The following is a 144,179-nucleotide window of genomic DNA, read 5'->3' as shown; positions in this document are numbered from 1 at the left end:
CATATTTGCTGTATTATGTTGCATTAGTTTTTACCACATGATTCATCTGAAATGATGGTCATCATCATTCCCTTATATGATGTAATTTTATAAATATATCTGGTTATTTCAATTTTTAATAATTCTGGCTCTATTTTTAAAGACATCTCTCTGAGTATCCTTTTATTATTTTAACTTGCTTTTATAATATTTTCTAAAATGAGACTTGAAGGAAACAGTCAAATATTTTAGACAGTTCTTGTTGATATTTCTTTTCTTTGTAAAAGTTTATATTTTTTATTGGGTTTATTTTTCAAAAGAGTGTTCACTGTAAAATAAAATAGAATTATAGTTTCTGGACTTTTCAATAACCACTTGGTGAATGATAAAAGCCTTTTGTAATATTCAGATTATAACTGCTTATCAGTCATCTTGACATATTCTTACTGTTTTGCCACCAGAATGCATTTAAGGACTATTTCTTACTTTGAATTCCAAATAGTAATATTTAAATGTTATATTTAAAGCATTAAGGATATATTATTTAATGTAATTTCCTGGGCTTTTTTGGTTTTTTCTTCATATTCAAAGACTAGCTGTAGTTTGATCCATGGCTATTAACTCTTGTGGATGCACCTTCACCAAGCTCATGACAAATTAAAGCCTTGGTTTAGAAAGTAGACAGGTAAGATTGGAGATGAGGATTTTTAACTGTATTTTGTCATGTAAGACAATTCAGTTGAATTTGATTTTTTAGGTTAAAGAAATAGAAGCCCTGAGAGGTTAAGTAAGTTGCCCAAAGTTACATTGTCAGTAGGTGCATTAACAAGGACCTGACTCAGGGCCTCAGGAAGTGAGTGTGTATTTTCCGTCTCTGTTCCCTCAAGCATTATGTGGCACATCTTTATGATTCAAGGTCCCATTTTCTCTATCCTTTTGATCATCTTCCACTGCTAAAATTCATTGATCTTAGGAAAATCACCCTGTGTGGTAGACAATGCTAAACTAAATGTGAAATACAACAGTTCAGTGGTCTGTAATCACTGGTCTGTAGTATTTTGATGTGCTCAGAGGTAACTGTATGCCTGGATTTTGAAGTAATGGATTTCATGTATTTTGAAAACTGTTCTTCTCTAGTCCCAGTTTCCCCTTAATTTTACATTGCTTGATGTGCTTTCTGCAGCCTTCTCGCCCCATCCCAACACAGAGCAGAGGGTAAGCATCCACTGGAGTTACTCGTATTCCCTTTCTTTAAATTAGCTGATTATGGGCTGAGATAGATGTCATTCTCTATGAGATGTGGAACTTCTTTCTCTAAAATGACCAGTCTCTACAGACCAATTAAGCAAAAGAATGCTGAGCCTGCTTCCGACAGGTAAAGCTCTCAAAACACACAGCAACTGCCAGCCTATGTACCTCTAAGCAATTTCTGTGAGAGGATTTTCTGAAAGGTTGAGCTAATGGGTTTGAGTACAGCTGTGCACAAGGTTTTGCAGAGCCAGCAAAACTAAGAAAATGTCAGTTTTTGCCAGTTTCCTAGAAGAGCAGTCCTCTGCTTGCATAAACAAGGTTTGTAGAAGTGCAAAGGATTCCTTCACTCCTAAAGACCACTTTTCACTTGGGGTAAGCAGCAGGTTTGAACTCAGACCACCCTGTGGCCTTCAGTTGCTTAAACATAAAAGGGCAAGTCAAGTTTTATTGAGTAGATTTGGCTAAGCTTATACTTTCATCCTTTTCCCTAAGCTTTTATCTTCTTTGCAAGGGAAATTTCTCAGCAGCCTTTTCTGCATAATGATATCTGAAATGCTGTCAGCCCTAATCGATCTCGGACTTTTTTGAAGGAGTATCGTATATTACTTAGGAATCAAACTGCATATATTTTCTTTATTTAACATTAAATTTATTTCAGTATAGTAAACAGAATGAACCTAGGCTTCAGAATCCAATAGGCTTGGATCAGAACCCTGAGTTCAATTACCTAATAGTTGAGTGTTCCTGGATAAGTTAGTGAACCCATTCCTACTAGCCTTATTATTCTCAATCCCCAGCTCACAGATGTGGTAGCCACATCTGCTTGCATACCTGCAATGTATTTAAAGAGTGCCTGACACAATATGTACTGTCAATGAGTATGTCTGCCTTATCCATACTCTGTATACTTCTAAGAACAAAATCAGTCTGATTTTTTTTTTTAAATTATGTTTTTAGTAGAAGACCCTGCTGAGTTTTCCAACCATGCTCCTATGTTTAACTAACATTATGATTTTCCCACTCAGGAAAGAACAGTGTTTTGGACCAATCTGATGAACGAACAATTTTTCTATGGTCCACGAGCTCAGAGTTATTTTTACATTTTTAAAGGTCAGATAAAAAAACAAAAATAATAGTTTGTGACCCAGGAAGATGATATGAAATTGAAATTTTGGTGTCCATAAATAAAATTTAATTGGAACTCAAATATGCTCTTATGTTTAGATATTGTGTATGGCTGCCTTAGTGCCACAAAGGCCTGGTGAGTAATTGCAACAGAAACCAGATAGCTTGCAAAGCCTAAAATATATATTACCTGGTCCTCTATAGATAAAGTTTACAGACCTATGATCTGGAATATTGGGTATGATCATGTCAGTATACTAAGAATGACTTCATTAAGTGGATCATTGCTCAAAAAATATCAACCCAGATAGTAAAATTTAATATGGAACCAAACAAAATATTCATATTGACTTTATCGTTGCTTAGTGTTTGTTTGTTTTCTGGGATGTGAATCACAGAGATGGGGGAATGAAGTCCAGCCACATACTTTATTCCAAAGAACTCAATCTGGAGTCAGGAATTTCTAAAGCCCAAATTTTTTTAGTAAACTTTTCTTGCCATTTGTGTAACCCATTGTCCTGCCTAGGAGTCAAGTTTCCTATTTGTAATCAAATCACCACTAGGCCCAGTCATATCTAAATTTCTAAAATTTAAATTAAGTTCTAACTACCCTTTGTCCCTTATCACTCTTAGTATTTTATTTAATAAAATAAAAATTATGTTAATATTTATATAATATTTTTTGAATAGCCTACTCTTGAACTCTTTAAGTTGGCCTTAATGACTTTTAAATTCAGTTGGCCAGAGTTTGCTTTAGGAAATAATAGAAAACACAGTGCATTAATTTTTTGACACTGTGACTTCCTGGACTATAAAATAATTGAAAAGCACATTCTTTTGTTCTTTGCACTTCAGTTTTCTTTATTATTCTAAATATTTCTAAAGATACTGTACTTTGAGAGCTCTATAAATTTAGTGCCTTTATTTAAATAATAAAATTAGAGAAATGTTGGGGAAAAAAGTAGAGGAAAGGTACACATCATCTTGTATTTTCTTGTGTCCTTGTAACCATTTCATGTTCTTTTCAATTTTTTGATCCCAAAATAAATGTGTTCATGCACCTACACATTCAAATGAAAAGATGGATGAAGGACAAAAGGATTTAGCTCCAAAGAAACAGGACAGTAAAATAAGCTGTTAAAAATTAGGGCAGCATGATAGGCAGGAAACAATTAGGGCACAGCAATTCAGAGATAGGGAGAAGTAGAGGGCAAGGAATAACATAATATGACAAGTGAAGAATGAGCTGGGTCTTTACATTATAAAGGAGGAAGATGGAGCACCTAGATAGGGAAGGAAAATCAAATGAACACCTGCTGACTCCAAATAAGGTGTCAATACTCCAAAGGTGAGATATGAAACTAAACAGGAAAAGCAGTAAAGGGCTCCAGATTGTTTATTAGAAATTAGAGATTCCATGAAAATGAAAGAGATTTATCTGTTACTGTAACCAAGTTTTTAATTGCTTTTGTAAGTTTTTAATAGATTTTAAAAATCCTAATATATTGTCCATGGTGGATTTGATTTTAAAATACCACAATTGAAATGATTCTATTTTACTTAAGTATTATTCAAAAATTCAGATGGTGTCTTATATGACTGAATACTTTAAAACTTTATATAACCCACTGATATTCTGCATCATAATTAAAAATTAAAATATTTATAATGTAATAATAAATTTTTTCATATAAGAAAGTAAAATATAAGGTCCATTTTTGTATTCTTCCAATTTCACTGCTGATTTGTTTCCTAAAACTCATATTTCAAAAATGTCTTGACATAATTAAACAAACAAGCAACAATCACTTTTCTTCCCAAAATAACAAGAACAAGAATAGGAATAAGAATTAGAACAACAACAATAAAAAGAAGGGCCAGATGCGCTAGATAACGTAGGATGTTTTTTAACTGAAATTTTTATCTAAATGATATGAGCACTACACGAGGAACAGTAGTTTGAAGGAATATATATACTCTCAGTGTGAGACAAACATCATTTACCAAAATCTCACTGACTTCATAGCTCTTGAGAAGAAAACCAATAGAAACCAGTAAATGTCATCCCATGCCTAACCTGTATCAGTACTCTGTGCCCCGAATGCTGTTACTTACTTAAAAATAATTTCTGCCTGAATCTTTGTGAGCTCACAGATGATAACAGTAAGGTAGTGATTTTGCCACTAATTCAGCAAGGATGAAATTTATTTGCTAATATCTAGAGGCATTTTGACAGAGTTTAAATGTGAAAAACTGACTCCAAATATTTAGACTCAATTACCCATGTGTGGAGAGGCACTTTTTAAAAAGAACTAATGACAATCACAAGGATATTACGCAGCTAAGATCAAAGAATAATTTACTGTGATGTGAAAAAAAAATAACAAGATTTTGCAGTATCTCTTGTGGAAATGGAAATTCACTTCTTTTTTGTTATTCAAGGATAAGCCCAGAGGGAAATTCATCAGTTTTATATCCTCAGGTGAATCTATGAAATATATTCTGTAAGTAGTAAAAGTAGGTTTGTCTTCAAAGTTGCTTAACTACCATTTGTATTTATTGTTTAATGAAAGCCCTCCTCCCAACCCTTGCCATGATTCATCCTTTTTAATTCTGTTACGACTTCTCTTTTTGTACTAATTTCTTTGATACAATTTATTCTTAAAATACAATCTTAATTGCTTGCCAGAGGACCAAAAGTCTCAAGACAGTACCAACATTCCATAACAGTTTATAACCATTGGAGAACTATGGTGTTTGCTCTGTACTTAAAATTCCCCATAGACTTAGATGTTCAACTTATTGGAAGCTAATATAGGCAATTTTGCCATGAATCAATAAACTCATACACATATTTACAAAGAAAACAAGGAGATTATGTTGCAAGAAAATTAATTCTATTATTCTCTAGAACTTGAAATAACTGTGCTTTAAATCAAATATTTTGTTTATTATTTACGATCATTCATATTTAGATTACAGGTACCAATGTATAATTTCCTTCAAAAAATAACATAACCTGTCAAAATGATAAATAAGCACTTACATTTTTTCTTAGCTAAATCTTATGCAATCCCTCCCAAGGGTATTTATGTCTTTGCATCCCAGGAGCCCAGCTGTATTCTAAATCAAGTAACAAAGACACCTACACAAACCACCTGTGTGCTACTAAATATCCAGTCTCAACTCTACCCTCTTTTCCTTGCCAAGAAGCTATAGTCCATCTCTTGCTTTGATCAAGATTTTATATTTCTTCTCATTATCATGACCACACATTCCTTTTTGGTCCTAAAATAGGTATCAAAGAACAGATTAAGTAAAATTATGATATACTGATTTCCAATTCAGAATCACCACTTTAGGGAACAAAGACGTTCCATGCAGCTCCCAGGAATAAGGACACAGTGACATGGACCTTCAAGAAACACTATCATTGTCTTTGGTGTCTGATCCTTTAATGATTCCTGGGTTGGGATTTCAGGTCTGATGTCATTCCTTCATTCCTTCATTCCTTCATTCAATTGCTTGTTTAAGAAAACTATTTTTAGTGTCCATTATGTGCTAAACACTGCCATGGTAGGGGGCATAATAATAATAATGGCCAACTTTATTGGATGCTTACTATAGTACTGAGTTAAAAGCTTGACACTTATTTGTCATGATATATCTTGCTAAATTGTCTGAGGTATGTGCTAATGTTATGCCCACTCTAGAGGAGAGCACAGTGAGGGTTAAATAAATTAAACAGCTTACTTCAGCAGGGTTACACAGCTAATCAGGAGCAGAGTACAATTTGAATCCAGGCACTAGAACTCCAGAGACTACACTGTTTATAACTTAAAAAAAAAAAAAAGGATTTCTGGTGTAAGAATTCTCATAATCTAGTGGTAGAGGTGAAGAATTAATCAGATAATGGCACCATAGTTAGACTAGCATAGAGCTATGCATATGTTGTTTTGGTAAAATATAGAAGGTGCAATAGTACATTTAGAGGGAAAATATTTTTTGGATCAGCCACCTAAATTCATTACCATATTGCTTCCAGTGCCTTTAAATAAGTTGTTATGCAAGATAATACATGGAAAAGGTTCAGTGTATCCTATAATTTATATATGTGAAATTATGTTTATTTGTTTTTTTGTCTTTTCCATATCTATCTATATTCATGACTGGCATTTTCCACTAATTAATTAATCTATTCATTTATTTTATCATTGTCAGCAAACATTCATTTTTTGTTTGCTTGTTTAAAGAACTTTTGTAGATGCAGGAGATTTAATTTTGAACAATTCAGACAAGATCCCTATTCACACAGTGTTTTTTTTCTGGAATATTTTTGTGGAGATGAATCCTCTCTGATTCTTAGGACATTTTGACGGTAACATGAAACTTCTGGCATTAGAGCATTTTAGACTCTCTGAAGGGTACGTCTAATGCAATGTTGCTATATTCTTCTTTGAGGAAAATTGTTTAAATACTGCAAATTTTAAATTGATAATTTATTATTCTACTCAAAGATACTTCCTTCCAGATATATTTTTAATGATTATGTATTTAAAAATCTATACTGCTCATGCCATATATATAAAATATCTATTGCACTCCAAATACAGGAAGTTATTCGGTCGAAATAAGATTGATAAGTAACTGATCTTGAATTTAATATATTTCAGACGCTGTAAAGTGATATGCATAGCAACAGAAATAGGCATGGTTTTATCCTCAATGAGCATACAACACAAAATCATATTATCAGCACTGGCAGATAAAAAAGAAAGGGTTAATACCAAGAGACATGTGAAATGCAAACATGAATGGAATACTGCATAGTAGGTACACACATAATATCTGCATATGTGATTGACTGAACATGAAAGTTATACATTGAAAAGGTGAGGGACAAAGAAAAACGTGCTGCTGAAATGATATTCAGCCCCAGACACTATCTCATGTGTCATCTTTTGATAGTAAAATTCTGAACATAACCAGGTTAATTAACTTAATGAATACGAGGCCCAATAGTGACTAACACGTTTAATACTCCCATGCCTTTTAGATTCAATCACTCTTAAAAACATATTTGAGTGGCTGCTACAACATACAGCATATTAATATCTGTTCTATATTATGAAGCGTAGAACCTGCTGAATTTTCATCTTTCTAATAATTAGCTACAATACTTCATGATAAATCTTACCTTTATATTATCTCTCCTGCATATCTGTTGATAATTGACACATTTATATTTACTCAAAGTGAAAATAAAGCATGTTTAATGGATAAAATGAATGTCGAGAGAAGGAGGATTTAGACTTCAGGTTTCTCTTCTGAGTTAATATACCAAGGATCTTAGTCTGCTTGAGACTCCAAACTTTAGAGCAAGTTTTCTCAACCCTGATAGTACATAGAGAAACTTTAAAAAGATATCTATATACAAGCCCTACCCTTGGCGATTCTGATTCATTTGGCCTGGAAGTAGGGTTCATCATTTTCTTAATGTAAATTTTAACATCTGTGTTATTTCAAAGCTTCCCAAATATTCTGAATGGCAACCATGTTTAGGAATCACCCATCCAAGTAAGATGTATTGGTTAAGATACTGATGGGAAATAGATGCCACATTTAAAGAACTAATAGCAAAGATCTTTTACAGGGAAGTGGGCAGAGTTCAAACAACCAGAAGGGATGGGATCAGCAACATCAGGAAGTTGTTAGTTCTCCAAGTTCGTAGGGGCAAGAGGAGGGAGTGATTTTAATAGAACCCAGCAAGCACTATGGCCAGCAGAGAAGGGGCTTCAGGAGAGGAACCTTGGCCATGATTAAATAAAACAGCCATACCAAAAAGTAAGATCATGTGGAGAGGGAAGACTTGGGTGTGTATATGACAAGGGAGTGGGATAAACAGCCATTCCCTCACTACTGCTGTTTTGCAATCTCTGGCCAGCACCTCCCTTCAGTAGAATCTGAGCGTTCAAGGACAAGAGAGCTTAAGATTCAGGCCATAGTAGTCAGGTGGATACAGAGAAAGCTCTGAGTACACTAGATGGAAAATAACCAGCACACTGAAGGACTTTCCAATTCAGTATATACATAATTTTTTTAGTTCAATCTTTCTTTTTTTAGTCATGATTCCACATCTTTATTATATCACTTTATTCTTAAGTCCTGGATTTAAATTTGGACAAAATATGCTCTTTGGCTTTATGTAATGTTTTTTAAGTATATAAAATTGAAATTTGAAACATTTATTTTAAAAAATACTGCACTGATTAGTTTAACTCAAAACTGAAAAAATTACTATTATAAATTCTGGGATAATCTCATTAGTAATAGCAATGAAGTTGTAGACACCCCATACCTTAGTCCTGAAAGATATGGTGAGGTTAAAAAATACTTTAAAATATTTTTATATTAAAAGCTTACTGTAGTCACTTAAAAATAACTTGGTAATAAGTATATTACCAAAAGGTTATAAAACCATTTATTGCACATTATTTAATTGACCCCCGAAACAGTTTTGTCAGTTAGCTTTTAAAATCATTTGAATTCCAATTAAAAATGAGAAATCTAAAGCTAAGAATTATTACAGACACTTGAGTTGTTTTTAGACTGTTTTGTTGGCTTTAGTTTATAATATAATATTTGTGAATGATTTTGCATCCCTTTCAGATGGGCTGGACTATATTTTTCTGCAGAGCATCATATAATTGATGAGGAATTCAACCCCTCAAAAATTCCTAACAAATGATAGTTTCAATAAAATAATTTGTACTGATTGCCTGTGGGCAAGACGCATTGTTAAGTATATAAAGTGATGATATACAAAAACAAAGAACTGATGTTCCCCAGGTCAACTCTTTGAGGTAGAATAGGTTAAAATACATACCAGATAAGAGGCTAATAAATAGTTATTTCTGTGGCTCTAGCTCTGCTCTCAAAATTCAAACCTTCCAGATCTATAAAAAATCCCTTTGTATTGCTAAAAACTTAGGAGACCTGGGGATTTCTTGCAAATGGCCATTTTCTCCATATTCCCTCTGGTTTCCTGGCTTTGAGATTCTGGTTAGGCGCCATGATAGTTTTTCATCTATTTTATCATATCATCTAGTGTGATCCCTTGCTAAAAAAAAACAAAACCAAGGGCTTCCCTGGTGGTGCAGTGGTTGAGAGTCCGCCTGCCGATGCAGGGGACACGGGTTCGTGCCCCAGTCCGGGAAGATCCCACATGCCGCAGAGCGGCTGGGCCCGTGAGCCATGGCTGCTGGGCCTGCGCATCCGGAGTCTGTGCTCCGCAACGGGAGAGGCCACAACAGTGAGAGGCCCGCGTACCAAAAAAAAAAAAAAAAAAAAAAAAAAATCAAAACACCAACATTGTGGGACAATCATCCTTTTCTTTTTCCTAAGTCCCTTTTAATTACTTTCCATCTTGGTGATTATTTCAGTCACAGTGACCTCTTTGAAATATGCCTGGTATACTCAAGCCTCGGGCCTTTGCACTGTGTTTTTTCTTGATTCAAAAGACCTTCACTCATAGAAACAAATGGCTCACTCTGTCATCTTCACAGATTATATCACATCGTCAGCAAGGTCTACTCTGAGTAATTACAAACCTGTCTTCTTGACCAGCAGGCTCCACCCATTCACCTTATCTATTTGTTTGTCTCATTGAAAGTACTGACTTCTAACAATGATATATTTTATTTCTTTTAGTATTTTTATTTTGTATCTCTCTCTATTACAATAGTCCCATGAGGGCAGGAATCATTGTCTCCCAGTGTTTGTTCACTGTTGTAGCCCCAGAACCTAGCCCACTGTAAGCACTATAAATGTTTGTTGAATGAAACAGACATATCCACCATGACAGCACAATATTCTCACACTCAGTATAATTTACTTGATTTAGAAATAAATGAAAGCAATTTCTGTAACTGATTTATAAATGAATGTTAAAAGAATAGCTATCACAACTTGTGGGATACAGCTGAAGCATTATGTATAGGGAGCTTTTAACGCTAAATGATCAATTTTCAGAGAAGGCAGCATCAAGATAATTAGCGAAACATATGAGCTACAAAGTTCAAATACTTAAGGCAAAATATGCTGACAGAAAGCCAAAAGAAAAAATAATAAAAATTAAGTGAAAATTCATTTATTTCATAAAAGAAATGATATAGGCAATTTTGTCTAAGTGATTAAGGGGAAAAAAGAGAGAAGACAAACATACAATTTTTATAAAAAGGGATATGACAATCAATGCTACCAAAATTAAATAGAAAAGTGCATATTGTGAATAATTATAGGCAATATATTAAAAAATGTAAATAAACTAGATGGAAAATTACGATAAATTTACAACTTAACAAACTGACATACCGAGAATTGTAGAATCTGAACAAGCTTATAGTAATTAAACAAATAGAATTAGTAGTTAAAAACTTTTTACCAAGAAAATATCAGGCTCCTAGAAGGATTTACAGGCATATTTCATCAAACATTTAAGGAAATGTTAACTCCACTTGTACACAAACTCTTACAAAGGAAAGTACCGCACCTTCCTAAGATAGCCTCAATGAGACTAGTACACATGGTATCAAAACCATTAAAGGACATTATGGGAAAGAAATATTTAAAATTAAATTTACTGATAATCACAGATGTCAAAATCCTTAACAAGTTATTTAACCAAATCTCACAGTTTATACACAGAAGAGAATACATCTCAGCCATATAGATTTTCTCCAAGTATGTAGTAGAATTTCAGCACTAGAAAATCTGTTATTGAAATCACTACATTATCTTTAATTTTATTATATATGGGATTAAAATGTTTTGATAAAATTCAACAACCTATCTTAATAGCAACTATGAATAAAGACTAATCAAATAAAGTACATCTAAAAAATCTCTACCTAATTACATAATAATGGGAATGTCAAAAGCACTTTCTTAAGATTTTGAAAAAGATAATGACATTATTTATGTTTTTATGTTTTTTTAGGGCTATTTATGTTTTTTCTAGGGCTATGGTTAGTACATTGTAATGGAATAAAAAATGTTAATAATTGAAAAAATATGTAAATAAACATTCATTATTTGCATTTGATAAAATTGTCTACATAGAGTGTCCATAGACAGATGAATCGATAAAGATGTGGCACATATATACAATGGAATATTACTTAGCCATAAAAAGAAATGAAACTGAGTTATTTGTAGTGAGGTGAATGGACCTAGAGTCTGTCATACAGAGTGAAGTAAGTCAGAAAGAGAAAAACAAATACCATATGCTAACACATATATATGGAATCTAAAAAACAAAAAAGGTTCTGAAGAACCTAGGAGCAGGACAAGAATAAAGATGCAGATGTAGAAAACGGACTTGAGGACACGGGGAGGGGGAAGGGTAAGCTGGGATGAAGTGAGAGAGTGGCATGGACATATATACACTACCAAACGTAAAATACATAGCTAGTGAGAAGCAGCCACATAGCACAGGGAGATCAGCTCAGTGCTTTGTGTCCACCTAGAGGGGTGGGATAGGGAGGGTGGGAGGGAGACGCAAGAGGGAGGGGATATGGGGATATATGTATCTGTATAGCTGATTCACTTTGTTATAAAGCAGAAACTAACACACCATTGTAAAGCAATTATACTCCAATAAAGATGTTAAAAAGAAAAGAAAATTAAATGTTTAAAAACTTAAAAAAACTGGAACTAATTTAAAAAATTAAAAATAAATTTTAAAAATCTGGAACTAATAAATTTGTTTAGCAATACTGCTGAATACAAAATTTATAATTAAAATTGAGTTGATTTGCAATTCTATATGCCAGCAATAAGTAGTAAGTAAAGTTTAAAGAATACCATTTGAGAGCTTCCCTGGTGGCTCAGTGGTTGAGGGTCTGCTTGCCGATGCAGGGGACACGGGTTCTTGCCCCGGTCCCGGAGGATCCCACATGCCGCGGAGCAGCTAGGCCCGTGAGCCATGGCCGCTGAGCCTGTGTGTCCGGAGCCTGTGCTCCACAGCGGGAGAGGCCACAACAGTGAGAGGCCCACGTACCGCAAAAAAAAAAAAAAAAAAAAAATTGAAAAACATATTTAGATAGATACATACCTACATACATTGTGTGTGTGTGTGTGTGTGTGTGTGTGTGTGTGTGTGTGTGTGTGTGTGTGTGTGTGTGGAGGGGTATATTTTAGGATATATATCTAAATCTAAGAAAAAAATGTCATTAAATATGTATAAAAAATTGTAATTCAATACATGCAAGACTATTATGGAGAATACGGTGATTGAAATATAAGCAAATGCAGAAATATACCATGTCTGGATTAGAAGTCTCAGTATTACTAAATGTCTGTTTTGTGAAAACAATCTTTAAATTCATTCTAATTTTGGAACATTCATCGCATTTCGTTTGTCTATTTGTCTATCCTGAGAAAAGACCATTCTTCTATATAAAATTTAGATTTAGTTTTTCTGTTTCTTTAATAATTCCTTTCTGGAGTAAGGAAGAATTGCTTCAATAAGACACACAGAACAAATGATGAAAGGAATAATTGATTTATTAAAATAAGATCTTAAGTTGATCAAAAGTCAAGCCACATACTGGGAGAAGGGGAAATATATTTGTACCTGATTAGTATACCAAATATACTATACCAAATATATAGTATACCAAATATATGTGGAAATTATTTTAAAAAATAAAATATACAATAAGAAAAAAATGACAATAATTAATATAACATTTCTCAGGAGAGAAAAAAGTGGTCCATTAATATTTAAAAATTCACTCAAGCTTATTAATAATCAGAAAATGCAAACTAAATTTACAATGAGAAATCCATTTCACACCTGTAGTCAAGTAAACAGTATAATTTCCAACAATTTCTGAACCTGTGTAGGTTGTAGAGTAATCCACATTTTGGCACTAACTAGTAACTTTGAATCTTATAATCTAATAATTACATTCTTTGGTTGTTTCTTCACTGTATAACAGGGGATAGTAAACTTGTTCAGGAAAATGTGAAACAAATCCAAATGTTTATGGACAGTAAAATGGATAAACATACTGTATGCACATGTATAATAAAATATAGTGGGTAAAATAAATAAATGGTATTTATATGCATTAATATTAATGAATCTCTTTTTTTAATGAATCTCTTAAATGTGAAAAAGAGTCACAGAATACATATATGTATAATATTATGTAATACATAATATATATAGTAGTTTCCATTTACAAAAAGAGTAAAATTAAACAGTTTATATAGAATGGATTCATAAGTGATAACATCCAAACACTGAAAGGGAAAAATTAATAACATTCAGTACATTTGTCTTCTTTGGAAGGAGAAAGGCACATGTAATCAAGGAGGGTCACGCAGAAGGAAAGAAGTACTGGCATTGTTCAGTACAGAGGTGTTTATTTACTATTTTTCTTTAAACATATTCTCTTTTAATACATATTTCACCATAATTATAAAAGAGATATGCTTTCCAAAGAGTGGAAGCAAAGCTCTTTCAAAATGCATGGACTTTCCCTTCATTGAAGTTTCTGGGAATCCAGTGGTCTGGGGCTTACTGTGACATCCTTCCAAAATGAAAGTAATGAAAGTTTTCTAAACTTTGAATCCAGTGTACTGGGCAAAATGTGAAAACATGTTGGGCCTTCGGGATTTTAAAAGAAATAGTTTGGCACATTTAGAAATCACTTCCTCACCCTATTTATTGTAGAAAACTGTAAGGCTGCCTGGTTTAAGCGATCTCAGAGTTGAGAAAGAGTCTCCACTGTCCTGTCTGCATAAAAAACAGCTCTATTGCTTGACATTTGAATCAACAAGTGGAAAATTCAGATTCTCTCTGGAGGAAGTAGCAAGGTTTAATTGGAGAATTACACAGAAGACCACTGTAGTTTTGGAGCACAAACATGCCCTTTTTCTCAAATAACTATTTTCTCTTTGAGGATCACAGTCTCCCTCTTTGATTGATCTCCATAGGGCCTTAAAGTCTAAGCTGCTCTTCAAAAACTGCATTTCTTTGGACGTTTCAAACAATAAAGGTATTTGTGGCTAGCAATATATCATTACCAAGTAGAACTGGCATACTAGTTACATAGAGGGAAAGGCTCCCAGAATCCTGAATACACGAATACTTGCCTGAGCTGACAACTGATCGTTCCAGTATCTTACTTCTGCTGTATTGCCACCTTCCTTTCAGCTGACATGCACAGCTTTAAAATTTCAAACTTAGTTGGCTCTGCAAGATATACTGTCACCCACCAAAACTACTGCAGTAGACAGCTCCCTCAGATGTAGTCTGAAGGAGAGAGAGAAAAGGATATCTTTCCAATTGCTAAAACTTTAAGTATTGTATGCCTGTTCTCTTTGCCTGGAAGGAGAGACAAGAGGTGTGGATATATGTCAGTATGTGAAGAGTGACTAATCATTTGGCTGGATGATCAGGGATTTCCATATTTAAAAAATGGAAGCTAGGTGACAAGGAGTTCTACAGATCGTACTTTGTAATAGAGTATTCTAAAAAGGTCTACTACTGTGAGAATATTTTTTAGTATTTTTGTTTCCAGTTGCACGCTCATTTAAAGATTGCAGGGAAGAAGTTGGAAAATAAAATAGAAGTCATTCAGCCTCTTTCTACAACAATATTCTTGGAAAAAAACAAAAGCAGCCATGAAATCACAGAGAGGTTTATTCTGGGGCATCTCACCAAGGCTGAATTGGCTAAGTGATGCATAAACCTTTAGAATTCACTTAAATGCTTTCAGGAAAGCAAGCAATGGAAAGAAGGCTGGAAGGAATGAAGGGAGGGAGGAAGAGAGAGAGAGAAAGAAGGAAGAAAAGAAGAAAGTAAGGAAAGAGGAAGGAAGGAAGGGAGGAAGGGAGGGAGGGAAAGAAGGAGGGAAGGGGGAAGGGAGGAAACATAAACAAACACGTGCAAAAATAAAACAACAAAACCCCAAAGCAAACTGCTGTTAGATACAAGATTGAAAGTAGATCTCTGGCAACAAACGAGGTTTCAGGACATGCCACTTTCACTCAAGTTACTAGAGCCTGGAGAAATTTTTAAAACTCAAAGCATAAAAAAAATCTGGGAGAGAAAGATAACCTGGCTTACACATGTGGATTCTCAGGAAACTGCTCCACCCATTAAATCCTAAAATACCTGAGTACTTAGTTAATTGTCAGGTGCTTCAGTTCTCACAGAGTTACTAAGAACAACTTTTGAATTCCTTGGGCTAAGAGACAGAGGATGTCAGTTGAGTTGGCACACAAAATTAAACATCTTAACTACTATATTGTCAACTTAGCTTCTGATTATTTTCCAGAGTTCACTGACCCACTTTACTTCCAGATGGCTAGCGACATGTGATGTGCAGAAGGGAGAAGGCTAGGTTGAGGAAAGATTAATGCTGGGTTGGCTTAAATTGCTTAAATTCACAGATTTGATTTTTTTGATTTGTTTATATGTAATAACGTGTTAGCAAAATTGCTCAAATAACATAATTATTTATCTCATTTGAGTATGGTATGAAAATAATATATAAACAGTAGGTAGTATTATAGGCATTTATTTCATAGCATTGCATTTTAGTTATAAACGTTTACTTTATTTGTATTGCAATTATGATATTTATTTTGGGAGAAAACACTTTACTGTGGCGGGTGGATTAAAACAATGGCCACAATACTTCCTCGCATCCCTGTACGCACACCCCTTGGCAAAGTGAGTTTACAGTTCCTTCTATCAAGATCTGGATTCTATTTTCTCACCCCTTGAATGTAGCCTAGTCAGATGGCTTGCTTTGTTGAATAGGACTTTGGCAAACATGATGCTGGCATAAGATTCAAATGTTCTTGAGCATTCGGGCTTGCCCTCTCTTGCTGTGGTAAACATAAGACCATCACTCTGTGAACAAATTACTAGCCATTTAAAATACACAGTTCAGTGACATTTAATACATTCACAATGTTGTAAAACCACCACCTCTATGTAGGTTGTGTAGGAAATATTTCCATCACCTCCAAAGAAAAACCCATACCTTTTAAGTTCCTCATCGACCACCCCCGCCCGCCCCCTGCCCCAGCCCCTGGCAACACTAATCTGCTTTCTTTTTTAAATTTTTTTTTAAATTTTTTATTTTACTTATTTATTTATTTTGCGGTACGTGGGCCTCTCACTGCTGTGGCCTTTCCCGCTGCGGAGCACAGGCTCCGGACGCGCAGGCTCAGCGGCCATGGCTCACGGGCCCAGGCGCTCCACGGCATGTGGGATCTTCCCGGACCAGGGCACGAACCCGCGTCTCCTGCATCGGCAGGTGGACTCTCAACCACTGCGCCACCAGGGAAGCCCACTAATCTGCTTTCTGTCTCTATCTATGGCTTTACCTATTTTGGATATTTATATAAATGCAATAACACAATATGTGACCTTTTATGTGTGGCTTTTTTTGAGATTAGCAAAATATTTCTGAGGTTCATGTACATTGTTGCATGTATCAGCACTTCATTCTTTTTATGCTGAATAATATTCCATTGGATGTATATACCACATGATCTTTATCCACTCATCTGTAGATGAAGATCTGGATTGTTTTCACCTTTTGGCTAAAGCAAATAGTGCCTCCATGAACATTCATGTACAAGTATTTGTTTGACTACCTGTCTTTAATTCTTTTGGTGTATAAGCTAAGAGTGGAATTGCAGGGTTAGATGGTAATACTGCATTTATTTTTTTTGAGAAACTGCTAAAAACTGTTTCAACAGTGCCAGCAGTAATGTTTCATTTCTATTATTATTATTATTATAGCTACTCTTGTGGATGTGAAGTGGTATCTCCCTGTCATTTTGATTTGCATTTCACTAATGACAAATAATACTGAGAATCTTTTCATGTTCTTGTTGACTCTTTGTATATCTTTAAAAAAAAATGTCTATACAAGTCCTCTGCCTATTTTTTCCAGTTTTATAGAGAAACAATTGACATATATTACTGTGTAAGTTTAAGTCATATAGCATGATAGTTTGATTTACATATACTGTGAAAGGATTACCACAATAGGTTCAGCTAACATCCATCTTCTCATATAGATACAACAAAAAGAAAAGAAAGAAAAAAGAAAAAATGTTTCCCCTGGTGATGAGAAGTCTTAGAAATTACTCTCTTAACAGCTTTCCTATGCATCGTACATCAGTGTTAGCTATAGTTGTCACATTATTCATTACATACCTAGTCCTTATGTATCTTATAACTGGAATTTTCACTTTTTGACCAACTTCATCTTTTTTTTCTCAGAAAAGAAAAAACACCCATATTTATTTAGTTAAACATTTCCCCTGACCTAAAGAGAAAGATGTCAAAAACAAACAAACAAACACCTAGGACATATACATAAGCATGTAGCCCCACCTCCACCCTGGAACCCAGATAACCTACAAGCAAAAATAAGGGCGAAGTTCCATTCCAGAGATAAAATTGTCTTTGCTTCTGGAAGATATTTCCATATCCCCTTCCTCTCTCTTCTTCCCATAGCCACTTGGGCCTTCAGAATAGCAGTTTTTCCCTGGCCAGCCCCAGAGCCTTGGTTTGTATTTTTCATGTTCTTTAACATGGGTGCATTTTTCAGCATGTCAGGCAAAATCGGAAGGCAGATTTTGCTGCCATGGATGTACACCTGCTCCAGCTGTGCCACTAGGCTGTCTTTGGACTGTGATGTTGGACAGCTACCTGTCCATGCTGTGCTTCACCTCAATGAGCTTACCTTTATACACCTTGCTGGTGTTTGTCTCACCTGTCCTGACGTGGCCCTCGGCCCCATGTAGGGCTTTAAATGGCACAACGATAGATATCTTGGTGGGAAGAGAGTTGACCTACAGTTTTTTGATTGGCTTATTTGTCTTCTTTCGTTGAGATCTAAGAACTCTTTATATATTTTGGACACTAAGCCCTGTTAAAATATTTGATTTGCAAGTATTTTCTGCCAACCTGTATATTGTCTCTTCCCTCTCTTGGGACAGCTAGAATTCTCATACATTGCTGTTTGGAAGGCAAAGCTGTATAGCCATTTTGAAAGTAGATTGGCAGAGTCTTTTCCTGTTAAACAATTATTTATTATATAACTCTGCATTTTCACTCTTAGGACATTTTCCAAGAGAAAAGAAAACTTATTTCAACACAAAGACTTTTATGTGAATGCTCATAGAAGCACTATTTATAATTGTTAAGAACTAGATTTAATGCAATATTCATCAAATAGTGACTGGATAAACAAAACAAGTTGTGCTCTATGCATATTAAATATCAAGGACACATAAATATAATTATCTATATACTATTGACTCACTGTGTTTGACCCACTTAATTTCAAGAAGTATTTATGTGGACTGAGACTACTCTTGCAATGTAAGTAGGACTTAATTTCAAAATCATATTTTTAAAATTTATATTTCATAAATCATTTTTATTAAATAATAAATGTTCCACTATTCATTATTTGATATTTTACTTATATTTTATACTTTTCTGGGAAGTTTAATGACATAGTAAAATAATTACAGAGAAATGAAGCAAATACAGTATAATTTATTTTATCTTAAGCTTATTCCCTGAAAAAACAAAGTGGTTTGATGCATTTTAAGCATGTCAAAAGCAGACAGACTAGTATCAAAAAATGCCTAAAATCTTAAAAAGAAAATTTTTTGCCATACTGTCATTTATGTAGTTGTAAATTTATTACTTTAACTTTTTGATTTCTGATAATATGTTTCAAAGAAAACATTTTAATGACAAATTATTAGCTACAAAATCAGCATTTTCAAACTGTCATTGACAGGAAAATGATAAAGACAATCATAATACTTTTATAAGGGGAAAATCCATTTGTGAGTCAATCAGAAAATTAAATAAGAAAATATTTATGGTAATGGCTCATTCACCTGCAGTAGTTATATTAGGTTACAGTTCCCTTTATGAAAAATATTTTCCGGGACAAAAATCACTTAAACATATTTTAAATGAAACTAATTTAATAATAATAGCAAATACTTCTATATTTTTTACTAAATTTCACACACTATTGTATTTGCTTTATATATATTAACTCAATCCATACAACCCTATGTCAAGAGTACTATTATTGTTCCTATTTTAGAAGTAAGAAAATTGAGGTGTAAAAACACAATTTGCAGATACTTATCCAAAGAATACATGATGCAGCTTAGACTCAAATTTAGGGGTCTAATTCAAAGACCTTTTTTTTTAAAAGAAAGAATTATGCTGTGCTGCCTCTCTTAAGATTAAAATGTTAACTTTAATGCAACAAACTTTAACTTTAATGCAACAAACAATATAGCTATGCTTCCAGAATTATGTCTGTGAGGAAATTCCACTTGCAGAAGAAATGCTTCTTGGGTCATCACTTGTTTTACAAATGAAGAGGAGGTTGCCAAGGTCATGCCCTCTCTTAAAATATGAGCTTGAACTACTGCAGTGGGAGCCAAGTTTAGTTCAGAAGAGCTCTCCTGAAGTGAGCTGCCAAGAGTAGTACTAGCCTAGGGGTAAAGCCTGGGGCCAGAAGCAAGGTGAAGAATTCTATCTGAGCACATCAACCTGAAGTTAGGGACCACAAGTCAAAGTGACTCAAGAAAAATGAAAAACCTGAAAGATTCTATAACTATTAAAAAATTCCATTACTCTAGGAGATGGCTCATAAAGGATATTGCTGCGATTTATGTCAAAGAGTGTTCTACCTATGTTTTCCTCTGAGAGTTTTATAGTGTCTGGTCTTACATTTAGGTCTTTAACCCATTTGGAGTTTATTTTTGTGTATGGTGTTAGAGAATGTTTTAATTTCATTCTTTTATTTGTAGCTGTCCAGTTTTCCCAGCACCATTTATTTAAGAGACTGTCTTTCCTCCATTGTATAGTCTTGTTTCCTTTGTCATAGATTGACCATAGGTGCGTGGGCTTATTCCTGGGCTTTCTATCCTGTTCCATTGATCTATATTTCTGTTTTTGTGCCAGTACCATACATTTCATGACTGTAGCTTTGTAGCATCAGCCACTATGGAGAACAGTATGGAGGTTCCTTAAAAAACTAAAAATAGAACTACCATATGATCCAGCAATCCCACTCTTGGGCATATACCTGGAGATAAACATGGTTCAAAAGGATACATGTACCCCAGTGTTCATTGTAGTGCTGCTTACCATAGCCAAGACATGGAAGCAACCTAAATGTCCATCAATGGATGAATGGATAAAGAAGATGTGGTACATATATACAATGGAATATTAGTCATTAAAAAGAATGAACTAATGCCATTTGCAGCAACATGGATGGACCTGGAGATTATCATACTAAGTGAAGTAAGTCAGACAAAGACAAGTATCATATGATATTGCTTACATGCAGAATCTTTAAAAAAATGATACAAATGAACTTATTGACAAAACAGAAACAGACTCACAGACTTAGAGAATGATCTTATGGTTACCAGGGGGAAGAGTCGGGGGGAGGGATAAATTGGGAGTTTGGGAGTGACATGTACACACTACTATATAAAAAATAGGTAGCCAACAAGGACCTACTGTATAGCACACAGAACTCTGCTCAATATTCTGTAATAACATAAATAGGAAAATAATTTGAAAAAGAATAAATACATGTATATGTAAAAAAAAATTTTTTTAAACGGTTATAAGAGAAAAAAGTTCCAGTACAAATATAATCTGTGTTTCTAAAACAGTAGCCCACAATTCAAATATTGGAATTTTAAATTACATTAGTAACAATGGCAGTGAAATTAAAATTATTGAGAATAAATCTGAAAACATACATGTAAGACATCTGTGCAGAAATCTGTAAAACTGTTGAAAACTTTGAACAAGGACTAAATTAATGGAGAAATATCCCATGTTCATTCATAGGAAATATCAGTATCATACAGGTATCTGTTATTTTCAAATTGATCTATAGATTTATTATAATTTCAAACAAAATTTCAATAGGGTTGTATGATAAATGTGACAAGCTGAAACTAATAATGAATGAGGAGAGCCAACTTTTCCAGTATGCAATGTAAGCACAAGGATAGAAAACAAATGACCACGAGAAAACTGTAGAGAACCCAGGGACTTACCCCTAGATATTTGAAAATGCTATATATATGACAATGATGAAATCAAAAACTTGTGGAGGAAAACAGAGTATTAAATAAATGAAACAGAAAATTATGTTCATAAGTAAGATAAAAAAAAGTGATGCTTATACCTTACAAAACAATGGATCTCAGATAGATTAAATAGGAAAATATATTTTTTTAAATTTTTAACTAAAAGGGCATTAATATTTCAGCACTGAAGGAGGAAAATGTTTCTTAAGCAAACTCTCAAAATGACTATTTGTAAAGAAAAAATTGATACATTTCACAATATAAAAATTTAAAACGTGTCAATTAAAAAAAAAACCACTGTAACAGAACTAAAAAGACAAGTCTCTTGGTTGAAGGCAATAGGACTATAAAGAGCTGAGGATGGATTAGTATACAGATTCATTTTTTTAAATTAAAATTTAAAGTAACAAAAATAATGTAATGAGATGTGCAGAAATTTCCCATAAGTCTAAGTACATATGGACAACTAATACAGAGAAGTATACTCTGTTTCATAAAAATCAGGAAAAGACAAATTAAGGACAAAATAAGAAAGTATGAATTAAGGACAAAATGAGAAACTACATTTTACTAAACAGTTGGCAGAAATATGGGCTGGGATGTGGGTCATATGGAACTACCTGCTGATGGCAGCGTACGTTGATAAAACAAAGTTGGAAAGCCTTTGGTTTTGTCTTGTAGGATTGAACATAAAATCCTCTATCTTCTAGCCATTCCTATTAGTATAATCTCTGGAGAAACTTTTGAACTTGGGTGCAGGAATGTACAAGAACATTCATAGAAATTTTATTTTTAAATATTTTTTAAAATAGGCACAAATTGTCTACCTGCATGACAATGGATAATAAGTTGTGATAAGGTCACCATAGTCTGTAGTAGTGTAAATGAATGAATTACAACTATACACAGCAACATGGATAAATTTTAAAAATCACAATGTTGGAAGTCTCAGGATACTACCTGTAGGGTGATGTTTTTATGAAATTCAAAAATAAGCAAAACTAAATTGTATGTTTTATAACTTGTATATTTTACAACTATTGTTCACTCTATTAAATATTACTGTGAAAGGATAAAACAATGTATTTTTACTTACATTTTATTTATTTATTTATTTATTTATTCTTTTCTACTGTCTTTTTAAAAAATTTTATTGAAGTATAGTTGATTTACAATGTTGTGTTAGTTTCAGGTGCACAGCAAAGTGATTCAGTTTTACATAAACATATATTCATTCTTTTTTAGATTACTTTCTCATACTGGTTATCAGAGAATATTGAGTAGAGTTCCCTGTGCTATACAGTAAGTCCTTGTTGATTATCTATCTTATATGTAGTAGTGTGTGTATGTTCATACACATACTTACATCTTACTTAAAAAGTGAATCCAGAAAGTGTTCGCTCATTTCAAATCTGACCACTCTCCACTACAACTCTTTTCACCACTGACTCTCCACTTTAGTTGAGCATTTCTACATTATATCCTCTAAAGCTAATCTGATTATTTTTCTTTTATGATAGTAATTAATGTTTATCCTTTTAGACTGAATTAAGACTTTTTTTTAGTTATAACATGCTTCAGTTAAAAAACATATCTAAATTTTTGTGGCTAAAATATAATGATAATATACTTTATCTGATTTTAATTTCTAAAACAAATATTTAAGGTAGTTATGTGGATTATTCTAAACTAATTTATGCACATGTAAATAAAAATAAAACTCAACTAGCTTAAAGGGAATAAAAGGAATCTATTGTTTCAGCTCTGAATACCTCTGGGTTATCATTTTTAGGTAAGTTTATCCATATGGTGTGTGGGATCTCCATAAACAGATCCAAAACTACATGGTCATTACATCTGTTATTGTGGAAATAAAGACAAAAAAAGACTGCCATGTTCTTTGCAATCTGCATGCTCATGGTTAAAACAGTTTTCCTTGCATTTAGCGGTCTCAGAACCGCCTTTGATTTTTTTTTCTTTTTCTGTGGATAGGGCTTGGTTGGTGGGAGCTGTGCATATGTCTAGCCAAGGAGGAGTGAGTGGTGTCCTCATAGGTAATTTCAAGAAATAGATGTCTTTGCTCTATCCTCACGGATACATCAAACGTCATGAGAGTCTCTGGCCCGAGCAGGACATAGTTGAAACATAAAAAGCAATTTCTTTAGAGGTATGGGAACGGAGCAAGATTCTTTGTAGATATGAGTGCATAAGATGAAGTAAGAACATAAAAAGAGCAGTAGAATGTACCCTTTCAAGGAAAGTGAAATAGAAGAGAAATAACGAGTTAAGTTTAGAGTGGAATGTGGGGTTAAAAACATTGAAAAACAGAGGGGGCACTCCAGAGTTCATTTTGGAAACAATCTGTTTCTTGAGCTATCAAACTGCCAAGTTTTGTGGCTGTATCCAGTGTTTCTTAGTCAGAAGGTAGGAGAGAGAACTGGATACAGAATTCATTTAGGTTTGGGTCAGCAAGGTGTGTTTCAAACAACAACAACAACAAACCCCCAACAAATCAACAAAGCAATGGATTTGAGCATTTTGTCCAGAGAGGTCAAATTTATGGATTTCAGGTTCTTGGGGTTTAGGTACTCCACAAAGAAAGAAAGTAAAAATTGAGATACTGAAAGACAATATGAAATTTAAGAGATGTTATAGTGATTATACAAGATGAGTATTCTAGGATAGACATTTCTTTTCTCATTTAATTACTAGGTCAAGGTAAAAGGGTCATAGGTGAATGGCATGATGCTCAAAGGAGGACGATGTGATGAGTAATTAATTGCAAAATGGTGGAAAGATAATCAGTTAGTATATGAGGGAGATTCCTCATCTTTGCAGATACCATCCCACCAATGGCAATATTTGTCATCTATATATTGTAACTCTCAACTAATTTTCTTAGCCCAGATTTTTCTCCTGCAGTCCAGGCCTGTGTTTTCCAATATCTTCTTGGTATTTGGACAGATTACATAGGCACCTAAAACTCAACATTTGCAACACTGCATAGTATTATATTTTCCCTAAAAATCCCCCTCCATCTTTTTTCACAAGCATGGTGATTGGTACCATAGTCCCTCTCCTTGAACAAATCATATATGTGTGTGTCTTCCCTGACTTCATTTTTCTAACTCCTGCCTCCCATTTCCAAAACCTTACAATTTCATATGATGAAAATATTGTAAATCATGTATTGTCTTTTCATCTCCATTGGCATTGCAAATATTTATTTATCATTATAATTCTGATCTCTATATCATACTATTTCTCACTCTAATTTTTCACTTATCTTTTGTGTGTGTGCATACATGTAGAATACCTATTACTACTGAATTATAAACTCTTTTTAAAAAGTAAGGTGTATTCCTAATGTCTAGGTTGTTGATGATCTTCTGGCATTTATTTACAGTGGACCGAGATTTCCAAAAACAGAGTGGAAATGTTTAGGATGGAAGGAAAACCAGTAAAGAAGCACAAAGATGTGTCAGAATGAGATTACAGATGAGGGGAGAAGATAGGAGACTTGCCAGTTTTTAATTAAGCCATTGTTTAATATGTATACCTGTTTTTGTTTCTTGTTTTGTTTCCTAATAAAGAGTCCATAAGATAATTCTGATGAAGATAGGACTTTCTTAATCCTTACTTAATATTCAAAAAATAAATTTTGTAAATATCAGGGTTTTTCCTTTAAAATCACGTGTCCGGAGTGTTGGAGAGATAGGGTTAAGCAAGTTCTGAAGATACTGACTTTTTTTGTTTTTGTTTTGCGGTACACGGGCCTCTCACTCTTGTGGCCTCTCCCGTTGCGGAGCTCTGGATGCGCAGGCTCAGCAGCCATGGCTCATGGGCCCAGCCGCTCCGCGGCATGTAGTATCTTCCCGGACCGGGGCACGAACCCGCGTCCCCTGCATCGGCAGGCGGACTCTCAACCACTGCGCCAACAGGGAAGCCCTGATGCTGACCTTTTAAAGGAAACATACGGCTCAAGTGATAAATACCAAGATTTCTAACTTAGGAGGTAAATTCAAATAAAATGATAAGATTTCCATTTTGAATAACTGGATAGATGGTGGTGCTCGGGCATCGAGGGAGAGGAAATGGAGAAGGGGCAGGAAGTGGAGGACAAAAATGAGGAGAAGGAGGAAGAGAAGGAGAAGGAAAAAAAGGAGGAGGAGGAGGAACAATTTCCAAATGAAAACAGGGTTGGGTATAATAAAGGTTGACTTTGAAGCAGAATGTGTAAAGAGTGTACAGTAGAATGATGAAAACACAGGGATTTGTTGGAACAAGTCATTACTAAGGATCTATTTTTGAGAATTACTTGCTTAAAATGATTGTTGACATTAAGAGACTATGAAAACATACGGAGGAATTTTTATAGGTTTCATCTTTAATTTCCATTTTCAAAAAAAAAGTACATGATGGCAGCTTTTCAAACACTCTCTGGAAGTAGGTAATTCCAGTATACACTCGTTCCTGTAATAATTCTAAACACTGTTAGATATAAATGAAGTAAACAATATGCACAACATTTCATCATGGTAATAGTAAATTATATTTCTTCCTTTTTTATAGATCTTTATCGGAGTATAATTGCTTCACAAAACTGTGTTAGTTTCTGTTGTACAACAAAGTGAATCAGCCATATGCATACACATGTATCCCCATATCCCCTCCCTCATGAGCCTCCCTCCCACCCTCCCTATCCCACCCCTCTAGGTCATCGCAAAGCATGGAGCTGATCTCCCTGTGCTATGCAGCAGCTTCCCACTAGCTACTTTACATTTGGTAGTGTATATATGTCGCTGCTACTCTCACTTCGCCCAGCTTTCCCCCTCCCCTCACCATGTCCTCAAGTCCATAATCTATGTCTACATCTTTATTCCTGCCCTGCCACTAGGTTCATCTGTACCATTTTTTTTTTTTTTAGATTCCATATATATGCGTTAGCATACAGTATTTGTTTTTCTTTTTCTGACTTACTTCACTCTGTATGACAGACTCTAGGTCCATCCACCTCACTACACATAATGCAATTTGGTTTCTTTTTATGGCTGAGTAATATTTCATTGTATATATGTGCCACATCTTCTTTATCCATTCATCCAATGATGGAACTTAGGTTGTTTCCATCTCCGGGCTATTGTAAATAGAGCTGCAATGAACATTTTGGTACATGACTCTTTTTGAATTTTGGTTTTCTCAGGGTATATGCCCAGTAATGGGATTGCTGGGTCATATGGTAGTTCTATTTGTAGTTTTTTAAGGAACCTCCATACTGTTCTCCATAGTGGCTGAACCAATTCACATTCCCACCAGCAGTGCAAGAGTGTTCCCTTTTCTCCACACCCTCTCCAGCATTTATTGTTTCTAGATTTTTGGATAATGGTCATTCTGACTGGTGTGAGGTGACACCTCATTGTAGTTTTGATTTGCATTTCTCTAATAATTAGTGATGTTGAGAAGCTTTTCAGGTGCCTCTTGACCATCTGTATGTCTTTTTTGGTGAAATGTCTATTTAGGCCTTCTGCCCATTTTTTAATTGGGTTGTTTGTTTTTTTTTGATATTGAGCAACATGAGCTGTTTGTATATTTTGGAGATTAATCCTTTGTCCGTTGTTTCATTTGTAAATATTTTCTCCCATTCTGAGGATTGTCTTTTTGTCTTGTTTTGTCCTTTGCTGTGCAAAAGCTTTTAAGTTTAATTAGGTTCCATTGTTTATTTTTGTGTTTTTTTTTTGTCTCTAGGAGGCGGGTCATAAAAGATCTTGCTGTGGTTTATATCAGAGTGTTTTTCCTATATTTTCTTCTAAGAGTTTTATAGTGTCTGGTCTTACATTTGGGTCTTTAATCCATTTGGAGTTTATTTTTGTGAATGGTGTTATGTAGTGTTCTAATTTCATTCTTTTACATGTAGCTGTCCAGTTTTCCCAGCACCACTTATTGAAGTGACTGTCTTTCCTCCATTATATAGTCTTGCTTCCTTTGTCATAGATTGACCATAGGTGCATGGGTGTATTCCTGGCTTTCTATCCTGTTCCATTGATCTATATTTCTGTTTTTGTGCCAGTACCATACTATCTTGATTACTGAAGCTTTGTAGTATAGTTTGAAGTTGGAGAGCCTGATTCCTCCAGCTCCATTTTTCTTTCTCAAGATTGCTTTTGCTATCGGGATGTTTTGTGTTTCCATGTGAATTGAAAACTTTTTTGTTCTAATTATGTCAGTCTTTTTTCTTTATTCTGTTCCTCAGCAGTTATTTCCACCATTTTGTCTCCAGCTCACTTATTTGTTCTTCTGCCTCAGTTATTCTGTTATTGATTCCTTCTAGTGTATTTTTCATTTCAGTTATTGTGTTGTTCATCTCTGTTTGTCTGTTCTTTATTTCTTCTCGATCTTTGTTAAACATTTCTTGTATTTTCTCAATCAGTGCTTCCATTTTATTTCTGAGATTCTGGATCATCTTTACTATCATTACTCTGAATTCTTTTTCAGGTAGATTGCCTATTATTTCCTCTCCATTTATTTGGTCTTTTAGTATTTTACGTTGCTTCTTCATGTGTGACCCATTTTTGCCAGCTCATTTTTTTTTTTTTTTTTTTTGATGCATGGGATAGTGTTCCTGTCTTACTTATTGTGTTGTTTGGCCTGAGGCTTCCAACACTGGAGTTTGTAGGCTGTTGGGTACAGCTGGGTCTTGGTGCTGAGATGACGACCTCTGGGATACCTCACTCTGATGAATATTCTCTGGGGTCTGAGGTTTTCTGTTAGTCCAGTGGTTTGGACTCAGAGCTCCCACTGCAGGAGCTTTGGCCTGAACCCTGGCTCATGAACAAAGATCCCGCATGCCATGCAGGATGGCCAAAAGAAAAAAAAAAGAGAATAATAACAAAGTAAAATATAAAATTAGACTAGGAAACTAACACATATGTTAGAAAGAATGTAAAAATAAAATATAGATGAAAAACAAACAGAAAGTAAAACAGAACCCCAATAGTAAAGAAGAGGAGGAGAAAAGAAAGGTGGGAAAGACCTTGGCTGTGGAGGGCGTGGCCTAATGAGGGATGGGGTTTGGGTGGCAGGTGGGGCCTATGCTTAGGACCCACAGGGCTGGAAAAGGCCCTGGAAGTGTGGAGGGTGTGGCTAAGGCTCATCGGAACAGAAGGGGCCCTGGCATGCCTCCTGCCTCTGGTCTCAGAGGGCGGGGGACCCCATCTGGAGCTCAGCAGGCTCTCAGGGCCTGAGTGGGCGGGGCCAATAACCTCCGCTCCTCTCCTGCTCCTCTGGTCCTGGATGGTCCCTCCCACCTGCCTCTACTGGTCTCGCCCCAGCCTCCCTCCTATGCCCCCAGGACCAATACGGCCCAGATGGGACCTCTGAGGGCGTAGGACCTGGCCAAGGAGCCGGTCAGACTTTCCCAGCTGATTGGGCAGGGGAAATGCAGGGTGCTCTCCCCCCTGATCCAAGACCCCCCAGGTTCCCTCCAGGTGTGGGAACCCCTGCCCCCTCTCAGCCACGCCTCAGGGGCACCAGTCCTGTCAGGCCTCCACTTCTCCCCCCTCAGTCCCCCACATGTTACTGGTTCGCTTGGGGGTTCCTCTTGTCTCCTTGGGCATTGAGGTCCCCCACCAGCGTCTGCCAAGCGCCATAGTTGTGGGGAGAAGCAAACTCCACGTTTTCCCACACCACCACCTTGACTCCGCCCCCTGTAATAGTAAATTATATTTCAAATGTGTGCTATGTGTTGGACATGTGCCACTTACTACTTTACATGTTTTACCCTATTTAATCCTCACAAGTCACAACAACCCTTCAATGTACATAGGCACAGAGAAATTATCTAAATAAATGTCCACTGACATAAAGCTAGGGTGTGGTGGAGTGACAATTTGCACCTGGATAAACTGTCTCTAGGGCTGCTAAAGTAACCACATGGACAGTGAATTGTCACTTTTTGACTCCACCTATTCTATATCCAGTTACATTGTTTCCACTGGGCTGAATACCATGAATGTAATAGCAAAAGCAATGATATACCCTCTTAGGTACTAAGTATCTGGGAGAAGAATTACCTTGGAGATATAGAACATATTTAATTCAAAGAAATGACAGGAATTCTTGTAGAAGAATATAATTCAACAACTAGTAAAACAAATGATTTCAATTTTTAAGTGCTCTATTAAAATAGCATTGTGTTGTTGACTAAAATCTTCAGGAAGACTAGAATGAATCCTTAAAAACTCTATTAAAAACAATATTTACCAGATCTGGATTAATGTAAACCCAGGGAATGAGTTGTAAAATAATTTCACTAAAACATACACATTGAAATATAGATGCATCCTATTATTTTTTCTACTTAAAATAATCAATAACAGACTCAGGACACTCGTATTACTTTCTTCTATTTATATATTTATTGGCTGCCCTGCGTGGCTTGTGGAATCTTAGTTCCCTGGCCGGGGGTTGAACCGGCCCCTCAGTAGTGAAAGTACAGAGTCCTAACTGCTGGACTGCCAGGGAATTCCTATGCTCATTTTTCTTAAAAGAATGATTGATTAAGTAAGAATATCTCTATAATAGCATCTATCACACTATCTCAAATTTTCTATTTTTAGTTGTAGGGCTATCCAAACAGTTATAACACAACTGATAGACCATGATAAGTCTGTAAATAAGTCTAAATTGGAGAAAAGAGAAAGACGCTTTTACTTGAATATAATGTTAGCTAATTCAGGCTGGTGAGAGACAACCTCTCCATTGTTTGTAACTGCACATTCTTTATTTGTAATTCTTAGAAGTTACTAGTTTCACAAAAATGTTGATGAGTTGAATATTTTATAAACATTATTTTTCTCACTAGACTTTCTAGTCTATCATTTATAATAAAGATTATTAAGCTCTGCTAATTTTTCCTCCATTGGTGATAGGCAAAAACAAATACAAGTTCCACTCTTTCCTTAAATTCCATAAAGCATAGTAACACTTCCCTACACACAAAAATAGAAAATGTAATAAAAATCAGTCCTTTTCAAATTTAGAAAATATAATTAAAAGTTAATTTTATTCACAATTTTAACAACAATAATACATCGTAAAATCTCTTAGAATAAACCTCAGAAAGAATCAAACCAACAGTAAAATTTTACTGAAAGTTGTTTAAAAAAAAGGTCCCCCACATAGGTGAAATTCACCACTTTCCTGTATGGAGTGCCTAACAAATATTTGCTAAATAAATACTCTTTAATAAATGTATAAATTAAAATGTGTTTCTCTAGAGAAAGAAATTACTGACTTATTCTGATCCACTGCAGCCTCCTATGGCAAAATCTGAACTCCCTTGTGAACAGGTACGTATCAATATATCAAAAAGCAAAACTAGGAACTGGGTAGTCCATGTACTCCAATATATTTAAAAGGAAAGGTTTGCCACAGGGATAGTCCATGATATATTATGGATTAACCATTTCAAATTGTTCTATTTCTTATTGGGTGTTTAACCTGGGACAAATTTGTAAGCTTTGACAAATTCTAGATACAGATATAGAGCTAGAGATAAACATATAAATGTAGTTATAGATGACAAGTGTAGATACAGAAAGCCAATGTCAATATCTCATCTACATCTCTCTCTAAATATATTAGACAACTCGTCACATAAATTATTCATGGGGATTAAATTATGCCATGCATAAACTATTCTTTACATTCCCTAGCACATAGTAAAGTCATGATAAATATTATTGTTATTATTGTTATAATCATTTTAAACTATGTCTATGTTTGGCATGTTGCAACATCTGATCTGAAAGCCGTTAATTTTGCCAACATCTGAAGTCCTTGGTTTGAGTCTAGGACCCTCCACAAACTGATGTTATGGCACTGGGAAAGGACTTATTTTCCCTAAGTCTCAGTTTACTGATTCTAAATGGGGAAAAAATATTTTTACCTCTTAGTAATTGGAAATGTGTTTTATTCTAGAAAGAAGTATAAAAGAGTTAAAGCAGCATCATTAGTTTGTCATTACCATTTTTCAGGAGGTAGTCCCAGTGAAAGTCAATTGGAGAAAGACAAGAAACTGGGTTCTACTACAAAGAAGGTGGTGCTCTCTTTTAGTCATCTGACAATCCTAAATCACAACTGGATATTCTCAGTAAAGTGAAGACAGGTTTGGAGTAGTATTTATGGTGAGAATAAATGCATTTTCCCAAGGGTCTTAGAAATCACTTAATTCTTTTTAAAGTTCAAGAAGAAATGTGACCAAATTCTTCACACTTTCCCTGGATCATCTCTAACAATGCCATTCAGTAATGCTCAATCATTTGAGGTCCTATTACAAAAATTTGTATTATAAAATTTCTTTCAATATTCTACCATTACAAGAATATGTAAAGTTTATTTGTAGTTCTCTGTAGTTTTAGTTGTGCAGAAATGGCTGTGCTTAAGAATAGTTCATGCTAATACTGGTCCCTGATTTTTACTGCTTAAATTCTGTTCACATGTGTGAATGGTAATATTGGATGATACTCATAACATCACTATTGCTTAAATGCCTCTTTTTGCCACCAAAAAAAAAAAAAAAAAGATAGGAGACGTTGCTTCATTCTCACTGGTAATCAAGGTAAGAAAAATTCAGTCTTAATATAGCAGAAAATATGTAATAATTTTCATAGGTTTTGGACACTTTGAATCAGAAATTCAATTATAGGCATGAATTTGGAGACCAAGAAGTAGATGAAGATGATGTGGCTCTTGTTTCTTTTACCCTTGTTCCTCAAAACTTAAGTGAAATATTGATATGAAAATCATGTTGTAAAGCACTACCAAGTTTTTCCTGTAATAAGGTGAGAATGAACTCAATCACATAAACATTCCTTTAAGAAACAATCTAAAACTTTATTATGATTGAGTGAACTTTTCATCATCTATAAAATTATTGGAAAATCTTTTATTATAATTTATAATTTTCCTCAACCTGTCAATCATCCTTACTTAAAAATTGTTTGTCAGAATATTTTTAAGACAAAAACACAAATTGGAACAAATTCAATGACATTTTCACTGAACAGAAAACTCCTATAATTACGATGATTACATTAACAGAATCTCCGCCTACGAAGAAATTTCAGATCCTAGGCTAAGTTTTTTTCTTGTTGATTTAAAAATAATATGTCTCAGTACATGGTAAAACCAATCCTTCATGTGGGTGCTACTGAATTCTAATCAATAATTAACTTTTTTGCTACAAGTAAGTATGTATCATTTTATGTGGCTGTGTCTTAGCAGGACTATTGAGATGAGTGGGTTATTCCCTGGGGCAAGCTCCAGTTAGGGTACAAATTGATATTTACTTATTTGGATAAGAGAATATTAAACTGGATAGAAAATAATATGGTGAATGCATTAGTCGGGGTCCTATCAGAGGACAGAAATCATATCACAAATTTGAACACAAGAATTTAACAAATAAGAACTATTATCTAATACCTATTCATTTAAAAGGGTTAAAAAGCATGCTAAAGAAAAAAATAATTATAAAAGCTATAAGGATCAGTCACTAATACTGAGGCAGAACCCAGAAAAAGAACAAACTTGCGAGAGCTTTGCTCCACCCCAAGTCTGAGATGCAGACTTCATTGGAAAGCATATGTCCTTAGTCCAATGTCTGATGGAGAAGTTTTCTGAGGTGCTATAGTCCAGGGTTAAAAATTGGGAAACTGCTCAATGGGACACTGGCAAGACTTAATGAAGAGCTCTCTGGGGTGCTGGGGAGACTCATGGGAAATATTCTCACTGATGCGTCAGCAAGACCTACTGGGAAGCTGCCCACTGGTGTAATACTTTCCTTGCAGGAAAGCTGTCTGCTGGAATGCTACTGCAATTCACTGGACGATGAGAACCAGTAGGAGTCCAGCCATATTCTGGCAGTCACGCACCACAGGAACAAGAAAGAAAAGCTTACTGGAACCAGGAGGACAAGTTCCTTTCTCCTGCAGTATCCTTCTAGCGCTGTCCACTGACAAATTTAACTATGCTAACTGGTAAAGGAGAGATGTTTCCAAGTTTACTCAGAAAAGTATTGGCCGGCACAGTGGTATTCCAACAATTTCAAAAACTTTATCCCATAAGAATAACAGAGAACTCATTTAGGGCAGAAAAACAGCAGGATGAGCATAGTTGAAGGGGAATAACAGTGCACTGTAACTTTATCAAAACTCATCTAAATTCAAAATGTAAGGCACAATTAAGCTTTAACTATTTCTTACAGTTACCAGTAAATGGCCATATACATGGTACCATCTGTCAGGAGTCCCAGTGGAAAGCTTGGAGTGTTTAGTGGACTCTTCTGTTATGGTAAGCCTTCAACTCCAGTGTTTCTCTTCCCATTGTGAGGAGCCTTTTAATGACTGATCAGCTTGTGCACCTTGTGACCTGGGCAGTTTATGGACTGGTGAAGTTTTTGAGAGAAAGCCAGCTCAGATTGTTGGCTTCATTTCTATGTACTTTGCTTCTCTCTGGTATCTTGACTTCTCAAGTGTTGATTCCTTGGTCATCCTAAATTTCAGCTTTTTTCTTCTAGCACCATGGAAAGATTTGTTAAGATTCTCTGCCTCTTGGAGATAATTCTTGCTCAGCATCTCCATGTTAATATCTTTATTATGTGTGTTTTTTCTGTCTATCATTTTATCCCCTAAGTTCCATAGTCCCATATAATTTATAATCTTTGTCACTCTGTTAAAGAGAACATATCCTTGTTTTATGTTTGGGTTTGTTCCTGTTTTCTAGTTGTTCTCAGCAGGAGTATTGTTCTGCTACATGCTGATTCATCACAGCTGAGAGTAGAAGTCCAAGAAAATATTTTAAAAGAAAATGAATTACTTACAAGATAACAGGGAGTCTATGATTTAGAATAAAAATTATTTGTAGAAAGGGAAAAACGCAACCTCTAAAAAGTGTCTATTTCTTCCTCTTCTTTATTTCTGGTGACATTGAAGCAGGCTTTTCATCCATGTGGTTTCATAATTTCTATGAGGAAACATGCTGTGCCACATTCAACCCAAAGTCCTAAATTCAAAGATAATACCATTTATCATTCTCTTAACATCTCTTGTGAAGATCCAACTTGTTCATATGCTGAGGCAAAATGTTAGACTTTACTGAAATATAACAGTAGAGACAAACTACTTTTTTACTGACTTGAGCATCAAGAGATTTTAGTAAATCAAGACTGCTTAAGTCAGGCTAGTCTGTCATAAGAGCATAAAGGCATAAACCACTGCATTTTTATTATTTTAGAGTTTCTGCTTTCCTGAGTGAGATACTGCTGAATTTCAAGGTTGCTTTTCAATTAAATGTGATGTGGAATATAATCATGCATCCATTTAATAATGAATCCCTTATGCCAATGAGTGTCTCTCCTTTTACTAGTTGCATTGTGGTTTCTAATAAAGGATGGAGAAGATTGTTGTACTCTTGTTGCTACACACTGAGCCAGGGAGGTGGATTCTATACAAATGAAACACATAGAGAACAACTAAAGGCAACACTTAGGTGAGGACCAGACAGTATAAGTGATACACTACTTGTGCTGAGAATATGGCCAGAGTGGGCTCCTGTAAAGACGGGTTCCTACTGCAAGCACATAAATATATATTTAATTTGTATTCAACTGGCATATGAGAGAGGCACGGCACATCGCATACATTATTATTAGTTTACTTTTTCCTCTCAAAAACCTGAACTTGGAATTTCTGGTTAAAGGGTTTTCAAGAGAGTTCAAGTAAAACAAATAGCAACATTTATTCATTCAGCAAATATTTTCATGGTAGAATGCAGGCTTCAGGGTCATGCAGGCTCATTATGGATGACCAGTTATGTGATCTTGGTCAACTTTCTCAACTCTCTGAGACTCCATTTTTTCTATAATGTGAGTGCAGCCCTTAGGCCCCTCCCACCCTGGAATGCAATTACTCCTATTGTATTTAGGTTTTCCAATTCAGTGACCACAGTTCTCATTGTAAGGCCTGCCCTGAAGTGGACTATTCAGCCTGTTTCAGTCAGGTTCAAACGCAAGCAACGTTAGTGGACACAAACATGCTTCAGGAGCAAATAGTCCTGATTGTCATGTCACTCACAATGATTGTACAGTGTCTCTTCCTCACCACACCCCTATAGTCCTGTTGAAAACACTTCATGGCCTTTTGACAAAAGAGAAAAAAATCTGAGCTTAGTTCATGGATGGGTTATCTCAGTATATGGTGCAGCTGAAAATGGATGGTGGCTCCACTATAGTTCCACTCAGGGATAGCACTGAAAGACAGTGATGAGGGAAATCCTTTAAAGGACAGATATTTTGGTAGTACATCTGTATTTGCTTTGTGTGGAAGATGAAGTAGCCCAAGTTTAGAACATAGGCAGACACACAGACAGTTGCAAATGATTTGCCTATTGGTCAGAGACCTGGAAGAAGAAAGATTGGAAGATTGGAGATGAAGATATGGCATATTAGCTTATGAAAGGACGGAGCAGTAGTGGTCACATAGCATGAAGATTATTTTACTGTGTTCTTTTTTTTTTTTTTTTGCGGTACGCGGGCCTCTCACTGTTGTGCCCTCTCCCGTCCGGACGCGCAGGCTCAGTGGCCATGGCTCACGGGCCCAGCTGCTCTGCGGCATGTTGGGATCTTCCCGGACCGGGGCACGAACCCGTGTGCCCTGCAACGACAGGCGGACTCTCAACCACTGAGCCACCAGGGAAGCCCTATTTTACTGTATTCTTAATGCCTACCAGAGCTCATCAATCCTGGAAGAGACACTAAATTACCAGACAGAATGACTCAGCCAGTTGATATCAATCAGTCTCTGTCACTGACCATTCCAGGACAGGCGTGATGGCTATGTGAATGGAGTAGCCAAAGGGACAGAGCTTTAGGCTATATACGGGCTTCCACTCTCCAAGTCTGGTCAAACTGCTGATGCCTTTAAATGTCCAATCTTCTAGAATGAGAAATGAACACTGAATGATTAGTATAGTACTTCCTTCAAGGATATTAACCAATCCTTAGTGGTACATTGATTAAATTGGAACTCTTCCATATTAGAATGGAGCAGCAATTTATTTTCTCTGCAATCACCATTTATTCTGCAGTTGAGTTTACCTTTCCTGCCCACACCTCTTCAACCAGAGAATGAGTCTTGGTCACCCCCCCAGGTGAATCGTCTTGATCTCAGAAGTGCTGATAGCTTAAGGCTGAGGGGGGAATTTAGTCATGTAGAGAAGGGAGAAAATGTGTTGCTTCTGGACCTGGGGCAGGAAGTGGTGCTGTAATTTGTTCCACTAATCTTTCTTTAACTATTTTTACCCAGGAAAAGAGGCCCACTGTACTGATGTAGCTGTTTGCGGGACTCAAACTAAGAAAGTGGATCTAAGTAGCATTACAAGAGGACCCTCGTGCCCTGCTTTGCCGTTCAAGACACAGAGCACACCCTCCTCCTACGCAGAGACTGACAGATTTGTTATTTTCTTGTTCAGAAGGTTATTATTTGAGAGCTCAGGAATTGTTTTTTGCTGAAGAGAGTCACCTCTCCTTTCTTCGTGCCTCCTTCCCCATAAGCCCATGTTCAGTGCCTGAACAACAAAAAGGTACAAGGACTCTGCCTTCTGCCTGAAACTTGGGACAGCTGTGAAGGGCACCCCCATTAGTGTCAAAGGTTCTCCCAGAGTTGGCAGGGGTCTTGTTTTAACTGCATTGCTGCCCAGTGTCTCCCTCTGCTTAATTTTGTTTCTTCTGTTTTCCTCCCAATGTCAATAACAAGAGTAATCACTAATAAAATTCTTGCACACGTGTCCATCTCAGGATCAAATATCACCAGGTGCATCAAAACAGACAATTATTATTCTGGAATGTTTGTTTAAAGCTGATCCATACAGCATGGCATGGAGATCAATGCCGGGATTAATATATCTGGACCGAAAATCATGAGGCAAAAGGTAAAAGTTTGTATGCTAGACAAGACCTACCTTGACAGCTATGAGAGACGCATAACAAATGATGCTTCTCTAAATACCTTAGTTATAACTATTTCAATATAGACATGTTATAACTTTCCTGGCTAATATTATATTATCTTCTTGCTTCAACTAACATTTGAGTCATTAGATATTGGAATCAGTAGGTATTCTACCAGAAGTTGTTGTGTTATTTCATTTCGACCAACTGTCATGCTTGTCTACTATTGTTATTTAACAATTTTTTTACTTTGGCAATTACATGTTAATTTAAAATTATTTTGAAAAACAAATCCTATTTTTTTATTACAGGTGTATATTTTTGTTTGAGTAATTTATGGAGAAAGGCAGTCATAAATTACTTTAATAAGCTTAAATTAAACTCCAGTGGGTAATTATTCTTTCATCAGGTTATAAAGTACTATTTCATTTTGAAATGGCTTGTGGTTCTATAATATTTATGATGAATACTTGCATTTATGCTAAATATTTTCTACCTGATTTCATATATTTGAAATATTTAACCTAACATTTAAAGTATTTAATATTTATTTTGATCAAAATTGTTGCTTCAGAATTTTATCAATTTGAACTGTTATTTTGTGTTAGTATTTAATATTACGTTGCTGCCCATTACAAAGAAAAATTTATAAGGAGTGCATGCATAGGAGCTATTTTCCTAGGTGTTGGAATTTGTACAGCATAGTTTGAATGTAAATAGTACTTGGAGAAATTATTCAGAATATATTGAATAAAGAAGTGTTTGATTTGTCCTTAATCTTTGAATTTATTTGAAAAACCATAAGCTTACTGTGTAGACAGTTTAATTATTAGTTTCAAAATAGTATTAAAATAATATTTGTACATATTTTCCCTTTCTTTCTGCCATAACTATATCTTTTATGCTAACCTCAGATGTTCACACGATAAAGACAAAGGAGAAAAATAAACCTCTTAAACTTCTGCATATTTCAAAAGCCCTCAGGAGGGTCTACACTGGGGATTTATACTACTTAGAACTTATTAAGAGTATATTTTGTCACTAAATAAACAATCCGCTTCCAGGGCAAGGATTTGTAGAGGAATATAAGCTTCAGGAAAGTGATACTGCTTAAGATCAGAAAGTAGGAAGTGGTAGTAATTTGAAAATCTCATTTATCTGATTATGTGCAAGTGTTTCATATTCATTATTTTACATCTTTTCTCGTAGATAAATAAGTTACTTAAATTTCTCCATTTTACAAATAAGAAAAATGAAGTTTACAAGTATTATAAGGTACCTTAACTAAGGTGTCTCTAAGTGGCTGCATGGAGGAATGTATCCAATTACCTTGACTTCAAGCAAATAAGTACAGTTTTCAATTTTGTATAAAATAAATCATTGAATGGATAGGAAGAAAAAAATTAAAGAAAGAAAATAGCCTGTGGGAGACAGAGAAAGACAGAAAAGACAGAAGAGAATGGAAAAAGTAAGGGAGAAAACACATGAAAGCCCATGACCAAAACTTTCAGACAAAGATAATTTTGTAAGCTTATAAATGTCTAATGAGGGTACTCTGGCACTAACAATTTGAGATGTATTTTTCACAATCTGAGTGCATTTTAAAACATGTATGGGATACTGTGGCTTATATATTTAATGTGTTCTTTTCATCATTTCCCATTTATTCGGAAAACATACATTTTTCATGTTCCCAGGACTTTATTAGTTTTGACCATTTTGTTGAATGTGGTTCTTAGATATTATTTTTGGTGTCATATATTTATAAATATACAGAATCTCAGTGTTCAAGGGTCACAAATTTAACCACCTACTTGCTGCTATGTTCTCTCTTCCACTTCTTGCTAAAATATTTTATAGAATTATTTGTACTATTATTATGATCCTTAGAAAATCCTCATTCATATTGCCACATATTAAATATTTAAAGTCATCTATTATGTCTCACCTGAGTATTCTCTTAAATCCAGCTTATACTTTAAAAAATTTTACTTATAAACATTTTTGTGAGTTTCCAATAGACATAAAACAATGAGTTAATGCTTGCAGAAACCTCATTGCTTCAATCACAGGAAATGTTGGCTAAAATAGGTAGAAAAGATAGATCTCTGCTCAAATGCATGATACAACGTTATGAGATAGTTCAAAGTCTTCAGATTGAGAGGGACTGTATTTAAAGAACTACAAAAGAGTAAATTTATCCATAGGGTCCTGATTTAGATGGTGCAATTCTAGACTTTGAACTGATACCATAATGGATCAGACCTTTGGGGTACTTGAAGGAGAGAGTGTATTTTTATGTGGAAGAGATGTTAATGCTAGGGTTCAGAAAGCAGACTGTGGTAGCCAGCCTCCGAGATTGCCCCCAATGACCCCCTCCTCTTGGTGTTTATACTCTTGAGTTAGTCCCATCTCACACTGTATCAGAGTTTGTTTATGAATGTGGCAGAAATGATGACATACGACGTCCAAGGCTAAGTCATAGAAAACACTGTGGCTTCTGCAACACCTTCTCTTGGATCGTTACTTTGGTGAAAGGCAGCTGCTCTGTCATGAGGACACTCAAGCAACCTATGGAGAGTCCCACGTGGTGAGACTACAACTAGAACTAACTTTGCCAGAAGTATATTAGAGCTACCATGGAGGTGAAGCCTTCAGTCCCATTTAAGCTTTCAGATGACTTCAGCTCTGGCTGACATCTTAACTGCAGCCTTCTGAGACACCCCAAGGCCAAACTACCTAGCTTAACCTTCTCAGAGCCCTGACCCTCGTAACTATTTGAATTAATAAATGTTTGAATTTTTTAAAAAGTGATGGTTTTTATTTCTTCCAGTTTTATTAAGATATAATTGACATACAATGCTGTGTAAGTTTAAGGTATAAATGTAATGATTTGACTTACATACATCATGAAATGATTACCACAATAAGTTTAGTGAACATCCATCATCTCATACAGATACAAACTAAAAGAAAAAAAATTTTTTTCCTTGTCATGAGGTATCTTAGAACTTAAACTCTTAACAACTTTTATATATAACATACAACACAGTGTTACTTATATTAATCATGTTGTATATTACATCCCTAGTACTGTTATCTTATAAAAGGAAGTTTGTACATTTGCCCACCTTCATCCAATTCTCCTCACCCTCCCCCCCCGTAACCATAAATCTGTTCTTTATCTATGAATTTGTTTGTTGTTTTGAAGTATAATTGACCTAAACACTATGTTAGTTCCTGGTGCACAACATAGTGATTTGATATTTCTATACATTACAAAATGATCACCATGATAGGTCTAGTTACCTCTGTCACCATTCAAAGATATTATATTATTATTGATTATATTCTGTACATTTCATGACTCATTTATTTTGTAACTGGGAGTTTGTACCTCTTAACCTCCCTCACCTACTTCACTCATCCCCCCACTCTCCTATCGTCTTGGAACCACCTGTTTGTTCTCTTTCCCTGTGACTCTTTCTATTTTGTTATGTTCGTTAATTTTTTGTTTGTTTTTAGATTCCACATATAAGTAAAATTATATGGTATTTATTTGTCTTTGTCTGACCTATTTCACTTAGCGTAATACCCTCTAGGTATTAAATAAATGTTTGATGTTTTAAACTGCTAGGTTTTGAAATATTTTATTATATAGCAATAGATAACTGAAGTAAATTTGGAAGGTCTAAAGAGGCTGAGGAAGTAGGAACCCTGGATTGGACACAGTATGCAAGGTTAGAACACATCTTTACCTAAGTCATAGGAAATGTACTGGAGAGAGGAGCACTGCTTCTTAGCATCACTAAGAAGTCCACTACTGTATCTTCTCTGCAGGCCAGAGCTGACAGTAGATTACAAATCTTGGCTTATGCATATCCATGAATAACAATACCCTTCTTTCCTCCTCTACTCCACAAGTAATAGCAGCCAAGAGTAGGTACTTAAATGTCAAAAACAGGAGGTGCATTGACCATAGAGACTAAGGAGGCTAGAGAGGCAGCGAAAGTTTCTTGATCCACAGATGGTTTTAAAGATGATAATTAGAGCATGACATATCTAGGAGCAACAGAGTGCTAATAAGGTTCATGCTTAACATCTCTTACCAGAAAAAGAAATAAATGGGGGATCAGCAATCTTACAGTGGTCACCCAAACAATAAATCATAATCCCTTTCTCCATGTCTGGACTTGAGTCAATTTTCAGGTATGGTATCCATTGACTGAAGAGGAGACCAGGTCCCTAGGAAGTAGGAGTCCACAGCACCATAGTTAGTACTGTAAAATCCCTCAAATACTTCTCCAAATCAATTTAGAGCCAATTACGTTGGTGAAAGGAAAATACCCAGGAGGTTTTGAGTCTATTGGACACAGGCTGTGTGATGACAGGGAAACCCAGAGAACTAACCATCACCCTGACACTTTCCGACCCACCTCCTGTCCCCATACTAGAGTAGTGGCTTATAGGGGTAGGTAATAATGGAGTCATGGATAAAGATAGGCTTGCACTCTTGCACGGGGGTGAGTAGAACAACCCAGCAGTATATATATATATATATATATATATATATATATATATATATATATATATAATTGGGATTGATATACTTGGTAGTTGCAGTAACTTCCACATTGGATCCTTAGCTTATATGGTAATAGATATCATATTGGGAAGGACAAGTGGCAACTTCTGAAACTGCAGAAACAGGATGGATCCTGGGTAATGACTAAAGACCACTACAAACTCAACAATGTAATAGTCATAATCACATTTGCTGCATTGGACATAGTATTGGTACTGGAAGAAATTAGTAAGGCCTCTGGCCATCATATGCAGCTATTGATTTAGTGATGTTGTTTTTTTCTATTCTGATTAGGAAAAAGAAAACAGAAGCAGTTCACATTCATGTGGAATGAACAATGTTATTCATTAATGGTTGCTTCAGAGTTCTCCTTTTCTCTGTCAAAATATACTCTAAAGAGATCTAGACTATCTGTCCATCCCACAGAACATCACACTGATACATCATATCAATGAAAGTTGCTGATTAGAGAGGAGGAGAAGCAAGAAGATGCTAATATATTGATGACCTTTATAAGCATCTATCATGGAAGGGGCAGTGAACCACTACATAGAAAAAATGACTTGACAAATGGTGTTTGGTTATTTCTTAGCATTGGCCACTGTGGAACCAGCATGACAGACACAGAAACAAGGTGGCCAAGATTGTAGAAGTGGACGCTATGCATGAGCCCAACAGCATGAACTCCTACTTTCCAAGACTTACTTACCCACCTACTGCTGCTTCTGAATATCCAATCGTCCAATAACAGGGAACACTTATACTTCAATATGGCACTCTGTGGGAGATTAACTGATAACTTAGTAAGTTGAGTATGTTGGTACCATTCTATCCTGGAAGGTCCAGCAACTCATCCTCATAAGGAGAGATAGCTATACCTGGTAAGGACTGAACTTTTCTATACACAGAGCCTCATTCAATACCAATTATCTATGTACTTATAGAATACCTGATCCACAGACATGGGGTTCCTCACAACAAATCATGAGACCATTAGACCTCCTTCACAGTGAACCCTGAGATCCCCTTGTGATATCATTTACCATACCAGTCAGAAGCATCGGGCCTCATAGAGTATTGAAATGAACTTCTAAAGCCACAACTGATGCATTTAATAATCTGAAATAGTGGTGTGACAACCTTTATGATGTAGTCTATGCATTAAATTAGAGACCTCTATATGGAACTGTGTGCCTTATGGATCAACACACACACACACACACACACACACACACACACACACACACACACACTCACACTGGTCCAGGAGCAAAGAAGAGGAAGCAGGATTGGATATACTTGTCACCTCTCCCAGTAGCCAACTGGGAGACTTTTTGTATTGGGTCCCTGTAACTCTGGAATCTGAAGGATTAGAGTTGCTAGTCCACAAGGTAGGAATACTCTTACCAGAGGATAGCACAGATACTATTAAACCATAAGCTGTGGCTGTTGTCAGGGTACTTTGGACTTATGATCAGGAGCCCTCAGGCAAGAACAGGAATCACTGTCTTGGCAGGGCTACTGAGTCTGAGGAGCAAGAAGAGTGAGGCTGCATGTATACAATGAGAGCATGTAGGGATATGCGTGGAATCCTGGTTAGCCACTTTCCCGTATCTTGATACTCCCTTCTTCAATTGTAATTGTTAGTGGACACATGGAGCAACCTTGCTCTGAAACAGAAAATCCTCTAATAGGTATTTTGACTTGAAGACTTGCCATAAGCATGGCTAAAACATTCTGGCAACTTCACTGCAATAGGAATCTCTTCCTATCCAATTCTCCATTCTTCCCACTCTGGCTTCTCAAGTGTTAAACCTGCATTGTAGTCTGAAGACTCTATCTGACCTCTAATAATTTACTTTTTGAACAATATCTTTTATGAGCACATCATCCATCACTGATCACTATGCTTCTGGATTCTTACAAGAGAACCTATCTAGACCTCTTCTTTCACAATTATCAAGTACTGCTTCATAATTTTATATCACTGACTTCTTATGCATATATCTTCTCTACAGCTTGATTATAACCTTAGTAAGAAGGAAACACAATGCTGAAACTAGTTCCCTACATGTGGTAGGTAAGAAACTAGTGTTTTTCATGTTGCTACTGAATCTACATACCTGAATAGGAATATCATACATCATTAACTTATCTTAACCTCCAAAAACAAACTTCAATTATGCTTGTATCTATGCTTATTATAAAATACCAACTTTAGTAACATACATATCAAAAGTAAAAGTGATACATTTGAAAATAGTGTACACTATTAATTCCACAAATATCATCCAAAATGTTTTTGGCAATAAAATCAACTTATTAGCTATTCACATTCAACAGAATATTATGGGCCATAGCAAAATGAGATCAAGGAGATATTAGGAAATATGGATGTCTACACATGGAGCTATATTTTACGATGACTGTTGAAACATTTAAAAAACATATTTGTGTAAGGCAAATAAAATAAAAAATTTAGAACTGGAAAGAACAAGTGTCTATGGTAATTTTATCATTTATTTTTATTTTGCAAATATCTGTAAAATTAAAAATTTGCCAAGGCCATAATGCTGCTATACATTCCAATATGTTGTCCAATATTCTTACTATCTCATGGGCAACTCATTGGCCAAGACCAAGGTCTTAATGACACCCCTTGACTCCTTTCATAAACTAATGCTTAACATTCATAGGCACATTGATGGAAAGGAGGTGATAGACTTTTAAGCCAGACAGACCGGAAGCTTACATACTAATTTCATGACCTTGAGAAAGGCAAGTAAGCTCTCTCCAGCTCACAGTCATCATCTATAAGAAGACAGAAATGCCCATCTTATGCAGCTGGGTGAGGAATTAGTATAAAGTTCCTCGTATGCTGCAGACAACTAATAGTTATCATTTGTCTCTATTGCTCATATCAACACAGCCATCAACAGCAATGTAAAAACAGTGTTTACAGTAGCTTGCAAAGTGCAATCTTTGAGAAAATAATATTAGCAAATGATTTACCTTTAGTCTTTAGGAAATAGGCTCAAAAAAGATTATGTTAAATTTGTCATGATAAGACAATTCTAACTTTTTTAGTAAATAATTCAAGTTTAAGTTTCAAAGAAGAAAATTATATTGTCGCATTATTTGTCTCAGCTATTTAGGAGAAAGCTTATACTAAAATATCACTTTGTTCATCCATGAACCTTTAGGACTTCTCACAAACCATTGATTAACTTCTATTAGCACAGAACTAACTAGTAGCACATGATCTCTGGGATCACCGTCTTGGGCTTTTTTCAGAAGAATGAGAAAATACAGAGAAATTTCAAATCCTAGATGATGACAGAAATAATAACTGTGTCCCAATTGAATTATATATTCCACGTTTTTTTCTTGTTTAAATAAAATAGGTGTACAATTTCATAAATATATGTTTATGAATAATACATCTAAAATGATCCAAGATTGGTTAAAAAGCACTAGAGGATTATTAAAACCACTGACTCACAAACATACAGCATATGTTCTGCAATATCTCTTAGGAGAATGTTTCAAAGTGTTCTTATTTTATTTGTGTATAATCTCTCTTTGGAAAAATTGTGCTATTCTGCATACGTTTGGCTTTGGTTTAGTAATTTATGGTTACAAAATGAAACATCTGACTTGGACCAAAAACAAATAAGTACAAAGCATGTTTTCTGTATCATAGCAGTAGTTTTCTTTCATCTCTTCAGAAGCTGGCATGACCTGAACAACCATAACACATTTTAATTCTTTGAAAATGCCTGAACACAAGAAACTGTAGCAGGCAATGACAATGTGCAAAACACATGGAGAATCCACTTAGAGACATCAATGTTTTATTATGCGATCATTTATCAATGAAATAATGCCAAAATTCACACTTTTATAATCTACAACTTTGCACATCTTAATTTTAGTCTCACAGAATACTTGTGCATGTTATTTTCCTGATTAGAATGCTTAGTTACAAGATGATTTATTAGAATTATTTTAAAGTACTGTGTTACTTTTTGTATATTTCTGTGTATAAAGGTAACAGAGCCTAAGATTTAAAGTCAGAGAGAATATGTTTGAATTCTGACAATGATTTTTAAACTTGAGATTGTATGGATGTCATGGATTTAGATATATTTTATCACATGTGCTCACCAACAGGAATGAATGCATTCAATTAAAATACTATCCTAAGAGTGAATCCATATTTACACACATGAAAAAAGTTAATGCACTGTAGTTTAACAAGCCTATCAAAATCTAGTTTAGTAAAATTTTATATATGTAGGTGTAAGGAGGAGAGGCTAGAGCAGATTAGTACTATTTAAAAGTTAGGGAGAGTTTGGAAGGTGATCCAATAGAGCTTTCTATTTTGAGCTGACCCATGTCTTTATAATTTTAGAGCCCATGCCATGAGAAGAAACTAATGCTTCACATGTACAAAAAGCTCATATTAGAGAGCATATTTTCAAAAGTATGTTTAATAGTATCAAGACATTTGTACTTAATAAAAAATATTATTGAAAGATAGTAGAAAAACATATATACCTATGTATGTATATACATATATGTGTGTGTATATCAAAGTTATTCCTAAGCTTCATGTATTCAGCTACTGTTTAGAAAAATAATATATACTAAATTCAACTTATGAAAACAAGAGCAATAAAACATTATTTTATTATACAGAAAATAAATTAATTAATTTAGTGTGGTTTGTATACAAAGAGGATGTGACAGAATCAAGAGAGAAAATAATAGATCCAACATTTGGAAAGGCTCACACACCTATTATGTGTACAGTCTCAGTTTGATTAGAAAGAAAAATGTAATTATACTGCAGTATTAATAAAGTGCTCATAATAAAATTTAGTCACAAAATTAAAATTTAATAAATTATACTTGATACAAGTTAATTGAACAAGCAAGAGAAAAAGGGTTTAACTTACTAACATATATAAAAAAACCCAAGCAGGTTGATTTAATCAAGCTCATTTTTTGAAAGACTCATATATGATTAAAGGGTAGGGAAATGAACAGAAGGCCATGGATTTTTCATAGCTGTCTGCCCAGAATGGTTAGGGTCATCTTTCACTAATCTATGACTACTTAGGAAATTATCTGTTAGCTACCCTTTGTTCTGTTCAATGTCTTTAGTAGATGTTTAAAGACAGAAACAAATGAAAAAATATACAGTATTAACTCCTGGAAATCTACACAGAAAAGTATACGTAATTTGCATTTTCCTTAAACATTTGCCAAAAATCCTCAGAAGACCTCACAAGACTTCAGAAGGTTTTTTTTTTTTTACTTTAGATTTAATAATTTCCTCCTTTTTTTTTTTTTGTATTTTACCTAAAGCTACCATTGTTGAGCAGTGTCAGAACTCACTCTTTTGAATGCCTCAATGTAGAAAGTTCATCACTATTATACTTTACTCTGACAACTATGAACAATTGGAATTCTTTCCAAAGTAAATATTTTAGTTTTATATATATTCCAAGTATATATAAATGCCTCATACATGAATACTTCCATTTTATTTATATGTATATATACAAATCATTAGTACAAATCATTAGTAACTGAGCCAAAGGATACACTGGATACTTAATCATCTCACTATTTATGGAACAATATAATAGTGGGAATTTGTTTGGTTTAATTTAATGATTTTATTATACAGATTTGATTCTTTTGAATGGAGAACTGAAGATGTTATCAAAATGATTAATCCAAAATCATTTTTTTTCCTCATGTAACAGCTCATCTCTAAGCCCACCTCTGTGTTTTAGAGTATTCCTCTTACTTCAATATCTAGATAACTGCTTTAATAATTCACCATATATTGCATGTGTTTCACAGGTATCATCTTCTTTACATAATCCTCAGAAAAACAACTGCTATAACGGTAATTTTTATGGTAAAGACTAAAGGTGAGAATTCTTCTCAAAATCAGTTTTCTGCTTAAATTACAAGAAAATCAAAATATATTAAGAATTGCATTTTACTTAATATGTTTATGATTGTTGTTTTCATAAGCCATTGAAAAAAGAGATTATAAACTTATGAATGTTTTGTATATTTATCCTCCAGTCCTGACAACTCTACCAAAATATACACTAAAAATTACATCTAAGAAAAGGTAGTAATATAACATTTTAAGTTAATATCCAGAACATTTTAGATATTAAAAAAATTAATTTTAAAATCTGAATTCATCTTGGAACTATTGGTATGATCCAAATATCTCCTTACTTTTCAAAAAAATGTATTTAAATATATAAATATCTTGAATGTTTTATCCATAGTAACATTACTTTAAGGTTTATACACTACCTAACTGTCAAAATGGAAAGCATTATATGTTAGATCTATTAATGTATATTATATTCTACTATACTTAATTAGGCAATATATAACCGACATCTATTGTTTTGACTTTCTCTAATAGTTGCATTTAGGAGTACTAAAGGGAGAATCCAGGTTATAAAATCTAAAGTAATAATTTAGAATTTGGGAGCTAGTGTTTGTCCTCCACTAGTTCCTATTCAAAGGCACCTGCACCCCTTTCCCCCTCCCCCTGCTACCAGTATAACACCTAACAGTTACTAGGATGTTCCGGGCACAAGCTTATACTTTGGTTAAATCTCCTAATAACTGTCTTTCTGGAAGCACAGAACCCTAATAGTTATAAAATTATATGTCTATGTCAAGAATAAAAAAGACACAAAATAAAACTTCTCGTATCTAAAGGAATATTAGGTGTAAAACAATAAGACAGAAAAAATGAAAGCCACAGATGACTCGTGTGATACACAATGTCCTGAGATAACCAAGTGACCAAAGCCCCTGACAATGATGCTCTAATCAGGCTGCAGGTACTCAAATATGTGTTGTAAACCCAAAGTCTCAGAGACACTAGGATATATAGCATGGTTTATTCCTTTATTTTTTCAATTTTTCTAGTTGAAAGATAAAGATAAAAAGGTGAGCTATAACAATAAAATGTTGGAGAACACAGACAAATTATTTATTAAGTATTATCAAAGAAAGCATGTCAAACATTTAAAGTAAATAAAACTCCACATGGTTGGTTTAAGTTAGAAAGTTTATAAGGACCTGCCCTTGTCTCCATCATAACTTTGTTTAGAACCACCATAATCAACAGAAGCCGTAATGTCCACTAATGACTTCATCTCAGCTCAGGTAAAATCCTGTCATATAAATTATATACATATGACCTTTTTATATTTTTCAACACTATTGAATATACTTCATTATTATTCTTAAAGATGGCCCCCAAATTTTCAGTTGAAAAAAGAGAAAACCCACAGTCTTACCTAATGGAAACCTGGAAATATCCAACAGAGATGAGATACGCTGTACATTCTGTTGCAATTTTAGTACATATATCAATACCTGTGTGAGTAAAACACAATAAAAATATCATTCTAATTTTATATTATTTTTTAATTACATACTACCATGAAAAAAGAAAACTCAGCCAACTTTTTAGTATTTTAATTATTGTCTTTGAATTCCCTAATTCACTTATCCCAAAAATCTGTCATTCACAATATGGTTATCAAATCAGAAAATATAAAACTAGGAGCATATTCAAGTTCAATTATATGAAGACAACCTAAATTGTAATCCCAACTTCATATGTTAAAACCCCTAGTTCTCTGATAAAACTGAATCATACTTCATTCTCTTAGCCATTTTGCTTGATTTAAAATGTCTTTTAACAAAATGACATATCTGACTTGGGGAGGGTTTGTATTTTCCCAAGTTGATTATTTATTTAACACATTATTTATTTATCCTTTTGGATATAAAGGACCTTAGGATGGTAAATTTCTAATCTAATGCTCCAATTATGAAAACAGCAATGATTTAAACATAACTCTTTATAAATATAAAAACTTTTCCATACTGATTTTTTATATCTCTCAGCCTATATCACTTTCAGAATAGTTTCCAATCAAAAGAGAAAATCGTTTCCTGAAAGAATTTAAGATGCAATTCAAAACCTAAGGAAAAAAGGAAGTATGTCTGTTCTTAATCCCTAGTACTTATTCCACCTTTTCCCATGGGTCCCTTGATTCTTCTTCTCATGGGCACAACAACATTTATTTATTTAAAATAAATTTTAAAAACATTATTATCCTCACATTCTTATAATTGAGTTTTTCCATCTGATATTTTATTCCAATAGTGAGGTTTTATTTAAGTAACATTCCCTCAGCTGCCTTGTAAATGCCTTCTTCTGTATCTGTTCTATTCATGGAGATTCCCACACTGCAAACTATCTAGAGCTAATTCAGCAGACAACCTGAAATCTCTTCTGAGGACCTCAACATCGTCCAGGTGGCTCTGAACACCTCTTTAAACAGGTCATATGAGTTTCTTAAGTCGAGGCATGCACAAGCCCACGTAGGGTAATAACCTAGTAATTGGCTCACAGGGTCTCATCCAGGATGACAGGAAAAAAAAAAAAAAAAAGCTATGGACAACGTCAATCTCAGTTGACTCTAGAGTATTTTTTTTTTCTTTTTGGCTGCACTGCACAGCATGCAGGATCCTAGTTCCGTAGTCAGGGACTGAACCCATATGCCCTGCAGTCCTGCAGTGGAAGGCAGAGTCCTAACCACTGCACCACCGGGGAAGTCCAACTCTATAGTGTTTTAAAACAATTTTATTGGTCTCTAGTAACTAATATCAGAATCAGGACTCTTCTTCTATTTCCGTGGCCACTTAGAGTCTTAGGGTAAAGTGAAGAAGAGAAAAAACAAATCCAGTTCAAAAACGCTAAGAGATTTTAATGATTTTGTATTTACTGGTGCCAACTAGTAGCAAATTAAACTCCAGTCAAAGGTCAACTCAGAGCATGAAACTATCACTAAAATTGTTTAAATCTAACCTTAAGTATCATGACTCTATCTTCTCCAAAATCCACCTAATTCTGTCTTCCCTCCTGTCACCATAACAACCAATATTCTGTAATGAGAAATTAGCATCTTTAATTTAAAAAGGCAAGGAGAAGGCTTCTTATATATGGAATGTTGCCCTTTGATCCTTCTTGAAAGAAGGAAAATGTATAGAATAAAGGGGTGTTAAGTCCATTGACCAAAGGTGATCAAAAATATATAGTCGAAAAAGTTAGCTTAAATATTCAGCTGACTTACATGTTATCTCATTAATTGTCTCACATCCATTATCTGTGGCATTTTATAATAAAGAAAAATAAGGTACAGAAAAGAGAGCTAAATTGGCCAGAGTACTACATGTAGTCTGTGATACAGAGAGAGACAAAGGCATTTTTACTCTAGGAAACATGTTTTTAAACATTAGGCTAACCTGCCTGCTAAGATCCATTTTTCATTCAACTTGTGCCACTTCCTATATGCCATTTACTGTATGAAACAATGGAAATAGGTAGTGAATGAAAGGAATTTTGAAAACAAGCAAACAAAACCCCTGCTTCATTGATTTAACTTTTATTTTTAGGAGTGAATCAATACATAATTAGCAAGTAAAATATATTGTATTTTAGATCAAGACAAGTGTGGGGAAAAATAAACCACAGAAAGGGAACACAAGGTGCCCAGGATATGTACTGGAAGTTTAAACAATAGACAGTTTAAAAGTCACACTGGTCACATTTGTGTTTTAGGAGAACTACTCTATCAGCAATTTATAAAACAGTTCAGAGGAGAAAGCTGAAATGTGATTCAGAAGAGAAAGTTGGCGTTTAGAAATATTTTTTAAAAAGCGACATTTTTGGGAGCAGATTTACCCTAGAAGAAATCAGTCAGCTGGGAATTCTGAAGAAAATATTAAAGATGAGCCAAAGGACAGTGTGCTTGGCTAATGTTTTAAAAAAATATATTGGGTTGGCCAAAAAGTTCATTTGGGCTTTTCCATAACAGCTTAAAAAAAATCCAAATGAACTTTTTGGCCAACTATATATATATATATATATATATATATATATATATATATATATATATATATATATATATATATATATATATGGATCTGGAGATAGATATTCACCTATCCTCTCCAATTATAAATCACATATTATTGAAAGCAATAGGTTGAATGCTTTTTTTCATACAACATTTTTCATCAACAATGAAAAATTGGTTTTGAAATGAAGGGAGCTAGATCTATAAAGGTGATTGCCTGGTTTAAGATATCAGTAAATAATATATATTCCCTTTCCTCAGAAGATCTTTCCATGTTACTATGTTTTTTACAAAATTAATGTATTTGGCTACATAACCAAAGTTAACAGTAATGCAGTGCTTATTACATGTTAGGCATTTTCCCCAAAAGTTAACATATATTAACCCATTAATGCTAACAACAAACTATAGAGGTAAATACTATTATTGTTGTTGCTCATTTTAGGAAAGTGAGACACAGAGAGAATACATAACTTGTCAGAGGTCTCCTATTTAGAAAGTACCAAAACTAGGATTCCACTTGAGTAGTATGACTCCAGAATATGCCCTCTTATTAACCAACACCCTTTCATGGCACTTCTAGCATGTGATTTAACCAGTTACCTATTTGTATTTATCTTGGTGGTTCTAAATATCTACAGTAATAAAATAACACCATGCTGAGCATTCCAGTAACAAAATATTTTTACACATCTTTTAGTATATACTGAGCATGTAATAGTACAAGATAAATTTCCATATCTGAGATAATGAAAACAACATTCCTTTATTCAAATTGCCCTCCATAAAAGTTGTATACATATGCTCTCCCTTTAATGTCTAAGCATTCTGATTTCTTTTCATCTGCAATAATATTGTATTTTTTTAAGTTGAAGATTAAGCTTTTGTTTCAATTGTATGGAGTCACTTTTTTGTAGATCCTTTACAGCATAAAAACAACTTTGTTGTTCATTTTCTCTTTGGATCCAGTCTGTTCCCTTGAAGAGAAGGCAAAGTTATGAACGGCGACAGCATTTTCTAAAATGCTTACTTACTTGGAAGGTAGTAAAAAACTCACAAAAGAACAGATGTCTTAAGAGTAGTTGAAGGACTTCCCTGGCGACGCAGTGGTTAAGAGTCCGTCTGCCAATGCAGGGGATATGGGTTCGAGCCCTGGTCTGGGAAGATGCCACATACCGTGGAGTAACTAAGCCCATGCACCACAACTTACTGAGCGTGTGTGCCACCACTACTGAAGCCCGTGCACCTAGAGCCCGCGCTCTGCAGCAAGAGGAGCCACCACAATAAGCCCGTGCACCGCAACGAAGAGTAGCCCCCGCTCGCCGCAACTAGAGAAAGCCCATGCCCAGGAACGAAAACCCAACTCAGCCAATTAAAAAATAAATAAATTAATTAATTTAAAAAAAAAGAGTAGTTGAAGATTGTTATATTTTCTATTCCTTGTAAAGTTAAGTGTAGGACAGAGGAAGGGCAAGTGATTTCCATTGTGTGACTGTGTAGGAGGATGTGGAAAAAAAATTTTTAATTTCCACCTACTTTAAAGAAAAGATACAGAATATTCTGAAATTCCTCCTATGTTGGAGAGGATAAAACATTTTTAAATATTAATAATCATTATCTTGGCTCAGCAAGGACAAACTAGACTGCTTGTCAAGAGTAGAAATCACAAACTTAAAATTTATTTAGATATGATTGCAGAATGTATGAAATAAATTTATCATTTCCTTTTGTTTTTAGGTTTTCCCACATTAATCTTGCCACTATTGTTTAATCTTTAAAAAGTTTTCTGAGTGGGTTCGATATAATTCTGCATATGTAAAAAGCATGCCATCTGCTCTGACACACTGTAACTTTAAAGATGTCCATGTAAATGCAAGTTATAAGTTCAGGCAAGTTAGCTTCGATGCTGAATGCATATTCATCTCTTTCTTTTATAACATGACTCTATTCATTTGCCTACTGTATAGATTCTGTGACATTGTGGATGATTTCTCTCTTAAAAGTCATCCCATCCCACAGGAGCAAGAAGCTTTTTCCAAGTACACAGGAGTTGATGAGCTTTTAAAACTCTTTTCTGGGGTCAGGCAGAGATCGATGCTAGTTTAGCAGCATTTAGGAAAATCTTCCAAACAGTTTTATGGTAGAAACATACCCATATCCTTCATTATTTCACAGTATTTATTAGATTTATATTACGTGCAAGTCTTCACATCAGGCTTTGGATACAATAAGACTCTCAAGGATCTTATAGATACTGAAGAAGATAATTGTATATATGTGTGTACAACACAGTGTTAAAAAAAAGAAATCATCAAAGCTGGTGGTGAGTGAATAATAGGGAAAATTCACACAGCAGGATGTGTCTAAGTTGGTTAGACCAGGGTAGAATGAACATTCCGGGCAGAGGTTAACAAATTGTGGAAGAAGACTGAAAAGGTATGTTCTGCTGGAGACAGCTAAGTGATTTTAGTAAGATTAGGCTGAGGAAAGAGGGGTAATAAGGTTAGAGAAAAGTACATTCACAAATGCCATGGCACAGAGCTAGAACAAGGGCAACAAACAAGAAGGATTCAGAATGTATTTAGTGCAAGGAACAAAAAATGAAGTTATAGATATCATGATCTATGCCTTTCAAATATGTTGATGAGTGGTAAAGAAAGTACAGGTATATATCTAAGAGACATGAACTTTTAAATAAATAAAACATGTCAGGCACATATAAAATAACTGACAATTTCTAATGATCCAGTGTTGTCCTGAATAGAATAAATTGCTTTTATTAAATTATACAAAATTTGTGTTTAACAAGGAGATGATGCATGCCCTCAGATACACCTATATTTTATTTCCAAATTAATGCAGAAAGTATTGCTGGGAATGTTACATGGGTATGAAATTTACCCTGAAGATAATAAACTCATGAATACATAGTAGACAGTAGAGCGCAATGCAATGAATTTTCATTTGTGTCAGAATATTATTCCAACATTTTCCCATGTTCTGAAAAGGGCAATTACATAACAGCTAACATCTCTGTGGATCTAAATAAAAGAGTAGATTTTAATCTCCATAGCCCATGTTTAGAATTATAGAATGCACCAATTATTTGGCAACAGATTTTAAATAGATTGCAATTAGTTTTATCCTTTTGTCTTCATGTTCTTCACGTGAAAGTAAATGGACATTGCTTTAATTATGGGGTAAAGTAGGTTCCCCATTTAATTCAAAGAATGTGACATAAATGTATCATGGGAGTAAAGCAGAAAGGTCGTCCTCTACCACAGGGTCTCTCTCACCTACTTTCAGATGATGAACCAGCTGTCTTCAAGTTTCATTCTATGCATGATAGAATATATATATATATATATATATATATATTCTATCCACTTTCTAGTTTCATGACCTATATATATTATACAATACATACATATATATGTATATACATGTATTCCTCATGAAAATAGAAGGAAGATAGACTATATGGGAAAATATGTTAGAAAATAGACTTGTATACATACATGTATATATATATATTCTATCATGAAACTGGAAGATAGCAACAACCCCAAACTACGATAAACGTCAGTACAGTGGAATTTAGACCAAAATTAATGAAGGACATTGGACATTTTACAAAAAAATATATTTACTGCCCCAGTGGTCAGGCTCAGTGCTGAAACTTATGATTTATTCTGTCACAAACTTTCTGTCTAACATATATGTATTTTCATATATAAATATGAAATGTATGTGCATATATAAAAATATATATATTTCTTCCCTCTTTCTTCCTCTTTATCTGAATCTCCCTCTGCTTTTATAGGTAAGGTTTGTGTGTCTGTGTATGTGTAGGAAGACACAATCTCTCATGAATCTAGTAAAAAGCAACAGACCAAACATATAGGCATTAAAAAACAACAGTATAGGTAAATGACTCACATGCATTCAGTATTTGGACTCATTTTGGTAAATTTCAGGATGCAAAGTGTCATAAATACTCACCTTATACCATAACTTTTTCTTATTAACTCCAGCAAGTTAAGCAGGTCTGTTCCTGCTTAAGACCATACACCTCATTATGATTTTAATTTCATTTTTCCCATTTTATATTTATCTTTTCTTTAGTCCGTTTTATACTATTCTGACTCTGATAAGAAGGTTCTCTTCCTATAGAAAAAATTATGTATTAAAGTGATTTTTTTCTTCTGTTGCCAGACATTTTTTTCACTTAAGTAAAATTATTTTATCTCTTATTTAATTAATATTTTCCCTTTTTTATTTAGAAACACTTTTGTGTTCTAGTCCTATATTAGGCACTATGTAAGCAATTGCAAAAATATTGCTAAGAAAGAGCGACATTATACCAGCCCTCACTCAACTTATGAGTCTAGCCATACATTTTTTCAGCAGCACTTGACTAAATATGCTTGCCACTGTGTTCCTACTGGAACAGCCAGCATTATTTGCCACTGCTATGCATCCTGGTGCTTAGGATAAAATATGCAATGACTGCTTATTTCTAAACTGCACTGTCCAATATGGCAGCTACTAGCCACACAAGGTTCATTAAGCTTAAATTCAAATTAATTAAGATAAATAATATTAAATACTATTTCCTTAGTAATACCAGCTCAATTTCAGTGTTCAATAGCCACAAGTTATTAGTAGTTACTGTACTGGACAAAATATACATAGACCATCCCCATAACTGTAGACAGTCTTTTTGGACACTGCTTTTCTATAATATATGTGCCAAGGGATCAGGATATCATCTCATAATATTATAAAACTTTTTTCTCATTCTACTATGAGTGCAGATCAATAAATCTTTCCAAAGCCTTTAAGGGAATTGAAAATAAACGTAAATTTTTCCATAAAATTTTAGTCAACAAGATTCTCTTTTTTATCTATCTTTTTTGTTGTTATACAAAGAATTGTTTACTGATGCAGTAGGAGTTTTTCTTTTTTTTTAATTTTTATTTGAATAGTTGATTTACAATGTTGTGTTAGTTTCAGGTGTACAGCAAAGTGAATTGGTTATACATATACATATAACCACTCTCTTTTTTTTTTTTTTAGATTCTTTTCCCATATAGACCATTACAGAGTATTGAGTAAAGTTCCCTGTGCTATATAGCAGGTTCTTATTAGTTATCTATTTTATATATAGTAGTGTGTATATGTCAATTTCCCAATTTATCCCTCCTCTGCCATTTCCCCAGTGACCATAAGTTCATTTTCTACATTCGTGACTCTACTTCTGTTTTGTAAATAAATTCATTTGTACCCTTTTTTAAACATTCCACATACAAGCGATATCATATATTTGTCTTTCTGTGTCTGACTTACTTCACTCAGTGTGACAATCACAATCAAAATTGGTGAATTTTTGTATAGCCATTTTACTATTGAAGATGGAAGAAAAACAAGCAATATTTTCGGCCTATTATGCTTTATTATTTCAAGAAAGGTAAAAATGCAACTGAAATGCAAAAACAAGATTTGTGTAGTGTATGGGGAAGGTGCTGTGACTGATCGAGCATGTCAAAAGTGGTTTGCAAAGTTTTGTGCTAGAGATTTCTTGCTAAATGATGCTCCATTGTCGGGAAGACAAGTTGAAGTTGATAGTGATCAAATGGAGACATTAATTGAAAACAATCAATGTTATACTACGTGGGAGGTAGCCGACATACTCAAAATATCCAAATCAAGCGCTGAAAATCATTTGTACCAGCTGGGTTACGAGAATAGCTTTGATGTTTGGGTTCCACATAAGTTAAGCAAAAAAAACCTTCTTGACCATATTTGCTCAAGTGATTCTCTACTTAAACGTAATGAAACATTCCATTTTTAAAAGAAATTGTGACAGGCAATGAATACTGTACAATAACGTGGGTACTGTACAATAATGTGGAATGGAAGAGATTGTGGGGCAAGTGAAATGAACCACCACCAACCACACCAAAGGCCAGTCTTCATCCAAAGAAGGTGATGTTGTGTATATGGTGGGATTGGAAGGGAGTCCTCTATTATGAGCTCCTTCCGGAAAACCAAACGATTAATTCCAACAAGTACTGCTCCCAATTAGACCAACTGAAAGCAGCACTCCACAAAAAGCGTCCGGAATTAGTCAACAGAAAATGCATAATCTCCCTTCAGGATAACGCAAGACCACATGGTTCTTTGATGACCAGGAAAAAACTGTTACAGCTTGGCTGGGAAGTTCTGATTCATCCCCGTATTCATCAGACATTGCACCTTCAGATTTCCATTTATTTAGGTCTTTACAAAATTCTCTTAATGGAAAAAAATTCAATTCCCTGGAAGACTGTAAAAGGCACCTGGAACAGTTCTTTGCTCAAAAAGATAAAAAGTCTGGGGAAGATGGAATTATGAAGTTGCCTGAAAAATGTCAGAAGGCAGTGGAACAAAAGGATGAATATGCTGTTCAACAAAGTTCTTGGTGAAAATGAAAAATGTGTCTTTTATTTTTACTTAAAGACTGAAGGCACTTTTTGGCCAACCCAATGAATAGTGCTGCAATGAACATTGGGGTGTGTGTATCTTTTCGAATTATGGTTTTCTTTTTTATATTGTCCCTTAATTGACTCTCAAAATTGTCTTCACTCATGTGTCAGTGTTTAGTTTGACTTCCTTGTACCGTTTTTGAAGTAAGACATATTTTTTATTAAAGCATATTTTATTTATAGTTTAATTAAAATTCTATATTACTGAAAAATAAAATCAAAACTATTGATTATTTTTGCTATTGAATTAGAAATAATTTTATTTTTTAAGTTCTGTCTACTCTAGGAAAACTAATTGTGTTTTTATCACAAGTGTTCTGTTTCCAAATCCACAGGGAAAAAAAAAGTTTTGGCCAACTTCTACAGAAAATTATTTGAGAAGAAAACATTTTAATGTGGGGATTCTGGAGAAGACGGCAGAAGAGTAAGACGCGGAGATCACCTTCCTCCCCACAGATACATCAGAAATACATCTACACTTGGAACTGCTCCTATAGAACACCCACTGATCGCGGACAGAAGACCTCAGACCTCCCAAAAGGCAAGAAACTCCCCCACGTACCTGGGTAGAGCAAAAAAAAAAAAAAAAAAAAGTAAAAACAGAGACAAAAGAATAGGGTTGGGACCTGCACCAGTGGGAGGGAGCTGTGAAGGAAGAAAGGTCTCCACACAGTAGAAGGCCCTTCGCGGGCGGAGACTGCAGGTGGCGGAGGGGGAAAGCTTCAGAGCCACGGAGCATAGTGCAGCAACAGGGGTGCGGAGGGCAAGCGGAGAGATTCCCGCACAGAGGATCGGTGCCGACTGGCACTCACCAGCCTGACAGGCTTGTCTGCTCACCCGCTGGGGCGGGTGGAGGCTGGGAGCTGAGGCTTGGGCGGAGCGCAGGGAGAGGACTGGGGTTGGTGGCGTGAACACAGCCTGCAGGAGGTTAGTGCACCACGGCTAGCCGGGAGGGAGTCCGGGATAAGTCTGGAGCTGCCGAAGAGACAAGAGACTTTTTCTTCCCCCTTTGTTTCATGGTGCTCAAGGACAGAGGATTAAGAGTGCTGCTTAAAGGAGCTCCAGAGACGGGCGGGTGTGAGCCATGGCTATCAGAGCGGACCCCAGAGACGGGCATGAGACGCAAAGGCTCCTGCTGCAGCCACCAAGAAGCCTGTGAGCGAGCACAGGTCACTATACGTCCCCTCCCGGGAGCCTGTACAGCCCGCCACTGCCAGGGTCCTGTGATCCAGGGACAACTACCCCAGGAGAACGCACAGCGCGCCTCAGGTTTGTGCAATGTCACGCCGGCCTCTACCGCCACAGTCTCGCGCCGTATCCATACCCCTCCCTCCCCCCGGCCTGAGTGAGCCAGAGCCCCCGAATCAGCTGCTCCTTTAACACCATCCTGTCTGAGTGAAGAACAGACGCCCTCAAGCGACCTACACACAGAGGCGGGTCCAAATCCAAAGCTGAACCCCGGGAGTTGTACGAACAAAGAAGAGAAAGGGAAATGTCTCCCAGGAGCCTCAGGAGCAGCGGATTCAAGCTCCACAATCAACTTGATGTACCCTGCATCTGTGGAATACCTGAATAGACTATGAATCATCCCAAATTGAGGAGGTGGACTTTGGAAGCAAAATATATTATTTTTTCCCCTTTTTCTCTTTCAGTGAGTGTGTATGTGTATGCTTCTGTGTGAGATTTTGTCTGTATAGCTTTGCTTTCATCATTTGTTCTAGGGTTTGGACTGTCCAGTTTTTTTTTTTTTTTTTTAATTAAAAATTTTCTTTTCTTAATAATTATTTTTTATTTAAATAACTTTATTTTATTTTATCTTACTTTTTTCTTTCTTTCTTTCTTTCTTTCTTTCTTTCTTTCTTTCTTTCTTTCTTTCTTTCTTTTCTTTTCTTTTCTTTCTTCTTTTTCTCCCTTTTATTCTGAGCCGTGTGGATGAAAGGCTCTTGGTGCTCCAGCCAGGAGTCAGTGCTGTGCCTCTGAGGTGGGAGAGCCAACTTCAGGACACTGGTCCACAAGAGACCTCCTAGCTCCACGTAATATCAAACGGTGAAAATCTCCCAGATATCTCCATCTTAATGCCAAGAGCCAGCTTCACTCAACAACCAGCAAGCTACAGTGCTGGACACCCTATACCAAACAACTAGCAAGACAGGAACACAGCCCCATCCATTAGCAGAGAGGCTGCCTAAAATCATAATAAGGCTACAGACACCCCAAAACACACCACCAGACGTGCAACTGCCCACCAGAAAGACAAGATCCAGCCTCATCCACCAGAACACAGGCACTAGTCCCCTCCACCAGGAAGCCTACACAACCCACTGAAGCAACTTTAGCCACTGGGGACAGACACCAAAAACAACGGGAACTATGAACCTGCAGCCTGCAAAAAGGAGACCCCAAACACAGTAAGATAAGCAAAATGAGAAGACAGAAAAACACACAGCAGATGAAGGAGCAAGATAAAAACACACCACACCTAACAAATGAAGAGGAAATAGGCAGTCTACCTGAAAAAGAATTCAGAATAATGATAGTAAAGATGATCCAAAATTCTGGAACTAGAATAGACAAAATGCAAGAAACATTTAACAAGGACTTAGAAGAACTAAAGATGAAACAAACAATGATGGACAACACAAAAAATGAAATGAAAAATACTCTAGATGGGATCAATAGAAGAATAACTAAGGCAGAAGAACGGATAAGTGACCTGGAAGATAAAATAGTGGAAATAACTACTGCAGAAAAGAATAAAGAAAAAAGAATGAAAAGAACTGAGGACAGTCTCAGAGACCTCTGGGACAACATTAAATGCAGCAACATTCGAGTTATAGGGGTTCCAGAAGAAGAAGAGAAAAAGAAAGGGACTGAGAAAATATTTGAAGAGATTATAGTTGAAAACTTCCCTAATATGGGAAAGGAAATAGTTAATCAAGTCCAGGAAGCACAGAGAGTCCCATACAGGATAAATCCAAGACACACATTAATCAAACTATCAAAAATTAAATAAAAAGAAAACATATTAAAAGCAGCAAGGGAAAAACAACAAATAACACACAAGGGAATCCCCATAAGGTTAACAGCTGATCTTTCAGCAGAAACTCTGCAAGCCAGAAGGGAGTGGCAGGACATATTTAAAGTGATGAAGGAGAAAAACATACAACCAAGATTACTCTACCCAGCAAGGATCTCATTTGGATTTGATGGAGAAATTAAAACCATTACAGACAAGCAAAAGCTGAGAGAGTTCAGGACCACCAAACCAGCTTTACAACAAATGCTAAAGGAACTTCTCTAGGCAAGAAATACAAGAGAAGGAAAAGACCTACAATAACAAACCCAAAACAAGTAAATGGGAATAGGAACATACATATTGATAATTACCTTAAATGTAAATGTATTAAAAGTTCCCACGAAAAGACACAGACTGGCTGAATGGGTACAAAAACGAGACCCGTATATATGCTGTGTACAAGAGACCCACTTCAGACCTGGAGACACATACAGACTGAAATTGAGTGGATGGAAAAATATATTCCATGCAAATGGAAATCAGAAGAAAGCTGGAGTAGCAATTCTCATATCAGACAAAATAGACTTTAAAATAAAGACTATTACAAGAGACAAAGAAGGACACTACATAATGATCAAGGGATCAATCCAAGAAGATATAACAATTGTAAATATTTATGGACCCAACATAGGAGCACCTCAATATATAAGGCAAATACTAACAGCCATAAAAGGGGACATCAACAGTAACACAATCATAGTAGGGGACTTTAACACTCCACTTTGACCAATGGACAGATCATCCAAAATGAAAATAAATAAGGAAACACAAGTTTTAAATGATACATTAAGCAAGATGGACTTAATTGATATTTATAGGACATTCCATCCAAAAACAACAGAATACACATTTTTCTCAAGTGCTCATAGAACATTCTCCAGGATAGATCATATCTTGGGTCACAAATCAACCCTTGGTAAATTTAAGAAAATTGAAATCATATGAAGTTATCTTTTCCAACCACAACACTATGAGACTAGGTATCAATTACAGGAAAAGATCTGTAAAAAATACAAACACATGGAAGCTAAACAATACACTACTTAATAACGAAGTGTTCAATGACGAAGTGTTCAACCTATGAGATGCAGCAAAAGCAGTTCTAAGAGGGAAGTTTATAGCAATACAATCCTACCTTAAGAAACAGGAAACATTTCAATAAACAACCTAACCTTGCACCTAAAACAATTAGAGAAAGAAAAAAAAAACAAATTTAGCGGAAGGAAAGAAATCATAAAGATCAGAAATAAATGAAAAAGAAATGAAGGAAGTGATTGCAAAGATCAATAAAACTAAAAGCTGGTTCTATGAGAAGATAAACAAAATTGATAAACCATTAGCCAGACTCATCAAGAAAAAAAGAGAGAAGACTCAAATCAATAGGATTAGAAATGAAAAAGGAGAAGTAACAACTGACACTGCAGAAGTACAAAAGATCATGAGAGATTACTACAAGCAACTCTCTGCCAATGAAATGGACAACCTGGAAGAAATTGACACATTCTTAGAAATGCACAAACTGCCGAGACTGAACCAGAAAGAAATAGAAAATATGAACAGAACAATCACAAGCACTGAAATTGAAACTGTGATTAAAAATCTTCCAACATACAAAAGCCCAGGACCAGATGGCTTTACAGGTGAATTCTATCAAACATTTAGAGAAGAGCTAACACCTATCCTTCTCAAACTCTTCCAAAATAAGCAGAGAGAGGAGCACTCCCAAATTCATTCTATGAGGCCACCATCACCCTGATACCAAAATCAGACAAAGATGTCACAAAGAAAGTAAACTACAGGCCAATATCACTGATGAACATAGATGCCAAAATCCTCAACAAAATACTAGCAAACAGAATCCAACAGCACATTAAAAGGATCATACACCATGATCAAGTAGGGTTTATTCCAGGAATGCAAGGATTCTTCAATATACTCAAATCAATCAACATGATACACCATATTAACAAATTGAAGGAGAAAAACCATATGATCATCTCAATAGATGCAGAGAAAGCTTTTGAGAAAATTCAACACCCATTTATGATGAAAGCCCTGAAGAAAGTAGGCATAGAGGGAACTTTCCTCAACATAATAAAGGCCATATATGACAAACCCACATCCAACATCGTCCTCAACGGTGAATAACTGAAACCATTTCCACTAAGATCAGGAACAAGACAAGGTTGCCCACTGTCACCACTCTTATTCAACATAGTTTTGTAATTCTAGGCACAGCAATCAGAGAAGAAAAAGAAATAAAAGGAATCCAAATCAGAGAAGAAGAAGTAAAGCTGTCACTTTTTGCAGATGACATGAGACTATACACAGAGAATCCTAAAGATGCTACCAGAGAACTACTAGAGCTAATCAATGAATTTGGTAAAGTAGCATGGTACAAAATTAATGCACAGAAATCTCTGGCATTCTTATACACTAATGATGAAAATCTGAAAGTGAAATTAAGAAAACACTCCCATTTACCACTGCAACAAAAAGAATAAAATATCTAGGAATAAACCTATCTAAGGAGACAAAAGATCTGTATGCAGAAAATTATAAGACACTGATGAAAGAAATTAAAGATGATACAAATAGATGGAGAGATATACCATGTTCTTGGATTGGAATAATCAACATTGTGAAAATGACTCTACTACCAAAGCAATCTACAGATTCAATGCAATCCCTATCAAACTACCACTGGCATTTTTTACAGAACTAGAACAAAAAATTTCACAATTTGTATGGAAACACAAAAGATCCCAAATAGTGAAAGCAATATTGAGAATGAAAAATGGAGCTGGAGCAATCAGGCACCCTGACTTCAGGCTATACTACAAAGCTAGAGTAATCAAGACAATATGGGGGCTTCCCTGGTGCCGCAGTGGTTGAGAGTCCGCCTGCAGATGCAGGGGACATGGGTTCGTGCCCCGGTCCGGGAAGATCCCACATGCTGCGGAGCGGCTGGCCCGTGAGCCATGGCCGCTTAGCCTGCGCGTCTGGAGCTCCGCAACGGGAGAGGCCACAACACCAAGAGGCCCACATACCGCAAAAAAAAAAAAAAAAAAAAAAAAGTAACACAATATGGTACCAGCACAAAAACAGAAATATAGATCAATGGAACAGGATAGAAAGCCCAGAGATAAACCCATGCACATATAGTCACCTTATCTTTGATAAAGGAGGCAAGAATATACAGTGGAGAAACGACAGCCTCTTCAATAAGTGGTGCTGGGAAAACTGGACAGGTGCATGTAAAAGTATGAAATTAGAACACTCCCTAACACCGTACACAAAAATAAACTTAAAATGGTTTAGAGACCTAAATGTAAGGCCAGAAACTATCAAACTCTTAGAGGAAAACATAGGCAGAACACTCTATGACATAAATCACAGCAAGATCCTTTTAGACCCACCTCCTAGAGAAATGGAAATAAAAACAAAAATAAACAAATAGGACCTAATGAATCTTCAAAGCTTTTGTACAGCAAAGGAAACCATAAAGAAGACCAAAAGACAACCCTCAGAATGGGAGAAAATATTTGCAAATGAAGCAGCTGACAAAGGATTAATCTCCAAAATTTACAAGCAGCTCATGCAGCTCAATAACAAAAAAACAAAAAACCCAATCCAAAAATGGGCAAAAGACCTAAAGAGACATTTCTCCAAAGAAGATATACAGACTGTCAACAAACACATGAAAGAATGCTCAACATCATTAATCATTAGAGAAATGCAAATCAAAACTACAATGAGATATCATCTCACACCAGTCAGAATGGCCATCATCAAAATATCTAGAAACAATAAATGCTGGAGAGGGTGTGGAGAAAAGGGAAGACTCTTGCACCGCTGGTGGCAATGTGAATTGGTTCAGCCACTATGGAGAACAGTATGGATGTTCCTTAAAAAACTACAAATAAACTACTCTATGACCCAGCAATCCCACTACTGGGCATATACCCTGAGAAAACCATAATTCAAAAAGAGTCATGTACCAAAATGTTCATTGCAGCTCTATTTACATAGGCTGGAGATGGAAACAACCTAAGTGCCCATCATCGGATGAATGGATAAAGAAGATGTGGCACATATATACAATGGAATATTACTCAGCCATAAAGGGAAACGAAATTGAGCTATTTGTAATGAGGTGGATAGACCCAGAGTCTGTCATACAGAGTGAAGTAGGTCAGAAAGAGAAAGACAAATACCGTATACTAACACATATATATGGAATTTAAGAAAAAAAAAATGTCATGAAGGACCTAGGGGTAAGACAGGAATAAAGACACAGACCTACTGGAGAACGGACTTGAGGTTATATGGAGGGGGAAGGCTGAGCTGTGACAAAGCAAGAGAGAGGCATGGACATATATACACTAACAAATGTAAAGTAGATAGCTAGTGGGAAGCAGCCGCATAGCACAGGGATATCAGCTCGGTGATTTGTGACTGCCTGGAGGGGTGGGATAGGGAGGGTGGGAGGGAGGGAGATGCAAGAGGGAAGAGATATGGGAACATATGTATATGTATAACTGATTCACTTTGTTATAAAGCAGAAACTAACACACCACTGTAAATCAATTATACCCCAATAAAGATGTTAAAAAAAAAAAGGAAAAGATAAACTAAGGAATGGGAGAAAATATTTGCAAATAATGGGACCAACAAAGGGTTAATATCCAAAGTTTACAAATAGCTTATACAACTCAATATCAAAATAACAAACAATCCAATCAAAAAATGGGCAGAAGATTTGAATAGATATTTTTCCAAAGAAGACATACAGATGGCTAACAGACACATGAAAAGATGTTCAACATTGCTATTTAGAGAAATGCAAATCAAAATCACAATGATATATCTCTTCATACCTGTCAGAATGGCAATCATCAAAAAGTCTACAAATAACAAATCTTGGAGAGGATGTGAAGAAAAGTGAACAATTCTATACTGTTGGTAGGAATGTAAATTGGTGTAGACACTATGGAAAACAATATGGAAGTTCCTTAAAAAACTAAAAATAGAACTACCATTTATCCAGCAATTTCAATCCTGGGTATAGACCCCCCAAAAAACAAAAATGCTATTTCATATAGATACATGCACCTCAACATTCATAGCAGCACTACTTACAAAACAAGTAAGACATGGAAGCAACCCAAGTTCTCATCAACAGATGACTGGCATAAGAAGATGTGATATATATGTGTACAATGGAATACTACTTAGCCATAAAAGAGAATGAAATATTGACATTTGCAGCAATGTGGATGGACCTAGAGAAGATTATGCTTAGTGAAATAAGTCAGAGACAAATACTGTGATATCATTCATAAGTTGAATCAAAAAATAATACAAATGAATGTATATACAAAATAAAAACAGACTCACAGACATAGAAAACAAACATGGTTACCAAAGGGGAGAGGGCAGGGGGAGGGAAAAATTACGGGTATGGGAATAACAGATACAAACTACTATACATAAAATAGATAAGCAACAAGGATTTACTGTATAGCACAGGGAACTATACTCAAGGTCTTATAATAATCTATAATGGAATATAATCTGTAAAAATTACCTATGCTGCACACTGAAACGGATACAATACTGTAAATCAACTATATTTAAATTAAGAAAAAAGGAAAAAAAGATGCTGGTATATGAATTGCATGTAACATATGTTTCTATTTTAAGTTGAAATGTTTAAGAAATTAGATCAAGGTATTTACCACTAACAGTATAGCACTGTCCGTTACATATCGAATGGATGCCACCTTCACACTGAATGCACAATGATTGTTAGCTACATTTAAACATGATTATCTGAAGATTTTCAGGCACTTCCCTTCTCCAATGTTCAATAATGATTTTAACTACATTTTTCTTGTATGGCATCAGTTTTACTCATTATCTCCATGTCTAAATATTCTCTGGAAAAGTTTGAAGCCAAGTGAACAGAGGTTTTGGAAAGATTTATGATACATGGAAATTTTTTTATGCTATTTAAAATTACTTAACCCATTTCCTTTAAAACAAGAGACTATTCTGTGGCAATTGGTAATTACTTTTTTTATTGTTGTGAAGCTGTTTATAGGTGTTGCAATATTAACTCTGCAATGACTTGGAGAAAATTTGATCTATAAAAGTAAAAAGATAAAGTATAAGGAATAAAAAAAAATCTAGAAACAATAAATGCTGGAGAGGGTGTGGAGAAAAGGGTACCCTCTTGCACTGTTGGTGGGAATGTAAATTGATACAGCCACTATGGAGAACAGTATGGAGGTTCCTTAAAAAACTAAAAATAGAACTACCATACGACCCAGGAATCCCAGTACTGGGCATATACCCTGAGAAAACCATAATTCAAAAAGAGTCATGTACCAAAATATTCATTGCAGCTCTATTTACAATAGCCAGGACATGGAAGCAACCTAAGTGTCCATCAACAGATGAATGGATAAAGAAGATGTGGCACATATATTCAAGGGAATATTACTCAGCCATAAAAAGAAACGAAATTGGGGGCTTCCCTGGTGGCACACTGGTTGAGAGTCTGCCTGCCTATGCAGGGGATGCGGGTTCGTGCTCCGGTCTGGGAAGATTCCACAGGCCGCGCAGCAGCTAGGCCCGTGAGCCATGGCCACCGAGCCTGCACGTCTGGAGCCTGTGCTCCGCAATGGGAGAGGCCACAACAGTGAGAGGCCTGCGTACCGCAAAAAGAAACGAAATGAAATTGAGCTATTTGTAGTGAGGTGGAAGGACATGGAGTCCTTCTTACAGAGTGATGTAAGTCCGAAGGAGAAAAACAAATACCGTATGCTAACACATATATATGGAATCTAAGAAAAAAAAAATGTCATGAAGAGCCTAGGGGTAGGACAGGAATAAAGATACAAACCTACTAGAGAATGGACTTGAGGATATGAGGAGGGGGAAGGGTAAGCTGTGACGAAGTGAGAGAGTGGCATGGACATATATACACTACCAAACGTAGGATGGATAGCTAGTGGGAAGCAGCCGCATGGCACAGGGAGATCAGCTAGGTGGTTTGTGACCACCTAGAGGGGTGGGATAGAGAAGGTGGGAGGGAGGGAGATGCAAGAGGGAAGAGAGATGGGAACATACGTATATGAATAACTGATTCACTTTGTTGTAAAGCAGAAACTAACGCACTATTGTAAAGCAGTTGTACTCCAATAAAGATGTTAAAAAAAAAAGGAAAAAGTATTTTAATGTTCATTAAGAAGTTTGAAATTTAGTATATAACATTGAACTTTTGGCCAATTAAAAAATAACCTTTAGTCAAAGATAATATATATCAAATGGGCACTCATTCAATAATAATATTTGTAACCAAATTGGCAAACATATGTATCAGTTACTATATGCCAAGCACTATTCTAGAGTCTTTATACAAATTAGAGCATGTAATCATCTCAACAGCCTTCTGATATAGATGTTACTATTATTTTTATCTTTCAATGAGGAAACTGAGTCAGGAATAAAGTAAGATATTCTAAGCAATCCTAAAATGATTAGAAACTCTGTACAGGAGACAAAGAAGGGTGAAATTACTGGAGTTTGAAATTAGAAGAAAAGATTTGAATCTCAGTTTCTCTGCTTCAGCACAATCATCTCTACTTCATTAGTCATACCTATGACCTTGGCCAAGATACTTAACTTCTATGTTTCAGTTCTTTTTTTATTAATAATGGATGTATACATGTATCAAAAATTTTTTCTTAAATATAGTTGATGTACAATATTATGTTAGTTTCAGGTGTACTAACCTGAATTGATTTGTGATTTGATATCTGCATAAATTTGTGATTAGTGATTTGTGATTTGTGATTTGTGATTAGTGATTTGACATCTGCATAAATTATGAAATGAGCAATCTGTCCCCATACAAGGTTATTATAATTCTACTGAAAACATTCCTTATGCTGTGTGTTAATCCCGTGGCATATTTATTTTATAACTGGAAGTTTGTACCTCTAATCCTCTTCACTTCTTTTGTCCATATCCCCACCCCCATCCCCTCTGGCAACCAGTCGTGTGTTCTCTGTATCTATGAGTCTCCCTTTTGTTTTGTTTTGTTTTTTAGATTCCACATATATAAGTGAGATCATTTGTCTCAGTATTTGTCTTTCACTTTCTGACTTATTTCATTTAGCATAATACCCTCTAGATCCAGCCATTTTGTTGCAAACGGCAGTATTTCACTTTTTTTATGGCTTAGTAGTGTGCCATTGTATGTATGTGTGTGTGTGTGTATATATATCTTCTTTATCCATTCATCTGTTGAAGGACACTTAGGTTGCTTCCATATCTTGGCAATTGTAAATGATGCTGTAATAAGCATTGGGGATGCATATATCTTTCCAAATTAATTTGAAAGATTTAAAATGGTAAAGGAACCAAAAAAAAAGGATTAATCTTGATTAATCCTTTGTCCCCACACACCAGTCTGTCGTTTTTGTTGTTGAGAAGCCATCTCAGTAATTATTTCCCCACAAATTTACTTTTCCTTTAAGGACTCAAATTTTAGTCTGCCCATCAGCCAATATGTCTAGAAAATAGACAGAGTTAGTACACTTATCATTTATTTTCTAAGAACATCTTTATTTTCAAACCTCTTATATGTTCAATGATACTGGGTGTGATTGCACAATTTGGGCACCATACAATTCCAGGGAATGCCATTCACAGAGACTAAAAGTATATGCTGTAGCTGGGATTTATAAAATTGTCTGGATACATTGTTTAAATTATCTCTTCTCTCAGTTTTTCCATTGTGACATAGAAATCAAAACTTATAGCATGTGTTTAGAAGAGATGAAATGTTCTTGGCTATGGATACGCAGAAAGTATGACTATATAAAATTTAGAACACATTTTCTATTGCTGTAATCTGGAGAATTTATGTCTTCAATTCATTAAGTCCCCAGGCGTCTGCAAACAACTTCACCCTTTACCCACGTGTTAAAATTAAAATAGAATTGTGAACTAGAGAAACGATTTATTCATCCTGACAGGATACTAAACACTTTTAAGTAAACAATATGTTTTAGGTAAACCAATAAACTAATTAACCCCAATTTGCCTTTTATAAAGTTACCTGTCATTTCTATTTAATGTTAGAACATGTTTTTAAGTATCATCCCTTTCTCTTAAAATCTGCTGTAATAATGAAATGATAAATAAGAACAAGTTTCTTAACATTTCATTAGCGTGATTAATATTTCTAGGTCTTCCTATGTTGTCAAACTATGAAAAGCTGAGGAGATAAAATGTCATCCATGCCCAAATAGATATAGCCAGGATTCTTATAAACTTTAAAAAATGTGCTCTTTTATGTCTTTTCCGTTACCTCAAACATTTAGTTGATTTTAAAATATGTAAATTGTAAGGCGACATAGAGGTGAAATTGTTCATTGCTTTTGTTGTCCAAATGAAGAAACTGGTCTAAAAAATTTACTGAAATTGTTTGTCAGAAGCATGAGAAACATGAGAATCCATGTTTCCAAAATCCATTTTTGTGGTTATTCCCACTCAAATGTGATGCCTCCTCCCAAAAAGGAAATATAAAGTGCCTGCAGTTCTGGCCTTTTCTAAAGCTCTAATTGCATTTATATACAGGCTAAAGGAATTTTTCTTAGCTATGTCAGGAAAACAGAGCAGGCTAATTATATGATATAATTAATTCTATTTTTCTTCAGGGCATCTACATAACTTAGGGACTATTTTGAATTTAAAAGAAATATCTACTACCATATTTCCTTGTAGATTTATTGAAAGTAAGACAATTTTCTTTATAAACATAACTCTATATGCAATCTGCTTTAAAATGACCATATATTTTTAAGAATGTCTTTCAATGCCAAAGTTCTTCTGTTTTTTTTTTTTCTCATCTACTATTTTAAAAGCAGTAACATTTCTTACAGAGAAATATATCTATATTATACTAGGATAAATTTCTTGTCTTCATATAAGAAAAGTTCAGTGATCTTAAATAGTCCATATAGAAATACACAAACTAAGAAATTTATCTTGTATATGGAAATGTTTATTGTCACTTTATGGCTTTAGATTTACAGAATTTAATTTTTGCTTTGTAAATTTTAATCTGATGTTTTCAGAGAGGCAGTACAGTATGGTAAGAGCATCAACTCTGAAGTCAAGTTTGTAAAATTCAAATCCTGGCCCTATCACTTACAAACTGCTTCACCTTGGGCAAGAAATGTATCCTCTATGCACCTCAGTTCCCTCCTTAGTAATATGAAAATACTAATTATATGTCTCACTCCCTTATTTTCTGTGGATGTTAAATTAATTTCTCTATATAATATTCTCAAAACAGTCCAGACCAGAAAAAATGATTTATTAAGCTTTAATTACAAGTATTATTACTGGTATGATTGTCACAATAACCAAAGTACAAAGCATGTAACCATCTTCATATATATATTTATACACATATGAAATACATATACACATAATATATATAAGGTTGGCCAAAAAATTTTTTCTTACAGGAAAACCTGAAAATCTTTTTGGCCAAGATAATATATATTTATAATTTTATTACTATCAACACATTTATTTAATATATATTTATTTAATTACATCAAATATTAATATAATTATTAAATTATTGTTTTGATTATACTTAGATTATATTTGGTTTTTTGTTATCACAAGTTTTGTTGCAGAGAGAGGATATATATTTAGTGAGGGATGGGAAAGTGACACATCAGACAGAACTCTGCTGTTTTTGAGCTTGATGTATAGTCCATAGCATGTAATGTATACTCACACAGGGGAGTCTAGTAAAACCCCACAGAATCTTGACTACAGGGTTTATTATGAAAATCTAAATTTCAATCAAGTTTTTAAACATAAATGCTATTTTATGTGGTATTCCAGTTGGAACTGCCTCTCCATACACCCTGCCAGTTCCAGAATAGGGCCTCCTTAGGTTTGTTCATTTCTCATCAGCTAAGAACTTTAACTAATGTAATAAGTCCCTGATTCCATTAGAAGCCTCACAGACCCTTCTAATTCTGGCAAGAGGAGAAGAAATTCCACTCTCTCTCTAGGTTCTTGACATTGAGTAATCAATTACAGTTCACTTCTGCATTCTAGATAGTGGATGAGACACTTGGGATTCAAGGCATTCACTACCCTTAACATATAATCAAAAGAAATACCCAAGATCATATATAATTTGATTTTATATATGTTTGAAGAGGACGATAAAATGCTGTGCAGTTTATAATCTCACAAAGCTTACAAAATCTTTGTAACTAGACTATTACACAAAGTAGTGATCTATTTTAATCATCCTAAACAAAAAATAACACCCTCACCTACACACATGACTACTCAACTTTGTGACCACCCATAGACAGAGGTGAATATAACAGAATAGAGGCTCTGTATTTCTATAATAGGTTTTTAGTTAAAGTTATGCTACACGTACATAAAAATTTGCAGCTTTTATGAGAGATTCAAACTAAAAAATCTTAGTTTTTAAATTCTGATTGTGAGTTAGAGAGGGAAGAGACAAGGAAAACAACACCCTAGAATCCTTATGTACCAGAATATTTAACATGATCCTCTCATATTATCTCAGAGTTTCAGCAGAGGTCATGGGTGCAAAAATTAATCCAATAGGTACCAAGTACCCCAGATTCTAAATGCAGTACTGCACTACCTATGCATGACATGTTAAGAGATTGTAGTACTGTTTCTCTCAGCAGTTAGAAATCACTCACCTATATATGGAGATTTCTCAAAAAACTAAAAATAGAACTACCATATGACCCAGCAATTTCACTCCTGGGTATATATCCAAAAAAAACCCAAAACACTAATTCGAAAAATATACATGCACCCCAATGTTCATAGAAGCATTATTTACAATTGCCAAAATATGGAAGGAATCTAAGTGTTTATCAACAGATGAATGCATAAAGATGTGATATATATATATATATGTGTGTGTGTGTTTATATATATATGTATATATATGTATACACACACACACACACACACACACACACACACACACACACACACAAAGGAATACTACTCAGACATAAAAAAGAAAGAAACTTTGCCATTTACAACAACAAGGATGGGCTTGGAGGGTATTTTGCTAAGTGAAATAAGTCAGATAGAGAAAGACAAATTCTGTATGATATCACTTATATGTAGCATCTAAAAAAATAAAACAAACCTTGTGAATACAACAGGAAAGAAACAGACTCACAGATATAGAGAACAAACTAGTGGTTTGCTGATGGGAATGCAAAATGGTACAGCCACTTTGGAAAACAGTTTGGAGGAATTTTACAACATTAAACATATTCTTACCATACAATTCAGCAAATACACTTGTTGATATTTAATTTACGTCCACACAAAAACCTGCACACAGATGTTTATAGCAGCTTTATTAATAAATGTCAAAAAATGGAAGCAACCAAGATGTCTTTCAGTAGGTAAATGGATAGAGAAGCTGTGGTACATCCAGACAATGAAATATTACTCAGTGCCAAAAAGAAAGCAGTGATTGAGCCATGAAAAGACATGGAGGAAACATAAATGCATATGACTAAGAAAGAAAACAATCTGAAAAGTCTTCATGGTGTATGATTCTCATTAAATGTTACTCTGGAAAAGACAAAACTATGGAGACAATAAAAAGATTAGTGGCTGCCAAGGGTTAGTGGGGAGAGAAGAATGAATAGACAGAAGACAGAGGATTTTTTCAGGCAGTGAAAATACACTGTATGATACTATACTGATGGATATTTGTCATTATAAATCTATCCAAACCCATAGACTATGCAATACCAAAAGTGAGCCCTAATATAAACTATGGACTTTGAGTAATAATGATGCATCAGTGTAGGTTCATGAATTCTAAGAAATGTACCACTCTGGTGGAGGATGCTGATGATCGGGGAGACTATGCATGTGTGGTGGCAAGAGGTATATGGGAAATCTCTGTACCTTCTTCTGGTCAATACTGTGATGAAGCTAAAACAGCCCTAAAAATAAAGTTTAATGAAAAAAGAACCACTTATAAGTTTTTGATGATTGTAAACGAAGGAGGACATTTCTGGATGCCTGAAGGTTCCATTTCACACTGTGTTTTTTATTTTTCTTTAAGAATTACTATTTCCAGTCACTGAGAGCAGCATTATCTCAAGTCTTTCTCATGGAAAATTCAAATATCCCTTGAATTTTATTTTTTTAATTTACTAACAAAGTGAACATAACCTTGTATACCTCAATAACTTTGTTCAAAATGATAGTTTAAGTAAATTTAGAACAATAATATTATGCTATCATGATTATATGTTTCTGAACTTTTCTACCTGCATCATTACAGATTAAAAGCTCAGAGATAACTTGGCAGTTCTCAAAAATACAGTTAAAATTTTAAGGAACAAAATGCTACTTCTTAAACAATGAATCATCACTGAGATACAATTCTCCATCAAGTAATTAGTAATTCCTATTATATTGTAGGTTTTATCAACATTTTTCAAAGGAAGAAAAAAGCTCACAATTGGGTTTTAGAAATATCTGTTTTTGGTTCCACGTATTTCCACATCAGCAGCCTGGTCTTGGCATATATCATTAGCAGCTATCTCAGTGGATACAGTTAATTATCACTATTTCTTTCAGATGATGAATACTAAGTAGAATACTTGCTCCATTAGGAGGCCGGTAACTATGCTGTTGATATGAAAAAGATACCGCTAAAAGTACAATGAAGTGGCCTCTTTATGCTTTGCTAATGCCTGCCTGAAATTTGGCTCAATGTTTTTAACTACGTAGAGACTATGTTGTTGTTGTGGCCATACTACTAATGATTACAGAAGACATTAGTGGAATTTTGAAATTGTTCTCATTTAGAAAATACAACTTTCAAATTGATCTTTTTGTGTCACATTGAGGTGGAGAATTTTAAAGGATCCTTACTGAAGGTTACCTTTCTTCTTTCTTAAAGACATTGCAGGAAAGATGTTTTCAACTTAATTATGTATCACTAAATGTTGAAACAGGGAAATAGAGTGGCTGAGATGTGATGGGTGAAACTATTTAATATCTTCTTAGAAAAGAAAGAGGACAGAACCATTTCCTGTTTAAAATAAAGATGGCTTAGTAAATGGGAATTACAATGTCACTTTGATGTGCAATTTGATTATCAATGGAAATATACTGAATGAAAGTTCAGAGAACATTTCTTTCCATCAACAGTGTTTTGTGTAGGTCTGTCATGACATATATAGAGAGTCCTTGTCATGTTTTATTCAAAGATATATAAAGGGAATACATTTTCACATGGCAGGCTTGTGCATTTGGCAAAAAGCAATGAGTATATCCTTTTCTTATTATCTTAAAATCCACATACTGAAATTGAAGCTGAAAAAAAATGTATTGTGGACTCAACTGACCTCTTCTAAAGAAATGAAGGTAAAGTACATGTTTTATTACAATTAAAACTTAGAAAATCTTGGCAAACATCTTTAGCATTTTTTCTCTTTATATAAGTTACTGAGAACTACTCTGCTCCAACACTGATTGGCCAAAATATTAGAGCAATAAATATATAAAAAAATTATAGACATCGGTCAGAAGCTCACTAAATATGAAATGTAATATAATTTAGGTGGAGATCTGAGGTTAAGTGTTACTATTCACATTAGATTTTTTTTTTCTGTTAAAATTATTTTCCATTCACTATATCCTGATGGGATCAGAGTATGTAAGGGATTGTTCATAATTTCTGCAACCTCTCTTTGTTCCTTCTTTCTAGTGGAAAATGTTTCTCTATTTAAATTTCAAACTATTATGCACGAAATGTTATTACAACTATCCAAGCATCATTTTCCAATCCTTGTAAGTATAATACATCAACTATAATACAAATGATGATAAAGTGGTTCATTTTAGACCCCCAAATCTTCAAATAAAATAATAATACTTTATGCTAAGATACTGCCTTGAAGTTTCAAAGAACTTTCACTTTTACTATCTCACTTGGTCCTCAAAGCAACTCTGTGAGGCAAGCAGTATCGTTTTCAGTACTATCATGAAAAAGGAAAGAGAGCAGCTTTAGAAAATTAATCAATTTATTGAGTCACAAAGCCAATGAACAGCCAAGTCATCTTTTGAAGGTGTGTCTTCTAAATGCTACTTCCACCACATCAGGCTGTCATTAAACAGAGAATAGTATATTCATCAGACAGCACGATGGCAATGAAGTTATGAAGAAATAAACAATCTATGACAAATGATAATAAAGAATACAAGATTAAGGGAGGAGAAAATGAAAATGAGAAAGGAAGTGGGTGGAGATGGTTGAAGGAGTAGTGAGTAAGGAAAATTGTGGTCAGAAAGCCCCACAGTTTTCTAGAAAATAGGGAACCTGGGATAGTTGCTTCACATTCTTCTCAAACACATCGTTATGCTCCATCAACTCTACATACACTACCCTCCTTCCTGAGAAAAGACATTTAGCAGAAGTCAAATTGGCAACAAATGATAGGACAGTCTGAGGTGTTGTAGGCAGATGGAAGAATCAAGATTCCTTTACGGATGTGTGAACAGGATTAAGGAAACCAGAAAAAAAAAAAAACAGTAAAGGTTGTCGGGGTACTCAAGGACTACCAATAGCAGAACAATTGCCACCTTCACGGATGATGCAAAGGGAAGACATGGTGTTACTAGGGCCCAGTGAGATCTGGAGTCATTAAAAAGGGTCTGCTGGGTGGAAACTGTATTTCTGGTGGAATGCAGCTTTTTCTATAGTCACAGAAGCTAAGAGGGAGGAATCAGGGGAAGTTTTCTTCTGCCCTTGAGCCTCCTACTGTTGTCTTTCAGTGATTTAACCTGACAAGAAGTCAAAAGGTAAGGGGTTCAAGTGATGGAGTCATTAGGATTAGACTTGGTTTAGAGCCTAGGTTAGCCTACAGTTACAGACTTGGGCACATACAGAGCTGGATAGATTAGGGTTAGTCTTTGGTCAATCTCTTAACAAAGTAAATAAACTGTGAATTTTGTGCTGCCACATCCAGGCAGCTCTCTCTTTCCTTGGACCTTGGGCACTCATTACACTTATCATAAACTCTGCTCCACTCTGTTTATTTTCCTTAAGGTTAGTTAAGCTAAGTGGACTTCCATTATCGGATTAAGTCACTCCTAGGAGAAGACGACAGTGAGAATTAAGCCTCTAGTGAATACAAGCAACATAAAAGAAGAACTTTTGGAGCAAATACATCTATCACAAGTAGGTTAGAGGAGGAGGAAGATATATTAGAGACGAATACGTTTCCTATGTTCCTAGCCAATGTATTGCCTCTTTTTAAAGGAGATATTCCATGATTAAGAACAGAATCAGCACTGCCCTTTAAATCCATCTCTTTCCTTCTGAATACTCAGGTATTACACCCACTCTGACTATTTAAAAGATCAGGTCTGTCCTGCTGAGATGGCTTTGGCTTTCACAAGTAGTTGTTGATACTGTAAGGGCAGGCAAAAGGACCTAACTACCATGGCATTATTTAGTATTTTTACTGTTACAGACATGTCCTTACTTTTATAGCCTCTCTGTTGATTTTTGTGGTTAATGGATATGTGTCTCTCTATGGCAACTTTTGAGTAAATCATAGCTTGAATGGTTGTAACTGTAGGTAGCTCTTCCAACTTACCTTATCTGCATCACAAGGCCGGTGTGGATCAAACAGGATACGGTATGTGAAACGTCTCAATAATTACAAAGTGAAATATAATATTGATTTTTGAACTATTATTTGTCCCCAAGGTTGAATGTAGCCATGAAGTACATAAATAACACAAAAGTGTGACAGTCATATGGTCATAAACTACTGGAGATCATAGCATTTTTGGCTAATGAACAGAGAAAAGATGGTCATGCACAAGTTCTCTTTCAAGAAATCATTTAAAGAAGTCATTTCAGCGTGAGTGCATGTTAGTTCAGAATCAATGAATATATTGCTTAATCGTTCTGAAAAATCTCCTTATTGATCCATCAGCCTGTAAATTTTTAAATATTGCCTATTTGATGCCTTGTCTTACAAGTTCTGAAATCAGGAAAGTGGAAATCACACATCTGACACCTGAAAAGATTATATGTGAACTGAATATCTAGTATGAAAATAAAAAAGTCTAGTAAGACTTGATCTGCCAGTTTGAAGCTCACCATAATAATGGAAAACAGACTTATAAAGATATAATTCCAATAATATGATAGGTGTTATAGTAGAAAAGTGTACTGTCCACACAAGGAGTTAAAGGGGAGATACAATCACAGCTAGCTTACTGGGGGAGGGAAGAGTATGGTGGGATGTTTTCTCATTAATGACTTCATTGAGCTAAGTTGAGAGAAAAAATGAATGTTGATGGTAATGTTGATTATTGGCAAAAAGGGTAAAATAATATTCAGGATTTTGGCAAGAAAGAATTGGGAGGAGGGAAATAAGTGAAGTTCTGACTACTTCTCAGTTGGTAACTATTACCAGCTATTATTAATTAAAATTTATTGGTAATTATTTGTGATTGTCACTAAGGACATTTTGTAGATCTAAATAATGGAGAAAAATTATGAGATCATATGAAGAAAGTTGCATAAGAAGCCTGAATAGAAACAGGCAGATATCCAAGGTAGCTACTCTAAGGAAACACAAAGGAAAAAATTCCATTTGTTAATAAAAAGTTTTGGAAATTGAAGATTTTGTTCAGAAGCTACTCCCTGATTGACTGACAGAATTAACTGCCAGCTCTCTGTGAAGCTCATACATGCTGCTTTTTATGCCTCAGAAAGGGAGAAGACTTAAGGAGAACCATTCTGTACACCAGCATAGGAAACAGAATAGCTCCTAAATAGAAAGAAGGAAATACTAAGAAAAGTAAACCAAGAATTATAAGATGCTCAAGAGTTTAAAGGGAAGTAAAGCATGGATGGCTTTGGATAAGAATGTGAAAAAGATCACATGGGAGAAAAAAATCTGTAATACTTGATAAACAATATCTAGGTGGCTCTTTCTTCATGTGGTGATTCTAAGAATTTTAGAAAAATAACACCCTGGGACTCTCATAAACTGCTGGTATGAATGTAAAATGGTATAACCTCTTGGGAAATATTTATCAGTTTCTTAAAAAATTAAACAAAGACCTACCATAGGGCCTAGCCATTCCACTCCTAGGTTTTTACCAAAAAGAAAAAGGAAATATATGTCCATGTAAAGACTTGTATGCAAATGTTCATTGTAGCTTTATTGGTAATAGCCAAAACTTGGAAACAGCCCAAATGTGCATGTCAAGATAATTGATAACCAGTTTATCCATTGGTTATCCAATGGCTATGAAAGTTATGGTTATCTAAATGATAACCATGATATGCAAATTAGCCAAATGATAACCAGGTGTTTATCAATGGATAAACAAGTGGGGAATATCTATAAAATGTATACCACTAATCAATAAAAGGAAAGAACTATTGACACATGCAGTAAGATGGATGAATCTCAAAATAATTATTCTGTGTGAAATAAGCCAGATAAAAAGAGTATACACTATATTAATTAATTTGATATAAATGTCAAGAAAATAAATACTAATATATAGTGACAAAAAATGAATCAGTGATTTGTTGGAGTTATGGGGTAGGGTGAAGTATGCGGGAAGGATTACCAGAGGTGTGAGGAAACTTCTGGAAGTGATGGATGTATTCTCTCTGATTGTAGTGATTATTGCAATTGTGTATGCCTCTGTCAAATTGTACACTTTTAATATGTGTTCTGTATGTGCAGTTCATTGCATATCGAGTATACCTTAATGAACCTGTCTAAAAAATAATTATGAGGCTCTTTGCTCACGGGGTGATTCTGAGACTTTTAGAGAAGCTGCAGTATCCTATTCTCTGTAGTGCAGTGATAAGGCAGCCACACACACACACAAAAATGTGTTTACCTTGCTAAGCCATCTCTTTATTTGATCTCTAGCCTTTACTGGCTAAGGAAATTTTCCATTGAAGTATTTCACATCCATTCATTCATTTATTCTTTCATTCATTATCTCATAAACACAAATTTACCTATATCTATGTTAGGCTCTCGCTCAGATACTTCAAACTCAAATTGTCTTAAATTCAGCATCTTTTCATTTTCCTATGTTATTCACAAGCCTTCTCATCTTCACAGCTTCTTAATCTCAATTAATTGCACTATTACTTCACCATTTGTCAGAAAAACTACTTTTTCCCTGGCAACCATTAACAAAGGGATATAGTGTAGTGCAGGAACTGGATATAAAAACATAATTAATATTCAGCCTGGGTTCTCAAGGGTATTAAAATCAGGTGGTAGAAGAGTAATGTATAAAGGAAATATAGTAATATCATGTCTTGGTATTTATAGGAGATGCGATATACCAACCAGTCCCGTCTGCAGGAGTGCAAGAAGATTTAAAGAAAGATAATATTTGAAGCACAACTTAGAGAGTGAGTACAAATTCAGTTTTCTAAATAAAAGGGAGGGAATAGCATTTTAGTAAAGCAACATCATGAACAAAGGCATGGCAGTGTAAAAGACTGGTATGTTTAGGTACAGATGAGTATGTCTGGTTATATTCAAGAAGATAATAAGGAAGGGTCTTCATATGAAGGTGGCATTTTTAAAAGGTGATAATGACAAAAGGAAACATTTTCTGAATAGAATACTACAGGGAAGCTCTAAATGTACCATGGTTTAAAGAGTTGATGGGACCAGAGTTCTTTAAGCTCTCAGAGAATATGGGGTGATGTTCATATCATACATAAAGAAGCCATTTCAAACTTCCTAATTCCCTAGGACATTGACTTCCTGTAGATAAAGCCAGGGACATTCTAACATCTTGGGTAGACAGCCCATGACACCCTGATTCCCCTCCTGTTCCACTGATTCCCCTTCAAAGAAGGAATTGCTGTCTATTTAAAAAGAGGTCGGTAGACAGCCTCTTGCTGTCAGCTCCTTCAAGGTTTCCTTTGGTTGCAGAGACCAGCTTCACTCAAGGTCATATCCTTCCTGAGGCAACCCACATTCTGCAACATAGTGGGGAGGGTTTATAGAGTCCAGCTATTTTGGTCCAATGCAGGAAAATTCAGAATGGAATCCTTCCAAGATCCCCACCACTGACTTGACTGAGGATGTGACGGGACAGTGCTGTATTTTAGCTCTTCCCTTTGCACAATTCATTTTCTCCTTCTTTTCACAAGGATTGATTCTTAAGAAATATATTGCACCTCAAACTCCATCTCAGTTTCTTTTTCCAGAAAACCCACCCTGCAACACATCTCAACCTCATTGAATGCTTGACATTGTCAAGGCTAGGTTTTAGTCAACCAACCAAATAAAGAGTAGACCCACTCACAGTTGCCTGAGCTGACACATTCAGTTAAAACCCATCTCCATACCCATATATTATCTGGCTCCCTGTTGATATATTTGGCTTCCTAGATTTAACTTCCTTGGATTTATTCCCAAACATATTTTACAGGTTGTATGCTTTTATAAATTAACAAATCTTAATCTTACCAATATTTCCATGTACAAACTATTATTCTGGGTCAGATTTTGCTCTTATCTCTCTAAAGGATGCGAAAATATGATTACAATTAACTCTTGAGCAATAAGATTTGGTGGGGTTAGGTCTTGAGGAGAAATGGCATCCCTTGCAAGACTACTTAATTAAGTAAATTTATCAAACAAGGAAAAGTCCATCTTCTCACCCGCAGGTGAAGGTACTGCTTACACTGGTAAGAAATCTCAGAGTGTTGCATAACCAAAGATTTCAACTTCTATCCAGTACACACAAATTACCATATTCCATTAACAGAATCTCACTCCTCATTCTACTCCCTTATTTACACATAGGTGATAAGGAAAGTGGAAAATTAATTCAAATGATCAATTTATATCCAGCATAATTAAATTTAGGATATAATTTTCATTGCTACCTGTTCAGCTGTTATAAGATATGAGTGATTATTTTAGGACCACAGTAGTACTTCTCTGATCATCTGACTGTGATTGGTCAAAGAGTTGTGGCCCAGAGCATGTCATTTTCTTTCCTTTCTTTAGGAAAATCAGAAGCCAGCCTCCCACCCTTAGTTCTTACTCTCAGCTTTAATCTGATAATGTTCAATTAATACAGATATCCTGAAGCCTGGCCTAAAATAGACAATTTTAGGAATGACAAATCTTAATTTAAGTAATTTCGATACCACTACATGCTATAGATTGTCAGTTTCCAATAACTGTTTTCATCATCAAAACTAATTCCAGGATTTTATATTTAAGATACAATTCACGTGACCACTCCTGGCACCACTTATAGCATCGGTTAGGGTCATTACAGGAAAGAAATTATGGTTGGTATTGCACCAGAGAAAGTTAAATATAGGAAATTGGTCACATAGCTTTTGAAAAGCTACCACTCCTTGGACTTGGGAAACTACATAAAGAGACGTTGTCACAAAAACTAGGAGCATGGGGTGGGGGAGTGGCTAAACAGTTGTCATGTAATCTCTGAAGTCAGGAAAAGGGTCTCTGAGGCTCCTGATTCAGAGTAAGTGCTTGGACTTCTAGTGTGTGTGAGGGTGGGGTGGGGGGGCACAATGCAGCCCATGCTGATATCTCCTATACAGTGCAGATGGCTGGTGCTAGGAGTGACGGAAGACACGGAAACCAGACCAGAACTGATTTAGGAAGACTCTGGACACCTGAAAAGAATCCTTTCTTCCACCCTCCCTCTTTGCAGTCTTCCATGAATGCCTCCCACTGATATAAATTAAGAGAAAACTATCTGCCAAGATAATTTGGGGGCTTCGCTGGTGGTGCAGGGCTTCCCTAGTGGCTCAGTGGTTAAGAATCCACCTGCCAATGCAGGGGACATGGGCTAAAGCCCTGGTCCAGGAAGATCCCACATGCCATGGAGCAACTAAGCCCGTGTGCCACAACTACAGAGCCTGCGCTCTAGAGCCCGCGAGCCACGACTACTGAGCCTGCGTGCCACAACTACTGAAGTCATGAGCCTAGAGCCGGTGCTCCACAACAAGAGAAGCCACCATAATAAGAAGCCCACACACCACAACGAAGAGTAGCTCCCGCTCGCCGCAACTAGAGAAAGCCCACGCAGAGCAATGAAGACCCAATGCAGCCAAAAATAAATAAATAAATTAATTAATTAAAAAAAAATACTTTGGGATATTCAGGGTCTAGTCTTTCAGGTCCAGGATCACAAAGGAGCATATAGAAGAGTGAATTTGGGGTTGAGATAGCATGAGTAAATATATTGTCCAATCATGTCCACAAAATAATGTCATATTAAAAAAATGGATTGAAGTAAAAACAGACACACACACAAACACACACACAAAGCAGAATGATGGCCAAGCTCTTCTCAGGGGAACAATGATTAGAAATCCTTGACAGGAACTAAAGTCCAGTCAGAATGTGTTGAGAAATGACCAAGTTTCAGTTTAGAGGTTTTTAAATGATATCATTTCTTTTTTTATTTTGTGCTAAAAAAAAATGGACAGCATATGAAAGAAAACTGAGTAGGAACATAATATATTGCCACTACTGTTCAAATAGGGTTTTATTTTATTTGTTTACTTATGTAGGTAATTTTGTCAATCTTCTGATTTATCTTCTGGTAAATCTTCTGATTTATAACTTCTGAATGTTGAGTTATAGTTAGAATAGTCCTTCCCATTCTAAAGTGCAAAGGAATTCAGTCAAGCTTTCCTCAAGTACTTTCCTGGCGTCATTTTTTTGCATTTAAGTATTTGATCCATTTGCAGTATCCTAGTATGTAGTATAAATGATAGAATTATGGGAACTATTAAAAGGTGACATTGATCATGGCACATCATGATTCTGGGAGCAGAATTATATGACTACATTTATTTTTTTAAAAAAATTTTAGAGTAATATATGCCCTTCTTTATTAATATATTAAAACTAAGATCTAACAAGAGGTCTAATAATGGCCATAATTTAGCAGTTGAGATGAGTGTAAATGATATGACAAGATATTTGTATCAATTGTATTGTAAGATGACAACATCCATACCTCTACTAGTGACAAATCAGTAGATACTGCTAATACACCCTAGTGTTGACAATAATCATAATTGAATAAAATGTTAAATTTCAGTTAGAGTTAATACAAATAAAGATGCAAATTTCCCCCTGTCCATATCTACGTGATCCACAGCCTCCAGATTAAGAACCTATGCATCAGAGGGTGGTAACTACAGACTCCAAAAGAAGAGAGAATTTTTGAAGGACAAACTGATTGACACATTTACTAAAAACATTAGAAATTATAAAGATGAAAATGTTTATTGGGTTTATCATTTAGGACTTCATCAGTGAACATCGCCATTGAAGTTTCATTGGAGAAGTTGAGGGCATAAATCAGATAATAGTAGTTTAAGGATTAGTTGGGGAAGGGGAGTGCAAACATGAGGATGCAAAGAAGCTGATGAAGATGGCACCTTTTTTTTTTTTTTTTTCAGCCGAGCCGCATGGCTAGAGGCATCTTAGTTCCCTGACTACGGATCAAACCTGTGCCCCCTGTAGTGGAAGCGCAGAATCTTAACCACTAGACTGCCAGAAAAGTCCCGAAGATGGCACTTTTTAAAAAACATTTAATTTAATTTAATTTTTTTATACAGCAGATTCTTATTAGTTATCTATTTTACACATATTAGTGTATACATGTCAATCCTAATCTCCCAATTCATCCCACCACCCACCACCCCCCGACACAGACACACACACAGCTTTCCCTCCTTGGTGTCCATATGTTTGTTCTCTACATCTGGGTCTCTATTTCTGCCTTGCAAACCGGTTCATCTGTACCATTTTTCTACATTCTTCATATATGCATTAATATATGATATTTGTTTTTCTCTATATGATTATATTTATGAAATAGCTATTAGGTTATTGTTCTAAGCCATTAAGTTACAGGGTTTTACTTTGACATGGTCTATATGCCATATATAAATGGAATTCTCATTTTTAATAATTCATACAGTTGGTCCACAATTGCTCCTCTATAACAAAAAGTGAGGGCCTTAGATCAGGAGTTGAATACAAAACTCACAGATTTAGCTCTGAGCTCACTGGAAGCACTACTTCTTTCTACAGTCTTAAAGTTGGCAATCACATCATTTAGAAAAGAAAATAGAACCCTCATCATGTCTTCACATTATGCATTTAACAAACATTTGTCAGCAAAACTTTTCTATGATTAATTAGATTTCAACCCTTAGGGAAAGGTTTCTTTAAAAACATTTATGGTATGATTAATTGAATTTTAGAAATTTGATTAATACTTTGACTTCAGAGCTTTTAAAATACATTATTAAAATTAATTTTACTTGAGTTTTAATAATTCCATGACTGTTCCTTTTGAGCCACCGTTATTTGCTTCAGATTGTAAAATTCAGTAAGAAGAAAATTCATGTTCAATAGAACTGGGTGGTGTTGGGACTTTTAGTCTGGAAATGAATAACATGTCTGTGTAGAGATGACAGTGATTTAAGGCTGTGAGAACAGGTCTTTATTTACCTGCCAGACAGTCTCTGGCCTGGATGCAGTAAATATTTTGTAATTTTATTGGAAACTAAAACATCCTTGCACTCACAAAAGCCAGTTTTCTAAACAGTATTACATGACATCCTCACAGTAATGATAAATTAGATTCAACCTCCAAAATTTCCAAACCTAACCATTTATAAGAAAAATGGATACTGAAGCAATTTTACTTCTCAAAACAGCAATCTTCACAATTCCAGTCTGCTGCCAGAGTAATTCTCTTAGGAATACATTACGTTTGTTTGTGGGAAAAGGAAATATAACTCCATAGTATTTATTGAGTACGTACTATGTTTCAAATCCTGTGCCATACTGTGCTACGCATTTTAAGTTTACTATCTAGTAACCTCCCACAATAACCCGCGAGTTGGATGGTGCTATCCTTATATTGCTCCTACAGAGACAGACTCCTCAGAAAGGGCAATTTTCTAAATTCACTCAAGTAGTTGCCTTTCAACTCTGACCACATTACTTTCCTTCCAACAAGAACAATCTTAATGAAAACACATTTATTTTTCCATAGGAACATAAATTTTACATAAAAATTATATGTATATTAATAAACACACATGCATACATACATATTTAGTTGAGATTGTATGCAGGCAGTTTATACATCTTCAAAATGAGTGGAGAATTTAGGCACGTCCAGTGATTCAAAATATACGTAATACATTTGCTAATCACGTTAGATAGAAGAGAGAAACTTGTATTTTACCTGAACCTTTCAATTCTAGCATATGCATGAAAACTGCCAAGATATTTTAAAATAAACGGGCAGTTTTATTACTTTTCTGTGACTGCTGTAACAGAATAACATAAACCCAGGGTCTTAAAACAACAGAAATTTATTCTCTTATAGTTCTGCAGGCCAGAAGTTTAATCCATAACACTGGCCAAAATCAAGATGTTGGTGAGGCCTGTTACCTCTGGGGGCTCAAGGGGGAAGCCTATTCCTTGTTTCTTCCAGGCTCTGTTAACTAATGCCATTCCTTGATTTTGGCTACATCAGTCTAATCTCTGCCTCTGGCTTCACATCACTTTCTCACTTGTGCTTGTGTGTGTCAGGGCATGTGCATGTGTGTGTTCGTGTTTATGTGTGTGTCGGGGTAAGTTCATGTTTCAAATCTCTGCCCCCTACTTATAAGGATTCATATGATGGCATTAGGAGCCCATCTAACTAATCCAGATAATCTCCCCATTTTAAGATTCTGAAACTAATCACATCTGCAAAGACACTTTTTCCAAATAAGGTAACATAAGGTAATATTTACATGTTCCAGGGATTGAAGTGTGATATGTTGATGGCCATTATCAGCCTACTACATACTGTGGATACTTCTGTAATTCCTTTGCTTACTCCTTTGCTGTTGGTCTTAAAGAAAACCCATTTATCTTTTAAATGTGCACTGTTAGATTCACTTCACTATTTATTTCATAATTTTCCACAATGTGTATTTGACTAGGAAATACCCAAAACAGCAAAGTATTGTTGGTTGAGCAGTGACACAAGGCAGCAGATTGAGATGGCAGTGGTAAAATTGTAATTATATCAGCTTCAGCAAAGACAAAGACAATTCTTAGAACTATTGCACACAATTGTGCTCAGATGTAAGCAAGTTCATCAAGATGAAATGATGAACTGGTCATACTCTCTCTTTCCAACCCTGTTTAAAACAGGCTGTCATTTCTACCAAGATAGTCTATGTCTTTTTTTCTTGTCCTGTATTAGTTCTACCTTCTTTTAGTGACTGCACCATACTTAATGTGGAATATCTAATCCACATATTTGAAATGGGATTAAAACCATCTCTGTCCATACTGGTGGTCATGCAACCTTTTTGTAAACCTTGAAATTATACCAAATATAAAGTTTACTGAAAAATAAGTATTAAGGAAAAATAATACCTATGAAAGACAGACAAAGGAGAAACAAAACATATATAACTGATTTCCTTGAAGAAGAGAGGCACTATAAAATAACAGAAAAAAAAGGAAGATAAAATTTAAGAAAAATCGACAAAACAAAAGAAACTTGAATCTACACATTTAAAGAGCACACAATGTTCCATGAAAAGTTGACACAAAATGATAAAATATATGTCAAGTAGATATCTTAGTAAAGATAATAAATCTTAAAGGCAAAGAAAGAATCCCCATCAATTATCTTGATGAAAATATTAAGTCATTTTCAAAGGAAAAAAAATCAGTCTGTCTTCCTACATCTTCTTCACAGCATAACTTTTTCATGAAAATCAAGGATGACTACAAAATTCTATGTCCAGGCAGGCTGACCCCTTCAAGTCAGTTTTGAACATGGAAGCCATTTTCAATATAAAAATTCTATTCAAGTTATATGGTATATATTACCTGTTCTTGAAGAAACTATCAGAGCTAAGTTTTTGTTACCTAATAAATTAATGAAGAAACTTGGTAAAATAACTACCTATTGAGCAACAAATCCATTTGTTTGTATGGCATAAACTAAAAGTGACATTAAAAATATGAACAAGAATATAAAATTATGAAATATGACCGAGTAGAAAAAACATTATATAGAAATTTGCAGAGATGGGGAAAAGGTGGAAGTGATGGCCAATTTCTCTTTTATGAACAGAGTCAAAAATATTTAAAAACAATAAATTAAGAGAAGTATAAGTAGTTTAAAGTTATAAAGCTCATTAGTAACAAATAATAGAACCATTGAAAATGTGGGGAGGGAAAGTAGGGAAAGGAGAAAAGCAATTTCCTCATTGTTCACAATAGGAAGTCAGTACACATGGAAAAAATAAATGATTAAGAATATTGTGCAAAAGCAGGAATAAAGATGCAGATGTAGAGAATGGACTTGAGGACATGGGGAGGGGTAAGGGTAAGCTGGGATGAAGTGAGAGAGTAGCATTGACATATCTACACTACCAAATGTAAAATAGATAGCTAGTGGGAAGCAGCCACATAGCACAGGGAGAACAGCTCGGTGCTTTGTGACTACCTAGAGAGTTGGGATTGGGACGGTAGGAGGGAGACACAAGAGGGAGGGGATATGGGGACATATGTGTATGTATAGCTGATTCACTTTGTTATACAGCAGAAACTAACACAACATTGTAAAGCAATTATACTCCAATAAAGATGTTAAAAAAAAAAAGAATATTGAATAAGAACAAATTGAGTTGTCCAAAAAGTGCCTTCAGTTTTTAAGTAGAAGTAAAAGACACGTTTTTCATTTTCACCAAGAACTTTATTGTACAACAAATTCACCCTTTTGTTCCACTGCTTTCTGACATTTTCCAGGCAACTTCATAATTCCATCTTCCCAAGACTTTTTATCTTTTTGAGCAAAGAACTGTTCCAGGTGCCTTTTACAGTCTTCTAAGGAATTGAAATTTTTTCCATTAAGAGAATTTTGTAAAGACCTAAATAAATGGAAATCTGAAAATGCAATGTCTGGTGAATATGGGGATGAATCAGAACTTCCCAGCCAAGCTGTAACAGTTTTGCCTGGTCATCAAAGAACCATGTGGTCTTGCGTTATCCTGAAGGGAGATTATGCATTTTCTGTTGACTAATTCCGGACGCTTTTTGTGGAGTGATGCTTTCAGTTGGTCTAATTGGGAGCAGTACTTGTTGGAATTAATCGTTTGGTTTTCCGGAAGGAGCTCATAATAGAGGACTCCCTTCCAATCCCACCATATACACAACATCACCTTCTTTGGATGAAGACCGGCCTTTGGTGTGGTTGGTGGTGGTTCATTTCACTTGCCCCACAATCTCTTCCATTCCACATTATTGTACAGTACCCACGTTATTGTACAGTATTCATTGCCTGTCACAATTTGTTTTAAAAATGGAATGTTTCATTACGTTTAAGTAGAGAATCACTTGAGCGAATATGGTCAAGAAGGTTTTTTTTGCTTAACTTATGTGGAACCCAAACATCAAAGCTATTCTCGTAACCCAGCTGGTGCAAATGATTTTCAGCGCTTGATTTGGATATTTTGAGTATGTCGGCTACCTCCCACATAGTATAACATTGATTGTTCTCAGTTAATGTCTCCATTTGATCACTATCAACTTCAACTTGTCCACCCGACCATGGAGCATCGTCTATTGAGAAATCTCCAGCACGAAACTTTGCAAACCACTTTTGACATGTTCGATCAATCACAGCACCTTCTTCATATGCTGCACAAATCTTTTTTTGTGTTTCTGCGCGTTTTTAACTTTCTTGAATTAATAAAGTACAATATGCCAAAAATGTTGCTTTTTTCTTCTGTCTTCAATATTAAAATGGCTACACAAAAATTCACCAATTTTGATAAGTCTTTTTTTAAATGCATACTGATATGACAGCTGTCACATACAATCTAACAAAATTGTTTCAAATGAAATTAAAGACAACTAAATGCTACTAGAGCGATCTTACGGAAAAAAACTAACTAACTTTTTGGCCCACCCAATAGTTGTGAAGGTAACCACTGGAAGAAAAATACTAAATACTATTTCCTAAAATACTCCAGAAAGCAACGCAAACACTAACGAGGTTTAAAAAAAGAAAAAATATTAGACCAGTGTATACAGTATACTATTATTCATGTAAAATAAATATGCATGAAGATGATATGCACAGATAGAAAGACCACACAAATAATAAGTAACAACGATTGCCTCTGAGAAAGATGATTAGATAGTGGAGAGAGATGAAGTTTTGACTTCATTTTCTCTTGATTCTTTAAAAATTTTACGATGAATATATATTGCCTATTAACATTTAATAAGCCTAAAGAAAAATCAACATATTAGCAAAGGAGTCGTATATGCAATGAGTGTGCTTTGGGGGAAATAGCCGATATTCTTTGTTTTGGTTCATACAATATTCCACGAACAGCTCAGATCCTCACCCATATATGAATGATATAAAATGTGGAAATTGTATGAGTATTGACAGAATAAATCTCAAGATGTCTAGAATTTTGAATATTTATCAATTTTTTTATCTACTAAAAACCTCTTTTGGCCATATTAAAAATTATTCCATTCTCAATTGATCTGTGCTCTGGCATTTTTGAGTTGGGAAAAAGAAGACATAAGATATAATAAGAGAGAGGAGCAGGAAGTGTGACGATCAGGTGAGACTTCCAGAGAGCAAATGATTGATGGCAATAGAGAGGGCAGAGAAGATACTGCACTGTGGCCAGAGGGGACAGTCTAGATTAATGAAAGGCATCCATGCTCGAAGCTGCTATCTCTCACTTTCATCTGTTCCACTGCTCTCCTAAGAAAACTCTGATTGACAAACATAGTTATAAGTGATAAATGACATCTGTGAACATTTGAAAAAAATACTTAAATGCAGAGGAAATACTAAAGTAATTTATTAAAAATTAGTATTATATTAAAAGATAGTCAAGTAGCTCAATGTTTACTTCAAAGAAATAGGTAGCTGTATTTTAAATCCTTGAACTATATGTCATAATACCCTTCCCCACAAATAATAACTATGAAAAACCTTCAACAACTAAATTTACATAGATATGAGCATTTCCATAAGAAATTGTGTATAAAAAGTCTATCAATTTTTTATATGGTAATGTGGTCCAGTAAAAAGATAATTGAACCGAAAGTCAAGGAGGCTATGTCTTTGTTCCTGAATTTGCCCCTTTTGGTGTAATAAGGGTGGATACTGAGGTTAGATTTGGGTTCTCAGTTCTGCCTCCACCATCTACTATTTGATGTTTATTTCAGTCATAAAGAAGCCATTCTATGTATTCAAGCTAGAAATTATTTAATTCTCAGAATTGGGTGTTTGCACAACCACTAGGAAGGCTCAAGTAATATAAATTAGACAAACTGATGCTAGCTAATTTCATTGTAGATTTAATCATGAGAGGACAATTAAATCACCAGAGGAAAATTAATAGTAAACACCAAAAATCAGTTGATAAGTCAAGAGCCCAGCTTACTGCTTTTAAATTCCTCATTTTTGAACATGTGAGATGTCACTAGACAAGCATAATAAAATCCAGTGCTCCTGACTCAGAGGATTTTTCTAGGGTCCTTTTTCTAACTGTCTGTAGTTCTTGATATTTAGGAGCATTAGTCATCAATAGCTTTTGGCTGACTCTTACATGGATTGTTTTTTGACTCAGACAAATCATTTAAATGCACTGATTTTGGTTTCATTCTCTCCCTGATGTCTTCTCTCAGATCCAATACAGTACATAGACTATGTTCTAAAACACAAGGGTGTGAGTATCTTTATCCCAACACACCAGTATTCTGCTAAAGGAAACAAGACTATACGGTCATTTCAAGAAGCATAAGATAGAACTTTGCCTTTTCATAAAGTTGATTAATTTTATGTAATGTTACAAAAGAAATACTCTTTGAAAAGATAAAAATTATTTTGTATATTTTCTGTATTTACTAAAATATAATGCAGTGATTAATAGGAAATAATAGGAAAACTTCTTACAATAGTTTTAAAACTATTTTAAAATAGTGACACTGGGTTACATATGAAAGTGATTAATTGAATTTAAATTATCATCTAAAAATGGACATTAATTTGTACTAATATCCTTCTAAATGTCTATGAGTAATACATAATACCTAGATTAATCTGATGATGATTTATCACACTGAAATGTTTCCTCAAAGTATAGGAAATAAATTAATCATCAAATTAACATTTTATTAGACCATTAGACCAATGAATAGATCATTAGATCAATAACCAGCCCTCATCAAATAAGCACACAAACATGCATTAAGATTTATCTATCATCTATCTATCTATCTATCTATCTATCTATCTATCTATCTATCTATCTATCTATATCTAACTATCCTGGTAAAATCTTTTGACAAATTGAAAGCTGTAGCTTGTCCTTAAAGAATTTCTTGAAAATTAAATTGCTGTGGAACTGGTAGATCACAGACATACGTAATGCTTGTAAATTTTGAAAAGACATTTGAAAAGTCTGGTCAGTCTCTTGTTGTTAGATATATAGTGCATGATATTCAGAGGAAATGGAATTACTGACCTAAAGTCATGAAGTTCTTTACAATAGGGAAATGATACATCTCCTGAGATCTAACGCATTGCTCTTTAATACCTAATTCTAGGAAAAGAAAAATTAAATTTTACTTGTGGAATATGGCTAGACAAGAGAATTCCTAACCATTAACGGTTCTTTCCTGTCAATGTATATAAAAAACACTGCTTTTGATAGGTTAAGTATGTACTAGGATTCTAGTAAACATGATTTGATAGAAATTTGAAGGAAAGTATGATTTTTATTAATTAATTGAATTATTGTAAAATATTTAATATTCTATTTATAAAAGAACTATGGCCAGTGACATTCTACATGGATGACATTTTTGTTTAGAACAAGTTTGGTTATAGCGTTGGTTAAAAATATTTGTAACTTTTTGGTCTAATATTTGTGATTGCAATATTTGTTGCATGTAACATTGTAGACAGATTCAGAAATATCAACAAAGAAGCATTCATACCGATTAACTTACTGTTAGGTGTACCTATCCACAAGGAATGCCCACCAAGTACCTAACTCAAGTTTCAGTAAATTTTTTTTTTTTTTTTGCAGTACGCGGGCCTCTCACTGTTGTGGCCTCTCCCGTTGCGGAGCACAGGCTCCGGACGCGCAGGTTCAGCGGCCATGGCTCACGGGCCCAGCCACTCTGCGTCATGTGGGATCTTCCCGGACCGGGGCACGAACCCATGTCCCCTGCATCGGCAGGCGGACTCTCAACCACTGAGCCACCAGCGAAGCCCCTCAGTAAATTTTTAATTACACAAGTGGAAATGAAAACTCTACCTTGCCCCCAAAATAAGAATAGACTGTATATTTTGAAGTCTAAGATTTTTTTATTGGCTACTGTTGAAGAATATTTCTCTATGGTGGTAGAAGTCAGAACAGAGATTGCCACTGCAGGTAGAGGATCAGATATTAACTGGGAAGCAGTATGGAGGAATGTGTTTATGGTACACCACTAAATGAATAAAAAGTGAAAAAATAATGCCAAAGTTGATCCCATTTCTACAATAATAATACTGATAGAGATCATGCTGGAAAGATATACGAAAATTTTATTAGTGGTTCTATCATTGAATTTAGGGTGATTCAAATTTGTATTGAGCTTTTCTTAATTATTCTTTAATGTTTCTATTATGATAGTGTATTCTTTGGCAATGTCATAGAGGGGGAAAAGAAATAACTTGGATAAATTTCAAGATAGTCAAACTTTCCCTTCATTTTTTGTGATATTAAGCAGTTACTTTAAAATATCCACAGACTTTGACAGAGTATAAAACATGATTATATTTCCACCAGCAGCTCATGTGGATGAGAATAATACAAGAAGCATAATTGACCTTCAGACTAAAACTGAATGCCAGTAGAAATGTTCATCAAAGAAGAAATCCTATAAAGAGAAATTTCCTGGACCAGTAGCCAAAGAAAATTTTAGTTATCAAAATATTCTAGTCTGTTCTTATTCTTAGGGCAGAACTAAATAATATTTTGAAATAAAGCTGTAGTCTTCACTTTCTCTTACGTATTTAAATCTTTATTTACATTGTCATTGCTTTTAAATTAAATATTAAGTAGGTATAAAGCACAGCTCTTAGATTTTCATACTATTCTCCCTCACCCTGAAATATGTATAAAGGAGGATATGTATGTCCTTCTCTCCCTCCCTTTAGAGAAGATAGAAGGATAGATAAAGTAGATGAAGAGAGAGGGTAACTTATGGAAAACACAGGCTTTTATTATGCCTACTTATAGCCTCTATTAGACATTATTTTTTTTGTGTGTATGAGCACTGACAACATTTTTGATTAGATATTGCCAACGTAAATCTCTACCCATTGCCATTGTGAGCAGTAGACATGAGCTAGTGGCAGCCAGAAGAGAAGTGGAACAACGTGGTGCCTGCTGCTGATCTAAATAGTGAGAGGGATATATTGAGATTATACCAAGTGAGCTTATAGGTCGAGGAAGAAGGTGAGGTGATTGTACTAGTTACGGTTGACTGCATTTGTCAATTCACTACAAGAACTGTCTTATAACAATGAGGAATGAAACAATAAAAACAGAAATATGGAGACCTGCAAGTTTGGAAGAAGTAACTGCTTTTCTCCTGCAGTCAGAAAAAAAAAAATCAAATTGAGAAGACTTTTGAGCAATAAAGTCCAGTTAGACTCGTTCTTGCCTCAAGAATCAAGTCAGGGAACAGCTGTCACATTCATTCTTAAAATCTCTGACTCGATGTAGATGTCTTAGATCAAGGAGTCAGTTCAGGTTTGACTCCCAATGAATTATTTCTATGGGACATAATGACTCAAAAAATGTAGAGTAAAAACATGCTTCTCCAAAGAAACCTGATATATTTAAGACACGAGTTATTAAGAAAGGAGAGCAAGCAGAGTCAGAAAAGCGAAGATTTGTCACAAATCTAACAAGTACCTATCAAAAATAAATGTGAGGGAAACTCTTGCCACATTTGCTGACTATACTGAATCGATGAAAAGCCTACAATGTTTTGAAGAGACTTGTACCGTTAATGAAATCGTGGCTTAGACCAAAAAATATCTGTGGCTGATCAAGACTAGAATATACCAGTCACCAGAACTGTGACTTTTCAAGATCCCCAATCCTCTAAGGGCAGGAGCAGGGTGAAAAAAAAAGCTGCTAGTTTTCACTGCTCCTTTTATCTGAAGCTTAGTAGAAAAAAGGAGAGATTACTCAGAGAACGGAACCAAGAAGCACACAGAACAATGGAGTGAAGATCCCTCACCATAATTTGCCAGGTAGATTTCAAAATTCACACACAAACCCATAAATTTTACTCCTTCTGAATGAGGGTGTTTGCTGAAACTATCTGGTTCCCTGTATATACTGCAGAATTTGTCTATTTAGTTTGTAAATTTCTGGATCAAAAAAAAAAAAAAACCACATAGGGCTTTTTGATAAAGGGACTGCTACCAAAAAAAAAAAAAAAAAAAAAAAAAAAAAAAAAAATCCTGACAGAGATATCAACAAGTAATACAATAAATCTTGGATGTTAAGCTTGATGCCAGGAACAGATGGCAATTCAATGTGTAGAGTGAAAGAAACACTAAATATTTGGTGAGCAGAAGGTGAAGTATCAAAATTATTATTCTGCTCATGTGGTAGTCCTGAATCTGGGAATAGGTGGTATTATACTTCTAGGCCAATTTGTAGTTGAATGAAGCTAACTGACATGTTCTGTCCAATAAGTTGTGAGGAGAAAAATGTCAGGTGTCAACTCCAGAAGACATCATTTAATTACTAGATCAAGACTTTTCAGATCTCTCTCCTTCTGGCACGGTGACCAGCATTTGACATTATTCTATCATTTTGAGCCTATAAGTAACTAAATTAAGCAGAGCACACTTCATAACAATTCCTGGTTGCCCTATGATGTTTGGTGACTAAGCTTTGTAGGTTTGAATCATTGAGGTGTGTGTTTTAATGCACCTTCACTATTTCTACCGATAGGTTTACAGACAAAGAAACAAAGGTTAGAGGATATGTATGATTTGCCTAAGATTATTCAGTCATCTAGCTACTACATACAGAATTGCTATTTGAACTCTTGTCTGCTTCTAAAATGCACTTTTCTTCTTTTTGCTTTTAATTTCTTGCACTTGGAGACATATCTAATCATCTTAAGTACCTTAAAAGCAACCATCTGTTATTCAATCTGAAGGCCTTTCTCCTGCTCCAGTCATATTTGAAAACAACCATCGGCTACAATTCTTTCATCAGTGGTTAGACTTTTAATTCAAGCAAGGAAAATCTTACTTTCTTGCCCTTTCCCTGCTGTTGTCCAGAGGTACACTTTGGGGGCAATCAGTGTCCTCCCCATAATTTTTATTTTTAAGAAATTGGAATAGTTAATAAGTCATTTTTCAGAGCCAAAAGCAATACAGAACTATTTGTAGCCAGGCTCTCTTCTTCTTGAGAAAATCTGACTTTAATGAGGTAGATGGAGAACATTGTGAAGAGAATTCCTGATGTGAGAAATGAGAAAACTCTAGTGGTGCTCAAGCCCTTATTCCAGTTCTTTCTGAGACCCATGTAAAGTCTGCCTTTCTTGCGATTTGAAATCATCTTTGTTTTCTGTAAATAAGTGAGTTTCCATTTCCCTAAGGTAGTTCCAGTTTTGATTATGTCACTAATACCAAAGAATTACAAAATTGTATGCACAAAAGCCTGTGAGTTACATGTTCAACCTTTTCTATGCTTTCTATATATTTTTTATTTAACTACTGAGTGTTAATAGTTACTTAATCAGCAAATCATGTTTTTGTCATTCCCTATTGAATTTGAAATAGAACACTGTGTAGTCACTCAGAGAGTCTGCTAAAACGTTTGAAGCTTCAATTGACCTTTACATATTTACATGGCAATGAAAAAAGGATATTGGACAAATAAACAAAATCATGAGTCAGTTCCTGTTATAGCCAGATCCAAAGATAAAATACCTAGAATTATTTTATTGGAATATTTTATTTAAAGTACACCATCAAATAGGGCTCAAAGATCTACTTTTAGAAATAAGTTTTTATGGAAACATAAATCATTTAGTTTTCCATTTATAAGATTGTCATTGCCAACAGGGTGGAACAGATTAAATGAGAGAAAGACTAACTGTATTTATGAGTGTATTACAACTTGAGGACTTGGATTTTGTTTCTCTTTTCAGGAGAGTAAACATCACAAATTCCATGAAGATTTCAGGTAACATTGTTTGAATACAGGATAACTTGTTCCCTGACTAGAAGTTTATTGCTTGAAAATAAAAATATTAAATACTCTTATCCCAGTAAATTTGAATTCAATTGATTTCTTTCCTCCCTCTCTTTCCTGTTTGGTGAAATGAAACCATCCAAGAGACACTTTGAACCAAATAAAGACTCTTTATTTAATTTTCCAGAAAGAAAAATGGTATTACGCTTCAGATATAATTGTACCTGAGTTATTCTCCAACTAGGGTTTAGTTATTTTGATTTTGAAAGGGATAATGGCAAATTTGGATTGTGTGTGTGTGTGTGTGTGTGTGTGTATGAAGTGAGGGAATAACTATATTATGAAATAAAACATTTCATTCATTTTAGTTTGAAAGTTTAAACTTAGAAGAGATGTTACTTTGGTCAAGCCCAAATGTATCTTGTATTTGACTGGTAGCATCTCTCTGGAGATATATTTATCTTTTAAATATTCTTATCTTTGTTTTTAATATTATTTTATTATCTTTTAATTATAAGACTTAGGATATATATACATGTATATAATTGGCCATATCATATATATAAAATATATATATGTACTTGCCCTTACCCTTCACTGAAGAATCTCTGTTAATTTTGAAATGTCACATTTTCTTTAAATGGCTTAAATGGTAAATTTTATTTTATCTCTATATAACCTCAATTAAATAAATTTAAAACAAACCAACAAAACAAAAATCCTCAATACTTATTATCTCACAGTTTCTGTGGGTCAGGAATCAGGAGTAACTGAGTTGGATGGTTTTGGATCAGAGTGTCATGTGGTTGTTGACAAGCAGCAGTCATATGAAGGATTACCTAGTCTTAATAATCTATTTCTATAAAGACACATAATTGTTGGCTGGAGGACTCGGTTCCTCACTATGTGGACCTATCCATAGTTTTGCTTGGTGTCTTTATAATATAGTGTCTAATATCACTCCTCATAGTGAGTGATCTAAAAGAGAGTACAAGGAGGAAGCCATGATTCCTTTTTAAATCTTACAAGTGATATCCTTTTATTTCTACCACATTCTATTTGTTAGAAGTGAGTCACTAAGTATAGTCAACACTCAAGGAGAGAGGAATTAGGCTAGAAGGCGCATAGAAGATTTGTGAATGTATCTTTAAACTATCATAGTGAAATGTCGTATTTTTGATTGAATAATTACCATCATACATTATAATAGCAAAACCATTAAATGAAACACACTTAATAATGAAAAGAGATTATCTAAAAAGCATATGGTAGAGGGTATATTCTAGAAACATATTATAAAGGACATATTTAAGGAATACATGTTGAAATTGTCAGATGATAACATATACTGACAGTGGTTAAAGCAAGCTAGGAAAGAGTGTTAATAAATTCAGTCTTTGCATATCCCAGAAACCTGCACTAGATGTTCTTTGAGGTCTGGAGGATGGAGAAATTATGTAAAGACAGTCAAATGCATGGCAGGTCTCAAGGAAGATAGATATGAAAATGTGATTAGAGGATGTAAATTTCATAAAGAATTTGAAAAGTCAGTCCAATTGCACTTTTCTCGCAAATACTTACTGACTGGAGGGTTGTGTTCACACTTCTCTTAAAGCGACATGTTGTTAGCTATAATGGGCACAGTGTGAGCTTCAACAAATCATTAACTACTTGGGGAACACTTTCTTTTCCCCATCTATAAATCCTTTTATTAAACCATGCCTGTAATGAATCAAAGAGCTAATTATTAGCAGCTGTGTTGCAGCTGTAATGCTACTGGTGTTAGGGGAACAAAGAACGCAAGGACTTCTCAAGGATCCAGAAATATAACTTTTATCAGTTCTGGCACTGAACAAGGAAGGGACAGTCAGCCCAGGATCACTTCTGGGAATATTTACCTTACTGCTTACACTGGGTGGATTTATAGAATTCCTAGACCACATAGACTACTGTTAGTAATTTAGAACATTTCCTTCACTATAAAATAGGGAAAAGAAAGACAAACAGACATCCCCTTGTCACAGTTAATTGTGGCAGACTCCAAAACAGACAGACCACTTTCTGAATCTGAGATCAGGGGTTTTGTACTACATACTGTTATCTTTCATGGCCCTTCACATATTGATCCTCCAACCCAATATGCGTTTATTCACTATTTGTTTATTTAGTACTTAATATTTGAATACCACTGTGTACCTCTCAGTTCTCCCTTATCTTTTTTAATTTACTTCAGAAAATGTAGTAAATATATGGTCAGAGAAATACATATTTTGTTATATTTTTCTAATTTATCAAATCCCTGCAATATAGGCAAATGTTTATATATTATATATATAGATACACATACATATATTTAAGCATGAACAGGTAGATGATAGATAGATCGATAGATTGATAGACAGATAGTGTTAGCATTCCCATGGTTGGTAATACTCTATTTGTGTATTTTTTTGTTTCATTTATTCATTCAGTATAAATGTATAGTATGTTCCTATATTCTGATAGGGTAGGATCTAGTGATAATTCTACAATTTTTAATATTATGTATACCACCTACAATTTATAATAAAATGGTTTTTCCTTTAAGACCCTCACAATTTACTGATGCAATTTACCAGACACACACACACACACACACACACACACACACACAGTAAAATAAGTGCTAAGTAGAGATATATACCAAGTGTAAGGTCCATTGGCCTGGGTGAAAGGAGGCCCAGGGGGGTAAGAGAAAACATCGACCAGTATGAGGTAGGAGAGGCATTGGGACATAACGACCTCACCTGTTCGGGGAATCAACAAGAGACTCTAACTTCCTGCCCAGAAAACAATGGGACTGACGGGAAGGGAAAATGGGCTTATGCCCCACAACAGACCAACCAACACCTGGCCCTGCTGTATCCTCACCAAATAAGGAATTACCCTGTATAGCAAACCACCCCTCCCCTTGCAAGCCGCCTTCTGCTTTTACCCCAATAAAAATTCCCCTCATCCAGTACTGGACGTGACTTCTCTGGCCCCTTTCTCTCAGACCAGTGAACCTCGCCCGGGAGTGCTCCCTAATAAAGCTCACTTGAAGCTTTCCTTTGTTTCGCGGTGCCGTTTGTTAAGATCTGACCTTACACCAAGTACTAGAACACTAAAATGTTTGAAATGAGATGCATAGAGAAAAAATATATATACTAGTTAACATCACATTTTAATAGCATTTTTTCCTATTTACAGACTTTTTAGAACTCATGGACAGTATAACCATTTGAATAATTAGATCAATAGGATTACTTCTATTTCAGAACTACAATAGTTGGGGGAGAAATGAAAGTGCACATGCCAGTGGGATATTTCCATTTAAAACAGAAAGTTTAAAAGGATAAGCATGATTTATACACTCTTCAATCTCCCCTCCCAAAATAAAGCGATGATTAGATCATTTGGGAACGTTTGAGCATGGGGGTAGGAGAGAGACTCTAGACAGTCTGAGTTTGCTAACTGCACCACCATGTGGTGGCAGGATGCTCCCAGGCTGCTCCCAGGGATAATTATCACCTCTGAGGGAGCAGTAGTTCTGAAAATGAGGTGCATCATCAGATAAAAGGGGAAGGCACCTCACAAGCATTCTATTCCAAGCTATAAAATTCCTTTGTTTTCAGAAGAAGCGGTTATGAATTAAGGTCCACTCCTGTTTAAATAATTAAGATTTGTGGTGTTTAAGAATTACCTCCATTAGAGAAGTAAAATAGTATTAATAGTGAGGCAGCAAGCTGTGAAATATAGAAACATTACTTCCTAAGACAGCTGTTCAACTGCTGTTAAAATATGCAAACTTCCCTAAAAAAAATTTTTTTCTAGTCAATCAGTGCCTGGCTAGCAAACAACAACAAAGGAGAGAAATAAGAGCCCCATAAAAAGAAGAGTTCTTTTGAGCTATTGAAACAATTATGGCACAAACTAAATCACTAAGGGAGCAATGGATCATTTTGGGATCAAGGAATCAAAGAGTGGGAATTAAGTGATCAACACACAAATGTGTATTAACGAAATGATAAAGAAAGTAGCAATTCACCAGGAAAGTTCACCTGGGAAGGAAAACCTGGCTTATTAGAGAAACAACAAGTTTTAACATGATTTTTATAGCAATAAATATGTGGATAAATGAAAATGAGTTTTGTTTATTCAGCCATCAAAAACATTAATTAGGCTTCCCATGTAAAGATTTGAATTTTCTAAATAAATGTGAAGATATTGGAATCCCTAAAATTGAGAATCATACTTCGGTCATTTACCTGTGATGATGACAAATTAAGACAATGTTGGGGGGTGGGGGAATACCTAAATAATCTAACTACTTAATTTTACCTATTTCACCACCTTTCAAGGTACTCAATAAAATCAATACATAATTTCTGAGACTTTCAGTGACTACACTGTTTTGTCAAGGGAAGAAGAATATCAGCTCTATTATAAGAGTAAAAGATAATTTTCAATGTGTTAAATTTCAGATCATGTATAAAAAAGATCATGAAACAGTTTTCTTTCTTGCAAAAAAGCTTCAGAGAAATATACAGTAGAACTTTTAGTCTTGTATTGTTAGTGACCTACAAATCAAATTTATATAAATCCCTTGGAATAAAATTCCTGAAAACGAACTTTAAAAAAATATATGTGGATAGTAGAAAGAAGAAAAAAGGTCTAGTGAGAGGCTGAGGGGAAGTTGTAACAGGAAGGAAGATGGGAAACTAAAGACCTTAGAAAAGACAAGAAAAAGTAAGGAAAAGGGCACAATAGAACCTCAACAAATTAAGCAAAGTGTTGTGTAAGAATAGTCTATATAGGTCATGCAATGCTCTGCATGTAAAGGGGCAGGACCCTAGGGGCCTTCCCGGGACAGACCCCTCACCCATATCCTCTGGCTTAGCTCCTCTCTGAAGGACCTAGGTAACAGTATATGATGCACATTTCCTGAGTTGTTTTATAGATGTGAAACCCCTACCAAATGGAAGATGTTAACTACTTGATGACCATAATCACATAACCCCCAGGCCTCCTGGAGCCTAAGGAACGGAAATGTTAACTCCTGTGACACTGCCCTGTTACCTTACCATCAACCAACCAGAGAACTGTGCATGAGCTAATCACATACCCTGTGACACTCCTCCCTCTCACCTTGAAACCCATCGAGGAGTTTGGGCTTTTTGATTTCTAGCTGTCCCAGACTTCTTGTACAGTGCCTTACAATAAATGCTGCACTTCCTTCACCACAACCCGTGTCAGTAGATTGGCTTTACTGAGCGTGGGCGAGCAGACCCAAGTTTGGTTTGGTAACATGGGGAGAACATGGAGAGCTTTTGGGCAGCCACGTATATTTTAAAGAGACTCCAGGGCCTGATTGGCTTTTCAGATGATGCACTTGGTGTAGCAACACCAAGTGTAGAAACTACTTCCATAATTTTACACCAAATAATGGCATAAGAGGCTGAACTAAATGTCTGAGGATATGGATGGGCTGGCATCCTGAAAATGTTAAATCTGAATTGTATCCTTCGGCAATTTTAAGGTTCAGTTCCTGCATCTGTAAATGAGAATTTTGCAGTAGGTGTCTAAGAAATCAGTATGCTTGCTGGTGCACACTTTCGTTTCTATTACCATCGGAAAGTGATTTCTGGCACACAATGTAATAAGGTCTTCTCCCAAAACCTGGTCTAATTTATTAATATTACTGATTTGATGTATCTGTAAATATAGTTAGTATATAATTGGGTAAAATAAACCAAACTGCACAAGTAAAAAGACTTTCAGAAATAGTAACCTTTAGAGAATGTGAATAAAAATAACAGATGATATTGGATATCTGCAATGTTATTTGCAAAGAAATTGATGTTTAGAAGCAAACATACTTCCCAAGTATATCAAAAAAAAAAAAAAAAAAATACGTAGAGTCCATTCTCAACAAGACTTCACCGGAAGGTGATATGGCAAATCAACTCTAAACTACATTTTGCTATTTGCATATCCCTAAAGTACTCTTTTGTTGGTATGTTTTACATAGCATTCAGGAGAAAAAAACCAAAAAAATTAGCATTTGCCATTATTGATTTTGTTTGTTTCAGTTCTGACTCACATTGAATTTAACAGATTTTACTTTAGCTCCTAGAAAGGTATACTCTTTTCATATTTTGGCTACTTATACTCTCATTTCCATAGTTTTTATAATATGTTACTCAAATACAATCCATTTCTATATCCTGATTTTTTCATCTCATTAAATTATTATTTATTTATTTACTATTTTGATTTTTGATCTTTTAGCATTCTTAATATCTGGGACAGAGGTATCTTGAATTACAGATATTAATAGTCATGTCAAGAAAGTTATCTCCAATTGCAAAAGATTAAATCAACATTCTTGTATATATTCCGAACTTTTGTATATTTGATTTTGTGCTTCTACTACCAGAGCCTTATCTGGACAAAAATTAAAAGTGTAAACCATTTCTGGACCCACAGAACTAAGGATTGGATTTCATACATAGCAACCTAATTAGCCTGCTTGCTTTCTCTCATTTTAAATATATAGATACAGTCATTGTATTTATTTGAATGTTTATTTCTCAGATATCTGGTTCTAAGATTTTAGTCTTATTTTTTTGTTAAATGTGCATATTCAACACATATGCAGAGCTTCAGTCTGACTGGTACTCACCAGTTGGCTTGTCCTGGGTGCTACAGCCAATATCTTTGCTAGTTGAGCCAGAGGCTAGTCTGATTCATTGAGGCCTCTGTCCCTTAGGTTGCTGAAAATCATGGAGATTTTTCACTTAAATATGTTAGATTGTAAATAGGACTTCTAATGGCATGATTCAGATATAAGATTTTTTTCTTATTTTTTAAAGTAACCTATGTAGTATATGCTCAATTAACATTTACTTAGAATATTTTACTGCTTTTGGATGAGTGAATGTATTTATTAAAATAATTTGCATGTCAAGCTTCTTAATGATAGAAAATTATTCTGAGGCAATCTGTTTTTATTTTTTAGACCCATGTGCAGAAGCATAAGCTTAATTGAGACTGTAAAATGTAGAGTCTTAATTTATATTATCTGCACCAACTTTTGTCTACGTATCTGGATATAGCAATCATAGATTTGTTTTTGCTTTTGTTTTTCTAATTTTATGTACTTGGTCAAAGAGTTTAGATAGATCCACTCCCTATCTATTCTTAACATCAAACAGTCTATTATTATATATGAGACATGTTATCCTCCCAGTCACAGCGTTCTGTTTGCATTAGGAGAAATTATTCCCTGCTTCTGGCTTTATGGCTTCTTGGAAGATTATTAAATTCCACAAAAGTACAAAAATCAGTTGTAGTTAGGAAAACAGTTTTTGTCAAACACACACATTGATCACTTCACTTGAGAATGCCCATGTGGACTCATATATGTTATTAAATAATTCCATACACATTTTTAGTAGATGTTACTCTGTGTCTGAATGAAATCTCTTAAGTTCAAGGAGAGTCATTCTAGAACTTGTAGAAGTAGAAGGAAAAACAAGGAGGTGATAGTAAAATAAGCAGGCATTTTCCCATAACATTTTTTCAAACAACACTGTGAATATATAATCAACATTTTATCTAAATTCACTGTATATAAAAGCACAATGTGTTTTTTTATCAGAAGCATTGAAAAATAAATATATATTTTTCTTGAAAATGCAACATGGAAACTCTATGTGATGATATTTAGGACTTTCAAAGCCCTTTATTTTTCTTTGTGTTTCATTTTCAAGAAACGTTTACAATTATATAGAGTATTTTCATTTGTAACCTTATAATCTGACTGCTTTTGCTTCTTACTATTAATTTTATTCATTGTTTTGTAGACAACAGCATTACTTTGATCTAAATGTTTAATGGAAATTCAAAATCAAAACTTCAGTTTTCAATCTAGTTTAAAGACTTCTGATTTTCTATTACTATTTAAAAGGTCAAATTAATTTTAAATTCACATTTCATACTATATGGTGTTGATATTTGGCATTATAAAATTGCAGAAAAAAATAATAGTTAAGGAATTAAATAAGTACAAAGGTCAACAAAAATATTGATGAAACAAATTGTAATGACTTCAAAGTTTAAAAAGTAACTCAGTGAGGAAATGATATGCTTTACTAAGAATCTTCAAACCTATTAACTGAACTACCTATGATTGTTCTAGTTACTTGCTTTAGCTGCTTACTGAATTCCTCTATAACAAATATGAAGAAAGTACATTTTAAGTTTAAATTTATCCCTAAGATTTTAAACTCCTCAAATAATGGGATACCTTTATAACCTCTCTTTCACCCTTTAAACAGAAAATTGCAGTGTTCTTTATGTACAATAACATTAAAATATTAGTGGCTTAGTAAACATAAATATATTATTTGGTTACAGAGCAGTATTTCCACTAGTTTATCTTTCCCTAATTTCTCTAAATTTTGTAGTTAATATTGTAATAAACAACACAAAGACTTTGTGTTCCCTTTCTACCCTACATGTCCTTAAATATGTGACCATTTTCTTTTTTCTTTTTCTTTCTGTTTACAAACTGGTCATTTATTTTCAGAGCCCATATTTTTCCTTTTACAAAGACACCCAAATGCATTCAACAAACAGAATCATCACTGTTTTTTGACCTCTACTTTTGGAGCTTGGAGTTCCTTTGTTCAAGTGACCACAAGCTCCAGTATCACCAAATATTGTGTCACTCTAAAATGGTAACTGTTTTTTCCAGTCTATGATTACAGCTTCTTCTCTGGTCATCAACTGGCCTCTTTGCCAATGTCTCATATTTTAGATCACACATTTAGGTTTGGGCAGCACACCGATTCTAGGTACGAAATTCTGTATCAGTCAGATTAATGTAGGTTATGTTGCATTGACATACAATCCCAAATCACTGTATAAAACAATAATTGTTCATTTCCCTCACTCTGTATGACCAACATTAGCAAAGGGGCTCTGCTCATCCTAAGGAACCAAGGCTGATATAGATGCTATGTGTCAGTGATGCTTCCATAATTCTCATAGAAAGGGGAAATGAGTGCAGCTAATTGTAAACAATTCCTACCAGCTTCTCTCTAGAAGTGAAAAATGTCATTCCTGTTACCATTTCATTAAGTAAAACCACAGAAAACATTGTCACATCTAACTAAAAAGGGCAGGAAAGTGCGATTCAACTATGAGCCCAGAAAGAAGGGAGAACTGGAATGTTTGAGAACAGCTTTATTGTTGATCAGGGATCTAATAATAACAGTAGTAATCATCATCATCATCATCATCATCACTAACATCATCATCTCAGTTAGAAGGAGTGTCAGGGAAAGTTTCAATGAAGATGTCATAACTAAATGGACATTTGAAAACAATATGTTAACTAAGGGAAAAAAGAAGTGTGGAAAGTTATTTTACAGAGGAATAACTTTTGCAAAGAGTCTGTGAGAGGGAACGAACATGCTACATTGGAGAAAAAGAAATCAAATGTGGCTATGAGGCAAGAAGAGGATCTCAAAGTGGAAATCATGTTAAGTGTTTTCATCTTTGTCTTAAGAGTAAAAGAAAGCTATCGAAGGACTACAATAGTGACAAAAAGAATACAATACTTAGGAATAAATTAACCAAAGAGGCAGAAGACTTGTATGCAGAAAGTAACAAAACTTTGCTGAAAGAAATTAACAAGATACAAGTAAATGGAAAAACATCCATGTTCATGAACTGGAAGGCTTAATATTGATAAGATGGCAATACTACCCAAAGTGATCAACAAATTCAACACAATACCTATCATTATACCAACAATGTTTTTTTCAGAAATAGAAAATTCCATTCTAAGATTTACATGGAATCTAAGGGATGCTGCATAACCAAAATAATCTTTAAAAGGAAGAACAAAGTTGAATGCCTCATACTTCCTGATTTCAAAATTTAATACAAAGGCATCATGATCCAGGGTTGTACTGGCATTAAGCCAGACATACAGACCAATAGCATAGGATAAAGAGTCCAGAAATAAGCCGTTCCAAATGGTCAAATGATTTTCAGCAAGGGTATGAAGACCATTCAAAGGACAAGGAATAGTCTGTTCAACAAATGGTGCTGGGAAAACTGTATATGTACATGCAAAAAATAGTTTTTAAAATGGTGAGTTTTTTTATTATGTATATTTAATCGTAATGTTTTTTAATGGGAGCAATGTATCTTACCTTCTTTACTCCTAAGTAATTATTCATAACTCAAATTTGTCAGAAAAAAATTCTCTGAAAAACCTCTCAATTTATTTTTTAAATCACTTTTAAAAATTATAATTGATGTACAAAAAGCTTTATATATTTAATATATACACCATGGTGAGTTTAGATAATAAGTATACATTGGTAAAACCATTATCACAGTCTATTCCGTAAACATATTCATCACTTCCAAAAGTTTCCTCCTGCCCTAATTACTTGTCATTAATATTATTTGTGTGTGTGTGTGTGACAGAGGGACTTATAAGAACTACTTTCTTAGCAAAATTTTAAGTGCATAATGCAGTATTATTAACTACAAGCACTATGCTGTACAGGAGTAGATCTCTAGGACCCATTTATCTTGCATAAATGAAACTTTGTACCCTTTGACTAGTACTTTCTTATTTCTTCCCTTCCCAGCTCTTGGCAATCACCATTTCACTCACTGCTTCTAAGAGTTTGACTATTTCAATTTCTCTCTCCACACTCAGAATTTATCTGTAAGATATATATACAATTTATTTATTCATCATTTATTTTGTAGTCATGATTTTAATTAGTTATTTTATGTTCTGCCTTTCCAAAATAATTCTTAAAATACTCAGGCAAAGAGATGCATGTGCACAGGCACATGGGCAGCCCCCATGTGCACACGCGTGCATGCATGCACACACACACACGGTAATGTCTTAGGAAATTCAAGTCAGAAAAAGTGGTTTTGATTGTGATTAATTCATTTATATATATAGGTATAGCATATTTTTGATGAATAATAGCATATCCCTTTTTAGAATCTGCAACTATTTAATACCAAGTACAATCCGGAAAAAAAGTAAGAAATGTTTTTTTCTGCATCTGAAGTCAAACTCATACTTTTTTCATAACAAGGGAGAAATGAACCTGCCCTCAGACCAAATGGTATTGAAATATTACATATTTTAAGAATCAAGGTCACTGCTATCACTTGCTGGTTATTTAGTTTCTCCATTCAGCCCTATAAAATGTCAGCTTATGAAATGGAGTTGCTAAAAATGGACAATGAGAATCTTAACAATCAGAAAACAAGGTTTGGGGTTGTTGAGTGCAGTTCATTAGGGAAAGCAACTCTGAATATTTTTCAAAGAAAATTATTTATATTTCAGAAAAGATGAAATCTTATTTAGTCCATCGTGATGACACAGCAGAAAATTTGTAATTAATTTTAGAAATATTATGTAAGAAATTACCTATTTTTAAAAAAGACTATAATTTAAAATTTTATTTCCCTACTTACAAAAATTTACTTATCCCAGAAATAGGTATGCATATATGATGTCATATACTCCGTATGTTTGTCTATTTCACTCTGCATGCTTTAGTTTAATCATTTGGGTACAAATTCAAAGTTAAACATATAAACAAGTGAAAAAAAATTAACTTCAGTTAAGGTAGGAAAAACTATGAAACTTTATAACAGAATTGTGTTTGAGTATAATAAAAAGTTGAAGGTCATTTGTAAACATGACCTACCTCCTCATCTGATTCCTCCACATCTCTGATATAATAATATTACACACAAAATCAATCAAACAAGAAAAAATATTGTTGCAGTTACATATTAGACTTCTATTGCTGCTAACAAGTTAACACAAATTTAGTGGATTAAAGCAATATAAATCAATTATCATCTTACATTTCTATGAGTTAGAAGTCTGACTTCTGGGTTAAAGTAATTGTGTCAGTAGGTTTGAATTCCTTTCTGGAGGCTCTATGAGATGCATTTCATTGCCTTTTACAGGTTCTGTAGGCTACCACATTCCTTGGCTAGTGGCCTCCTTCCTCCATCATGAAAATTAGTTATGTCAAATCTCTCTGTGAATTTAGTCAGGAAAGGTCTTCCTGTTTTCTGGAGTCATCTGATAAGGTTGGATCTACCTGGATGATCCAGGTTAATTTCCCCATCTCAAGGTCCTTAACCTTAGCACACTTGCAAACTTTTCTTAGCACTTTTGCCATGTAAGGTAAAATATTCACAGGATCCAGAAATTAGAATGTGGACATCTTTGGGATTTATTATTCTGCCTACCTCAACTTGTTTTCTAAATTCTATTTTTATGAAAAAAAAAAGACGGATAATTTGAGAATGGTAATTATGTTCTGATTATGTATATTATGTATTGTACAATGCTAATAGTTTCCCCTTCCATCTTCTAACGCAGTTACTCTGAAGTAAGCAATAGCAAGTGGAGAGTATATACTTTCACACATGTTTCTACACTTAAACAACAAATAAAAGGGGTATAAAGCCACCTCATGCAAAAGAGGACTCCATGTTACATCTATATCAGTGCTTAATATTCTATTTTTCATATAAAGATTTTACTCTGCTTTATATTAATACTACTTTACAGTTCACTCTGTATTCTGTAGTACATTCTCTCTCCCAATTTGTCTGTATGATGAAATAATCACAGGATATTATATAGGTATAAATCAATCATGGCATAAAACATGTCTGTTTGATGGAAATTAAATTTGTTCCAGATATTACTAAAAATATCACAAACAATACAGCAATAAATACTTCTGTATACATGCCAGTAGGTATTGATGGTACAATCTCTGAAAGTAACATTTCTAAAGCAAAGTCCATGTATATTGTGGTGCACATGTTAAGTCAAGTAGTTGAGTATCTGCCCCAGTCTCTTTCCAGTTTTTCTTTTTTTTCTTCAAAGGCTGGAAAGCTTAAGAACTACATTTCCTAGACTCATTTGCACCTAGAATTCCTGATAAGACTATTTGATTTCTTACAATTTTACTATTACTCTTTACTACTTTCTATGTCTGATAGGTTTATTTGTAATATTTTTGTTTCTTTAAAAGGGGTATATCACTCATTTTAAATCTTTTCTATATAATGAAAATAATTAAAATTATGTATTTTCATTTAAAATTTCAGCTGTGTCCAGAGAACACAAATTTCTAGTTTTATCAGATTATTATCAGAAAACAAGATCTGATTTAGAGATTATCATCAAATTATTTCAAGAAAGGAATGATTTTTTTAAACATACTCCCCTGTTTTTATATTTATTTTCTTATTTTTATTAAACCTGCTTAGAAATTTGTATGTGTGAATACATTCCCAAAGATTTATAACAAGGAATTAGGTTTGATTATTACTTTATTACTTAATTATTCATTATTCAATAACTTTTTCAAGTCTACAAATTGTTACCATATCTACCTCTCTACCAGTAATTATATATACACTCTGCCCTACTGTTTATGTTGCTTATTGTTGTCTCTCCCTGAATGGAATAAAAGGTCCATTAGAGCAGAGAGTTTTGTCCTGTTTTGATTACAGATGTGGCCCAAATATATAACTGAGTGCCTGGCAATTGGTTGTGGCTCAATACCATTTTCTGAAAGAATAGACTGATGGAGTGCCTACAATATGTCAGGCACTGTTCTAGGTTTTTGAGCTGTATCTGTGAAGAAAACAAAGATTCTTGTGGAACTTACAGCGTATGGGGTAGAGAAAGTCACATAGCCAGTAAACAGTAGTCATAAAATTAAGCTATATAGAATAGTAAAATTTGATGAATACAAGGGAAAATAAACAGTATGACAAGGACAAAAGAAATCAGAATCATTGGCTAGGTTGCAGAAGTAGTAGTTCTTTTATGGTGCTCATGGCAGGATGTATTAAATAGGAAATGATTAAGCAAAGTCTCAGGGGTAAAGGAGTTAACCATGAAGATAGAAGGGGATGAAAAATGTCAGGTTGAAGGTACGGACACTTTAGGGAAAGGAGAATTCCCTAAAGAAAAAAGGGTAAAGTAGAGATAGGGATAGATAGGTGGTGAAGAGACCAGAGTAGTAAGGAGAGGGTGCAACTCTTGCGGGACCAAGACCAGAGAATGAACTTCGTTTCATCTGATTGAAATGGGAGGCTTGATGAATTCTGAGCAGAGAAGTGTTATGTGGTTTTATTTGAAAGGGATCATTCTGATTGGTACATTGAGAGTAAATAGTATGATGGTGAATTTAGAAGCAAAGAGTGCTTACCATTTTAGAAAGACCGATCAACTGGGGTATCCAGGCATCACTGAACATTAACAATGTGTCATTTAATATTGAACTGTTGAGAGTATAAATTTTAAAAGCTGCCTATATAAACTGTTTCTTATAAATCAGAAAAGCTGAATTAAACCTTCCTTATAAAGAGAGTAGTAAATCTTTTAAAATAAATATATGCATACCTATATATATACATATATTAATGGTTTATTTAGTTTGTAATAAATGTGGTCCTTTTTTTTCTTTTCTGTTTCTGGGTGTCAGATTTCCAGTGTTCTTCACATCTAGTATTTAGTCAAACTTTATAATTGAGCACAATTATTTCTCACCAGAGTGGAGGAAAACAAAACAATTTCCTCTTGTGAACAGAAATGAATACAAATTCAATATATGTTTATTAAATATCTACTATATGAAAGTATCAATTCAGTATATGTAACCTGAATAAAAAGCAATCCATCAAACATACTGTTTTTATAGATAACATTTTATAAAGCCTTGTTGATAGTTTTTACTCACATTTTTGATGCCTGAAATGCTTTTTCAACAAAGGTTACTCACATACATTTATGTGAATAAATGAAATACACTTCAATGACTGTAATGACATTAAGCAATTTCATTGGTCTCCCACCAGCCCCACCTTAGGGAAGGGGTAGTAGGCTGCAGTCTTATGATATATAAAGCAAAGACAAATCTAGAATGAGTTATCTTGAGGAAGCTTGCATAAGCCACTTAGATAGCCTCATCCACCGGGGGGAAACAGCAGAATAAAGAAGAACTACAATTCTGCAGCCTGTGGAACAGAAACCATGTTCACAGAAAGACAGACAAAATGAAAAGGCAGAGGACTATGAACCAGATGAAGGAACAAGATAAAACTCCAGAAAAACAACTAAATGAAGTGGAGATAGGCAAACTTCCAGAAAGAGAATTCAGAATAATGATAGTGAACATGATCCAGGACTTCGGAAAAAAAACGGAGACAAAGATTAAGAAGATGCAAGAAATGTTTAACAAAGACATAGAAGAATTAAAGAACAGAGATGAACAATAAAATAACTGAAATGAAAAATACACTAGAAGGAATCAATAGCAGAATAACTGAGGTAGAAGAACGGATAAGTGATCTAGAAGACATAATGGTGGAATTCACTGCTGTGGAACAGAATAAAGAATAAAGAAAGAAAAGAAATGAAGACAGCCTAAGAGAACTCTGGGACAAACGCAACAACATTCGCATTATAGTGGACCCTGAAGGAGAAGAGAGAGAGAAAGGACCTGAGAAAATCTTTGAAGAGATTATAGTCGAAAACTTCCCTAACATGGGAAAGAAAATAGCCACCCAAGTCCAGGAAGCACAGAGAGCCCCAGGAAGGATAAACCCAAGGAAAAACACACCAAGATTCATAGTAATCAAAATGACAAAAATTAAAGACAAAAAAAAATTATTAAAAGCAAAAAGGGAAAAATGACAAATAATATACAAAGGAACTCCCAGAAGGTTAAACAGCTGATTTCTCAGCAGAAACTTGACAAGCCAGAGGAGTTGGCATGATATATTTAAAGGGATGAAAGGGAAGAACCTACAACCAGGATTACTCTACCCAGCAAGGATCTCATTCAGGTTCGAAAGAGAAATAAAAAGCTTTGCAGACAAGCAAAAGCTAAGAGAATTCAGCACAAACAAACCAGCTTTACAAAAAAGGCTAAAGGAACTTCTCTAAGTGGGAAACAAAAGAGAAGAAAAGGACCTACAAAAACAAACCCAAAACAATTAAGAAAATAGTAATAGGAACATACATATCAATAATTACCTTAGGGCTTCCCCAGTGGCGCAGTGGTTGAGAGTCCACCTGCCGATGCAGGGGACACAGGTTCATGCCCCAGTCTGGGAAGACCCCACATGCCACGGAGCGGCTGGGCCCGTGAGCCATGGCCGCTGAGCCTGTGCATCTGGAGCCTGTGCTCCACAATGGCAGAGGCTGTAACAGTGAGAGGCCCACGTACTGCAAAAAAAAAATTACCTTAAATGTGAATGGATTAAATGCTCCAACCAAAGGACACAGGCTTGCTGAATGGATGCAATAACAATACCCATATATATGCTGTCTACGAGAGACCTACTTAGGACCTAGGGACACACACAGACTGAAAGTGAGGGGATGGAGAAAGATATTCCATGCAAAAGGAAATCAAAATGAAGCTGGAGTAGCAATACTCATATCAAGTAAAATAGATATTTAAATAAAGATTGTTACAAGAGACAAGGAAGGACACTACATAATGATCAAGGGATCAATCCAAGAAGAAAATATAACAATTATATATGCACCCAACATGGGAGCACCTCAATACATAAGGCAAATGCTAACAGCTATAAAAGAGGAAACAGACATAACACAATAATAGTGAGGGACTTTAACACCTCACTTACACCAATGGACATGTCATCCAGGCAGAAAATTATTAAGGAAGCACAAGCTTTAAATGACACAATAGACCAGATAGATTTAATTGATGTTTATAGGACATTCCATCCGAAAACAGCAGATTACACTTTTTTCTCAAGTGTGCATGGAACATTCTCCAGGATAGATCACATCCTGAGTCACAAATTAAGCCTAAGTAAATTTAAGAAAATTGAAATCATATCAAGCATCTTTTCCGACCACAACGCTATGAGATTAAAAATCAATTACAGGGAAAAAAACTTAAGAAACACAAACACATGGATGCTAAACAATACATTACTAAATAACCAAAAGATCACTGAAGAAATGAAAGAGGAAATCAAAAAATACCTACAGACAAATTACAATGAAAACACAATGATCCAGAACCTATAGGATGCAGCAAAAGTAGTTCTAAGAGGGAAGTTTATAGCAATAAAATCCTACTTCAAGAAACACGAAAAATCTCAGATAAATAATCTAACTTTGCACCTAAAGGAACTAGAGAAAGAAGAACAAACAAAACCCAAAGTTAGTAGAGTGAAAAAAATCATAAAGAACAGAACAGAAATAAATGAAATAGAAACAAAGAAAACAGTAGCAAAGATCAGTAAAACTAAAAGCTGGTTCTTTGAGAAGATAAACAAAATTGATAAACCTTTAGCGAGACTCATCAAGAAAAAGAGGGGGAGGGCTCAAATCAATAAAATTAGAAATGAAAAAGGAGAAGTTACAATAGACACCACAGAAATACAAAGCATCATAAGAGAATACTACAAGCCACTCTATGCCAATAAAATGGACAACCTGGAAGAAAAGGACAAATTCTTAGAAACGTAAAACCTTCCAAGACTGAACCAGGAAGAAACAGAAAATATGAACAGACCAAACACAAGTAATGCAATTGAAACTGTGATGAAAAATCTTCCCACAAACAGAAGTCCAGGACCAGAGGGCTTCACAGGTGAATTCAATCAAACATTTAGAGAAGAGCTAACACCCATCCTTCTCAAACTGTTCCAAAAAATTGCAGAGGAAGAAACAGTCCCAAACTCATTCTATGAAGCCACCATCACCATACCAAAACCAGACAGAGATACAACAAAAAAAGAAAATTACAGACCAATATCATTGATGATATAGATGCAAAAATCTTCAACAAAATACTAGCAAACAGAATTCAACAACACATTAAAACGATCATACACTATGATTAAATGGGATTTATCCCAGGGATGCAAGGATTCTTCAATATATGCAAATCAATCAATGTGATACACCATACTAACAAATTGAAGAATAAAAACCATGTGATCATCTCAGTAGATGCAGAAAAAGTTTTTGACAAAATTCAACACCCACTTATGATAAAAAAACTCTCCAGAAAGTGGGCATAGAGGGAACCTACCTCAGAATAATAAAAGCCATATACAAAAAACTCACAGCAAACGTCATTCTCAATGGTGAAAAACTAAGAGCATTTCCTCTAAGATAAGGAATAGGACAAGGATGTCCGCTCTCACCACTACTATTCAACATAGTTTTGGAAGTCCTAGCCATGGCAATCAGAGAAGAAAAAGAAATAAAAGGAATACAAATTGGAAAAGAAGAAGTAAAACTGTCACTGTTTGCAGATGACATGATACTATACATAGGTAATCCTAAATATGCCACCAGAAAATTACTAGAGCTAATCAATGAATTCGGTAAAGTTCCAGGATACAAAATTAATGCACAGAAATCTCGTGTATTCCTATAAACAAACAACAAAAGATCAGAAAGAGAAATTAAGGAAACAATCCCATTCACCATTCCAACAAAAAGAATAAAATACCTAGGACTAAACCTACCTAAGGAGGTAAAAGACCTGTACTCAGAAAACTATAAGACACTGATGAAAGAAATCAAAGATGACACAAACAGATGGAGAGATAAACCATGTTCTTGGATTGGAACAATCAATATTGTGAAAATGACTATACTACCCAAAGCAATCCACAGATTCGATGCAATCCCTATCAAATTACCAATGGCATTTTTTACAGAACTAGAACAAAAAATCTTAAAATTTATATGGAGACACAAAAGACCCCAAATAGCCAAAGCAATATTGAGGGAAAAAAATGGAGCTTGAGGAATCAGATGTCCTGACTTCAGACTATTCTACAAAGCTACAGTAATCAAGACAGTATGGTACTGGCACAAAAACAAAAATATAGATCAACGGAACAGGATAGAAAGCGCAGAGATAAACCCACACACCTATGGTCAACTAATCTATGACAAATGAGGCAAGGATATACAATGGAGAAAAGACAGCCTCTTCAATAAGTGGTTCTGGGAAAACTGGACAGCTACATGTAAAAGAATGAAATTAGAACACTCCCTAACACCATACACAAAAATAAACTCAAAATGGATTAAAGACCTAAATGTAAGACCGGACACTATAAAACTCTTAGAGGAAAACATAGGAAGAACACTCTTGGACATAAATCACAGCATGATCCTTTTTGATCCACCTCCTAGAGTAATGGAAATACAATGATTGTCTCTTTGCCCCTTTCCAATCAAGTACAGTAATAATAATTACTTTGATCTTAATTACAATGTTCTTTTCAGCCTACATAATTCACAGATACATGTGGTGTTAAAATTTCTAAAACACTATGGGCAAACACCTTTTCTCGGCCCCCATAAATTGCAAAAGCTGAGCCATTAGATGTTATTGCTAGTCACCTCCTCATGCAAAATATGAATGAAAATAAAAGGTAAATTTGTTTTCATAGCACCAATGTGTCTTTGGCATTTCTCTAAGGCCTACAGATGCCATCACTAATGAAGGGATGTTTAAGAGTAATGAGCTCAAGTCTCTCATTTCAAATGATGAAAAAATGTAGGTTTCAGAGATCACATAGAACCAAAATGGTGTGGATGCACACAAATCACTGCATAAACCATGTTTCTAATCCCTATTCTCGTACATGAGCTCTGCACATAAATTTCCAATCCCTTACTGGTATGGGGAAATCAATATCTGACAAGTGAGATTCTTCTATAATAGTTAGTCTTCTTACTTATTCATTTTCCCTGAATTTGAACATATTTTTGAAGTTTTAAGTGCTAAGTCCTTGAAATGATATCTTTTATTTCAACATATTTCTAAAAGTATTTTGGCAAGCACACTAGCTTTAGTTGATTTCTAAACATAGAATAATGCTCTTGCTGACTAGGAAAATTTCTCCTTAGGTACATTTTAGAATATCTGTTTAATGTTAATCTAATTGGCAAAGGAGTATGGTAATATTTGCATTTATGATGAGATAGGGTAACTGTAAACAATTTTAAGAATAAATACTCTCCAGTTTTAAGGATAAATATTGTTGCAGCAGTCCAATCTTTGGAACACTGAGTCTAGTGCCTTGAATAGTGTGTCTAATAAGCAATTTATCTAGAAACACCAATCCTTTTTCTGTGCATCTGCCTCTATACGGAACATGCACACCTATCCAGTAACAAATTACTGTGTTTTTAAAATATCAATTGAACTAGGAAAGGAAGGTAAGCAGATAACTCATTTTTCCCCAAATTATGTGTGTATCTAGGTGTGAAACAAAGATAAACTTACTTTCATTTATATATGGAAACAGTCATACTTTCATTTATATATGGAAATAGTCAAATAAAAATGATTTTCAGTAGTTATGAATTCCTTGCCTGTATTTTGTGAATATTATTGTGATTTTTTCCTTTAGCAAATATCATATATATAAAAATCTTGTCACTGAATAAAGACTGTTAAATAGATAGATTAGATAAGCCAAGGAATTTCAACCCCTGTACTGTGATAACAATCAAGATCTTTCTCTTGGTAACAGAATATTAGTGATATATGAGATTTATGTCACAATTTAACTGATTTAAGTTTAATATTATTTATATATTTTTTTAAATTGCCCTTGATGCTAACACAATAGTTCTACAGATTATTGGAAAAACAATTTTAGTAGAATCATTCATAGAATATACTGCTACATTCAGAAAGAAATATTAAGAAATATATTTAAATCAATGATCAACAGCATGAATTGTATCAAGGTATTTGAACGTATTTAAAAGAGCATGATAAAAGGAAAGCAAACAGCATTTGTTAATATTTTAAAATTTGAATTACATACTTAAAGGGATTCTTATATCTATATATTTCATAAGATTCCTTCTTGCTGCCCTGCTGAAAATACTGTTCTTTATTAGAATTCACAGAATTTTGTATGTCCATAGGCTATTTTAATTTAGGGGGGTTGGGGAGGTGGTTGTATACAGAGGCCATAAGTTTAAATCACTTGATTTGACTTGTTTCAAATTTAATAATTACGTTGTCATTTATATTTGCCACAAGAACAGCATACTTGGCATAAATACTAGTACCCATGAACAGAGATTTTTTGTTGTTGTTGGTACAGAAAAGGATTCCTTATTAAAATCTTAGTTTAAACCTCAGCAAAGATTTTTTTTTTACACTTCATTTCTTTTTTTAACATGATATTTAATTTACGTATACCTTATTTAATGAAACATGCAGTTCCCTAAACTGGCCTTGAAGTGGACTGAAAATGTCTAAGGGATTGGGTTAAAATCAGTGACCTCTGGTCATCTAAACATCATTGGATGGGAAGATGGAATTATAGTTTACCACATATTCTTAAATTTATAACTCAGATGGATATTAAAGCAACAAAAAAACAATAAAAATCTTGAGTAGTTATTAAAGAATTTTTAACATTTGCTATTAATGGATCAAAATCCATTGTAATGTTTTATTTTTAATTTAATTAAAAGTCAATTTGTATTAAATTTAAAAACAAAATTAGAACTTGAGAGAGTCTTAACATCTCCATATTTCCATTTGTTTCTTTTTAGGTAGCTCCTAAATAAATTCACCTATTGAATTCATTTTAATTAAGCATTATACAAATGACAAGAACAATGTGACTTTTTCTGGAGGTGACTTCAATACACGAAGGACAATATAATTATAATTATGCACTCGGTTTCTCTTTCTAGGGATTGCTAAATTTTTGAAAATTCTTTTCTCTGTGTCAACTTTGAAACATCATTGAAGAAAAAGATGAAGTAGTATATTTTATCAGAAAACAACAAAAAAGTACTTTTGTACTTTTTTGTATTTTAGTGCCAAAAGTACTTTTGGTACTAAAATATTGCCAAAATTAGTCGTGTTTGAATATAAGTTTATTCTTTCTTGTCCTCATGTCGGAAGAATCAGATATGAGATTTTTCCCCATTCTCAGTTTTAAATCACTTACTTTATCTAAAATAATAAAATTTAAAACATTTTTCTATGAAAATATAACTTTACTTTCTTAATCTTTTTTTCACCATAAAAAAGGATGAAATTTTGCTATTTGAAGCAACATGGATGGACTTGGAGAGCATTATGCCAAGTGAAGTAAGTCAGACAGAGAAAGACAAATATTGCATGATGGTACTTATATGTGGAATCTAAAAAATAAAACAAACTAGTGAATAAAACAATAAAGACAGACTCACAGATATTGAGAGCAAAATAGTGTTGACCAGTGGGGGGGTGGGGAGGGGAAATACAGAGGTGGGGGGAGTGGGAGGCATAAACTTAGGGTATAAGATAGGCTAAAGGATATATTGTACAACATGGGGAATATAGCCAATATTTTGTAATAAATGTAAACGGAAAGTAACTTTAAAAATTGTATAAAATAAAAAATAAGGCTTACATATGAAGAAACTAATATGAACAGTGATTAAGAGTCTAAGAATAATAAGTGGCTGAGTCAATGCTCTAACACAGCTCTTTGGACTCCAAAGCCTAACCTTAATCTTAATCTTGAATATATATTGAGATTCAATTCCTACATCTATTAAATGAAAAGCCTGAAATAGTTAAGCTTTTAGATATCATCCCTCTCTTAAAACCTATAATTCAGTACTGAGTAAATTTAAAAGTAAATATATTTTATTTATATTATCAGTTACTAGGAATTTTACTATATACATAAAATATTAAAAAATGATTGAGACACAAAGGGCACATGAAAAAATGCTCAACATCACTAATTATTAGAGAAATGCAAATCAAAATAATAAATCCTGGAAAGGTGTGGAGAAAAAGGAACCCTCCTACACAGTTGGTGGAAATGTAAATTTGTACAGCCAATATGGAAAACCGTATGAAGGTTCCTTAAAATAATTAAAAATAGAACTACCATATGATCCTACAATCCCACTTCTGGACATATCTCCAGAGAGAACCATAATTTAAAAAGATACATGCACCCCAATGTTCATTGTAGCACTATTTACAATAGACAAGACATGGAAGCAACCTAAATGTCCATTGACAGATGAATGGATAAAGAAGATGTGGTATATTTATACAATGCAATACTATGCAGCCATGAAAAGGATCAAAATAATGTCATTTGCAGCAACATGGATGAACCCAGAGATTATCATACTAAGTAAAGTAAGCCAGATAAAGACAAATATCATATGATATCACTTATATGTGGAATCCAAAACAAATGATACAAATGAACTTATATACAAAACAGAAACAGAACCACAGACATAGAAAACAAACTTATGGTTACCAAAGGTGGGGGGAAGGGATAAATCAGGAGTTTGGGATTAACATATACACACTACTATATATAAAATAGATAACCAACAAGGACCTACTGCATAGCTCTATACTTAATATTTTGTAATAACCTATAAAGGAAAAGAATCTGAAAAAAAAAAATATATATATGTATAATTGAATCACTTTGCTGTACACCTGAAGCTAACACAATATTGTAAATCAACCATACTTCAATAAACAAATTTTTTTAAATGATTAAGATAGAGTGATTTTGGTGATCTCATAATTTTTACATGCTCTGTAAAACAGTAAGCATAAGATGAATTTGAAGAAAGCTATCCATTATAGTAGATTCTGCCAGCACTATAGTGGAAATTATATCCAGTAGAAAAATAAATCAATAAATTTTAAAATATACAATTTTATACACTCTCTGAAGTTTATCCATGAATTTTTAGGGATCTGTGGCCCATATAAAGAAACTTGGATCGTTTATGTGCACTGATGACATAGAAGACATATGTGAGAATATTCCTGAACAGTACTGTTCATGACAGTCTCTTCATTAGAATGTAAGCTAATTATTCTTGTTGCTTTATCTCATTTAACTAGAAGAGAGCCTTGTATAATTTACTGCTCAATGCATATTTTTGAATGGCTAAATAATAAACCAAAAATGTAAACAACCTAAATGCTTATTGATAGGTGAATATATAAATACATTGTGATACATACTGATTGCATATAGAAGTAGAAAAGAATGAAATACAACCCTACTTAAAATGTAGACTAAGATTAGATAAATAAAACGTAGCAAAAAATGCAAATTTCAGAAAATGGAAAATAGTATGGTAACACTTTTACAAAGCTTAAAAACCAAAAGCAATTAAAATGTAATTTAGGACTATGTGAATTATTTAATTTAGCCTTTTGCCACATCCTTATTACAAGTATTTTAATATCCCAACTTTACACATAAAGAAGCTAATACACACAGATATTTAGACCCAAAGAACACACCTGGATAAAATTATTTTTGAAAGGCAATGAAATGATAACCACAAAATGTAAGATTAGTGGTTAATTTTGAGAGAGAAGGAAAATAGATGAGATTGAAAAGGAGCACACAGAGAGATGCAATGGTATTGGGAGGATTCTAATCTAAGGTACAGCAATACACGCATGTTCATTTATTATTATACATCATAACTAGTATACATTACATTTATTAGGTTATACATATGAAATGTTATATAATAAAAAAGCAGTAAAAATGTTTTGTTTTTTGTTTTTTGCGGTACGCAGGCCTCTCACTGTTGTGGTTTCTCCCATTGCAGAGCACAGGCTCCGGATGCGCAGGCTCAGCAGCCATGGTTCTGGTTCATGGGCCCAGCCGCTCTGTGGCATGTGAGATCTTCCCGGACCGGGGCACAAACCCGTGTCCCCTGCATCGGCAGGCAGACTCTCACCCACTGCACCACCAGGGAAGCCCAGTAAAAATGTTTTAACTTAACGTTTCCTTGTCTCATCATATCATCATGCAGTCAATTTTTCATGTGTAATTGAACCTCTCAAAGCAGTAAAATTTCTTATTTTAAAAATTTCAATAAAGTACAAGCCCTTGCTAATGCAATAAGTCAAGAAAATGAAATAAAAGGTACACTGATTAGGCAGGAAGATATAAAACTGTCTTTGTTTGCAAATGACATGACTGTCTATGTAGAACATCCAAAATAATTGACAAAAACACTCCTGGAACAAATAAACAATTATAGCAAGTTTGAAGGACACAAGATTAATATACAAAGTCAATTACTTTCCTGTATTCTAACAATGAAGTGGATTTGAAATTAAAAACAAATGCCTTTTTTAAAAAAAAATTTTTTTACATCTTTATTGGAGTATAATTCCTTTACAATGGGGTGTTAGTTCCTGCTTTATAACAAAGTGAATCAGTTATACCTATACATATGTTCCCATATCTCTCCCCTCTTGCGTCTCCCTCCCTCCCACCCGCCCACCCTCCCTATCCCACCCCTCCAGGCGGCCACAAAGCACTGAGCTGATCTCCCTGTGCTATGCGGATGCATCCCACTAGCTATCTACCTTACGTTTGGTAGTGTATGTATGTCCATGCCTCTCTCTCGCTTTGTCACAGCTTAGCCTTCTCCCTCCCCATATCCTCAAGTCCATTCTCTAGTAGGTCCGTGTCTTTATTCCTGTCTTACCCCTAGGTCCTTCATGAAATTTCTTTTTTTCTTAAATTCCATATATATGTGTTAGCATACGGTATTTGTCTTTCTCTTTCTGACTTACTTCACTCTGTATGACAGACTCTAGGTCTATCCACCTCATTACAAATATCTCAATTTCATTTCTTTTTATGGCTGAGTAATATTCCATTGTATATATGTGCCACATCTTCTTTATCCATTCATCTGATGATGGACACTTAGGTTGTTTCCATCTCCGGGCTATTGTAAATAGAGCTGCAATGAACATTTTGGTACATGACTCTTTTTGAATTATGGCTTTCTCAGGGTATATGCCCAGTAGTAGGATTGCTGGGTCATATGGTAGTTCTATTTGTAGTTTTTTAAGGAACCTCCATACTGTTCTCCATAGTGGCTGTACCAATTCACATTCCCACCAGCGGTGCAAGAGTGTTCCCTTTTCTCCACACCCTCTCCAGCATTTATTGTTTCTAGATTTTTTGATGATGGCCATTCTGACTGGTGTGAGATGATATCTCATTGTAGTTTTGATTTGCATTTCTCTAGTGATTAATGATGTTTAGCATTTTTTCATGTGTTTGTTGGCAGTCTGTATATCTTCTTTGGAGAAATGTCTATTTAGGTCTTCTGGGCTTCCCTGGTGGCGCAGTGGTTGAGAGTCCGCCTGCCAATGCAGGGGACACGGGTTTGTGTCCCGGTCCGGGAAGATCCCACATGCCACGGAGCGGCTGGGCCCGTGAACCATGGCCAATGAGCCTGTGTGTCCGGAGCCTGTGCTCCGCAACGGGAGAGGCCACAACAGTGAGAGGCCCGCATATCACAAAAAACAAACAAACAAAGAACTCTCTTATGAAAGACAAATACCATATGATATCATTTATATGTGGAATCTAAGTAAAATATGATACAAATGAACTCGTCTATGAAACAGAAACAGATTCACAGATATAGAGAACAGACTTGTGGTTGTCAAGTGGGATGGGGTGGGGAAGGGCTGGATTGGGAGTCTGGGATTAGTAGATGCAAACTATTATATACAGAATGGATAAACTGTATAGCATAGGGAACTGTGTTCAATATCCTGTGATAAACCATAATGGAAAATAATATGAAAAATAATGTATATATATATATATATACATATATAAAAAACTGAATCACTTTGCTGTACAGTAGAAATTAATCAACACAATATTGTAAATCAACTATACTTCAATAAAGTAAATTTAAAAATCAGGAACTCTCTTACATTGCTAGTGGGAAAGCAAATGGTACAATCACTTTGGAAAATACTTTGGCAGTTTCTCAAAAAATTAAACATACTTACCATATGAATCAGCAATCACACTTCTTGGTATTTACCCAAAGGAGCTGAGAACTTATATCCACACAGAAACGTATGCATTAATGTTTATAGCAGGTTTATTCATAATTGCCAAAACCTGGAAGCAGTCAAGATGTCCCTCAGCAGGTGAACAGATAAAGAAACTGTGATACTTCCAGACAATGGAATATTATTCACTGCCAAAATGAAATGAGGCATCAAGCCATGAAAAGACATGGAGGAACCCTAAATGCATATTACTAAGTGAAATAAGCCAATATGAAAAGGAAACATAGTGTATAAAAGACAAAACTATGGAAACAGTAGAAAGATCAATGGTTTCCTGGGGTGGTGATAGTGGGATTGAGGGAGAGATAAATAGGCAGAGCACAGATTTTTTAGGCCATTGAGAATATTTTGTATAATATTACAATGATGGTCATTATTCATTTGTCCAAACCTACAGAACGCACAATACCAAGGGTGAACCCTAAAGTAAAATATGGTGTTTGGGTGATGATGATGTGCTCATGGAGGTTCATCCTTGGTAAAAAATATGTACCATTCTGGTGAATGATAACAGGGGAGGCTATATAGGTGTGAGGAAAGGGGGTATATGGCATATCTCTGTGCTTTCCTCTCAATTTTTTGTAAACTTAAAACTGCTTCACAAAAATAAAGTCTTTAAAAATTCAATAAAACTACATTGCATTATAAACTAGTTTTTCAAATATACTGATTGATAACAATCACTATGTTCTAGCCCCATAGTTTTCAGTCCTATCAGAACCCTTGCCCCAATTAGTAGCACATTTTTCATCCTCTTCCCAAAACTGTACTGAAATGGAAAGAAAATTGTAACTACCTATAAACATAATTTCAAAAATAATCATATAATATTATATATAAATGAGAAAAAGTCAAATTCATAATAAATTATTCACATTTATTGTGCATGTCTAAAATAAAACATGCAAAGCTAATGAGGTAGTCAAGCTTTCATCTATTTATTATTCAAAAATTTGCAATTAGGAGAAACTAATAGTTATTCATTGAAAAGATATTGAAAAAGAAAGGGCAGGATATACTGTCAGAAACTAGAATAAAATGTAAGTTTAGACTAAAAAATTTCAAAGAGGCTATTTTGTATACAGTAAGAAGAAAGGAGTAATAAGAAAAGAGAAATAGGGAAATCATGCCAAGACAAATTGCAGACAACAGAAATGTAGAAAATGAAAAAATATGCTATTTTTGGAAACAGGCCTTATAAATGTAGTGACTATGATAGAGAACAGAGAGAGATAAGTTATCACAGAAAACATACCACCTATGTTGAAATCACCATACCTAAGAAAGAGATTGAGTTTCACCTCCTTAAAAAATACTTGGAGGACAAATCTACCAACAGGTAAAGGTGAGCAGAGCATGGTTCTGAAAATCAACCATAAATATGATGAAACTGTAAAGTGGTGGGAGCGGTCTCAACAGTGTCAGGTGGAAAAATAACAATCCAAAAGAATATATATAATTTCAACTTGTAATTTTAATAAAATAGATTCTTTATCATTGCACTATATATTTTTTAAAACCTATGGAATAAAAATTATAAAAATATTTTTTTAAATCTCTTAATAATGAAATTTAAAGATATCTGTGAATTTTATAATGCTTCATGAACTTAATAATGTGTTAAATACAGCTGCTTTTATCTTTTTCATATTTATAATTATTTTCATATTTTTCAGTAACTATGCTAGTGCATTAAGCATATCCCAAAGAAATAGATACTTTGGAGGTTTATAATACATTAATTAGACAAAATGTGGGAGTTGATTATTCAATAAGTTCAAGATAAAATGTATTTAACCTACTTAAATTCCTCTTTAATAATATTCTCCTTAACTACTGGGCTCTGTTATGCAGGCTTAAACTCCCTCTGATTTATATTTTGAGTAGGTCATTTAAATCCCCATGCATTCTGGAAAATTCTTCATTTTGAAGGACTCTCCTAAGCATTGCCACCTGACCCCTGCCTACAAATTTTCCAGGAGCCCTCTCTAATCTTCATGACAATCAAAATGCTATCTACATATTTCTACAATTCCCCCTAGTGGGCATTAGTGTTTTAGTCCTAATCCCTGGAGCCTGTGAATATCTTAGGTTATATAACAAAGGGGAATTACAGTTGGAAGTGAAATTAAGTTTGCTAATCAATGTGCCAAATTCATCACAAGAGTCTTAAAGTAGAGAGGGAGGCAGATGTGGATATCAGAATAATGCAATGAGAGGACTCAACCCACCATTGCTGGCTTGGAAGATGCAATATACATTAGAGAGTAGTAAGTGGAGTATATGATCAGGATACAAATGCCGCATCAATACCTGGTCTATATCTATACAGCTAAAATATTTTACTGTATTCATGTATTAGCACAAGTGAATTATTTAAATATCACCCCCTGGAAATCAGTTACATGTGTTTTATGAAAGTAGGTTTTCTGCTTCCCTTCCAATTAAACATTTATATATCCTTTTTCCTTTTTTCTATATGGCAAACACTTGAGATCAAATATAAACATTCTTGCCAGTAAGACTTGTATGTTCTATTCTAATAACGTACAGAGATGACACAGGCAGAAATGAAGTTACTTTTCAGGAATTTTGGTCCTCCCGTACACATATGCACTTTAAAATTAGTTACAGACTTTTTACAACATACTGTTGACAAAACCTTTAAGTCAAATAGGTGAAACTTCAGTTTGGGTGAAATCATGATTTTCAGTTCTTGCCCAAATATAAGACAAAAACCTTTATTTAAGAGATTTGATATTTACCTCCCTCTACACTTACCAAGAATTTCACAACTTTCTAAGATTTTGGCTTATCAGTGTAATTGAATTAAAATATTTTACTCACAAATTTTTTTCTTGTTATTTATTTTTACGTATGATTAATACAATTTTTGATTTGACCTCAAGTTGTAAATTACCTAAAGTTTTGATTCATTTAGTAACCCCTCTTTATGGCTGAATACATGAGCTTGTCAAATTTAGGAAAGGAGTCTCAAAGAACTGGTAATTATTTGAATAATGATAGTATCTCTAGGAATAGACTTTCATAGAAGTGAAGTGAGAAATATAAGGACAAATCAAATGAAACCTAAGTGCATCAATTTTTTTATTCTATTGTCTCATGGCAAACTATTACTATGTATAAAGGTCAAGACAAAGGAAAAAAGGAGAATGGCAATCATTTTTTCTGAATAATTTGTAATTGAGGAGGCAAAAAGGTAAATTTGTAGCCTGTTATCACTGCCATACCTTGGGCAAGTGACCCAGCTTCCGGGCCCATTTAAATTCTTGGAAGTTCAACAAGCAATAGGTTAGCAAAGAGAAGAGAGAGAAAAGCTCTGATGGCCCCAAACTCAACCAGGTAAAAGAGTGGTTGCTATTTGTTGCTATTAGTGTGTTAGAAGCCTGAGTTATCAAGTTCCATTCCTGACTCAATAACTTTCTCAAATTCCCTCTTAGTTTCTCTCAGCCATAAAATGGAAGTGATAGTAATAAAAAAAATCATTGCTCTTGCTTGAATTAACTGAGTTATCACATTTAAAGAACACTGTGGAATAGCTCGCACATGGTAAACACCCCAAAAAGAAGTATGAGGGAATTGATATGACTAATAGCTAAAAATTAAACTGAAATATATTGGAATGATTCAAGTATAAATGGACATTTGTATAGTTTACTATAATCTCAAATCATGTCAGAAAGGAAATTATAAAATTCAACATTCATTTAGGACAACTAAGAATAGAGGTTATAGTACCATAAGATTATGTGCCATATCATAATTAAATTATTTTACTTATTTTTGGCAGTTAATGTATTTACACGATTCAAGGAATCTATAAATATTGTTCTTTTTTTTTAGTAGATCTTTATTGGAGTATAATTGCTTCACAATACTGTGTTAGTTTCTGTTGTACACCAACGTAAATCAGCCATATGCATACATATGTCCCCATATCCCCTCCCTCTTGAGCCTCCCTCCCATCCTCCCTATCCCACCCCTCTAGGTCATTGCAAAGCACCGAGCAGATCTCCCTGTGCTATGCTGCTGCTTCCTACTAGCTATTTTACATTCGGTAGTGTGTATATGTCGATGCTACTCTCACTTCGCTCTACACTGTAGTTTCTTTACTTGAAAATTCATTTTGGACATATGTATATATGCATAATATATACATTTTTACACACAAAAACACACACACACACTTGTACACATACATACTAAGCACATGCGCACACAAGCTTTTTGCATTAATAGTTGAATTAACGGTTGAATATTCCATTGAATGGATGTATCTAAATTTAATAAGTTAGCCCCTTACATATCTATATGTTTGGACATTTTAGTTAGGACTTTTAAAATGTTTCCAATATTTAATTAGCTAACAAAATCAATGCACACATGTACACTTCCAAATATGAAAATTCTTTACTACTAGAATCATCTTCAGTCCAGTGTGTTTTCAATTTTTTAACTATGATAATGAATAGGTGAAAAGCATTACATAAGAACTCTGGTTTAACTTGCATTTACTTTATAACAAATAAGGTTTAACATCTTGTCATGTGTTTATGAAATTTTTACTTATTATTCATGCTACTCATCATTCATATCATTTAAAAATTTATTTCTTCTTTACTAATTACTTATTGAAAAACTAATATTTAAAAATCCTCTTGTAGGTGCTGAAGATATATCAGTAAATAAACTCCTACACTTATGGAGGCTATATTTTTCTATTGCATTTTTGGCATTTATCTTTTTGACTTATAATATCTTTATCATGTTACAATTTCTCATTTTGTCATAGCTTTATATACACTGATAATCACCAAAGTGTGGGTACAATGAGATAAAAGATGTTATTTGCAATAATAAGCAAGATAATATCTGGTAATAAAAGTAACAAAAAAAGGTATAAAATCTACAAAAACTTTAAAATTCTACTGAGGGAGAAAAATATAGACTTAAATATAGACACACATTATGATCTTAGAGATGAATATTACAGATGTAGGCTTTCTCTAAGTTATTATACAACTTGAACAAAACCCCAATAAAATAACCATAGGGATTCTGTAAGTATACAAGCAGATCCTAAAGTTCCTATTAAATAAAGACAAGAATAGACATGAAAAATCTGAGAAAAAAAGGTAGATAGCCAACCCTGCAAGATATATCTCTATTTAATTCAACAGTAGTATGATCTGAATGTTTTCATACCTCCCAAATTCATATGTTGAGCTCATAACGCCCAAAGATGATGGTATTCAGTGATGGGCCTTTGGAAGGTATTTAGATCATGAGGGCAAAACTCTCATGAATGGGATTAGCTCCCTTATAAAAGAAGCTCCAGAGAGATCCCCAACCCCTTCCATCATGTAAGAAAATAGCAAGAACGTGCTAGCTATGAACCAGGAACAGCGTCTTCATCAGAATGTGACCATGCTAGCACCTTGATCTTGGACTTCCCAGAGTCCACAATGTGAGAAATGAATTTCTTTTATTTATAAGCTACCCAGTCTTTGGTATTGTGTTATAGCAGCCCAAACAGACTGAGACAACAGTCTGGCCACAGTTGAAACTATATGGGTGCTACTGGATGACTGTGGACTACTACAAACACAACCAAGTAGTAATCTAGTAGCTCTGACTACACACTATGTGTCAAACATGGTATCTTTGCTAGAGAAGATCCGTATGACTACAGATACATGGTATGTGGCCATTGATTTGTTGAACACTTTCTTTTCTCTCCCAATCAAAAAAGTGGGTGGGAAATTACTTACATTTACAAGCCATGGAAAGAAAGAGGCATTTCACAGTTTTGTTACAGGTTCTGTTAACTATCTTGCGCTCTGTCATAACATAGTCTGTAGAGATCTAGACTCTCTAAATGTCCTTAAGACTTGCCATTGATCCCATCTCCTATTTAATGATACCATATTTATCAGGCTGAATGAAGAAGTGGTTAAGATGTGGGAGACCTTTGTAAGATACCTGAGTCCCAGGGAGTGGGAAATTAACTCTAGAACAATTGAGGGGCTAGCCACATCTATGAAATTGTTAGGGGTCTAGTGGCCAGGTGCATGTGGGGATATCACCTGCAAAGTTAAAGACAAATGTTCTCATCTTTCATCTCAACCCAAGGAAGCACAAAGCCTGGAGGGCCACTTTGGATTCTAAAAGCAGCATACTCCAGAACCAAGAATGTTCTGACTCAGAAACCAGATGATGTGAAAGGCAGCAAGCTTTGAATCAAACACAGAGCAGGAAACGGATCTGTCACTTGTCCAGGCTGTGGTGTAAGTAGCCCCATTGCTTGGACCATAAAATCTGGTGGAGCCTAAGCTGTGAGAAAAAATGCCATGTGCATTTTATACAAAACTCCAGTGGAAAAATAACAGGAGTCGATCACTAATAAGCATCTTACCCTGGAAATTCTGTCTCAGCATCTGTATTCTCAAAACCCAACCTGTGATAATAATCTGACAAAAATGTAGATTTTTAACAAGAATTTGTTAAATAAACAAATGGGTACAAAAATGAATGGATAGGGCTTCCCTGGTGGCACAGTGGTGTGCCACTGTGAGTCCAGGGTCCGCCTGCCGATGCAGGGGACACGGGTTCGTGCCCCGGTCCAGGAAGATGCCACATGCCGCGGAGCGGCTGGGCCCGTGAGCCATGGCCGCTGAGCCTGCGCGTCCGGAGCCTGTGCTCCGCAACGGGAGAGGAAACAACAGTGAGAGGCCCGCGTACCGCAAAAAAAGAAAAAAAAAAAAATGAATGGATAACAATAGTTTAATGGTTTTGTAATTGCCAACAGAGCTGGGTTAAATACATCATCAGAATTCTCTTTCTTGTATGTTTCCAGTTAAGGTGGGCCATAAGAGATTCTTGGGGAAGGGAGAAAGAAGTAACCGACCAATTTTATAGTTGGTATGTGTTGCTCCTGACTTGCTGACAACATCGCTGGCATGAAGCAGCATCTGGGATGGCAATTTTTCTATCTTCCCTGGATTCTTTTTCAGTTTTCCAGACACCTGGGCCAGATGTGGGTGTTTATCAGTTTGACAAAGGGCCCCTGCTTCTGCAGAATTACCTTCACCAAAGTTAGAGAAACCAAGAACAGACACAAAATTTAACTTTTCCTCTTAGGATCCCAGGTTGTGCTTATATATATATAGATATATAAGTTGTGTATATATATATATATATATATATATATGCACACACAATATATATTGTATATAATATATATACACATATAAATGTGTGTGTGCATATATATGTAAACATACACATATGCACACACACAAGCACACACATACACACATATCCTCCTGGCTCTACTTCTCTGGTTGAACCTCAAATGATACAATCAAAAAATCAACATTAGTAATGGTTCAAATATATAGGGCTTCTTGCACAATGTTAATAGGAAATTTAATTAGTACTCTAAGGTAGATCACACTACCCTTTTCCACTCAGAGTACAAGTCCTTACAGTGACCTACAATGTCCTACATGATCTGATTCCCCACTACCTCTCTCACCTCACCTCTTACCACACTTCCTTACACTAAGTCATCCCCAGTTGTATTGACCTCCTTCATCTTCTTCAAATATAACATGTTCCCCTAGCTCAGAGTTTTTACATCTGACATTTCCTTATCTCTGGAGCACAGTCCTCCCAGATATCCATCCTTATGGCTCCCTCTTTCCTCTCCTTCAAGCGAAAGCTCAAACGTTGTCTATCTGGGGGCCTTCCCTGACCACTTGTATAAAATAGCAATTCTGCCATCATTCATTTTTCTCCACAGCATTTATCTCTGTTTTACAAGTGATATATCCATTTGTTTACTCATTTTTTTGTCTAACTAGAATGAAGATTCCATGAAAATGGGAACATTATTGTTTGTTGTGTCTCCTGTGGCTACAACAGTATTTAGTATATACTTAATATTTAATAAGTATTTTACTGAATAAATGAATGAATGAATAACAACATGAATCAAAATTATAAATAAGGACATTTTCTTTGAGGCTACAATTTTGCCTCTATGACTTTGATTTGAAATATCATAGTCACAAAATTTACCTACAAGGATGTAATTGTAGCATGATTTGTAATTGAAAGGACAATACTAAATGTTCATCAAAGAAGTATTGTGCATCTGGTCTACCTATGATGGAATTTAAGTGGCTGTTTATTGATATAGAAACATTTTCTTGCTATTTTGGTCAGTGAAGAAAGCAATGTATATCAAAGTGTGTAAGGGTCTTAAGGCTGTGAAAGTGAGAAACCTCCTTTTTTTATTTTGTACAACTCTATACGGGTTTATCTGATCTTTATTATGCTCCCATACTGCTTTTACTACTGAATTCTTCATGTAGATTTACTTAAAACACACACACATCGCATGCCCACATAAACTCTAAATCTATTGGTACAACATGAATGCCAATAACAGTAGTACTGAAGATAATTATGAGATGAGCTCCCTGAGAAAAGGACAATGTTTATTCCCTGCTCTACTTCAGCACTTAAAACTCCAGTACTTTGCCTCAGACTAGATCTTTAACAAATATTTGTTGATTGCATTACTGAAATATCCGTTCCACATATTATGTAATATCACAAAAAGTTTCTTCTCATATTTATACTTTGCTCTTACTTTCATTTTCATCAAAACACACACACAACACAGTCACAATGAACAGTTACTCTGTTCTCTAGATAAAAACTAGCTTGTGGAGGAGTCCCAAGAGATAAAATGCAATGACTACAAATACAGCAAAGATCCCAGGGGAACTCTTGGCTCAATTTTCCAAGAGTGGCAGAGAAAAAAGAACAGAGGTCTGTCAAGTTTCAGAAAAGAACCATTCCAGCCAGTCCCTGGAGAAATGTTGTGAGAATGGGCATTACTTTTGTAGCTTTTGAAGCCCTCCTTTCCCAATCCACTACTGCTGGCACTACCCATTTAACTGCACCATGACCTGCTTTAAAGGAAGAAATGCAGGGAAGGTGAATGCCAGATTGAAGTCCCCAGACACAGGATTCACACGGACCAGATCAAAAAGGAAAGAAATCATTTCAGGTTTGAGAGACTACTGCTGAGCTACTGAGACTAGAAGAGTCCAAAAGGACAGTGGATTTAAATAGCATGTTATACTTTTATTCTGCTATCCTTGAAGAGGGATTCACTTTGGGACTGCTCAACATATTTCACATCTTATAGCTCCTTACAGTATTTTATAATAAGATTTAATTTTTCTTTGAGGGTCCTAGATTCTTGCATAAGGTTTCTGTTTCCTTTCTGGGTCTGCACTACCATTCTGATGAAATAAAATGATGCATTTATATGCTGTCAAGTAATGAAAGAAATTACAGAAATTTATTAAAATGTATTAAAACTATATAAGAATCTTTTAATAAATCAAATACTGAATATTACTATTTCTTCTATTTTGTTAATAAGAACTATTGATCATATAATATTTAACAAAATTAATAATTCCTCTGAATTTAATGACTAAATCTTCTAAAATTTACTATGTTTTATATGGAAAGTTAAAAAAATGCAAATGCTTGAAATTAAAATGCCTGGCATTATTTATCTGATGCAGCAAATCTTATAAATCGAAGTATTTTGAGAATTCTATTGGTTATTAAATATTTTGAAAGAACGTGAACTATTTCAATATTAATTAATAACCAAATTATTAGCAAAATTACATTATTACTTTTAGATAATCCAAGATGACTTTATATTAAAAAATCAGTTCTTTTAAATTTTAATTTATATATACCTTATTTTATTTTATTAAATTACTAAAATTTCTTCACAATAAAATGTTTTCATTGCAAGAAATGTTAATGCTGAAATTCATTCGTCAGTATGATATCTTTTGACTTATTTTTCCTGCCATTTTGTGCCATTTCCACTTCATCTCCTTGATGACCACATGATCATTCTTTTCTGTAAGTAATAAAGCACATGACTTTGAATAAACTAAGGGCAATATGAATTAATCAGGGCTACAGCATTTTTTCTAATGATACCAATTTTCTCACAAATGAATTATAATCCCATTTGTAAAAATTCAAATTCCAAATTACACATTGGCAACAGCCATTCCGCACTAGGAACTCCGGTCAGAAGATCCGGGTGAGAGGCCTCTGCACATGGCCCACTGTGAGCAAGTAAAACCCAACTAATCAAAAAGGAAAAAAAAGAGCCATCTCAGAGCTGTGACTATTTTCAAGGCTACTGTATTTCTCTGTGGAACACTGCCTTTGGGGCAAAAGAAGAAAGAAGCAGGTGATTCTAATGTGCAGTGCAGAAAGAGAGCCACTGCAGGCCAGCTTCCGCAACTCTAAAGGCACTCCAGCCGTGTGGCTGACAGGGTCTTGGTGCTCCTGGTTGTCAGGCCTCAGCCTCTGAGGTGGGGGAGCAGAGTTCAAGACATTGGGCCACCAGAGATCTCCCAGCCCCACGTAATATCAGTCAGTGAGAGCTCTGCCAGAGATCTCCGTATCAACACTAGGACCCAACTCCACTCAAAGACCAGCAAGCTCCAGGGCTGGACACACCATGCCAAACAACTAGCAAGACAGGAACACAACCCCACCCATTAGCAGAGAGGCTGCCTAAAATCATAATAAGGTCATAGACACCCCAAAACAAACCACCAGATGCAGACCTGCACAGCAGAAGGACAAGATCCAGCCTCATCCACCAGAACATAGGTATCAGTCCCCTCCACCAGAAAGCCTACACAACCCACTGAACCAACCGTACCCACTGGGGGCAGACACCAAAAACAATGGGAACTATGAATCTGCAGCCTGCGAAAAGGAGACCACAAACATAGTATGTTAAGCAAAATGAAAGAATAGAGAAATACATAGCAGATGAAGGAGCAAGGTAAAAACCCACCAGACCAAACAAATAAAGAGGAAATAGGCAGTCTACCTGAAAAAGAATTCAGAGTAATGATAGTAACATGATCCAAAATCTTGGAAATAGAATGGAGAAAATATAAGAACGTTTAACAAGGACCTAGAAGAACTAAAGAGCAAACAAACAATGATGAACAACACAATAAATGAAATTTAAAATTCTCTAGAAGGAATCAATACCAGGATAACTGAGGCAGGAGAACTGATAAGTGACTGGGAAGATAAAAGAGTGGAAATAACTACCACAGAGCAAAATAAAGAAAAAAGCATGAAAAGAATTGAGGACAGTCTCAGAGACCTCTGGGACAACATTAAATACACCAACACTCAAATTATAGGGGTCCCAGAAGAAGATGAGAAAAATAAAGGGACTGAGAAAACATTTGAAGAAATTATACTTGAAGACGTCCCTAATATGGGAAAGGAAACAGTCAATCAAGTCCAGGAAGCACAGAGAGTCCCATAAAGAATAAATCCAAGGAGAAACATGCCAAGACACATATTAATCAAATTATCAAAAATTAAATACAAAGAAAACATATTAAGAGCAACAAAACACTTACAAGGGAATCCCTATAAGGTTAAGAGCTGATCTTTCAGCAGAAACTCTGCAAGCCAGAAGGGAGTGGCAGGACATATTTAAAGTGATGAAAGGGAAAAACCTACAACCAAGATTACTCTACCCAGCAAGGATGTCATTGAGATCTGACGGAGAAATTAAAACCTTAACAGAGAAGCAAAAGCTAAGAGAATTCAGCACCACCAAACCAGCTTTACTTCAAATGCTAAAGGAACTTCCCTAGGCAGGAAACACAAGAGAAGGAAACGATGTACAATAACAAACTCAAATCAATTAACAAAATGGTAACAGGATCATGCATATAGACAACTACCTTAAATGTAAATATATTAAATGCTCCAACCAAAAGACATAGACTGGCTGAATGGATACAAAAACAAGACCTGTATATATGGTGCCCACAATACACCCACTTCAGACCTAGGGACACGCACAGACTGAAAGTGAGGGGATGGAAAAAGATATTCCATGCAAATGGAAATCAAAAGAAAGCTGGAGTAGCAATTCTCATATCAGACAAAATAGACTTTAAAATAAAGACTATTAAAAGAGATAAAGAAGGACACTATATAATAGTCAAGATATCGATCCAAGAAGAAGATATAACAATTGTAAATATTTATGCACCCAACATAGAAGCACCTCAATACATAAGGCAAATGCTAACAGCCATAAAAGGGGAAATCAACAGTAACACAATAATAGTAGGGGACTTTAACACCACACTTTCACCAATGAATAGATCAAACAAAATGAAAATAAATAAGGAAACACAAGCTTTAAATGATACATTAAACAAGATGGACTTAATTGATATTTATAGGACATTTCATCCAAAAACAACAGAATACACTTTCTTCTCAACTGCTCATGGAACATTCTCCAGGATAGATCATATCTCTGGGTCACAAATCAAGCATTGGTAAATGTAAGAAAATTGAAATAGTATCAAGTAACTTTTCCGACCAAAACGCTATAAGATTAGATATCAATTACAGGAAAAAAAAAACTGTAAAAAACACAAACACATGGAGGCTAAACAATACACTACTAAATAACCAAGAGATCACTGAAGAAATCAAAGAGGAAAACAAAAAACCTAGAAACAAATGACAATGAAAACACAATGACTCTAAACCTATGGGATGCAGCAAAAACATTTCTAAGAAGGAAGTTTATAGCAATACAATCCTACCTCAAGAAACAAAAAACATCTCAAATAAACAACATAACCTTACACCTAAAGCAATTAGAGAAAGAAGAATAAAAAAATCCCCAAAGTTAGCAGAAGGAAAGAAATCATAAAGATCAGATCAGAAATAAATGAAAAAGAAATGAAGGAAATGATAGCAAAGATCAAAAAAACTAAAGGTTGCTTCTCTGACAAGATCAACAAAATTGATAAACCACTAGCCAGACTCATCAAGAAAAAAAGGGAGAAGACTCAAATCAATAGAATTAGATATGAAAAAGTAGAAGTAACAACGGTCACTGCAGAAATACAAAAGATCATGAGAGATTACTGCAAGCAACTCTATGCCAATGAAATGGACAACCTGGAAGAAATGGACAAATTCTTAGAAATGCACAAGCTGCCAAGACTGAACCAGGAAGAAATAGAAAATATAAACAGACGAATTACAAGCACTGAAACTGAAAATGTGATTAAAAATCTTCCAACAAACAAAAGCCCAGGACCAGTTGGCTTCACAGGCGAATTCTATCAAACATTTAGAGGACAGCGTCCATCTAACCTTCTCAAACTCTTCCAAAATATAGCAGAGGGAGGAACACTCCCAAACTCATTCTACCAGGCCACCATCACCTTGTTACCAAAACCAGACAAAGATGTCACCAAGAAAGGAAACTACAGACCAATATCACTGATGAACATAGATGCCCAAATCCTCAACAAAATACTAGCAAACAGAATCCAACAGCATATTAAAAAGATCATACACCATGATCAAGTGGGGTTTATCCCAGGAATACAAGGATTCTTCAATAAATGCAAATCAATCAATGTGAAAAACCATATTAACAAATTGAAGGAGAAAAATCATATGATCATCTTTATAGATGCAGAAAAAGCTTTTGACAAAATTCAACACCCATTTATGATAAAAACCATCCAGAAAGTAGGCATAGAGGGAACTTACCTCATTTAATAAAGGCCATATATGACAAACCCACAGCCAACATCATTCTCAATGATGAAATACTGAAACCATTTCCACTAAGATCAGGAACAAGACAAGTTTTCTCACTCTCACCACTATTATTCAACATAGTTCTTGAAGTTTTAGCCACAGCAATCAGAGAAGAAAAAGAAATAAAAGGAATCCAAATTGGAAAAGAAGAAGTAAAACTGTCACTGTTTGCGTATGACATGATACTATACCTAGAGAATCCTAAAGATGCTACCAGAAAGCTTCTAGAGCTAATCAATGAGTTTGGAAAAGTAGCAGGATATAAAAATTAATGCACAGAAATCTCTTGCATTCCTATGCAGTAATGATGAAAAATCTGAAAGAGAAATTAAGGAAACACTCCCATTTACCACTGCAACAAAAAGAATAAAATACCTAGGAATAAACCTACCTAAGGAGACAAAAGACCTGTATGCAGAAACCTATAAAACACTGGTGAAAGAAATTAAGGTGATACAAACAGATGGAGAGATATGCCATATTCTTGGTTTAGAAGAATCAACATTGTGAAAATGACTCTACTACCCAAAGCAATCACAGATTCAATGCAATCCTTATCAAACTACCACTGGCATTTTTCACAGAACTAGAACAAAAAATTTCACAATTTGTATGGCAACACAAAAGACCCCAAATAGCCAAAGCAATCTTGAGAAAGAAAAACGGAGCCAGAGGAATCAGGCTCCCTGACTTTAGACTATACTACAAAGCTACAGTAATCAAGACAGTATGGTACTGGCACAAAAACAGAAATATAGATCAATGGAACAGGATACAAAGCCCAGTGATAAACCCATGCACATATGGTCACCTTATCTTTGATAAAGGAGGTAAGAATATACAATGGAGAAAAGACAGCCTCTCCAATAAGTGGTGCTGGGAAAGTGGACAGTTATATGTAAAAGAATGAAATTAGAACACTTCATAACACCATACACCACAATAAACTCAAAATGGATTAAAGACCTAAATGTAAGGCCTGACACTATAAAACCTTTAGAGGAAAACATAGACAGAACACTCTATGACATAAATGACAGCAAAATCCTTTGTAACCCTCCTCCTAGAGAAATGGAAATAAAAACAAAAATGAACAAATGGGACCTAATGAAACTTAAAACCTTTTGCATAGCAAAGGAAACCATAAACAAGATGAAAGAACAACAAACCCTCAGAATGGCAGAAAATATTTGCAAATGAAGCAACTTACAAATGATTAATCTACAAAATATACAAGCAGCTCATGCAGCTCAATATCAAAAAAACAAACAACCCAATCAAAATGGGCAGAAGACCTAAATAGACAGTTCTCCAAAGATGATGTACAGATTGCCAACTAACACATGAAAGGATGCTCATCATCACTAATCATTAGAGAAATGCAAATAAAAACTACAATGAGGTATCATTTCACACCAGTCAGAATAGCCATCATCAAAAAATCAACAAACCATAAATGCTGGAAAGGGTGTGGAGAAAAGGGAACCCTCTTGCACTGTTGGTGGGAATGTAAATTGATACAGCCACTATGGAGAACAGTATGGAGGTTCCTTAAAAAACTACAAATAGAATTACCATATGGCCCAGCAATCCCATTACTGGGCATATACCCGGAGAAAACCATAATTCAAAAACAGTCATGTAACACAATGTTCAGTGCAGCTCTATTTACAATAACCAGGACACGGAAGCAATCTAAGTGTCCATCAACAAATGAACAGATAAAGAAGATGTGGCACATATGTACAATGAAATATTACTCAGCCATAAAGAGAAATGAAGTTGAGTTATTTTTAGTGAGGTGGATGGACCTAGGGTCTGTCATACAGAGTGAAGAAAGTCAGAAAGAGAAAAGCAAATACCATATGCTAACACATATATATGGAATGTAAAAAAAAAAAAAATCGTTCTGAAGAACCTAGGGGCAGGACAGGAATAAAGACACAGACATAGGGCTTCCCTGGTGGCGCAATGGTTGAGAGTTCGCCTGCTGATGCAGGGGAAACGGGTTCGTGCTCAGGTCTGGGAAGATCCCACATGCCGCGGAGCGGCTGGGTCCATGAGCCATGGCCGCTGAGCCTGCGCATCCGGAGCCTGTGCTCCACAACGGGAGAAGCCACTGCAGTGAGAGGCCCGCGTACTGTAAAAAAAAAAAAAAAAAAAGACACAGACATAGAGAATGGACTTGAGGACATGGGGAGGGGAAATGGTAAGCTGAGACGAAGTGAAAGAGTGGCATTGACATATATACACTACCAAATTTAAAATAGATAGCTTGGGCTTCCCTGGTGGTGCAGTGGTTGAGAGTCCGCCTGCTGATGCAGGGGACGCGGGTTCATGCCCCGGTCCGGGAAGATCCCACATGCCACGGAGCGGCTAGTCCCGTGAGCCATGGCTGCTGAGCCTGCGCGTCCGGAGCCTGTGCTCCGCAACGGGAGAGGCCACAACAGTGAGAGGTCCACGTACAGCAAAAAAAAAAAAAAAAAAAAAAAAAAAAAAAAAAAAAAAAAAAAAAAAGATAGCTAGTGGGAAGCATCCGCATAGCACAGGGAGATCAGCTAGGTGCAATCTGTCCACCTAGACGGGTGTGATATGGAGGGTGGGAGGGAGACACAAGAGGGAGGGTGTATGAGGATATAGGTATACGTATAGCTGATTCACTTTGTTATACAGCAGCAACTAACACAACAATGTAAAACAATTATACTCCAATAAAGATGTTAAAAAAAATTGTCAAAAAACCCCACACAAATTCCAAATTACATACTCGCGTTCAACTGATATTAAAACAAGATACAATTTTGAATAGGTTTGTCAGCAGTTTACAATCTTCTAATATCAATCAAGGCATTTTGTAAAATTATTAATATTTTAAATTAAAATTGTTAAAAGTCAATCAAAAGATAATTTTCAATTAATATTTGTACACAAAATCTACCACTATTTTTTACAAATTTATTCTGAAATTGAGAAAACAAGGGGCTTATCAAAATATCTGACATTTGGTTTATGGTCCTAGATGACAGCCTAAATCTTTGTATTCCTCCATTCATACTTTTTTAAAAACTGAATTAACCCAAATTTTAGAATATTAAGATTCACTGGTAAAGTTAATCATAAATTAGATTTCACACACTTTTCATTCCCTCAAAACAATATTTTTATTCCTGAAATGCATCACTTACAGACAAAAGCTAGGTGAGGTTGAATGTATATCTGTGAGAACAAAACAGAACAAAATGATTTACTAGTGATGAAAATGTGATTGTTATTTTGAAATTTAATTGCCATTCAGCGGATACATTTAGGCTGAAGGCATGTTACTCCAGGTAAATAAATATCTATGCCTTAAAGATTTTGCCTCTCTGCTCTGATGCCTTCCTAAAATTTCTCATTTTAGAACCTGGCCCTTTATCATTAATGCCAGTACCCCAAACCACGGTATGAGTCTCATGAGACTTAGAAACATCTCACACTCATCTTTATGACAATCTTCTTTCACAGTGAGAGCATATGGATTTGGTGCACTCAATAAAACAATTTAAATCAATGCTTTTTAAAATGAATTAAGGGTGTTGGATGAAGTCCCTGGGTAAGAGGTTGCCTCAAAAAGAAAAAAAAAAGGTGTGTAGTAAAAAGGAAAAGGACTAGCTTATGGTTACTGTCAAGATGGTAAAGTAGCATTGCTCCTGCTTTCTTGCCAGAAAATTTTTTTCTCAGACAGAAAAAAATAACTGAGAAATCTGTACGGAAACAGCCTGAGTCAGAAGGTGGCAATGGTAATGTGTTGAAGGAGATATGAATTCTGTTCATGTTTTCCCAATTACCATGTGAGAATCACTGCCTGACCCTTTGACAGAGAAGGCAGGAGGAACTAGATCGCAGATTACAGTGGGATTCAGGATCCTAAAAGAGCCTTAATAGAATGAGCAAGCGATGAAAATATTTTGGAATGGCAACTGGGCAATGATTAGTAAAAACTAGTCCAACTCCACTATGCCAAATTCCTAAGGTAGGTAGATTACAAGGTGGAAAGAATGCCACTTTCCAGGGCTGATTTTAATTAAAGAGTTCACAGGTGTTATATCCTTCTGGCTGTGACAGAGTAAGGGAGACAAACTTAGCCCTCACTCTTTCTTGTTAAACAACCAAAAATAAATAACTAAATAAACTGGAGAAAATATATGAATATACAAACAAGGGGTTTTCAGACATTTCAAAACTAGAAAGTGATCCCTGAAAGAAAAGAAACAAACAAGGTGAGTCCTACAATTGCACCAGCTTATGCCCTTTTGATACAGTTTCTAGGAAGCACAGGGAGTTGAAACTAATAAATAGAGCCCAGAAGCCTATGTTGAGGAGACAAAGTTCACAGAGGCAGAAGCAGCTAGAGTTCATGGGGCAGAGTCCTGGAGAAATCAACTGCAGAGAGAAATAGCTCTGGAGACCCGCAGAGGGTCCCCTTCAAGTCTTTAGCTAAGTACTTATTTTATTGAATTCTATTGACAACTACCAAGGCCTGGGACAGAACCAACAGAAAGGATCAGTGGAACAGTGGCTAGAGTTCACCCAAAGCCCGCAGTAGATTGTGGTTCCACTAGTCAGAGTCAAAAGACACCCAAGAAAAATGAAAATATATGCCCACATAAAGATTTTTACTCACATGTTTATAGCAGCTTTTCTTTTTCTAATAGCTCCAAAAAGGGAATAAACCAATGTCCACCAAATGGGTGAAAAGATAAAAAATTGTCATGCATCATAAACTGGCATACTACAGAGCCATAAAAATGAACAAAATATGGATATACAGTATAACATGGATAAAACTTAAAGTCATGATCCTGAGTGAAAGAAACCAGACAAGAGTACATACTATATGATTCCATTAACATGAACTTCCAGTAAATAAAAACTTATCTACAATTACACAAAACAATCATTTGTTGTCTAAAGGATGGGTTTTGAAAAAGAGAATTTCAAAAGGTCATTAGGAAACAGGGGGTGATGGAATTGTCATTATCTTAACTTTATTGATGTGCTTTGTTGAATATATACATTAATATTCACTAATGTTAATATTGATTTTAAATATATGCAGTTTATCTTACATTATTTGTTTATT

Source organism: Grampus griseus (assembly GCF_964374135.1).
Source record: "Grampus griseus genome assembly, chromosome: 4".
Classification (NCBI taxonomy): Eukaryota; Metazoa; Chordata; class Mammalia; order Artiodactyla; family Delphinidae; genus Grampus; species Grampus griseus.
Note: the sequence above shows the minus strand (reverse complement) of the source record.